Below are 144,179 nucleotides of genomic sequence, written 5' to 3' on the forward strand. Positions count from 1 at the left end.
GAGAGGATAGGGTGCACCTCCACTTTTGCACACATTCGTTTGTGGTGCATGTTGCTTTCTGTTAACCTGGTGTATTTCAGGAACCATTAACTGCAAACAGATGTGAAATTTCAAAATCCTCAGTGGGACGATACTTGCCCACTGAGTCACCTCCTACAAACTGAAGTCAGACTCTTGTTCTTCATTAGCTGGGGCCAGCGTGAATCTATTCTCTGTTTAGAAATAATAAAAATTGAATATCATTATTAGATGTCTGATAAAAAAAACAGAGGAATGTTTTGATTTATCTTAAAAGTCTTTTGAACCACTCAACAGACAAGAAAGCTGCAAAGATATTCCCGTCCTACTCAAGGCTGATTGAGATTGAGATTCACAAGCTTGAGACAGGTTTGTCTATGCTTGGGACCAGATATTCCAAATGTTACACCCAGTCTTGGATCTAAACAGACTTGTGTAGGCTACGTTTACACTACAACCTAGGGGTGTGAGTCCCATCTTGTGTGCATAGGATATGTTTACACTGCGATAAAAAACCCTGGGTCAGCTGACTTGGGCATATGGCACTGGGGCTAAAAATAGCAGTGTAGACATTCATGCTCAGGCTGGAGCCCGGGCTCTGAGACTCTCCCTCCTCACAGGGTCTCAGAGCCCAGACTCCAGCCCAAGCCCCAACATCTGCATTGTTAATTTATAGCCCCACAGCCCAAGCCAGCAGCGGCCATGCTGTGGGTCTTTTACTGCACTGTAGACATGCCCATACTCATGCTAGCTTGATGAGAGCTAACATGCAGTGTAGCCACGGTAGCATGGGTAACGCAGCCTGGTTTACCAGGGCCCAGTACAAACCCGCCTGAACCCTGGGCATATGGCTACGCTGTGCCAGGTTTGTATCCATGGGCTTCAGGTGGGTTTATCCTTGGCATGGGTAAGTCATGCTGCTGCAACCCATATAGTCATGGCTACACTATTTATACTCACGCTAGCTCTCATTCAGAGAGCATGACTATGTGTATGTGAGCTGGGAATCACACCTCCAGCTCATAGTGTAGATATGCCATACGGAGTATACACTGCTTCAGATTTCAGCCATCGCTTGGAAGGGTTAAACATACAGGACCAGATTTTCATATCATCTAAGTCAGATTTTTCAGAAGATTTCAGCTCCCATTTGGGCATCTAAATCAGTGGCTAGATTTTCAAAAGGGCTCGGCTCCCTGGGTAGCGAGCTCTTTTGAAAAGATGTCCATGAATGTCATCGCGGAAACTGAGACATGCTGTGCCATTTGGAAAAATATGGTCACTTACTGAGGTGCGTAAATGGGAGCAGAGCTCTTTTGAAAATTTTACCCCCGTTGAGGGTGTTAACACTTGGAAATATGACTCTGAACTTTGAAAATCTAGTCCATAATGTAGAAAAACAGAATATACAGTGTCACCATGCCTTTGTGGGTCACAACTGAGAATACCAAATTCAGGAAAAACTGCTGAGAAATAAGGCAGATACATCCCAAAACTGACTGTTATTCTCCCTTAAGATATACCAAACCAGCAACAAAAGTAAACTTTTGTTTCCCCATACTGACTAACAAGAAGTCAGAAAAACAGTTTCCTTAGGCATTCCAGTCCTTGTATCACCACCAAAAACACTGGATTTAAAGATGAGTGGTTCTTTAAAACCAGTCTCATCAAACAAAAGGTTCTTCTGATCCCAAAGGACAGACACACACCAATATACAACTCAGATCTTACCCAAAAATCACACTGTTGCCAATCCCTTAGTATCTAAAGTCTAAAGGTTTATTTTAGGGATGTCAAGTGATTAAAAAATCAATCATGATGAATCGTGTGATTAAAAATATTAATCGTGTGATTAATCTCAGTGTTAAACAATAACAGAATACCATTTATTTAAATATTTTTGATGTTTTCTACATTTTCAAATATATTGATTTCAGTTACAACACAGAATACAAAGTGTACAGGGCTCACTTTATTTTTATTACAAATATTTGCACTGTAAAAAACAAAATAAATAGTATTTTTCAATTCCCCCGTTAGAAGTACTGTAGCACAACCTCTTTATCATGAAAGATGAACTTACACATGTAGCATTATGTACCAAAAAACCTGCATTCAAAAATAAAATAATGTAAAACTTTAGAGCCTACAAGTCCACTCAATCCTAGTTCTTGTTCAGTCAATCGCTCAGAGAAACAAGTTTGTTTACATATGCAGGAAATAATGCTGCCCACTTCTTATTTACAGTGTCACCTGCAAGTGAGAAGACATTCGCATGGCACTGTTGTAGCCTGTGTCGCAAGATATCTACGTGCCAGATGGGATAAGGATTCATATGTCCCTTTATGCTTCAACCACCATTCCAGAGGACATGCATCCATGCTGATGATGGGTTTTGCTGGATAACGGTCCAAAGCAGTGCGGACCAACACATGTTCATTTTCATCATCTTAGTCAGATGCCAACAGCAGAAGGTAGATTTTCTTCTCTGGGGGGTTGGGTTCTGTAGTTTCCGCATCGGAGTGTTGCTCTTTTAAGACTTCTGAAAGAATGCTCCAAAACTCCGCCCTCTAAGATTTTGGAAGGCACATCAGATTCTTAAACTTTGGGTGGAATGCTGTAGCTATCTTTAGAAATCTCACATTGGTACCTTCTTTCGATTTTGTCAAATCTGCAGTGAAGTGTTCTTAAAATGAACATGTGCTGGGTCATCATCCGAGACTGCTACAATATGAAATATATCGCAGAATGCAGATAAAACAGAGCAGGGGGCATACAATTCTCCCCCAAGGAGTACAGTCATAAATTTAATTAACACATTATTTTTTAACGAGCGTCGTCAGCATTGAAATATGTCTTCTGGAATGGTAGCCGAAGCATGAAAGGGCATATGAATGTTTTGCATATCTGGCACATAAATACCTTGCAATGCCAGCTACAAAAGTGCCATGCAAATGCCTATTCTCACTTTCAGGTGACATTGTAATCAAGAAACGGTCATAATATAATATCCCATAAATGTAAACAAACTTGTTTCTCTAAGCAATTGCCTGAACAACAAGTAGGACTGAGTGGACTTTGGAGGCTCTAAAGTTTTACATTGTTGTGTTTTTGAGTGCAGTTATGTAACAAAAAAAATCTACATTTTTAAGTTGCACTTTCATGATTAAGTGATTGCGCTACAGGTGGATTGAAATGAGGTGAATTGAAAAATACTATTTCTTTTGTTTATAATTTTACAGTGCAAATTTTTGTAATCAAAAATAATAATATAAAGTGAGCACTGTACACTTTGTATTTTGTCTTGTAATTGAAATCAATATATTTGAAAATGTAGAAAAACTTCCAAAAATATTTAATACATTTCAATTGATATCCTATTTTTAACAGTGTGATTAAAACTGCAATTAATTGCAATTAATTTTTTTAATTGCAATTACATTTTTTGAGTTAATCACGTGAATTAAATGTGATTTATCAGCAGCCCTAGTTTATTTATAAAAAGAAAGAAAGGTGAGAGTCAAAATTGGTTAAAGGAATCAAAAACATACAACAATTGCAAAGTTCTTGGTTAAGGCTTGTAGCAGTGATGGAATAAACTGCTGGCTTAATTCAAGTCTCTGGTTGCTTCCAAATCATTGGAAGGTCCTCAGTCCCTTGCTTAGAATGCTCCCATTAGTACATGTTCATAGTCCAGAGGTGTGAGCAGGATAGAGGCAAAATGGAGGGGTTTCCAGGGCCTTTTATGGCTTCTGCCATGTGGAGGGAAACCCACTGTTTCAAACAAAGCCCTCAGCACAGCTAATGGAAAATCACAGGTGACAAGATAGTGTTTGGAACCACAAGGGCAAATCACATGTCCATGCATGATTCTGCTTAGACACAGTAGAAGCCATTACCTAAACCTCAAACAGCACTTTGACAGGAAAGTCCATTCAGGGTAGATGGGCTTAACTTTCATTCTGAATTAAATGCTCCTTGATGAGCCAATTAATTTGAATAGTCCCTTCAAGATGTGCAGGCTAACTACCTAGTGGGCATTGCCTCAGGAGCAAACATTTGAAATCCAGGTATAGAGCCAATACTCATAGCTTCACATACAAAAATGATACCTGCATACAGATAGCATAATCATAACGAGCAAATCATTCCCTTTCCACAGACACCTTACCTGACAACCTTTGTACAAGATTGGTTGCAAATATATAATAGTGGTTGCAACAATGACCTATATGGACATATTGATTGTGTCAACACTTGGAAACATGACTCTGAACTTTGAAAATCTAATGTATAATGTAGAAAAACAGAATATACAGATTGAAAAGAGCTACCATATTAACTTCTTTAATCCATTCCCCTGCTGCTGCAAAATTGCTCTCAGTAGTCCATTTTCCAGGATCCGTTCCTGTGTCAGCAGAAGAAAAACCTCATCCCTTTAGTCCTCCCAGTGAAGGAAAGAGAGACACTGAGAGAAGAAATTGCATCCTATTTCACAGGCAAAAAGGCTTACTGATTAACACAACCTGAAATATCATTACAAGGACAGCCAGTCCCTGAAGTTGTCTTCTTTTGAACATGCATCTGCAATAAGATACGTATGAAATCCATAACATTTGAGACTGTTTGCATCCATTGCCTCTATTTAGGATTTAGATAGTGCCAGAGGTGTGCACAGCACATAACAAACACATATGGTCCAGGCCCTTCTTAGGCGTTTACAGTCTGAGACACCATCCTATTACTAAGATCCCCTGGCACAAACCCCCATTAGTGGATCCCAATGCAGCATATGGGGCCAGGCAACCCATCTTGCAGTGCTTACCCACAAGAGTAATCTTTATCCACAGGTGGAGTCCTGTTGCTTTCAGCCCATGCAAGGGTCTACCAGGGGCTGGCCCTGATGAGTATTCAGGAGTTACAGCTTCAAGCGTCCTTTGATAACAATGAAAATGCCTTTCATGTGAAGCAAACCGACACCCACACATTACACTAGTGTTCTGTGCCCTGCCTGCCCTGCAGTTTGCCACTGAGTGCCGCACGCAGTGCTAACTGCTCTCTGTGAAGTCCGAGCTTCTAGAAGCCGGACTCAGGAGGGCTGATTCTCCAGCCCCATGGGCTGTCATCTATACCTGTGCAAAGCGAGTGAAAGTGAAATGCTATTAAATTATCCTGGGCCAGGTTCCGATCTCAGTTACTCTGCTGTAAGTCTAGCGTAATTCCATCAAAGTCACTGGTATTACCCTGTCTTTGCACCAGTGTAAATGAGATCAGAATCTGGCCCACTTTGCCCACGTGCAGGTGACTACACAAGGTGCCAGACCACGAAAAATCAGCCCCACAGGAAGCAGGATCAGGCACTTACATGGGCATCCACCCTCTTTCCCCAACATATCACCTATTACTTTGGACCACTGCAGCCAAGGGAGTCTGAATTAATGTAACTCTAAAGAGAGGAGCGTAGCAGAGAAAGCAGCTAGCAGATTATTCTAAGGAGATATAAGTCCTTTGCAGTGGTGTAAACAATCATATAAGGTGCAAGGCAATAGAGAATTCAGCCTCATAAGTCTAAGGGAGTCTGTCAGTCGGTCTTACCAATCAAAAATGAGAGCAAGAGGTGACTTTATCATGGTGTATAAGTATCTTAGTGGGGAGTAGATGCCAGGAATAAAGAGGTTCTTCAGCCAAGCAGAGAAAGGTAGAACCAATGGCTGGACATTAAATCCAGCAAATTCAAATTAGAAATAAGGCACAGTTTTTAACAGTAAGATTAACCATTGCACGGACTACCAAGAAGTGTTGGATACACCATCTTGTGAAGTCTTGAAATCAAGACTGGTTCCTTTCTCTGTGTGTGTGTGTGTGTGTGTGTGTGTGTGTGTGTGTGTGTGTGTGTGTGTGTGTGTGTGTGTGTGTGTGTGTGTGTGAAAGAGAGAGAGAGAGAAATTAGATTACATTAGATTAGTTGCCAAAATGTTATTCATTTATATAGCTGGAATTCCCATTCCCTCCCCGCTCCCATGCAGAATGCAGCAGAGATTATAAGGTGGTTAGAGTGGCATAAATGTTTTATTGACATGTTTATGGGACTGACTGCTCAGTGTTCATCACAAATAAGTGCCAGTAAGATCTTACTAGCACACTGAACTATCTTGTAGCCTGTCCCATGTTTGACAGAGCAATTGCAGAGTGAGTTAAAATGTTTGCTAGTGTTTTCTTGGAGGCAGTGTAGTTTAGTGGATTACCCTGAGATTTGGGAAAGCTGGGTTCTATTCCTGGCTCTGCCCATGAAGTTCTGGGTGCCCTTAGGGGAAATCACTTCACTGCTTTGTTCCTCAACTTCCCCATCTCTAAAATGAGGATAACCACAAGTGTAGGACTGGCAGGGACATCCAGAGGTCATCTGGTTCATACCCCTGTGCTAAAGCAGGATCAAGTATACCTTGACCATCCCTGACAGGTGTTTGTCTAACATGTTCTTAAAAACCTCCAGTGATGGGGATTCCATTACCTTTGTTGGTAACTTATTCCAGAATTTAGCTACCCTTACAGTTAGTTTCCTAATATCTAACCTAACTCTCTCTTACTGCATATTAAGCCCATTACTACCTGTTCTACCTTCAGTAGATGTGGAGAATAACTCATCACTGTTCTCTTTAAAACAGTCCTGAACACATTTGAAGTTTATCAGCTCCCCACACCCCGTTGTCTTTTCCCAAGCATAAACATACCCAGTTTTTTTAAAATCTTTCTTCTAGTTCAGGTTTCTAAACCTCTTACACTTTGTTGCTCTCCTCTGGACTTTCTCCAGTTTGTTCACCTCTTTTCTAAAGTTCAACCCTGAAATTGGACAGAATACTCCAACTGAGGTGGTGACGCTGGCAAACCGGGTCATGCTAGAGTGTATTCAGGTCAATTCACTTGTGTGGTAATATAGATCAAAGTGATTGTGGAATGTAGAAGTATGTATTTGGTGTTTCAACTTCATGAACACTAATGGGACATTACTTGCATTGTTTTCACTTGTATTTATCCTGTTATAATGTAATAGCAAACATTTTACTTTGGAAAAAGAAAAGGAGTACTTGTGGCACCTTAGAGACTAACCAATTTATTTGAGCATGAGCTTTCGTGAGCTACAGCTCACTTCATCCGATGAGGTGAGCTGTAGCTCACGAAAGCTCATGCTCAAATAAATTGGTTAGTCTCTAAGGTGCCACAAGTACTCCTTTTCTTTTTGCGAATACAGACTAACACGGCTGTTACTCTGAAACCTGACATTTTACTTTGGGTTATACCCTGTAATTAACCTATCAAAGCAGCCTTGTGAAATGCTAATTTCAAAGCAAGTGGCCATAAATGGTGACCATCGGAGGTCAATGACTCAAAGTGCCTTCCTCACTCCCCACCATCTTCGAAAGAAAAACCCACCTGGGTAGAGATACTGTCAGCTTGTTTTCTGTCAGAAGCTATAAAGATCCTTTATTTCTGCACTGTTTGGTCACTTACAAGGAAGGGCATAGGGACTGACTCTGTGGATGCTCCAGAGCTGGCGTACCAATGGTGGGGGAAAAACAGTGGGTGCTCTGCACCCACTGGAATCCCCATAGGTCAGCACCTCCCCCTCCTTACCAGCACCTCCCACCCACCATGGATCAGCTGTTCCTCAGTATGCAGGGGCCACTGGGAGGGTGAGGGCAGGGGCAGGAAGAGGCGGGGCTAGGGCTTGGAGGAAGGGGTGGAGCACGGGGCAGAGTGGGGAGTTGAGCACCCCTGGCAATTTGGTAAGTTGGCACCTATGGGGAAGGATACCAGATGCAAAGCTGAGACCCCCAGAGACAATCTGGGTACCCTGAAAAGCTTTTGGAAAAGTGGCAGTTTATTACATCACTGCCACTGTGACGGGTTCAGCCACAGCGACCCCTTTGGGACTGTCACCTGATGTGCTGAAACTACCTCTGAGCCCGTTTTCTCTGCCAGTTTGGGATTCCAGAACCCTGCCTTGTTGAGCCAGACATGCTAACCATGTCTGCCCTCTATAACACTGATAGAGAGATATGCACAGCTGTTTGCTCCCCCAGGTATTCATCTCTTACTCTGGGTTAATTAATAAACAAAAGTGATTTTATTAAGTATAAAAAGGAGGATTTAAGTGGTTTCAAGTAATAACAGACAGAACAAAGAAAGTTACCAGGCAAAATAAAACAAAACACGCAAGTCTAAGCCTAATACATTAATAAACTGAATACAGGTAAATCTCACCCTCAGAGATGTTCCAAAAAGCTTCTTTCACAGACTAGACTCCTTCCTAGTCAGGGCCAAATCCTTTCCCCTGGTACAGTCCTTGTTAGTTCCAGCTCAGGTGGTAACTAGGGGATTTCTCACAAGTGGCAGCCCCCTTTTGTTCTGTTCCACCCCCTTTTATAGCTTTGGCACAAGGCGGGAATTTTTTGTCTCTCTGGGTCCCCACCCCTCCTTCTAAATGGAAAAGCACCAGGTTTAAGATGGATTCCAGTACCAGGTAACATGGTCACATGTCCTGTGAGACCCCAAGCCTCCATTCTTCCCAGCCTGACTCACACGAATGCAGGAAGGCTTGCAAGTAAGCAGAGCCATTTACAACCAATTGTCCTAGTTAATGGGAGCCATCAAGATTCTAAACCACCATTAATGGCCCACACTTTGCATAATTACAACAGGACTTCGGAGTTATACTTCATATTTCTAGTTTTAGATACAAGAATGATACATACTTACGAATAGGTTAAACACACACAGTAGATTATAAGCTTTGTAATGATACCTTACAAGAGACCTTTTGAATGAAGCATATTCCAGTTACATTATATTCATACTCATTAGCATATTTCCATAAAACATATGGAGTGCAACGTCACAGCCGCCATTTGGACTTACAAACCGTGACTCACCTGGTAATGTATTTTACCTGCTTTAACCTCTCAATAACTCATCTCCTTTTCTTAGCTACTAAACCTATATAGTTAGTTTTCTATAGAATTGTCTTCCAGTGTTGTCTTTGGTGTGAGATCTGATCTGGGGTAAGTGACTGGTCTCTTGGGATTGGGAGCAACCTGATGTGGTGTGATTTTTGGGGGGGTTTGAATAATCTTTTATTACAGTTCAGTTTGTCTGGGTGGTAAAACAGACTGGAGATGGCGAGTATAAGAAGACTGTCTGTGATTCTGTGGTAAGACTGGTATAGTGATCCAGGAGTTCACATTTGTTACTGGCTTGGTGAAATCTAATTATAGAACACCCCACCAGCTGGGGTGACTGCCCTGCTTTTCTAACAGTCAGCCCTGAGGTAGGCACTCACAGTTGTGAGCCACTCCAGACAGCTTGACACAGGGCACACCAGAGCCACGTAGAGTCAGATAACTACCACCTTACATACAATACTCTCTTGTTAATACACCACAGAATATTAGCCTTTTTCACAACTGCATCCCACTGTTGGCTTGTGTTTGATTTGTGATCCACTATCAGCCTCCGCTCCTTTTCGGTGGTACTACCATCAATCCAGTTATGGCCCATTTTGTAGTTGTGCATTTGGTTTCTTCCATCCTAAGTGTAGTATTGTGCACTTGTCTTCACTGAATGTCATCTTCTTGCTTTCAGACCAGTTCTCCAATGCGTCAAAGTTGTTTTGAATTCTAATCCTGTCTTCCAAAGTGCTTGCAACCCCTCCCAGTTTGGTATCATCCTAAACCTTTATAAGCATATTCTTGACTCCATTATCCAGTCACTAATGAAAATATTGAATAGAACTGGACCCAGAACAGACCCCTGCACGTCACCACTAGACACACCCTCCTAGATTGACAGTGAACCATTGATAACTACTCTCTGAGTACAGTTTTTTAACCAGTTGTGGACCCAGCTTATAGAAATTTCAACAAGACCACATTTCTCTAGTTTGCTTAAAGGAATTTCATGTGTGACGCTGTCAAAAGCCTTGCTAAAAATCAAGGTATCATGTCTACTGCTTCACCCTATCCACTAAGCAAGTAAGTCTGTCAGAGAATGAAATTAGTCTATTTTGGCATGATTTCTTCTTGACAAATCCATTCTGGCTATTACTTATCACTCTATTATCATCTAGGTGCTTTCAAATTGATTGTTTAATAATTTGTTCTAGTATCATTCCAGGAATTGAAGTTAGGCTTATTGGTCTATAATTCCCCAGGGCCAATTTGTTTTCCTTTTTAAAGATAGTAAGTTTGCCACTCTCCAGGACCTCACTTGTCCTCCATGAGTTCTCAGAGATAATCGCTAATGGTTCCAAGACTGGGTCAGCTACTTCCTTAAGTACCCTGTGGTAAATTTCATTAGGCCTTGCCAACTTGAATACATCTAATTTATCTAAAAATCTTTAACCTGTTCTATCCTTAATCTGGCTTGTGTTCTTTCCCACCGCCTTCCCCCTCCTTGTTAATATTAATTGTGTTAAGTATCTGGTCAAAATTAACTCTTTTTTTTTTTACACTGAAGCAAAATAGGAACTAAACACCTCACCCTTCTTGGTGTCATCCTTTATTAGCCCTCCTTCCCCACCAAGTAATGGGCCTACACTTCCCTTCATTTTCTCTTGTTCCTAATGTATTTAAATAATTGCTCTCATTGCTTTTTATGTCCCTTCATATGCCTTAGCCTGATTTTGTCCCTTCATGCTTGCACTATTTTTTTAATTCATCCTTGGCAATATGTCCATGTTTATATGGATAGCAATGACTCTTTCTCTGCCAATCTAGGCTGAAATAAACCCAGAGTCCTTGATGTCACAGACTTGTGAAGGTGATATGCAGTCTCAGGATCCTTCCAGACTCCATTTTGCCCCTGGATACCCTAAAGATATCAGCAGCTAGCTGGCTAGGAAGATGTGCCACTTCTTTTCAGATGAGGACTTGGCCACAGTGGTCCAGGTGCTCATCACTTCCATGCTCAACTACTGCAACACACTGCACCCAAGGTGGGAAGTAGTCATGGAAAAAGCTACAGTTGCACCAAAAATGGCAGCCCATCTACAGTGTAAAACAGGGTGCTAAGAACACACCAGTCCAAGGCTTTGCACAGTAGATTGGATCCCTATCCACAACAAGATTCAATTTGTCTCTGATCCAGATCTTCAAGGGACTAGGCCCTAGCTACTCAGACCATCTCCATGACTCTGACCTAAGATGATCACTCTCATTGGCTGGCCCACAGTTGTGGAGCTTCCTCCCACTAGGCATAAAAGGACCATGGATCCCACCATGTGCTGGCTAACATGTACAGCTCCTCTCTCTTTGCACAAGATTTCTCTCAACAAGCCAGCAAAAGTCCTTTCTTCCAAGGAGAGAATTGTGTGTGTTGTGGGGGGATGAATTGTAGCATGCTGCCAATGGTGTCCATGAGAAAGAAATGGAGAATGTATTCTTTTGAATGGTTTGCCTGCCCATGGTACTTTATTAGAGCTAGGATACCACAGAGATGGGTAAGTGATGCAAAGCCAGGCTAAATTTGATGTGGTCGACTAGATCAGAAATGTCAATAAATATTCATTTTCTTGTATATTGTCTCTTCTTCACAACAGATTCCCTCTTATTAAACATATGAGGTGAAAGTTATACTTAGAGAAGGTCAAATGTTTTCAAACAAAATTTGCTTTCATTGAAAAATAGCATATTTGAAAACAAATATTTGCAAAAATGTTTTGGTTCTGTGATGGAGTCTACAGTCACCCCACAAAACACAGGCAGGAAGGGGTGAATAAATGTCAGTTATGGAGATACACACTCACAGCTGCTGTCGCTAATGAGGGCAAACCCATATATAAAGAGAGAGGAACACGATGAGAGGGGGGCAAAAGAATTTGAGAACTCAAAGGAGCAACTACTCTATCCCAGGTAAGTAGCACCACATTGGCTCTGAGAGACTTATAACCTGAAAGTACAAGGGGGTAACTGGAGACAGGAGCCCTGAGGATCAAAGGCTTTTTGACTCATTTATGTTATGTTTATGGACTTTTCCTTTTCTGTTGATCTGATCTGAGCCACTGCTGCCAGGATCCAGGACTGACCTAGGGCACTTGAATTGGGACTTTGCACAAGGCAGTCTGTGTCACTGCTGACAGGTTCTGATGACATCTTTTGGTTGTACAAAAACGTATTAAATTTTCTGTGTGTGGTGTTTTTGCAAAAATGCAGGGATTTTTTAAATGAATATTTTTCGTTTTCCACTGTGTAGCTTTTGACTGGGTACGGGTGTTGTTGTGATTTCCTGACTCTTTGATGGGATGAGTGTACATAAATACTTGATACACCCACTCCAGTTCAGTCCCACATCAGGGTCCCTGTTTTTAAAAGAGGACACTTACCTCTTGAGTGCCTCCTTGCAGCTGGGTGTGGTATTTTGGATCTTTTTCCACTCCTGGCACCTCTGTTGGTTTCCAACCAACCTTTGTAGATCTTCAGTGGTTTGGCCCTCCAGCCAAGTCACAAAGTCTGAATGTACCCCTTTCAGGATATTAGAGACCATAAAATAAACAGTCTTTGCCCTCATTAGGGTCTTCCTGGCTCTGGGCCCTTTAAATTCAGCCCTTTGTTCAGGCTCTCAAATAAACCCAGGCCCCTTCTTGGGATTTATACCACTTTACCTGTGGTGTTGGGGGAACCAAGCCTACCCACTGCTCCAGATTCCAGCCCAGGGATCCTATACACAGTAGCCACATAGTGCTCAGCTTCAATCCTTTGCTGCTATTTCCCTGGTCCTCTTACTACAGGGTCCTTTTACATCCACCCCGTCTCAGAGTCAGTGTCATCAGGTTCTTCTTTCTCTGCAATCCTAGCTATGTAAGTTCAGTCAGCCATAAATTCTGTCTGATTGTTGAGCTCCTTTGGCCAGAGAGAAGATCTTTCTTCACTCCTCTGGTCCCAGTCAGAAGCTGAACAGTTAAGGTCAGCCAGCTCTTTTTATCTTGGCCAACAGGGCCCAGCTAGCCCCCTTGGAGGACCAGGTCTCTGTAATTTACAAAATGGCTGCTCTGGAGAGTTCTCTCTACGCAATCTTGGAGGACCTACCTTTGCTGCTATTTTCCCCCTAGCTGGTTGTTTTCTGAGGTGGAGTGTAATAGGACAGGGGCCTCCTGTAGAGAGCCACCTGGTCATACTGTGGTTTGGAAAATTTTAGGTAACCATGGAAAAAATGTAAAATAAAAATATATACATTTCAAAAACTTCAAAATAGAAACATTTTTGAAATTTTTCACAAATGAAAAGGAAAAATGTCAGCCAACTCTAGTTGTAGCCTCTCTCCATAAGTCTAGATTATTTATTTAACTGTATGCAGTTCTCTCTTCAGGCTCCACATCAATACATACGATGTGTGTATATAAAGTAAGCTGGTTTAATTGAGAATTTAAGAGGGCAAGAAAATTGCATTTCTCTGTAATTTGCCTTGCCAAAAAATCATTCTTTAAATGCCTCCAAATGGGAAATCATGTGTATCCTTTTTGGGACTTGCCATTATTAACCATAGGCTCTGAAAATAACAGCTTTTGCTATAGATATCTGCTCATGTGACATCTATAATTTATACTACTTGTAAATATAAACAAACCTAATGCCAGGTTTAGGTTGCCAAAGGGCCTGGGAATGGAATATGCTTTAAAAATTATCATTGACCAAGAATCACAGACTAATCTGTTTAAAGGATAAGCCTGCTGCTTGAGCCTGCAAACACTTACTCACATGAGTAGCTGTGTTGGACTCGGTGAGTTTACATGCACAAGTAAGCATTGGCAGAATCACACCCTTGGTTCCTTCCATTTTTTTTTGGTTGTTTAATTTTGCACAGAGCTGTCTAGATGCATGTGAGAAGCTGTAACTGATTCTGATTTTCTTATTTTGTTCATGCCAGTCAAAATAATACAGGACTTGGGACATTAGCACGTCTGTTCTCTTATTTTCCAAACATACTGTAATCGTTACAGAATAGAAAAGAGATCAGATGTCCCAAAATTAACCTTTTTCTGTGTTGGGTTCTTTGCTGATGCTAAAATCTTTGGCGCTCTTATTTAACTCTGCAACTCACTGTGGCCTGTTGGCATATCATGAGTGTATCTTACATTACCATGATAGTAGTAAGACTGAAACTGCTCTCTGTCATTCCACCTGCTTTAAGATGATCCTGATAAATTACACTGGTTTAAGTGAGAGAAGGGAGTCCTAATAGCTTGCTCAGTTTTTACTCATTTATATAGTGCCATAAGTTTTACGGGCATAGAGCAAGATATAGTCCTTACCTGAAATAGCTTTCAGTTTAAGATACATAAATGTGACATTGGTTTTGGGACCTGTTGCACCCATACAGGATAGTTTTGCAGGAAATAAGAGTGCCCCATCAACAAACAAGACAAGACCGGAAATCTCCAGGAAGGGTGGCAGCCTAATTTAATATAGGAACATAGTACTGGAAGAGAACTCCTGGGTCATCCAGTCTAGTCTCCAGCTATCTGCAGGCAATCTCATGGTATCATCCTCTTCATAAACTTATCAAGCTAAACTAATTAGGTTGTTTGTCCCCAACTATTCTTATTGGAAGGCTGTTCCAGAACCTCACTCCTCTGATGGTTAGAAACCCTCTACTTTCCAGCCTAAATAGATTCACAGACAGTTGATATCCATTTGTTCTTGTGCCAACATTGCCCATTAGCTTAAATAGATCTTATCTCTCCATTGTGTTTACCCCCAATATATTTCTAGAGGGCAATCATATCTCCTCTCAGACTTCATTTTTCTAGGCTAAACAAGCCAAGCTCTTCCAGTCTCCTAAACAAAAACTACTAGTGTATCGGTTATTGGCTGAATCGTGTAAAAGCCTCTTCTCTAACAGTGAGCAGAATTAAAAACCAACTTTCTCTTGAGCAGTTTTGTGCCCCTTCATTATTCACTATTCATCTACATTCCTAATACTGAAGTGATGTTTTTACAAATGATCATGGCCAGTATGCTTTGGAACAGGAGTATTACCATGTAGCTCGGATAATCAGTTGCGAAGGTCAGCTAGTGAATTTTAGATATCAAGCAACCAACTAACTGATCAGGGAAAACATTTTGCAAACAATAGCTGGAATATATGTTGAACAATTTTTAAATAATTTGCAGACTAATCACCATCAGGAAAAGGGGCCAAATTAATTGAATAAATTGTTTCCAACAAACAGTTCAAATAGCTCTTCATCAGTAACTGGAGCCTTTGCTGATGGTCTCAGAAAAAAGGCCAAGGACTTAATAGGCATGCCAGCTGAACCTTTCACCCTGAATACTAGAAAATGGTAGAGGCACATAACCAAGCAGGAAGCAGTTGGGAAGGAGGGAACTGTTGCTACTCAAATAAAACCACCTGGTGCAAAGGGCAAAAATGGCAAAGTAACAAATTTCTGGTCTGTCACTGGAGAGTTTGGTGGGATAGTTCACATCCTAGCCTAGTGGAAAAACAGAGCTTGTTTCACTTCAGCTCCTCAGCTGTGATACATCAACCTAAAAGTTCTGAAGGAGAGACATCTGTATAACTACACAGTGATCAAGGAGCATGAAAAGCAGCTTTTCCCCCACTTTATTGGCTGGGTTGTTTATAGTTTTCATGGTGTTTGTTTTAACTTTGCCTAGTTGGTGCCTGAGTCACTCTGCATAATATTTCCTCTAGCTGCTGATTATGGGTGTTTTTAATATCCTCTGGGCAACTTGTTCAATAGATAAAGAAACCCATAAAGTTATATTCCTGTTATTGTTTAATATGTGAACATTATTTCTTGCATTTGGCTTCTTTTTTCTATTCTATCCTATAAAGGTTCCTGCAGTGCTGTTATAACCATAGCCTAAATTCCTCCTTACCTGTAAGGGGTTAAGAAGCTCAAGTAACCTGGTTGGCACCTGACCAAAGGAACCAATGGGGACAAAAGATACTTTCAAATCTGGTGGGGGGGGGGAAATTTTGTTTTGGGTTCTTTGTTTCCTGTGACCGTTTGCTCTTGGGACTAAGAGGGACCGGAAGTCAATCCATGTTCTCCAAATATTTCTGAACAAGTCGCTCTTATTTCAGACTTGTAAGTAACAGCCAGGCAAGGCATATTAGTTTATATTTGTTTTCTCAACTTGTGAATTTTCCCTTTGCTAGAGGGAGATTTAATCCCTGTTTTGTTGTAACTTTGGAACTAAGGCTAGAGGGGGTTTCTCTGTGCTCTTTGAATTTTCTGCTACCCTGTAAGGTTAACTACCAGCCTAAGTACGGAGGTGATTCTTTTACCTTTTTCTCTTTAAATAAAATCCTTCTTTTTAAGAACCTGACTGATTTTTCCATTGTTCTAAGACCCAGGGGTTTGGGTCTGTAGTCCCTTTCTAACCAATTGGTGAGGATATATGCTCAAGTCTTCCCAAGGAAAGGGGGTGTAGGTTTGGGGGAATAGGACCCCAAGTGGTCCTTTCCCTGATTGTTTGTTAAATCACTTGGTGGTGGCAGTGATCCCAAGGCAAGAAAGGAATCTGTGGGAAGTTTTAACCTAAACTGGTAAAAATAAGCTTAGTGGGTCTTTCATGGGGGTCCCCACATCTGTACCCCAAAGGTCTCATCAAGTGCTCATCACAGTAGTATCTGAGAGCCTGCCACCAGCTCATTAAGCAACATAACAAACATCTCTGTGTAGTTCTCTTGTTACCTCCCAAGGGAGAGAAGCATGTGCAGTAGAACACTAATAATATTTATTATAATAATTATTAAATATATCTGTTGCTCTGTGTTTCTTAGAGAAGGCAAGATTACAGGAATTCACCTTGCACTTGGAGCAGAAGGTGGTAAGGTCTGTGATGGTCCTAAGTTCCTGGAGGAGTTCAATCAACAGGCTTAAACGGGCCTCCAAGAAAGTTCTATGCCCCCAACAGACAAGCTTTATCCTTACTGTAGAGCATTCCATTATGCCAGAGGAGTGGGGTCTGTCAACCATGATGTTAATCATAGAATCATAGAAGCTTAGGGTTGGAAGAGACCTCAGGAGGTCATCTAGTCCAACCCCCTGCTCAAAGCAGGACCAACACCAACTAAATCATCCCAGCCAGGGCTTTGTCAAGCCAGGCCTTAAAAACCTCTAAAGATGGAGATTCCAGCACCACTCTTGGTAACCCATTCCAGTGCTTCACCACCCTCCTGGTGAAATAGTTTTTTCCTAATATCCAACCTAGAACTCCCCCACTGCAACTTCAGACCATTTCTCCTTGTTCTGTCATCTGCCACCACTGAGAACAGCCTAGCTCCATCCTCTTTGGAACCCCGCTTCAGGTAGTTGAAGGCTGCTATCAAATGCCCCCTCACTCTTCTGCAGACTAAATAAGCCCAATTCCCTCAGCCTCCCCTCATAATTCATATGCCCCAACCCCCTAATCATTTACTTTTCCCTCCACTGGACTCTCTCCAATTTGTCCACATCCTTTCTGTAGTGGGGGGCCCAAAACTGGACACACTACTCCAGATGTGGCCTCACCAGTGCCAAATAGAGGGGAATAATCACTTCCCTCAATCTGCTGGTAATGCTCCTACTAATGCAGCCCAATATGCCATTAGCCTTCTTGGCAACAAGGGACTCATATCCAGCTTCTCATCCACTGTAATCCCTAGGTCCTTTTCTGCAGAACTGCCATTTAGCCAGTTGGTCCCCAGCCTGTAACCATGCACAGGATTTTTCCATCCTAAATGCAGAACTCTTTACTTGTCCTTGTTGAACCTCAGCAAACATTTTTAGCCCAATCCTCCAATTTTTCTCGGTCTCTTTGGAACCTATCCCTACCCTCCAGTGTATCTACCTCTCCCCCCAGCTTAGTGTCATCCGCGAACCTGCATGAAAGGTGCATTCCATCCCATCTTCCAGATTAATGAAGATGTTAAACAAAACCGGCCCCTGGGGCTGCCCACTAGACACTGAGCCGTTGATCACTACCCGTTGAGCCCAGCGATCTAGCTAGCTTTCTATCCACCTTATAGTCCATTCATCCAATCCATACTTCTTTAACGTGCTGGCAAGAATACTGTGGGAGACCATATCAAAAGCTTTGCCATAAAGTCAAGGTATGTCACGTCCACCACTTTCCCCATATCCACAGAGCCATTTATCTCATCATAGAAGGCAATCAGGTTGGTCAGGCATTACTTGCCCTTGATGAATCCATGTTGACTGTTCCTGATTACTGTCCTCTCCTCCAAGTGCTTCAAAATGAATTCCCAAAACCTGCTCCATGATTTTTCCGGGGACTGAAGTGAGGCTGACCAGTCTATAGTTCCCAGGATTCTCCTTCTTGCATTTTTTAAAGATGGGCACTGTTTGCCTTTTTTCCCAATTGTCTGGGACCTCCCCCAAACGCCATGAGTTTTCAAAGATAATGGCCAATGGCGCTGCAGTCACATCAGCCAACTCCCTCAGCACCCTTGTATGCATTGCATCCAGCCCCATGGACTTGTGCATGTCCATCTTTTCTAAATAGTCCTTAGCCTGTTCTTTCACCACTCAGGGCTGCTCACCTCCTCTCCATACTGTGCTGCCCAGTGCAGCACTCTGGGAGCTGACCTTGTCTGTGAAGACTGAGGCAAAAAAAGCATTGAGTACTTCAGCTTTTTCCACATCATCTGTCACTATGTTGCCTCCCCCATTCAATAAGGGTCCCACACTTTCCCTGACCATCTTCTTGTTGCTAACATACCTGTAGAAACCCTTCTTGTTACTCTTAACATCCCTTGCTAGCTGCAACTCCAATTGTGCTTTGGCCTTCCAGATTACACCCCTGCATGCTCAAGCAATATTTTTATACTCCTCCCTAGTCATCTGTCCAAGTTTCCACTTCTTCTAAGATTCCTTTTTCTGTTCAAGCTCACCGAAGATTTCTCTGTTAAGCCAAGCTGGTCACCTGCCATATTTGCTATTCTTTCTGCACATCAGGATGGTTTGTTCCTGCACCCTCAATAAGGCTTCTTTAAAATACAGCCAGCTCTCCTGGACTCCTTTCCCCCTCATATTAGCCTCCCAGGGGATCCTGCCCATCAGTTCCCTGAGGGAGTCAAAGTCTGCTTTTCTCAAGTCCAGATCCGTATTCTGCTGCTCTCCTTTCTTCCTTTTGTCATGATCCTGAACCCGACTATCTCATGGTCACTGCTGCCCAGGTTGCTACCCACTGCTACTTCCCCTACCAATTCTTCCCTGTTTGTGAGCAGCAGGTCAAGCAGAGTATGGCCCCTAGTTGGTTCCTCCAGCACTTGCACCAGGAAGTTGTGCACAACACTCTCCAAAAACTTCCTGGACTGTCTGTGCACTACTGTATTACTCTCCCAGCAGATGTCAGAGTTATTGAAGTCCCCCATGAGAAACAGGGCCTGTGGTCTGGAAACTTCTGTTAGTTGTCCAAAGAAAGCCTCGTCTACCTCATCCTCCTGGTCTGGTGGTCTATAGCAGATGCCCACCACAACATCACCCTTGTTGCTCTTGCCTCTAAAATGAACCCAAATACTCTCAACAGGCTTTTCTCCAGTTTCATACTGGAGCTCTGAACAATCATATCGCTCTCATACATACAGTGCAACTCCTCCACCTTTTCTCCCCAGCCTGTCCTTCCTGAACAGTTTATACCCATCCATGACAGTGCTTCAGTCATGTGAGTTACCCCACCTAGTCTCTGCTAATCCAATCACATCATAGTTCCTTGACTGTGCCAGGACTTCCAATTCTTTCTGTTTGTTTCCCAGGCTTCTTGCGTTCATGTAAAGGCACCTAAGTGCTCTTTCAGAAGTGCTGCCCCAGCTACTGGATCTGGATCTCTCCCCTTACACCTCCTCTTGAGCCAATTTTCCCTCTTCAGCTTGCATATGAACATCTCTTTCATTTAGACCGGACTGTCTCTGAGACGCATGTTGTAAGTCAGGCTAGAGGAAGGAAGAACATTATAACATATATATAACTCGACAACAGTAAGGCAGCTGAGACCACAGCCCATTAAGCTGGCTCATATTGTCTCATTGTTTACCCCAATCTGTCTTCGGGACAAGCATGGACTTTTTTGTTTTGTGTTTCTTCACCATCAAGAGCAGTGGGGTCTTGATCAATGAGCAGGACTCTGCTTGCTGCCACAAGATGCATACCATAACCTAATACAAATCAATATAGACATCAAAGATGAGCAAGCCAGGAAGGACTGGCAGATACAGGATCGTCTGGATAAACATCTCAGCATTTGTCACACCTGGTGAAGTACCCTCAGCACCAGCCAAATGTGCCCCAGGAAGCAAAACTTTGGCTCATGCTGTCCTGACCAAGCAGCCAGCAATGCCATTCACTATCATTAGGTTTCACTTGTTCCTGGGGAGATGTTCCCACTGAGTGAATTTCCGAACTGAGTGTATTCTAGTTAACCAAAGCCTGCTTTATTGACAACATAACTTGGAAGGACATGAGCCTTGTTTAGTAAATGGTTCAGCAAGGGGAATCCTCCCTCCGAGCCTGTGTGATTCATTAAACTTTTCGTAAAATGAGTGAATCATGCGAGCACTAAATCACTCCTTGTCCAACCTTCCCTCTTGGCCAGCTGCCTGTAGATCAGTATCTCTTAGTATTTTATTTCCTGAGAATTTTACTAACATCAGAGCTGATTTTAAACCCCTTCACACTTGTTTCTACTGGTGAATTCACTCTGTCTTATCACTCCAGCTAGGATACTGTGACAAAGTTCCTGCTCTACCTTGGTGGGTCTTGTGCTTATTCGCAGATTCGCTCGCCTTGGAGCTTCACGGCAGCTCTCAGCTTGGCCTTTTTTCCTGAACCCACAGTCCAGGTTGACTCCTCCTGTGTCTGACCAGGAGTTGGGAGGATTTGGGGGGGAACCCAGGCCCGCCCTCTACTCTGGGTTCCAGCCCAGGGCCCTGTGGATTGCAGCTGCCTAGAGTGCCTCCTGGAACAGCTGTGTGACAGCTATGACTCCCTGGGCTACTTCCCATGGCCTCCTCCCAACGCCTTCTTTATCCTCACCACAGGACCTCCCTCCTGGTGGCTGATAATGTTTGTACTCCTCAGTCCTCCAACAGTCCGTGTTCTCACTCTCAGCTCCTAGTACCTCTTGCTCCCAGCTCCTCACACACACACCACAAACTGAAATGAGCTCCTTTTTAAAACCCAGGTGCCCTGATTAGTCTGCCTTAATTGATTCTAGCAGCTTCTTGATTGGCTTGATTGGGTTCTAATCAGCCTGTCTTAATTGTCTCGAGAAGGTTCCTGATTGTTCTGAAACCTTCCCTGTTACCTTACCAAGGGAAAAGGGACCTACTTAGCCTACTCTCCTGCTGCTGCCCTCCGGCCTGGGCTTTCCTTGCTTTTTGCCCCTGCTTTTTGCTTCCCCCCCCCCCCCCCGAATGGGCCAGACGCTCTCCCCCCTTTCTTTTCTTTTTGTTGTTTTTTTTTCTTTCTCTGCTGTTGCTAGAGTGCTGGCTGGCTGCCGGCCAGCTGTTAGCCTCCCCCCCCAGTCCTCAGACGCTGCTGCCGCTCCAGCTGAACCGCCCCCCAAGAGAGGGGAGGCCTGCCGGCCCGCTTCCCCAGAGGGGGGGAGTGGAAGGACCCAGCCCCCAGACCCAGCCGCTTGCTGTTTGTCTGCGGACCCGTCCCCAGTCGAGAGGACTCTTATCACTTGCTCCAGCATTTCTGGAATGCAAAAAAGAGAGCCCAGAACAGACAGAGAAAAAGCAGTCCACCGGAGGAACACTGCCTGGGGAATCTACAAATCGCCGTGGAGGGGGCCTAAAACTGAGTAACTTTCTAACTGTGCTCTCGTGTGGGGGGAGGCCTTGACTGTGTCTCAACTGTGTTTGTAGGGACCCAGGGGGTATGGCACGGAACTGCCCCCCGATCCATCTGTGTCCTCCCAACCCCCACACTACGATCTTCACCCCCCCACACACTCTACCATCTTTGCTGGCTATCTAACATCTGCCTCTGGACTCAGCTGCTCGCCCTGATTCCACCGCGTGGGCCAGAAGCACCAGCCAACCAAACAGGACTCTCTGGACAAACGTACGGTGGTTCATGTGCCTCCCCCCCCCAAATTGTCCACCCCACAGCTTGTCCCTTTCTACCTGACCCCAACTCCTGTTAATCACCTGCCACCGCCCCCGCAGGGGCATCGGCAATGGAGGGCACCGGGGTGACCTCCGCCGCTGCCATGCCCATCGCCTCCCCAGACTCTAGGGAAGCCCCCCCGCAGCCAGCGGGAAAGGCCAGGGCAAGAAGAAGGGGAAGGGCCCGTTAAAACCACCGGGCCCTCCATGGCAGGGGCCACCCCCACTGCTGCAGCCCCACCACTGACCACGGCGTCCTCCCCCACTGCCCTCTCCACCAGCTCTACAGATGTCCCTCCCTCAGCCCCCCGGATATATGCCCGGGTGGCGGCAGCCCCCTGCCTGCCGCCTCGTCATCTCTCCCTCCCACCGCCTCCACCACCGTCAATAGCGGCCAGGGCCCCTTTCCCACCATGACAAGGAAGCATGGTGTCCGATGCCTCCTAGTGCCCACCTCGCCCCACGTGAAGACCTACGTGCGGGCGTTGGCGAGGGTGGTGGGGCCCTCGGCCATTGTGACAGCCTCCAAAATGTATGGGAAGGTCATTTTCTTCTTAGCATCGGAGGCTGCTGCCCAGAAGCGGTGGAGAAGGGCCTGGCGGTGGGGGGGGGGGGGTGTTTTTCCCCCTAGAGCTGCTAGAGGACCTGGGCGTCCACCTTGTCCTGACCTCTGTCCCTCCTTTTCTCCCTAATGCTGCCCTGCTACCCGCCCGTTCCACCCTGGGGAAACCTGTTTCTGTTATCAGCCCTCTCCCATTGGGTTGCAAGGACCCCACCCTCCGTCACATTTTTTCCTTCCACTAGAAAGTGCAACTTTTACTGCCGTCAGCAGCGCGTGACGGAGTGGTGCTCGAAGGGTCCTTCCTAGTCCCCCACCAGGGGGCCCATTACCGGGTTTACTTTTCCACAGGGGAAGCCCGGTGCTACCTCTGCCGGGTGTCGGGGCATGTCCGGAGGGACTGCCCCTTAGCCCGGCAAGGAGGGGCACCTGGGATCCCCGAGACCCGGCAGGACATCGGCCCCGTCATTTCCGACGCCCCTGGCCGCCCGGTACCCGAACCCGCTCCCCCCTCTTCGGACCACCAGCTCTCCTGCTCAGGCCCAAGGGGCACCTCCCCTACAACGCCCAGACAAGCGGGAGAGCCCCACCCTCGCTGCTGACAATCTAGCGGGGCCTATGGAGGAGGGTGTGGCAGAAATACTCACTCTGGCCGAGTTCTTGGAAGCCCTCCGTCATGTGACCACTAATAAATCTCCAGGCATGGATGGGCTGACCGTGGAGTTCTACCGCGTGTTTTGGGACGTCCTCGGCCCAGACCTAGTCACCGTCTGGGCCGAGTCTCTGCAGAGCGTGGTCCTCCCTCTTTCGTGCAAGTGAGCTGTGCTCACCTTACTGCCGAAGAAGGGGGACCTCTGCGATTTACGAAATTGGCGTCCCGTCTCGCTCCTCAGCACAGACTACAAAATCGTAGCGAAAGCAATCTTGCTGCAGCTAGGGTTTGTGCTGGCGGATGTAATCCACCCAGACCAGACCTACACCATCCCGGACCGCAGTATCTTTGATAACCTATTTCTGGTTCGGGACCTTTTGGAACTCGGGCGTAGAGACAGTCTGTCGTTCGCCCTCCTGTCCCTAGATCAGGAGAAGGCGTTCGATAGGGTGGACTATCATAGAATCATAGAATATCAGGGTTGGAAGGGACCTCAGGAGGTCATCTAGTACAACCCCCTGCTCAAAGCAGGACCAATCCCCAATTAAATCATCCCAGCCAGGGCTTTGTCAAGCCTGACCTTAAAAACTTCTAAGGAAGGAGATTCTACCACCTCCCTAGGTAACGCATTCCAGTGTTTCACCACCCTCTTAGTGAAAAAGTTTTTCCTAATATCCAACCTAAACCTCCCCCACTGCAACTTGAGACCATTACTCCTTGTCCTGTCCTCTTCTACCACTGAGAATAGTCTAGAACCATCCTCTCTGGAACCACCTCTCAGGTAGTTGAAAGCAGCTATCAAATCCCCCCTCATTCTTCTCTTCCGCAAACTAAACAATCCTAGTTCCCTTAGCCTCTCCTCATAAGTCATGTGTTCCAGACCCCTAATCATTTTTGTTGCCCTTCGCTGGACTCTCTCCAATTTATCCACATCCTTCTTGTAGTGTGGGGCCCAAAATTGGACACAGTACTCCAGATGAGGCCTCACCAATGTCGAATAGAGGGGAATGATCACGTCCCTCAATCTGCTCGCTATGCCCCTACTTATACATCCCAAAATGCCATTGGCCTTCTTGGCAACAAGGGCACACTGCTGACTCATATCCAGCTTCTCATCCATTGTCACCCCTAGGTCCTTTTCCGCAGAACTGCTGCCTAGCCATTCAGTCCCTAGTCTGTAGCTGTGCATTGGGTTCTTCCATCATAAGTGCAGGACCCTGCACTTATCCTTATTGAACCTCATCAGATTTCTTTTGGCCCAATCCTCCAATTTGTCTAGGTCCCTCTGTATCCTATCCCTGCCCTCCAGCATATCTACCACTCCTCCTAGTTTAGTATCATCCGCAAATTTGCTGAGAGTGCAATCCACACCATCCTCCAGATCATTTATGAAGATATTGAACAAAACCGGCCCCAGGATCGACCCCTGGGGCACTCCACTTGACACCGGCTGCCAACTAGACATGGAGCCATTGATCACTACCCGCTGAGCCCGACAATCTAGCCAACTTTCTACCCACCTTATAGTGCATTCATCCAGCCCATACTTCTTTAACTTGCTGACAAGAATACTTTTGTTTGACTATGGGTACCTCCTGAACGCTCTGCGAGTGTTTGGCTTCGGACCCCAGTTTGTGGGTTTTCTCCGGGTGCTGTATGCCTCCGCAGAGTGTCTGGTTAAGCTCAACTGGACCCTGACCGAACTGCTCAGCTTCGGGCGAGGAGTACGACAGGGGTGCCCCCTCTCGGGCCAGCTGTACACTCTGGCGATTGAGCCCTTCCTCTGCCTCCTCCGCAGGAGGTTGACAGGGTTGGTGCTGCGGGAGCCAGAGCTGCGGCTGGTCTTGTCGGCGTACGCTCATGAAGTGCTTCACGTGGTCCAGGACTCAGGTGACTTCGCGCGGGTGGAGGCTTGCTAGGCCATCTATTCGGCAGCCTCCTCTGCCCGGGTCAACTGGGTCAAGAGCTCTAGCTTGGCGGTAGGAGACTGGCGACAGACGAGCTCCTTCCCACCCACGCTTCAGACCATCCGGTGGAGCGCGGGTCCACTGCTCTACCTCGGCGTTTACCTTTTTTGGTCAGGAATGCACTGGGCCCCTGTAGGGGTTCTTCATCTACCCCTGAAGGAAGGAGGACAGGGCCTGAACTGTCTGCACACTCAAGTCTGCATCTTCCACCTCCAGGCCCTGCAGAGGCTCCTTTATAGTGCAGGCAGTTCGGCATGGAGCATACTGCTGCACGCCATCCTGCACCGCATCCAAGAGCTCCGATATGACCAGCAGCTCTTTTATCTCTGTCCGGGAGGTCTTCCGCGAGACCTCTCTGGGCTGCTGTTCTTCTACCAGGACCTCCTCCAGACTTGGAAACAGTTTTTAATGACCAGGTCCATGACGGCCACCGAGGGGGCAGATCTCCTCGCAGAGCCCCTGCTACACAACCCCCAGCTCCATGTGCAGGTGGCGGAGTCCCGCTCGGTGTGCCAGAACTTGATCCTGGCAGAAGTCACGAGAGTTGGAGACCTCCTGGACTATGACCGGGGAGACTGGCTGGATCCCCTGATGCTCGCTCGGCACATGGGGCTCTCCAGACCTCGTACCCCCCCGCGCGTACTTCAGGAGGTGAAGGCCGCTTTGCCGCCTGCTGCTAGAGCTTACCTCGATCAGGTCCTGCTCGAGGGCATGCCCTGCCCACCCTCTACCCTAGGCCCGCCGGACCTTTTAATTGGACCCCTGCCCCGTAGACCCAATCGACCCCCTTACCCCTTTACGGCGAGCCGGCTGCATGAACTGCAGCCGGTATGCTTCCAAACCGCGCCAAGGAAACATCTATACACGCTCGTGCTCCACAGCCTTCACGCCCTCACCGTAGTGTCCCACGCTGACATAAAGTGGCGAGACCTTCTGCCACATTTGGAGGGCGAGCAGCCCCGGTGGCCAGCCTATATTCCACCTTCGTTCTGAGGCCCGTCGGGGACATCAGTTGGCGGCTCCTTCACGGAGCTGTGAGCACGGGCACATACTTGGCGCAGTTCAACCCCATCCCAGATACTTGTCCCTTTTGCAGTGTGAGGGAAACCCTGGTGCACGTATATTTGGAGTGCGCCAGGCTGCAGCCCCTGTTCCGGCTCCTCACAAATCTTTTATTACATTTTGGTTGCATTTTTCCCCTCACCTTTTTATTTATGCACTCCCCATCTGTGGCCTCACAAAGTCGCGGGATCTCCTAGTTAACCTCCTCCTGGCCCTGGCTAAAACGGCCATCTATAAAACCAGAGAGAGGAGGTTGGCCGATGGAGTTTCCTATGACTGTGGGGCCGTTTTCCGATCCTCTGTCCATTCATTATCCGGGCGGAGTTCCTCTGGGCGGCATCCACCAACTCCCTTGATGCTTTTGAGGAGCGGTGGGTGCTGTCCGAGGCTCTCTGCTCGGTGTCCCCGTCCGGCTCCCTTTGTTTTGACCCTTTGATTGGGGGAGAGAGTAAGGGACCCCAGCCCCAGCAATTGCTGCTGCGGACACCACCACCTTAGAGGGGTCCTTTCACATGTGGGTTCACGTGCCCCCCCCCAGGTTGTCCACCCCACAGGCTGCCCCTTTTGTTGGATGCTTTCAGAGGAGGGAATTGTTGGTGACATTCGGGCGTGGCACCAGGTAACTCGAGAGGGTGGCAAACCTTGAGAGTCGATGAAGCCCACTCGCTCTGGACCACCAGGTAACTCGGAAGGGTGAAAGACCATGAGAGTCGAGGAAGCCCCCCGCTCTGGGCCCAGGCAAGCTTGAACACTTCCCTCCCCTGAAGCTAATGAGAAAACAATTGTGATTGGTTGCTGTGTTACACATTGCATATGCTGCTGTTTTTACTTTGTAAGTGTGTTATGCAAATTAAAACATCTTTTGCTTCAAAAAAAAATTACTCTCCTATAGCCATCTGGCCCGACCCTGTCACAATACTTAAAGTAGGATTTGAGCAAGGTATACCATGACCACATCAGCCTCAAACCACATCAGCCTCACTTTTCCAGACAAGGATAAAGATAAGGTATAAAGACAGATATATGGCTTAATCCAATTCCCACTGAAGTCTTTCAGCTGATGTTAATGGCAGTTCGTTTGGCCCTCTAAAGCAGTGGTTCTCAACCGGGGTACACATATCCCTGGGGGTACACAGAGGTCTTCCAGGGGGTACATCAACTCACCTAGATATTAGCCTAGTTTTACAACAGGCTACATAAAATGCACAAGTGAAGTCAGTATAAACTAAAATTTCATAGAGACAGTGACTTATTTATACTGCTCTATATACTGTACACTGAAATGTACGTACCATGTTTATATTCCAGTTGATTTATTTTATAATTGTATGGTAAAAATGAGAAAGTCAGCAATTTTTCAGTACTAGCGTGCTCTGACACTTTTGTGTTTTTATGTCTGTTGTTGTAAGGAAGAAATTTTTAAGTGAGGTGAAACTTGAGGGGTACGCAAGACAAATCAGACGCCTGAAAGGGATACAGTAGTCTAGAAAGGGTGAGAACCACTGTTCTAAAGAAAGTCAATACACACACAGTAACACAACCACGAAGATGTGACCCAGGAATTTCACTGAGGGTTGATTTATTGTAACCTTTGTCCATCCCCCCCCCCTTTTTTTTGTTTATTACTGTAACTTGTAAACGAGGTAAGGTGATGTAGTAGAGTAGGCATTTGATTGGGGGTCTGGAGACCTGAGTGTTAATCCTAGTTCTGTCACTGACCTGCTGTGGGACCTTGGGCAAGTCACTTTACCTCTGTTTCCCTTCACACCATTTGTCTTGTCTGTTTAGATTGTTAGCTCTTTGAGGACTCTATCTCACTATGATGCAATGCCTACCTCAACGGGGTCTTAATTTCTGTTGCAGCTTCTCTTTGCACTCTAATAATAATGTAAGCCCGATGGTCCAAAGCCCTGGAAAGAAGACTCACTATTGACATCTATTGGTGAATAAGGAGAAGAGTAGCCCAGAACTACTTGAGAACTCCAGATCGACCAGGGTTCAGTCGGACAGGGAGCTCTCTGTTGGCACCTGGTGGTGAGCAAAAAGAAATGACTGAATGGACCTGGCCTCATTTGCATTTCAGTTATGTGACAGTCTGGGACGCAGGTTAAAATACAGTTAAATTTTGAGTTTGGGGGCAATAACATTTTATTGTCTCTGTTGAGAAAATGAAAGGGTTAAAAACTGCACCGGATATGTTTGGAGTGAAGGGGTCACCCTGTCTGAAACTGCAGTCAGGCACAATTGGGTAGGGGAGTCTGGACAGGGCTAGAGAAAAGGAGGAAGAGGTTCTTATCTTTTGGGGGGAGGAAACATTGCCTTAAGTCATCCTATATGCTACCAATTTCTCCAGACACTTGGTACAGAGGCAGCATCAAGGCAGCAGACTGAGCTGAGATAGCTTGTGCTGAAGCCACAGAGAGTGAGAATCAACCTGAGGGACTCTGGTGTGGGCTTCCTTATGCAGCAATCAAAGCTGAAATCACTTTGGCTGAGTTAAGTGGTAGAGCCCACACACCAATTCCCTTAGTGGCTGCAGACTGATCTGCCTGAATCTTGGACTCCACCAGCCCCTGAACAACAAAGTATGGGTGGAGAGCTGGGGAGGACTATAACAAGGTTCAAAAAATAACTAGATACATTCAGGGAGGATAGGTCCATTAATGGCTATTAGCCAGGATGGGCAGGGATGGTGTCCTAGCCTCTGTTTGCCAGAAGCTGGGAGAGGGTGACGGGATGGATCACTTGATGATTACCTGTTCTGTTCATTCCCTCTGAAGCACCTGGCATTGGCCACTGTCAGCAAACAGTGGGCTAGATGGACCTTTGATCTGACCCAGTAGGGCCATTCTTATGAGGAGGGAAGTGGGTAGAAGGCATCAGCCACTCACAACTCTAAGATGATGTCTGAGGTTAGGACTATTTTTGAGACACCCATGGGGGCGATAGCCTTACCTAATAAATATTAATTTATTGTTAGCCCATCAAAGCTGCCCAGGATGCTACGTACAGTTTCCCAGGCTTCTAGGTGGGAGCTCCGCCAGTGTTTAAGTTTTCAGAAGGAACCCCCTCAGAAATTGAACCCAGCCCTTTTTGCTGCCAACAATACCTGGCTGAGAGGTTACAAAAATAAGTAAGCTGTCAGGGCAGGGACTTTGTTCTACAGAGCGGCAAGCACCTTGCATGCTTGGTGTTGTAAATAAAAATAAATAATGAAGTCCTTAGCTTGCAGTCTGAATAGGCACACACTCATCTCCAGAGGCCTCAATACTTTTAGCTGTACTTACAGGGGGTTCATAGGACTTTTGGAAGAGGAGGAAACAATTGAAAGAAGAGAGCATTGAGGCCTGGTGGACTAGATCAGGGAGGAGTTCCAGGCCCAGGGGATTCCCTGTCTGCCCTCTGTTTTCCTATATTTCCTTACAATTTCTGGTCATTATTTATTAAACTAGTAAAGTTTTGTGTCAACATTGACTTTTATAAACAAACACTCCATGGTCAACCTCCTCTTTGTTTGAGCTGTCGACAATTTGATCTCTGAACTTGAGCCATTTATTCTCTCCTCTCTGTTCAAGAAGGACCTGATCCAAAGCCCATTGAAGTCAATGGGATCAGGTCCTAAACCATCTTCTTAAGAATATAAGAATTGCTGTACTTGGGCAGACTAGTGATCCATTTAGCCCGGTATCCTTTTTTCCAACAGTGGCTGTTACCAGATGCTTCAGAAGGTATGAACAGAACAGGGCAATTATCAAGTAATCCATCCCCGGTCATCCAATCACAGCTTCTGGCAATCAGAGGCTTAGGGACATCCAAAAGATGGGGTTGCATCCCTGATCATCTTGGCTCACAGCCATTGAGAGACCTATCCTCCATGAATTTCTCTAATTCTTTTTGGAACCCAGTTATACTTTTGGCCTTCACAATACCCCTGGCAATGAGTTCCACAGGTTGACCTTGCGATGTGTGAAGAAATATTTCATTTTGTTTGTTGTAAACCTGCTGCCTATTAACTGCATTGGATGACCCTTAGTTCTTGTGATATATGAAAGGGTACATAACACTTCCCTATTCATTTTCTCCACACCGCTCATGATTTTATAAACCTTTATCCTATCCCCTCTTAGGATATGTCTACACTGCGAAGTTGTCGACAAAACTTTTGTCTTTCATGGGTACTTAAAAAAGCCCCCGGCACGAAAGACAGAAGTTTTGCCGACGCAGTGTGAACATGGCTCTGTTAGCCGCAGCGCTCTCCTGCCAACAAAGCTAACGCTGTGTTGACACAGCCTTGTCGCTAAAAGCTGCGTGGTGTAGACAAGCCCTTAGTCATCTCATTTCTAACCTGAACAGTCCCAGTCTTTTTAATTTCTCCTTATATGGAAGGTGACCCATAGCCCTTGACTAATAGTTCTGCAAGTATTTACTATCATACATCCCAGCTTTGTTAGTGTTCATCCCACTCTCCTGCCTTTCTTTCTTGTGCTTAGGTTCTCCCATTGAGCTTTCTCAGCCAGTGGAATTGTCTGGATTTACAAGGCTAACTGTGCCCTGGATTGAGAATCTAGATTTATTTATCTTGTGCCACTATGGAGACAACAACTACCATACAAAGTTGTGTCAGTGACTAGGTGCTCTTTGGGGTTCCTTGTTTCCCCACCACTTTGATAATTATATGCTGAGAAATGAGTGTATTCCCAATAATACAAAACAGCATTTATTTCTCTCATCTTTCTCCGCCATTCCCATCCGATCAAAAGAATCCTTGAACTTTAACTGATTTTTTAAATTACATTATTGATGTTTGTGAAATCCACGTTTTCATTCCGCAGCAAAGCAGCAGTAGAAAGTACTCTCTAACCACAATAATTTCCAGGACACTGAAAAGCTGTTGTCAAAATGTGGGATTCACTGGCTGCTAAAACACCTGTCCTGGATTATGGTAATTCTTGGATTGCTACGCCAATACAAACTGTGATCAACACAACACTAAACTAGGAGTTGGGTAGTGTGCAGATGCCAACTTCAGAAGATCGCATAGCTTCTCAGTCTAGAAGGCCTCCTACAAACTTCCTATCCAGAACTCAAGATTTTATTAATGCATCCTCTTCCAAACCCTACACAACATAGAGTAAATCCAAGTTCTTCCTGGGGATAAGGACTATCTAGTCACCCCACCACTGGCCTAGGACTTGGGAAGTCAGATCAGTTCTTACCTCTGTCATAAACTCTGTCATCTTCAGCGAATCCTCACTTTCTAATCCTCTTCAGGCTGTAGCTCTTTCTCCTGCTGTCTGTTTACACTGTAAGCTCTTCTGGGCAGGGCATGCATATCTTAACTATGTGTGCGTGTGTGGGAGTGTGTACAGTGCCTATCACATTAGGGCTTCTTGATGCCACTAAACATAATAGTCATAAATAACTGAGCTCTACTTGGTCCAAACCAGCTGTTTTTCCTGCCAATGCAGGGATGATATTAATTGTCTTCTCAGAAATGGTTTCCATGAGTCATTTGGAAGGAGAGCTTGTGTCTGATTGACTCATTAGCTTTTGAGAGCCTCATTAGCCAAAATGAGAAAGATAGAGTCAGATAATGCCTTTCAGGGCATGTCAGCTCTGATTTTCTCTGGACAGATAGTGGTGCACAGGGACCCTCTAGAGTTCAGCCCAGCTGCCTCCATTCTCAGAGCAGGTGTGCTGATGCTCTTATTGCTACAATTGATACCTGTTTGGCATTTTGACAAGCAGCCCCATTTTCGCCAATTTTTAGTGCCGCTGTTGTACAGACCGTCTGATCCCAAACGTCTTTAAAGGAAAAGGTGTGTTAGAAAAGGGACAGAATATCCATCTGATGAGGTGAGAGCCCCAGAAAAACCAGCTTATTAAAAAGTTAGCCATTTACACAGTGAAATTGTTAGACTTTTAACAGGATATAGGTAAACACCGACTTATACACTTAGTACCTATTCTCTTATTCTTATCAATACAAAGTGAATGAGTTGGGGATTGCCAGCCTAATTAACATGTCTTTGATACCCATGCATAAGTGGATTGTCTTGATTACAATTGTAATGCCTCTTGTTAAGTTGTTATGGGTCATACACAGGTTGGCTGATCTGCCAGTGTCACAAGTATCTCCATGGAGAACAAATATTTGATAATGGGCTCTTCTATCAAGCTGAGAAAAGCAGATTCAATGGATGGAAGTTGAAGCCAGGGAAATTCAGATTGGAAGTAAGGTGTAAAATTTTAACAGTGAGGGTAATTAACCATTGGAAATGTCATCTTTCTGCCGTGTGGAGTCGGCAGCAACAACGGCCAAGTTCAATATCTGGGGGCTCCTCTTAACACTACAAAACAGAACCAGCTCGAGCCCCCATCCAGTAATCTGGGAAAATTAAACACAACCATTGGGTGCCTCTAAGAGGCAATACATCCCTTCTCAAAAGCACTGCCTGTGAATAGCAAAGAAAACTTTTAACAAAAAGGGAAAAGGAACCTGGTATTAATTTGGGAAAACACCACAACCCCAATTCAAAAGCATATCACCATGAGCAAAAACCCAGCGTACATTGAGCAGTGACTTTGCAGTGTGAAAGTCTGACCACCAGATGTTCCTTTAACACGCCACTCCCCCCTCCCTCCACTGCACCCCACTCACAGTTGCTGTCCTTGGCCAGTGAAGACCCGGAGTTCACAAGTGCGTTCACATGAGATCACCTCCCACCCTGGGGGCAGAGGGGTGGTGGGGGCAGAAGACATCAAGCAATGCCTCCGTGCTGTGGCCACTGCTGAACTGGCTCACAGTTGCTGCCTTTCATTCTGCGTCGCTGCCGGCTGACACTGCCCCCACTCTCTGCTACGGCTCTCTCGGCTGCGACGTCACGCTCTGAGGTCCCACCACTAACCCAGATGAAATCTTGGGGATTTCAGCAGACAGTGGGGAACCTCGCTGCTGGTGCAGGCTCTTTCGCCGCAAGACTGTCCCACAGTGGGTATAAGGGTCAGCACCTGGTTATCAGTGATTTCAGCCCTAGCGATCACTGAACAAAACTAGGACTCTCAAATGAGTCTTATCAGCCCGGTCTCTAAATAATGGACAGGGAAGGGTCAAATGATGTCTAGGGATTCTTAGGCAGAGGCCACACCACCGTGCAGGAACACCCAACCCCCACCCCTTTTTCCCTTCCCTGGGATTTGGCAGGCCTACTCGCTGCTTAGCAAATGAGGTACAGTGTAGGGTGACCCCCTCAACCAGGGTAGGCTACATACAGTTCTGCTGCCCTTTACTTATTCAGTAAGGATAACAACATTTCATTAACTCTGCACTCAATACTAAAGTATTTGTAACTCAGCACCAGCTAAAATTCATTACTTTGGCAAAGGAGTTCCATCATGCTGCGTGACTAGGCTGAGTAGGTGTGTTTACGCAAATATGGTCTGTTCCTGAAATCTTTTTCCCCCGCCCAGTGCATTCCTAGATGTCAAGGGAGAGCTCACTCAGACCCTGCTTACAGAACAATTTACTGAGGGTTGTGGGGAATTCTCCATCACTGGCAATTTTTAAATGAGGATAGGATGTTTTTCTAAAAGCTCTGCTCTAGGGATTATCTTGGGGAAGCTCTCTGGCCTGTGTTATACAGGAGGTCAGACTAGATGATCACAATGGTCCCTCTGGCCTTGGAATCTGTGAATCTATAACACGGTCTGCTAAATTAATTACCGGTGTAACTTCAGTAGGATTACCCCAGGGATATCTGGCCCCGTATGTTTGTATATGACTCAGTTCTTCTTTTTATAACTGCTTTTTTACGCTTTTTTTTTTTTTTTGGCTTTAGAAAAGTGAGGATAATTAGTTAACCTGCAGTCACACTGAAAGGCAAAAGCTCATCGAGATTTTAGTGGAAACACCAGGAGCAGTGTTGGGAGACGTACGTGCTAACATCAGCCACTGGACACATCACTCTGTTAACCACAGGGAGAACTGACAGGTTAAATTAAGTGAGCAGAGGACTCCTAGAGAGGAAAATAGAAACACATTGTCTATTTGAAAGGGAAAAAAAGTTCCTGTCTTGGCTAAGACATTGAAGAGGGAATGAAGAGATGTGAGTATAATTCTCACTTCTACCAAATGTCTTCTGCGGCCTCAATATCACCATTCAGTGCCCCAGTGTTCCCATCAGTAAAAATGGACAATAATGGGTACTACTCATGCCTAACCAACACACTTGTGAGGGAGGTTTTTCATTAATATCTGAAAAGCCCTTTGAGATTTTGAACCAGAAGGCCTGACGTGCCGAAGCCTGTATCCACTGACTTCAATAGAGCAAGAGCCACAGAAATGCAAAACATTGCCATTGTTCTGAAATATCCGTAGCATGGATTAGAAGCAGCTTGGTGAACCAGGAATGAAGACTGGCTTGTGTTTATGGGTTGTCATTAGCGGTAAAAATAACTGATAAACTTAGGGCTCTTTTAGATTTGTAAAAGACAAACGCTGTTAGTGCAGCAACCTGCATGGAACTTGGAGAGTGGAGCACAGGTTGCAGGAGGGAAGAATTTCTAGGAGGTGCTGGGAAGTCAGCCTGTGGGCACATGGCTAGAATGCTACTTACAGTTGCAGCATCCCTGTAAACAGTTCTCTTAATAAAGAGCCAGTTTAGTTTTACAAGCACGGAATCCTTTATATCACTTCCCAGCATGTGGTACAAGAAACAGATCCTAAGCAGGTCTAATTAACATAGCTCCACTGATTTCAACAGGAGTAAGGGTAGCTAAATCTGATCCCAAGAGAGGCCAGTAGAAACCGTCTGAAGGATTCAAGTGGAGGCTACTGGGATTTTCATTGAGGATAGCCACTTATTGTTGGTATTATTAGCAGCAAGAGTAATATAGGATGCTTTATCATGGCATTGCTTTTCAGACACCACTAGAGATCCAGGTAACTCCACTGTAACTTGCACCAGGGCAATATTTGACCCACATCATTTTTAATGGGTATGACGTTAAATGGAAATGACAGAGATGAAGTGGGAAGATAGTAACAAAAGTGGTGAATAGTGCTATTAATGCAAGACAGTTCTCACTTTGGGTCAGATCCCTATTCACAGGGCATACTGCCTTACTCCATGAGTGTCCCATTGAAATCAGTGCAGCTACTTTCCAAAAAAGAGTGAGAGGGACACCATCTGGCCCTTTGTGACCAAAGAAAGCAGGCTTTGCCCCTAGTCAGCATGGCTGTGGCCAAGGCAATGGGTTCACTTCAGGCAGGGGCGTTAATGCTGCTCGGGGGGGCTGTTTTGGGGAGGAGGTTGTGGTTAACAACACAACAGGGGCTGTCTTTTCTGATCACATCAGGTGCCACTTTCAAATGACACTATAGCTCAATGAATTCACGATCTGGCTCACAATAGGGAAGATCAGCTCATAGGACAGATTAAATGATCAAAGCACTTTTCTTTGCAGCTTGAGGAATGTACAGACGTTGCTAATACGGCAATTCTGATGGTGTATGTGCGCTTTGAACGTGAGGCTGATTTGAAGGAAGAGTTTTTGTTTTCTGCTTCACTACCAACAAAAACAACTAGTTCTAAAGTGCTCAAGACTGTGAGCGACTACACCGCTAACAAAGGGGGGTTGGATTTCACGTTTTGCGTAGGCGTATGTTCTCATGGTGCTGCCGCAATGACAGGACGGCATTCTGGAGTGGTTACCCAGATTAAGGCGCTTGTACCCGAATGCACGTCGACGCACTGCTTCCTTCACCGAGAAAGTCTTGCAACAGAAAAAATGTCAGCGGAACTAAACAGTGTTGTAAAAATTGTGAACCATGTAAAGGCGAATGCTTTAAATTCGAGACTACTCACTGCCTTATGTGATGATATGGGAGCTGATCATAAACAGCTCCTATTGCATACCGATGTACGTCGGTTATCGAGGGAAAAGTCCATTCAAGAGTATTTGAGCTCCGAAACAAGCTTGCTGAGTTTCTTCAGGACAAAAAATCAAATTGATCACAATTGTTCTGAGATGTGGATTGGATAGTCAAGCTGGTTTATTTGGCTGATATCTTTGCCATCTTTAATTATCTCAACACCTCCATGCAGGGAAGGATAGCTTCGTATCTTACAATAGCAGACAAGATCGACGGACAGAAACAAAAGCTAAAAGCATGGAAGAGTCGAGTGTCAAGAGATTGTGATGACATGTTTCACAACTTAGCGACTATCATCGCCGATGCAGGTGAAGACCTTGATGTTACACCTCTACAAAATGTCATCAGTGAACATTTGACAAATTTGGCAGAACGTTTTGAGTTTTACTTTCCAGTAGAAGAAGATCCACGAAAAGGGACTGGATGGATCCGAAATCCATTTATTCCATTGAAAGATGACTTAACTGTCACTATGGAGGATAAACGGTTGAAGCTGGCTGCTGACGAAAGATTGAAGATGAGTTTTGAAACTACAACATCACTTGCTTCCTTTTGGATAAAAGTGAAAGCAGAATATCCTGAGCTTACTGAAATTGCTCTGAAAACTCTTCTCCCATTTCCTTCAACATACCTCTGCAAGTCTGGCTTCTTAACCATGAGTGTCATTAAGACAAAGTACAGGAATAGTATGGATAGTCATTCTCCATTACGTGTGGCACTGTCCTCAATCAAACCACGACTGGATAAACTGACAAAGAAGAAACAGGCTCACCTTTCACATTAGTAAAGGTTAAGGTTTTAACATGCCTATTATTGTGTTAATAAATTCTTTTATAATATCTTTGTTAGGAGACTTTGCTGGTTTGATTTTTTAATATTTTTTTTATTTTTATTGTAATATTGTATTATTTGTTTACAAAATAAACATAAAATAAAAAATGTCTGCCAACTTTTATTTTATTCATTATATTGTTTCTGATATAAATTAATATTACTACAAATGTTCAATTAATATTTTCTTAGATCGTAAATGAATAATAGTCATTTCATGCTATCCACACAGACGCACAGCCTTTCAGTCAGTCTTCAATGTATTTAAATGGGAACATCTCTGCATGTACGACACACTCCCATTCCAATTAATACAGTGAAGAGTGTTAGTTTTTCTGATCTGATATGCTACGTGCCTATGTGAAAACAATAATATGGCACACATATGGTACCAGTCCCTGACAAATATGGTCCTGGTCCCTGGCAGATATGGTCCCAGTCCCTGGCACATTGGGGAAAAAAATTGCCAGTCCGCCACATCAGATAGTTTGAGAAGCACTGATCTAGACCATTCCTGACAGGTGTCTGGTAATTGATTGGCTCTCAAAAATCTCCAGTCATGGAGAGTCCACAACCTCCCTTGGCAATTTGTTCCAGTGCTTAACCACCCTAACAGTTAGGAAGTTTTTCCTAATGTCCAACCTAAACTGCCCTTGCTGCAATTTAAGCCCATTGCTTCTTGTCCTATCCTCAGAGATTAAGAAAAACAATTTTTCTCCTTCCTCCTTATAACAACCTTTTATGTACTTGAAAACTGTTATTATGTCCCCTCTCAGTCTTCTCTTCTCTGGACTAAACAAACCCAATTTTTTTCAATCTTCCCTCATAGATCATGTTTTCTAAACCTTTAATCATTTTTGTTGCTCTTCTCTTGACTTTCTCCAATTTGTCCACATCTTTCCTGAAATGTGGTGCCCAGAACTGGATACAATACAATACATGTTCAGCCCTAGTATTGTACATAGAAAAAATTGTATTCCCTTTTTAAAATATGTCTGCTTTGTTCCCTCTTGTGGTGTAACTACAATACTAATGTTAATAGCAAATAATACCAATCACTTGGTGGTTTTAAATTTCTTAATTTTAAAAGTGACCCTGTGCTCAAGAGTGCATTTAGCACTATATCTGCATAAAATTCCAAATGTTATCAACAAAGTCAATAGAAAGCTAGAGGAGGCTGAGGAAACGTGAGACAACAGCCTTAAATGTCAAAGGGGGAAGCATTTGTCATTAGAACTGGTCAAAACTCAGAATTTCTGTTTCACGGGATATTCTAACATTTCAGAATTTGTTTTCATTAATTTCATCCATCTGCAATCAAAATGAAAACATAGTTTGTGTTATAGCGAAACAATTTGACACTTCCAGGAAGCACTCAATGTATTAATTAGCTAAGCTGCTGTTTTCAAGGTCCTTGTGTTAGCCTGGAATCATTTTTTTTCCTAAGCTAATAAAAACAGCTGCTCCTCTAGAATGTAACACATATATTACTTACATTTCAAAATATTTTGGTGCGGGACATTTTATCATATCTGTATGATGTTGCAGAAAAAAATCATTTTCATTGATACGGCATTTCCTGACAGACAACTGTTTCAACAAAAAGTTTCCAACCAGCTGTAGTTGCAACTCCTTTGAATTCTTAAACTGAGCAGATTGACTTGCAATCTTATCTACACACAAAGTGGCACCTCTTTGGCTAAACCAATTGAGTTTAACCAGTGCAAAACCCAGTGTGGACACTCTTTTCCCTGTCAAAGAGTGGTTTATTTGCTTTCAACTCAAACCTGTTTGCTAATCAATTTAAATGTAACCAAATAATCCTGGTTGAAATTGAAATAAGTGGCCACACAGCCATTTGCCCCAGTTTAACTAAATTAGTTTTAAACCAAGCATTCAGTTCAACCACTGCAACTCTGTATGACAACAAGGCCCAGAGCCACAAAGGTATTTAGGTTCCTAACATCCATACCTTTGTAGATCAGGGCCCCAAAATCCAGAAAATTAAATACTTTTAGGCTAAAGATTTAGTGTAATTTTGATTGTGAGTAACATTCTATTCTGTTCTATGTAGGTTTTTATACCACACCCACTACCATAATAACAGAGTGCTGTCCAGTAGTGCATTAAGCAATCTGTCTACACATTAAAAAGGAAATGTAAATACTGCTTTACATAAAAAGTCAACTCATCCTTAACTCTGGGGAAATGTAGGTTTCCCTCTCTCTGTGTGCACATAGATTAGATGAGATATATTTATCTAGAGCAATAGACAGTGAGATCTATCTAAAGCTGTACAGATATAGCTACAAAATTTGCTGGGCTAAGAGGATGGCAAGATGAAGTTGGCTTCCCAGGAAGAAACAAAAATAAACAGGGCAGGTTGAAATGTTTTCATCAAAGCATTTTCTTTTAATGAAAATGGCTTTTTGACAAGAAGAGAAAATTGTCATTTTGATTTAAATGTTTTGTTCTTGCCAAATAAATAAATAAAGATCCGTTTGGGCATGTTTGAGGGTTTGTGTGTGTGTGTTTGCCCTTGCCCCCTTCTTTTCCATTGGGGGAAAAAAGCTGGAATGTAGAGGAAGGAGGATGAAAATCTCCATTTCAAACATAAAACTTACACACACAAGCAAAATTCAAATGGAAGGGATTTTTTTTTCATTTCCTTCAGAGAAATACACAATTTTTTTGAGCAGTTGCTGCTCAAAACATGAATCAGCAGCCACTGCTCAGGCTGCAGTTAATTCACTTTGCTGCAAATGTTTGGGGGGGGGGAATAGTTGTTAAAATGCAAGATAAACATAATGGAAAGCAAATATTTCCTGTGTACAGTAGGAACTAGCTTCAGAACCATTCCAGGTCACTGCCCTACCATAACGTATGGAGGCAGGAGGGGAAGGCTCATTAGAAACAAATCACTCATTAGAAACAAATTAGGGGGGATAGCTCTGTGGTTTGAGCATTGGCCTGCTAAACCCAGGATTGTGAGTTCAATCCTTGAGGGGGCCATTTGGGATCTGGGGCAAAAATTGGGGATGGGTCCTGCTTTGAGCAGGGGGTTGGTCTACATGACCTCTTGAGGTCCCTTCCAACCCTGGTATTCTATGACTGGAAACGAGACTTGGGTTTATCAGTGGGGGAAGCGACTGTATAAACAAGCCCCCAAGCGATGCCGCGACATTTTAACCACAAACTGCTGTTTCTAAGTCTTGCAAAAAAGCTTATAGCATAGGGGGTGATTTCCTAGTCGCGCAGTAGCCCTGCCCAAGTGCCTTTCTCCTGCCCTATACTTTTGGGGGGCTGGATCTTGGAAGGCAGTGCTGCCTACCTAGGCTTGAGCTCCAGCACCTGGCTGCAGAGGGAGGGGGGAGCTGGCTAAAAAGGAAGGCAGGACGATAACTGGGGGTACAGGGAGAAGGGGAGGGGTGGATGGGAAGCAGCAGGGCTGGGAGCTCCCGGCAGAACGGGGAGGAGCTGAGAGAAGCAGGGGGCTGTTTGGGGAGGTGGCCATGCTGGCAGCGCCAGGTAGGGGGGTTAGGGAGGAAAGGGGGCTGCCGGGCGCAGGGGGCTAAGGGGTGGAGGGAGGGGGCTCCTGGGTGCAGGCTAATGGGCAGGGGCCGCTAGCGGGAGCCTGGCAAGCCCAGGGTCCGTCTCCCAGCCTGTCATCAGCCCCCTTCTCCCCCCCCCCGGGGGGGGGCTGTTCCCCCAGAGGGGCTCGGGACCGCTCTGCCTAAGGAGGCTGGGTCAGGCCCCGGGAGCCAACCCGCGGCAGGAGCCTGGCGCTGGGCTCGATCCTGCGACTCCCTCCCCTGGAGTCTGAGCCCAGTGGCTCTGGCGGGAGAGGATTCCAGCCATTTGCTGCCCCCTAGCGTCGGACAGGGGGTCTGTGTGCCGCCTCGCGGAGCGCCGGCTCGGAGCGGCTGCCGCAGGGGGTAGCGGGCTATATCTAGCGGTGCGGTTGCCTCTTTCTTTAAAAGTGCCCCGGCGTGGCTCCTTGCCCCAGCGCTTGCCCGGCAGAGAAGGCGCCGTTTGCATCCTCCTGGCGTGGCGCTGGAACGGATCCTCTTGATGCCAAGCTCCGGGATCCTTTTTCTTTCCAAAGTAACAACTCCCTCCTCTTCCTCCTGCTCCTTCAGCATCCCGCCCCCGCCCCGATCAGCAAGGGGACGCAACAGGAGCGTCAGGAGGGGTTTGGAGAACTGAGCTGCTTCTTGCCACCACCCCCGGGAAGCGAGGCACAGTCCCCGCTTCCTCGCTCTCTCTCTCTCTCTCTCTGGCTCAGCCCTGCCACCCTTTGAATGCAAAGTTTGAGCATCCGAGGAGCTGGTACTTTCCGCCCCTCCCTCCCGCTTAGATCTGGATTTTCCTTCCTGCCTCCTGGACTGGGAAGGGAGGGGAGGATGGGCGTGAAATTTACAAGCGGGCTCTCGTTGCATCCGTCCGGCCAACTCCTGCATCCTCAAGCGATGCATCTTCTTGGATGAAGGCGAGCACAGGGGTCCCCCACGCTCTTCGTTTCCTTTTGCTCCCCCCCCCCCCCACACACACACACCCATCGCTTGCCCGTGTGGGGTGGGCTGGAAAGGGGGTGGCTGAGCTCCAGCCTCCTGGCTGGGGACTTGACTGGGGGTGCGGGGCAGTGAGTGGGGGAGGAAGAAACTCTTTGCGGTGCAAGGGAGGGCGGAGCGGGGAGCATGCCCGGCGTCCCTTTCACGGCGGAGCCATCCTCCATGGAGACCGGACCCTTCTAAAATGACTTTCCCTGATCTGATCAATGCCAGCTTGAATGGGAACCGGACGGGACAGGGCAGCGCGAACCGGTCCTGGAGGGAGTGGGGGCTGCCGGGGGAGGAAGCGGAGACCAATGGCACCTCCCTGCCTTTGGCCCTGGATCTCCAGGCGGTGGGCGTAGGGGTCTTCCTGGCCCTCTTCATCCTTTCGGCCATCGTGGGCAACATCCTGGTGATCCTCTCGGTGGCCTGCAACCGGCACCTGCAGACGGTCACCAACTACTTCATCGTCAACCTGGCCATCGCGGACCTGCTGCTCAGCACCACCGTCCTGCCCTTCTCGGCCACCCTGGAGGTGCTGGGCTCCTGGGCTTTCGGGCGCATCTTCTGCGACATCTGGGCGGCGGTGGATGTCTTGTGCTGCTCCGCCTCCATCATGAGCCTGTGCATCATCTCGGTGGACAGGTACATCGGGGTCAAGTACTCCCTCAAGTACCCCGCCATCATGACCGAGAAGAAGGCGCTGGTGATCCTCGGGGTGGTCTGGCTCTCCTCCATGATCATCTCCATCGGGCCCCTGCTGGGATGGAAGGAGCCGCCTCCCCCGGACGAGAGCATCTGCAGCATCACCGAGGAGCCGGGCTATGCCCTCTTCTCCTCCCTCTTCTCCTTCTACCTGCCTCTCATGGTCATCCTGGTGATGTACTTCAGGGTCTACGTGGTGGCCCGGCGGACCACCAAGAGCCTGGAGGCGGGGGTCAAGAAGGAGAGGGGCAAGTCCATGGAAGTGGTGCTGAGGATCCACTGTCGCAGCGTGGCGGAGGACTCGCTCTCCAGCTCCCGGGGCAAAGGGCACACCTTCAGGAGCTCGCTTTCCGTGCGCCTCCTGAAGTTCTCCCGGGAGAAGAAAGCGGCCAAGACCCTGGCCATCGTCGTGGGGGTTTTCATTCTCTGCTGGTTCCCTTTCTTCTTCGTCCTGCCTTTCGGTAAGTGAACCACCCCCTGCGCTGTCCTGTCCTCCCCAGCTAGGTGAAGGAGCGCGACCCCTCTCGCTCCCGGTGGTTGCTCTCCGCCATGGGTGAACTTCCAGGCTTCATTTCAAGCGCTGGTTGCAATTAAAGGGGGGCGGGGTCCTTCTCAAGGGCGGAATAATAATGATACTCTCCAAAGAACTTCGCAAGATCTGCGCGCCCTGGTCCGCACCGCGGTGGAATGTCCATCAGCAGCCTGGGTCAGAAATTGACTCAAGGTTGGGGTGGGGTGGGGGAATACCACGCGTTTTATGCTGTGACCGCTCTGAAACTGCCCAAACTACCCTCAGAGCTCGGGATCATTCTGGCAAAGAGACACTGGGGAAAAAATCAAGTTCTTTAACATGATCGGTCAGGAGCCTCAGCGGTTACTTTGGTCTATTTCTCCCAGGTTCTGTGCTCTTGGATTGGGTTGTCCTGGTGTAACGCCTACAGACCCGTTGGCAGGCGGGATCAAACCTGGGACCTCTGAAGTTAAAGGCATGAGCCGCTACTGCGTGCGCTAAAAGCCACATGGCCCTGAGCTAGGGCTGGAGAGCAGACGCGTTTAACTCTAAGTGGTCTGGGTGCCAGGAGCTGGGACAGAACCCCATACCCAGGAGGTGTGTGGGTTATACTGGTCCTTTCTCAGTTCCCCATGAGTCAGGCTCCTGATTGGCAGCCTTGACCCTCATCACAATAAGTTGCCAAAGACTAGAGGCCCTGAACCAGTGTCCGCACAGGTCAATGGGAAGCTTCTCCTGCACTTTGCTGGGCTTTGGATTGGGCACCACATTTGCAAATGAAGAGGGCAGACATGGGCAGAACAGAAGGCATCCTCTTGTCTGTGGCTGCAAAAATTTTGGGCTAAACCCGTGTCTGGTGTAACTCCATTGCCTTCAATGGAATGTGATGCCAGGGATGTATTTTGGACCATGAGCCAAAGTCTTCTCTAGAATGGTAACACCTTTCTGGGTGATTTCCTGTGGCTGCTACCAGTCTCTTTGCTAATTGCTGAGAGATGAAAATCTTGTTTTCTCTGCATTTCGCTGAGACCTTGTGATGTGCCATACTATTTATCAGGGGCTATTGATTTCCTCATTCTCTAGCCTAGTGGTAGGAACTAGATTCTATTCCTGAGTCTGATTCTGGCTGGTTCTGGTGCATTTGGCAAACGATTTCACCTTTCTGTGCCTCCGTTTGCCCATCTGTAAAATGAATACAGTATAGACCCACCTACCTTACACGGAAGATGTGAGGCTTAGTTCTGAGTGTCTGGGGAGCACTTTGCGATCCTCCAATGAAAGGTGCTATAAATGCAAAGCACTGTTAAGATTATCTTTCCCGTGCCATTAGAACACTCTCCCGCTGAGTGCATTTCCCCAGCCAATATTCTAAGAGTTAAAATCGTTGAGCCAATATTGCTCTGGCATGAGGGCAGCCTCTGTAGTTTTGGGAAGAAGAGCTGGCAAACCCCATTTCCAAAGCCAGGTTTCATTCCCTTGGTTAGAAACACAAGTACTAGTTCACAGGGTAGGACAGAGTCGTCTAGGCCCATACCAGCAGATCTTCCCCTTGAAGTAGCATAGCTAGTTCATAAGGAAAAAGGAGTTTAAATACCCCTCATTCCCTTTCAGACCCCCCCAAATATAGTTAGTGGGACAGATCCTCAGCTGATAGAAATCAAAATAGCTCCTAGAAGTCAGTGTAGACCATCTACAACAGCTGAGATCTGATGCCGCATTGTCAACCATCCCTCTCCAGTCACAGACAACTCAATAAATAAACAGCTTTCGGGAAGTTCTATGGTCCAGGAAATCTTAGAGCCATTCTGCATGGGATTTTCTCATGCCCTTAGTTATTGTTGAGGGGGTGCTAGAGAGGTCAGAATGCATCTTCTTGACACTAGCCAGGCATTTTTCCCATCCTGTTGTCATCTGAGCCTACAGGGAGGTGTCACGTGATCAAAGGCCATGTATCTTAGATTCAGATTACATGAAACACCTTATTGCTTTTTGTAGGCAGCATAATAGTCAGATTTGTTTAGTCCGCTGGAAAAATCAATTACAAAAAGCATGCAGGGTCTCAGGAACACAGCTGCTCTGTCTGAACACTTTTAAAAGATATTTGTTGTGGTGGGTTTGTCCCCTTTAAAAATCATTTCTGGACTTACCGTTACAAACACTTTAAAAAACTAAGGTTTCAGAGTAACAGCCGTGTTAGTCTGTATTCACAAAAAGAAAAGGAGTACTTGTGGCACCTTAGAGACTAACCAATTTATTTGAGCATAAGCTTTTGTGAGCTACAGCTCACTTCATCGGATGCATACTTTGGAAAGTGTAGAAGATCTTTTTATATACACACAAAGCATGAAAAAATACCTCCTGCTGGTAATAGCTTATCTAAAGTGATCACTCTCCTTACAATGTGTATGATAATCAAGTTGGGCCATTTCCAGCACAAATCCAGGTTTTCTCACCCCCCCCCCACACACACACACATACAAATCCACTCTCCTGCTGGTAATAGCTTATCTAAAGTGACCACTCTCCTTACAATATGTATGATAATCAAGGTGGGCTGAGAAAATCATGGTTTAAGGTCATAGCAGGGAGCCAAGAACTTGTATGTTCTAATCCTGCCTCTGACCATATGGCCTTGACCAAGTCACTTGTCTGCTTTGCCTCAGTTTCTCTTTCATGATGATGATGATGATGATGATGATGATATTTTCTCTGCCTAATCAGGATGTTGTAAGGATTAATTTGCTGTATTTAAGAGCCAGTTCTCACCCTGAGTAAAAGAGGAAGAATATAAGAACAGCCATATTGAGTCAGATCAATCAATGGTCCATCTAGCCCAGTATCCTGTCTTCCAACAGTGGCCAGTGTCAGATGCTTCAGAGGGAATAAACAGAAAAGGGCAATTTGAGAGATCCATCCCCTATCGTCTAGTCCCAGGTTCTGACAATCAAAGATTTAGCATGGGGTTGTGTCCCTGACCACCTTGGCTAATAGTTACGTTCATGGAGAATAGGTCTGTCAATGGCTAATTCTTTTTTGAACCCAGTTATACTTTTGTCCTTCACAACAACCCCTGGCAAGGAGTTCCACAGGTTGACTGTGCATTGTGTGAAGAAATACTTCCTTTGGTTTGTTTTAAACCTGCTGCCTATTGATTTCATTGGGTGGCCACCAGTTCTTGTGTTATGTGAAGGGGCAAATAGCTCTTCCCGATTCACTTTTCTGCATAATTCATGATTTGACAGATTTCTATCATATGTCCCCTTAGTCACATATTGCATGTTGCTCAGAGCATGGGACTGGGAGCCAGGATTCTCATTCACTGTGTGACTTTAAATCAGCCACTTAACCCTCTCTGTGACTCAGTTTTCTATTGCGCTAAATGGAAATAATGTTACTGACCTACCTCCTGGGAAGTATTGTGAGGCTTAATAGTTTGTAAAGAGATTTGAGATCATTGTACTTGGTGTGACCATATGTCAAATACAAAGCTGACAAAAGAGATTTGAATTTATACTACTCGTGTTTCTATAATCAAACTTTTCTTTTCCATAGCACACTCTTATGCACGCCCCTTAAAAGGACACGGATGGTCAAAACTCCAGTGTTAAATCCTACCCCAACTCTTTTGCATGCTGTTAATGAGCCTGGGAGTTTGGAAGCTCTACTACAGAGTTATTTCAAATAGGAAACAGAGGGGAAAGATTGTCCAACAATATCTCTTTTTCATAAACATGGTTTTCTTTTTCCAGTTGGAAAGTTGGACTAGATCCTCAGCTGGTGTAAATCATTGTCATTCCATTGAAATCAATAGAGTGATGCCAATTGACACCCACTGAGATTCTGGCCCTTCTCCGTGGAGTGTATTTCCTAAGTACATTTTCCTTTCTCCGTTTGTGTAAAAACGTTTGAGTGTAAAAACGGCTTCGGTGTCAGCTTCCCGGTGGCTTTTAGATATGTTTTTCTAAATTGTACAGGTTCCTGTATGTGGTTGACTTTCAAAAAAACCAACCCACAGGGCCTCTGACTTCTTTTCATTGCGTTGCACCCTTTCAAATGTGTGAATGCCTAAACAGTGCTTAGCAGGAGAGCTTTTGCAAATATACGGTGTGACTTTACAGACATAAATACAGCTCCTCCGTGGATATAAATTAATAGACCTCCATTGCAATCAGCATAACTACATCATTTCCCACCAGCTGAGGATCTGTCCTCTGTGGAAAAGAGCATCCTTAGTGATTAGCAGGAACCGAGCAATTAGGACTCTGGAGTTCTATTCTTAACTTCCTGCTTGACCCTCGACATACTACTTGACCCCGCTGCTTACCCACCAGTGAAACAGGGATAATAGTTACCAAATTTCTTGGGGTTGGGGAGCTTAACTAATTAATATTTTAAAAGCACTGTGAGATCTTTGATAAGTCTGCATATAAGTGCAGTGGTGTTATTCATTTTTCGGTCCTAGAACGATCTGCAAAAATATTGCTTGAAATCTAAATGTATTCCCTAGTACTCCCGTGGATTTTTATCAGCTGAGTAAACCACACCCTTCCTGGTATTGTGATACATATCCCCAAGCATACGATGCAATCATCAGGAGTATTGGTGCAATTAATAAGAATATGTTTGTCTGGCTAATAAGGCACTTTAGGAAGCTGTTTGCTTAGCAAGGGACGAAACCCTAATCACACCTGGAGTGTATGCTTCCCTTTCTGGGCATGTGCAGCTCCTGTTGATAGTAATAGGAGTTCTACGTTCCAATGGAGAAGAGAATGCATGGACTCTGTGAAGCAGACAACTGGAGTTAAATTACTCCCTGCTGCCTATGCCATAGCATCTTTCCCATTAGCAGGGATCCAGTTGAATGCCTTTTGAGGCTAGGGACTGGATTTCTAACGGTGTTTAGGCATCTAAAGATTCAGATAGGCCCCTAAATACCTTTAAAACTCCAGTCCATAATCCGTATCTGATCTCAGGCCACCTGTGTAGTGCTGTATAGTTGTGATGCTCACCGGGGGTTGGTTGGGGGGTGGCACCTCGCAACCACCTACCCTGAGCATGAGGAAACCTAAGAGGTGTCTGGCAGAGGTCAGTTCCCTGACAGAACAAGAAGCAATGGTCTCAATGACAGAACAAGAAGCAATGGTCTCAAGTCTGACTTCAGTGAATACATCATTTGTAAATTACGTAGCAGGGAAAGGGTATTTGTTTTGCAGCTAATCTGAGAAGGAGCTGCAGTCAATTCGGTCATGAAGGGGGAATGTAAATCCATATTGGATACATGGAGGCTTGTTTTAAATGGGGTTTAGGAAGGTGGTGTGAAAGGATGTATTGTAAGTATCATTAAGTATTACTTCAGTTTTATTCCCTTTTAGATAAGGTGGTCATCAGTCCGAGAGATGTCAGAACTGAAGATGTCTGACTAAAGGGGGCAAAAGATCTATCTTGCTTTAAGATTAAACTCGATAAGTTTATGGAGGAGATGGTATGATGGGATAACATGGTTTTGGTAATTAAATATTCATGGTAAATAGGCCCAATGGCCTGTGATGGGTTTTTAGATGGGGTAAGATCCAAGTTACCCGGGAAAGAATTTTCTGTAGTATCTGGCTGATGAATCTTGCCCATATGCTCAGGGTTTAGCTGATCACCATATTTGGGGTCGGGAAGGAATTTTCCTCCAGGGCAGATTGGAAGGCCCTGGAGGTTTTTCGCCTTCCTCTGTAGCATGGGGCACGGGTCACTTGCTGGAGGATTCTCTGCTCCTTGAGGTCTTCAAACTACAATTTGAGGACTTCAATAGCACAGATATAGGTGTGAGGTCTTTTTTAGGAGTGGTGGGTGAAATTCTGTGGCCTGCGTTGTGCAGGAGGTCAGACTAGATGATCATAATGGTCCCTTCTGGCCTAGATATCTATGAATCTATGAATCTATGAAACTGGAATGGAAAACACAATGCACTAAGCTGAACCCTGGTGTAAATCAACTGAGCCAAATACATCAGTGGTGTAACTCCACTGGCTGAATTGGGTTGATACCTGGGAAGAATTTGGACTGATCCTTTGTCTAAATTAGAATCAAACCATTTTATGGGCACTATTGTAACTTACAGTCAAGTCTGCTATATGACCTTTTCCATGCCTGATCCATGGAGGACATAACTCTGCTAGAGTTACCAGCTGAGGGACTTAGGGTACATCTATACTGCAAAAAAAGACCCCCAGCAACGAGTCTCAGTCCAGTGATTCAGGCTCACATGATGGGGCTAAAAATAACGGTATAGATGTTCCCACTCAGGCAAGATGGGGCTGGTCTCAGAGCCCAGGCTCCAGTCCAAGTGGGAATGACTACACTGCTATTTTTAGCCCCGAAGTGTGAGTCCCCAAAAGCACATCAGTTGACCCAGCCGCTGGGACTCTCTGCTGCAGGATTTTGGTTTTTGCAATGTAGATGTACCCTCAGTCCTTTAGCTCACACTGTTGAAGTTCATACTTTAGCCCGGGGTTGAGTCCCTGGTGAGGATCGAGATGATGTTTGTTTCAGCAAATCACTTGGACTTCTATTTATGTATTTTGTTCCTGAAGGGACGTTCCAGAGAGGATGGAGCTCGGCTGATCTCAGTGGTGGCAGATGACAGAACAAGGAGCAATGGTCTCAAGTTGCAGCAGGGGCGGTTTAGGTTGGATATTAGAAAAAACTATTTCACGAGGAGGGTGGCGAAGCACTGGAATGGGTTACCGAGGGAGGTGGTGGAATCTCCATCCTTAGAGGTTTTTAAGGCCCAGCTTGACAAAGCCCTGGCTGGGATGATTTAGTTGGGGTTGGTCCTGCTTTGAGCAGGGGATTGGACTAGAACTTCCTGAGGTCCCTTCCAATCCTGATATTCTGTGATCATGAGAACAGCCATTGAGTCTCAGGGTATTTCTGCCTGGGAGAGTAAGAGGAGATGCTGAGAAGCCCATTAGAAATCCCCTTCTCTTGAGTTTTCCTGCTTCATTTTTCAGAAGCAGGAGGCTCGGATAGTACGGCTCAAGTCTAGACCTTTGGAGTCTGATTTGAACCAGCCCCCTCAAGACCTTGCAGTCTTCTTGGAGGTTCATCCCACAATAAGGGCCTACTGGTATAAGGTGTTGAACCTCCTTGGTTCCCATTGACTTCCCATTGATTGTTCAGTTCACTGGCCATTCAGAAAAATTGAAAAACAGTCTTTTTTGGGTGACCATGACAATAATTTTTTTTTCAAATTTCTGGAAAATGAAAAAGTTTTAAAAAATAGTTTTGGGTCAAAGGAAATGTTTCATTTGACCCAACACAAAACATTCTGTTTTGATTTGAGCAGGGTTTTTTTTAACGTTTTTTGGGGGGGTTACGTAAAATTGAGGGAAATTTCTAAACATAAAGTCATTTTAAACAACATGTTTTATTTAAAAATGTCAAAATGAAACTATTTTTTCAGAACGTTTTAAAAGTTCGTTTTTTTTCCAACCAAAACAAATTGGCAAAATCAACACAAAGTCACAAAAAGTTTAAGCAAACCTGGAATAGTCAGTTTTTGGCAAGGAAAAAAGTACAGGTCGAAAAATTTTACCTAGCTCTAATTGGGGGGGCTCAACACTTTATGGGATCAGTTCCTAAAAGAGAGACACTTAAACCCTAAAAGCCTGGATCTGAACATACCAACCCAGTGCTTGAAACCTAAACTGAATGATGCAAATAGACCTATTAATTCCATACCCAAACTCTGACAAACTTTAGGGTGTTTGAAATCTGGATCAGAATCCCCCTCTTTCCTTCAGTTTCACTGAGTTCTCCTAGGCTGAAGCTGAGGATTGGCCCTGCATGTATGTCTTAGACTTCACTTTTGAAATGGCAAATTGCCCTTTGTCCTTTTACTAACTCATTTGTGCCTTCCCAAATAAAGAACCATCCCACTGAAAATCACCAGACTTATTTCACATCTCCTGGCTGAAGGTTGGGAAAGAAAGAGCACCAGATGTTCTTGCTGGGGTTAGAACAGTCTGGAATACATTTCCCATGTGAAAACTCCCTGGTAGTATTAAAAAAACAAAAGGGTTGTCATATATTTAATTATAGGAGTTCTGATAGTGAGGCATTGGTAAATGGGATTTTTTTTATTTCCTTTTAGAGGGGAGGTGTATATAGCGCATAAGAATTGAGTATCATCTCTTTAAATAGCTTGGGGTCCATCCAGTGGTCCTCCGTTGTCTTCTGTCACCTAAGCCATCAGAATCTAACAGATTGGTAGTGTAAACGTATGTAGTTAGGTTTTGTATGTTTGCGTACGGTTCGTAAAAATTGTATATTGTACACCAGCGATATCCGTGTACTTTCCTCCTAAACATAATGTTGTGTAGAGCAGTAGTTCTCAACCTTTCTTTCATTTGCGGACCCCCCACACCCCCCACCCCGGCTACAAAATTTCGAATGGAGCTGTGGGCCCTTTTGGAAATCTATTGACTGAATAGATAGCTGAATTCTGTTCAGTCAGTTTTCAGTCTAAGTCTTTCGCGGACCCCTTTGACATAGGGTCTGTGGACCACAGGTTGAGAGCTACCTGTGTAGAGAGCAAAGCTACAGCAAGGGTCCTGTTGTGTTTTATGGTCTCTGATTCTGCATAAAGGACTTGGCATTTAGATGCCTACAATGGACATTTATAATTTTGCCCAGCTCTAGTTGGAACCGGGCTGGGGACCCTGATAACAAGACTCCAGTGACTATGAACTATTTATAGCCCCTGTGCCCTGTCTAGTCCCTGGAACCATAGGGTGGTAGCCATTTTGCCTGGGGACATGGCTTTGATCTAACTGAAAACAGTGGGAGATAGCAGCCAACTTTATTAAGGGCAGCTTCACTTCGACATGCAGAGAGACTGTAGGGAAATGGCAGCCATCTTGCTGGCTCGAGCCCCATTGACAGTAATAGGAGATGGCGGCCATCCTGAATTTGGGAAAATTCATGAATTGGCACCTTTCATTATATTTTCATGAGGCAGATAAATAAACACCACAAAATTGCTAGAGTTGTAAGGAAATCACAAGAGTTGGAATCATAAACTCCATCAGATGGCATGACCTGGGGTCCCATCCTCCACTGCAGGCCACGGCTGGAAGAGCAGCAGTAGAAGGGCTGGGAAAATGGTTGTCTCGCTCTCCCAAATATCCAGTTTAGGCATCCAAGGTTGAACACTGGGTCTGCTTTGTCTTGCTCTAAGTGAGGTGCTGAGGCAGTGACAGAGCTGGACACAGAACCCCCCGAGTTACTCTGCCACCAGACCACATCAGCCAATTGCCAGACTGTCCCAAAGAGAGACAGTGAAAGCCAAATGGCTGTTTTAGGTTGTCGCTGACTCTGAATACAGTTTCTATAATGGGAAATGTCATACAAACAGGAAAAAATATAGAACCTGAAAGATTTAAAATGATTGTGATTCAGTGAGCAAAATCCTATAAACCTCTAGACAAACTCTATGAAACCATGGAAAAATGTACTGTGTTAAATAAATGATCTGAAGCCTGTGTTATGCAGCACTCTGGACTCAACAAGTGGCAATAGAGAGGTTTTGTAGTATACAGGGTTATATGGGCATGTATTGATTTAATTCATTTCTGCACTGGAATCCATGATGTCAGGCAACACACAGTTTCAATAGGTAGTATATTTGTTTCAGCAGAGTATATTGATTAACAGTATCATATGTCATAATACCAAGGGCAAGGACTAACTTGTAAATAATATGAAGTAAGAACAAGACATGGGGCTGAAGCCTTAGCTGTGTATATTAAAGGCCCATTTGAGATAGGAGATAGGAGAGTCTGGTCCCTTCATAATCTAGAGCAGCCTCAAGCCTGTATCAGGCTGTTCTAAATTTTGTCCAGCTGCCTTATGGCCTGCTGCCATATGGACAGCCTGTCAATGCTGCCTTTCTCCTGGGAAATCCCCATGTACAGGAGTCTGGAAGAGGGTGGCATACAGCCAGAAGGGGGCTGCTCAGGGACTCACTGAACCTGGCTTTCTGGCTGCTTTTTGCTGGCAGAGTGTTGCAGGGGAGCTGGAGTAGACCTGAGAATCAGACCCACAGCTGAGTGAACTGTACACAAGATTGGAAGTGACAAATTCTCATTCTGCCTCGGACACCTCAGCTAACCTCCCAGGCGTGTTTTGTGGATATTTTTATTAATGCCTGTGATGTGCTTTGAAAATAAGGGCTGCTGTTACTGGGCCAGACTCTCTGTTGACGTACAGATAGTGACGCTGAGACAGTTTACAGCAACAGAGACTTTTGCCCAGGGTAGCTAGTTTGACATTTTGCAGGGGAATTGCATTGACACTTAACATTTCTTTGTTCCTGATCTTTCACCCGCAATATTTTGGATTTCTTATAAGAGGGAAAAACTGATGAATTAAAACCGAACTCGACTGCATAATAAACAGATTTTTTTTTTAAATTGGCCCCATGGCCTTGTTGCATTCAAATGCATAGACTTTTGCCCCCGAGTTCAGAGTGACCAGGCCGCCCGGTGTGCTGGGCAGTGCAGCCTCAGCACCCCCAGCCCCTAGGCAGCACGGCTGCAGCACCCCCAGCCCCAGAACTCTGGGTGGCCAGTCCCGGGGCTCTGGGTGGCCAGCTCCAGAGTGCCGGGTGGGCAGCGCGGTCCCAGAACCAGCCACCTTGAGTCCCTGTGGGAGGCAGGCCAGACAGCCCCAGCCCACCTGGCCCAGCCAGGGCAGAGCGTTGGGAAAGAAGGAGCGGGCCTGACCTGGGGGCAGAGCATAAGCGGGGCCACAATAGGCTCTTTGGGGAGGCACAGCCTCCTCCTGCCTACGATTCCTGCTGCCCATGCCAGAGTTCTAGAACGGAGCATTTAATGACCTGTTCCTTTTCCATTACCCCAAATTTGGGCAAATATTTGCTGATCACATCTTGTAATGTGGTTAATGAGACATGATATAAGCTTGATGCAAAGTTAAACATGGGTGCAGATGCAGTTTTGAATGATATTACAGTGAAGCTACTTAATCATCTTTTATCAGCTTGTTTTGAATTGATTCTGCCAGAACAAATAGGATTATCTACAGCTACTAACAATTTTGTGGTGATAACAAGCCATGTTATAAAGGCATCAAGCGATCCTGCCTATAGGGCTGTAATTTTGGAAAATTTCAGCTAGCATGGCTCAGCTATTTTTGAGAATGAGGCTAGGAAAAAATTACATTGTTTTGCCCATGTTAAATTCTGGTGACTTTTTATTAAAAAAAAACCCTCCAGTGTCACCATGCTTTGGCTCAAGGACTCGAAATTTTGCAGTGGGGTGGCTGTTATGTCAGGGAGGTACCTTTTGCCATCCACATGAAAATCCACTTACAATTGTAGCCAGATTACAAGCCTTTGAAAAATTGCACTGTGCACTTGTTCAGTAAAGACTTCTTAGTGCACATGGAATCTCCAGAGATTTTCGCTCTGAGCATACTCCCACGGGTGAGTAGGACTTTCCCAGCAATTCCTCATCTGGAATGTTTTGGGTTGTGCTGGCTCTGGGTCCAGGCTCTGGGTCCAGAACTGAAGGCAGAGAGTCTTTCTCTCCTTTGCTTTCAATGACTCCCTTGCTGGGCCCCGGCAGCGTGGAGGAGGAAGCTGCCTGATTTGACTGCAGAGTGGACAAGAGACAGCCTTATGGGGCAGATGAAATAGATTGAGCCAAGGAACTGAGGGAAGTGGGGAGAACACTGAGGCTGGACAAGGAAGCCAGGGAGGCAGACTGGGACTGGGAACCAGTGGGACTGAGGAGTATGGACAGGGCACAATTGGGGGTCAGGGGAAAGCAGAGAGACAGATGAGATGAGGAGCTGAGAGATGGGAACCTGGGACTAGACTGGGACTGGCTGCGTGAAGGGGGAAGTCTGGGATAGCAGGGTGCGAATTGAACCTTGGACAACTTGTCCAGAGAGGGAAACTAGGACTGGCTTGCCAAGGAGACTGGGACTGGGTTAAGAAACTTGAGGAGTGCGGAATGGGTTGGAGGGTACACAACAAAAGGGGACAAGTTTGGGGGAAGGAGCAGAAGAGATTGTGCCTAGTAGAGAATATTCCCCTCTGGAGCCTAGAATGGAATCCAAGATTCCAGAGTCTCATCATTCCTCTCCGGTCAGCAATTATCTGTGAAACCTACTGGAAGTGTGTGTCCCATCCCCCTCTAGTGCTGGTCCACGTAGAGCATAACAACTTACTACTTCTGTCAGCTACTCCCTAAGCTCAAGTGGCAGGTGTCTGTGAGGTAGATCTAAAGGTTTCAACCTTGCTGTTGACCCACGTGGGCATGGCTTTGCTTTTTTAAACACCTAGGAAATCACACACACAAAAAGCTACACCAAGAGAACTTTATTAAGGTTGCAAAGTCAAGCACTCAAAAGTTAGGACATGTCAGAATTAATGTTTCCCAAGTAACCTTGGAAAGGGGAAGTGGTGCATCATGGAAGTCTCTGGCTGTGGTGCATCATGGGAGGTGTAGTCCAATTGGACAGCCCATTCTATTGAGGAGAATGAGGCGCATGAGGCACTCAAACTACAACCCTCATGAGGCACCATGGCAGAAACATTGAGGCTATTTGGGAAAATATCGACATGTTCACAGAAAGGGGACACTTTTCAGACAAAATTTCACTTTTGACGGAAACCCAACTTTCTGTGAAATACAGGTTTCAATGTGAAGTTTTTGACCAGCCCTAGTCAGCATGTCCCAGCGTTCCCCTCTCCACCCCTCTCGCGCAAAGTTCAGTCACCTACTACCTCGCTGAGCTGCAGCAATTGACAAAGGCCCCAATTCAGCGAGGCACGTAACCTTGTCTTCACTTCAGTGGGGCTACTGGCATGCTGAAAGTTGGGCAAGTACTTAATTACTTTGCTGAACCAGGGCCCAGATGGAGTGAGTTGTGATTAATATGATTTCTACTGCTGAGAAAATAAGCAGGCTTGATTTCCTCTTGCCTGGCATCTTGTGTCGCCACATGCCTATAAAATGCTCCCATCACTGTAAACGAGTGGAGAATTCTCACTGCTAGCACAGCAGGTGCCAACTAATGCCAAGGCCCATCCGCACTGACCGCTGACAAACGCATAGCTGGAAACCAATCTGGCTCACCTGTTGGTTCGGATGGTTAAAATGGGTATTAGTGCTACAAGGACACGTTTAGTTGTTAGACTGTATGGAATGCTTGTAGGAAGCTGCATATAGGAATCTCACTTATGGTATCACAGGGTATAAAGTTATGTTGAGCGTTTGCGTTGTAAACCTCTGTAACTGTGTAACTCACCAAACAGGAAAAGAAGCACTGGTTAAGGTAAAGTGCTCGTCCTGCACACAAGATGGCCTGTGATGGGATGTTAGATGGGGTGGGATCTGAGTTACCCAGGAAAGAATTTGCTGTAGTATCTGGCTGATGAATCTTGCCCATATGCTCAGGGTTTAGCTGATCGCCACATTTGGGGTCGGGAAGGAATTTTCCTCCAGGGCAGATTGGAAGAGGCCCTGGAGGTTTTTCGCCTTCCTCTGTAGCATGGGGCATGGGTCACTTGCTGGAGGATTCTCTGCTCCTTGAAGTCTTTAAACCACGATTTGAGGACTTCAATAGCACAGACATGGGTGAGAGGTTTTTTGCAGGAGTGGGTGGGTGAAATTCTGTGGCCTGCATTGTGCAGGAGGTCAGACTAGATGATCATAATGGTCCCTTCTGACCTAAATATCTATGAAAAAAAAAGATGGCCCATTGAAGGCAAACGAGGCATTGTGTAGCATCAAAGGACAGAGACTTTGTTGATTGCATTCCGAACTCCCTCCAGGAAGGGGAGACCTGCTCATGAACTCATCCCATCATCTTGGATTTTGCGGTGAAGGGGATTTAAAATCCCTGACAAGGAGAAACTGAGATCTTTATGCTGTCTGGATTCTGAGGGGTAAAGATTCCTGAACGTAAGCAAGAGATCCCCCTGCTGCTTGGCATGGGTCAGCCCTAAAGGACATATAGAGCTGCTAATTATAGGAGCTTATATTACGTTTTTAAATCTAACACTGTAACTCATTTGTGTGTGTATGTAAATAACTCTCATTTCTTTTCTTAGTTAATAAATCTTTCATTAGTTTATTGCAGGATTGGCTACAAGTGTTGTCTTTGGTTTGAGATCTGAGTACAAAGTGCCTGGTACTTTGGGACTGGGAGTAACCTGACTATTGTTGTGATTTTTGGTGTAAAGTGACCATTTATCCCATAGTCCAGCTTGCCCTGGTGGCAAGATAGACTGGAAGGCCCAAGGGGACTGTCTGTGATTCCAAGGCAGTTATAGCGCTTTAGGAGGTCACGCTTGTCACTGGGTTGGTGAAATCTAATGGTAGAACATACAGCCAGTTGGGGGTTTCTGCCCTGCTTTTTGACAGTCTACCCTCAGGTTGGCCATCACAGTCATAAGCCACTTCCGACAGCATGACAGGGCTGGTGTTTTGTGAGTGGAGAATTCTCACTGGGTGGTGTTTTGTGTTGACTCTGAGTAGATGTAGATGATCACATGAGGTACAAAGGCAGTGGAGAATCAGGTACATTCTGTCTCCAGGTCCACATCTGTAAAACAGGGAGGAGGATACCAAAACACCTCTCTAGCAGGGTGGGAGATGCTGGGCGGAGGGAAGGAGTTGATCGGGGGGCTGCCGGTGGGTGCTCAGCACCCACCCTTTTTTCCCTGTGGGTGCTCCAGCCCCAGAGCACCCACAGAGTCAGTGCCTATGTCTCCAAGCCCCTTACCAGATATTAATCAATTATTAAGCTTCTCAGACATCCCTAGAAACTTCACTATTGTCACTTCGCAACTTGAAGTCTTTAGATGATTATGGATTTGTTGCAACATTTAACTGCCTTGCAGGGATGTTGTTGTAGCAGGGATGTTGGTCCCAGGGTATTAGAGAGACAAGGTGGGTAAGGTCATATCTTTTATTGGACCAATTTCTGTTGGTGAAAGAGACATGCTTTTGAGCTTGCACAGAGTTCTTCAAAAGCATGTCTCTTTCACCAACAGAAGTTGGTCCAATAAAAAAATATTACCTCACCCACCTTCTCTCTCTTCCAGGGAGGTTGCCAGGCTGTTCTGAACTTCAGGGTGATAGAATTCAAATCTTCCTGCTCACAAAGAATGGGGCTTTATGGTTTGCATTGAAGAAGAACTTCTGCTAATGGGATCGGTTCTATGATTAAAAGCATGCAGCACAAGGAAGAGATACACATGCGAACCAACCAGGTCATTACAGCTTTTACTATATGTAGTTTGCAGCGGGGGAAACTGAGGCACAGCAAGATTATTAGGTCACTGACAAAGTCAGCAACAGATCTGGGGCTAGTCCACAGCTCAGCAACCTCACATTCCCATATAACAGTTGTCTTGTTGACGCAGAATGCTGTATTTTATCATGTCCAATATTCATTGGCATGGTTAGTGCAAGAATGGAATTATAGGAGTGGCTGGAGAATATGGCTCTTTAGCTAATCCTAACGGATAGCTTTTTGTTGATAGAGTCCTTTGCTAATGCATTTGGTATGAAGCCAGAAAGCCATAGGCTCCCATAGCAAAAATTTCCCTGCCAGCTCACAGAAGAGAGGTCATTTCTGATGCTTGTGATGTCCGAAATGGGCTGCCTGTCACAGATGAGGCATTAGAGGCTTGAACTGATCCTTTTCGCACTGTGAGAAAAATCCCAGCTGCTTTTAGAGCCTTTTAGGGGAAGATTTACAAAAGCACAATGAGCAGGTAGGGACCCAATTCCCGCTGCCTTTGAAAATCTACCCCTCAACAATGGCAGGATACAAGACTCGGCATCAGGAAGCAAGGGTTCTAGTCCCGGCTCTTCCATTCACATGATGATGAGCAAGTCATTTTGCCCCTTGTGCCTCAGTTTCCCCCTATATAAAGTGCAGGTAATGACACTTGCCTTTGTAAAGCGCTGTAAGGTCTATGGATTCAGCTAGTGAACAGGAGCAGTGAATAAGGGAGTTTGGCGAGGCAGTTCTCTGGAGGAAGGAGAAGCGACCATGTGACCCTTGTGGTGAGTTTGTTGTCTGTTGTTGTGTGCTTCTTTGCATGCCCTATGCCTGCTTGATTGAAGTATATAATGTTGTCTGCTAGGGGCATAGACACTGGCTTCCTCCAGGCCCGGGGGGTGGTCAACCCCCTGCTTTGCCCCAGGCTCCACCCCCACCTGACCCCTTCTCCCAAGCCCCCGCCCCACCTCTTACCTGCCTCTTCCCACTCAGTTCCACCCCATCCCATGAGCATGCCCCGTCCCCGCTCCTCCCCCTTCCTCCCAGAGCCTCCTGCATGCTGTGGAACAGCTGATCGCAGAAGGTGCTGGGAGGGAGTGGGAGGAGTTGATCAGCGGGGCCGCCGGCAGGCAGGAGGCGCTGGAGGGGATGGGGGATCGCTGGCTGCTGGTGGGTGCTAAGCACCACTGATTTTTTTCCGTGGCTGCTCCAGCCCTGGAGCACCCACGAAGTCAGCGCCTATGGCTAGGGGGACTGTGTGCTGAGCCTAGCAGCTGGAGAGGCAAGACTGAGAGCTTCCTAACGGGCCTCTAGCCTGCCAACCTTTGATCCCTGATCCGTTTGGGATCCCTTGACAAGGGCACAGGACTAACTCAGGGAGAACAAAAAGAAAAGGAGTACTTGTGGCACCTTAGAGAACAGGAGTTTACAAAGCCAATTCCTAAGAGACCAGAGGAGCTAGCAAACAGGAGCAGCAAACCGGGGCGTGTTGCAAGGGAACATGAGAGCCAGCTACGCCTAATGAACATTCTCTACACTTAGGCCAAAACTACCCACACACACGAAAGCCCACACGCACAAAGAAGAAAGAAACACACACACACACACACAATCCTGCAAGAGTAAAACAAATGCAGACAGAAGTCCAGCAGCAGAGTGGGGGCCGTGCCGTTTATTGCACTGATGGCAGCGTGTACGATTATCTGCCTTGTGGGCAGGTGGCATGTGTGTGCATTTGACGTCAGGAGCTCATGGCCCTCAGAGACCAGAGTGTCTGAATTGGAGAGCTGAGCTAAGGGAGACAGAGAAGTATGTAGATGAGACTTTCCAGGACACAGCAGAGTGGTCCCATTGGTTAAATTGGTTAGTCTCTTAGGTGCCACAAGTCCTCCTTTTCTTTGTGCTGTTAAGGAGGATGGAAGTCTCAAGGAAGGAGAACATCAAGCTGGAGTGGAGGGAAACGATCGCATAGTTGAGACCCTCCTTCCAGAAGAAGTCATGGTATCCTCTCACATTGAGGATACCCCTCTGCGGAGGGGATTCCTGTTATCAGGAAGAGACAGTAATAGTAACGAGAGATTACATTTTGGTAAACATAGATAGCTGGGTTTGTGATGACCTGGGAGAACCACATGGTCAGTTACCTGCTGGGTGTGAAGACTGAGGATCAATCAAGACAGCTAGACAGGCTTATGTGGAGGAACCTGTGGTCATGGTACATGTAGGTACCCATGATACAGGGAAAGGTAGGACGGAGGCCAAATTTAGACTGCTAGGTGAGAGATTAAAGTCCAAGACGTCCATAATAGCCTTCTCTGAAATGCTTCCAGTTCCATGTGCAGGGCCAGTTAGACAGGTAGATCTTCAGGGTTTCAATGGGTGGATGAGATAATGGTGTTCAGAGAATGGTTTATTAGGAACTGGGCAACCTTTTTGGTCCTCTTGCTATTTATTTGATTTGTGGTATGTATATAGTTTGAGCCTCTATTATGTTGTTTTTAATTCGTTTCCATGAAGCTTGCAGGCATCTTACTCTTGTGACTGTTCCTTTTAATTTCTGGTTTCAGAGTAGCAGCTCTTACATTCAGTATTGCTATTGTTTAAGGGTGACTGGTTGAGCTACCTCAAATGTCACAAGCCTGCCACCTATTATAGATTCACAGAGTATACAGCCAGAAGGGACCACTGTGATCATCCAGTCTGACCCGCTGTATAAAGGCCATAGGACTTCCCTGAATTAATTACTGCTTGACCCAGAGCAGATCATTTAGAAAAAACATTTAACCTTGATTTAAAAATGTCCAGTGATGGGTAATCAACCCTGACCCTTGGTAAGTAGTTCCAAATACTTGACTAGTCGCCAGATTAGAAGAATAAATATCTAATAATCCACTTGTGCTGTCTTTCCATTTTTCCTTATGGGCTGCATACAACATATTACAAAAAATTACAAAGCCAGAGTGATGTTTTTCATCTGATTTTAATATACAAAAAATGTTTTTTCCCTCATATATTGTTTAAATGTATAAAGTATGAATGCGACTATGGCACAGGACATGCAGTGAGCTCTGTAAAGGAATTTAGCTAAAATCTTAGAATCAAAATGTAGAGCTGGAAGGGACCTCGGGAGGTCCAGTCCAGCCCCCTGAACTCAGGCAGGATCAAGTAAACCTAGATCATTCCAGACAGGTGTTTGTCCAACCTGTTCTTAAAAACCTCTAATGATTCCACAACCTGCCTTGGAAGCCTATTCCAGAGTTTAACTACCCTTTTAGTTAGAAAATCTTTCCTAATATCTAACCTATAGATTCCTGGCTGCAGATTAAGCCCATTACTTCTTGTCCTACCTTCAGTGAACATAGAGAACATCTGATCACAGTTCTCTTTCTAACAGCCCTTAACATATTTGAAGAATGTTAAAATCTTCTTTTCAAGGCTAAATAGGCCCAGGTTTTTCAGGTTTCCTCATAGGTCAGGTTCTCTCAGATTTTTATCCTTTTAGTTGCTCCTCTGGACACTCTCCAATATGTCCACATCTTTATTAAAGCGGGCCTCCCCAAACTGGACACAATACTCCAGTGGCCTCAGTTGTCCTGACTAGAGTGGAACAATTACCTCTCATGTCTTACATACAATTTTCCCATTAATACATCTTTAGCCCTTTTTGCAACTGTGTCACATGATTGACTCATATTCAATTTGTGATCTACAATAACCTCCTGATCCTTTTCACCAGTTGTCATAAATACAAAGGGAAGGGTAAACACCTTTAAAATCCCTCCTGGCCAGAGGAAAAACCCTTTCATCTGTAAAGGATTAAGAAGCTAGGATAACCTCGCTGGCACCTGACCAAAATGACCAATGAGGAGACAAGATACTTTCAAAGCTGGAGGGGGGGACAAACAAAGTCTCGCTCTCTCTGTCTGTGTGATGCTTTTGCTGGGAACAGAAAGGAATGGAGTCTTAGAACTTAGTAAGTAATCTAGTTAGATGTGCATTAGATTCTGTTTTGTTTAAATGGCTGAGAAAATAAGCTGTGCTGAATGGAATGTAGATTCCTGTTTTTGTGTGTTTTTGTAACTTAAGGTTTTGCCTAGAGGGATTCTCTATGTTTTGAATCTGATTATCCTGTAAGGTATTTACCATCCTGATTTTACAGAGGTGATTCTTTTACTTTTTTTCTTCAATTAAAATTCTTCTTTTAAGAATCTGAATGCTTTTTCATTGTTCTTAAGATCCAAGGGTTTGGGTCTGTGTTCACCGATGCAAATTGGTGAGGATTTTTATCAAGCCTTCCCCAGGAAAGGGGGTGTAGGGCTTGGGGAGGATTTTGGGGGGAAAGACGTTTCCAAGCGGGCTCTTTCCCAGTAATATATCTGTGAGATGCTTGGTGGTGGCAGCAATAAAGTCCAAGGGCAAAAGGTAAAATAGTTTGTACCTTGGGGAAGTTTTAACCTAAGCTGGTAAAAATAAGCTTAGGGGGTTTTCGTGCAGGTCCCCACATGTGTACCCTAGAGTTCAGAGTGGGGAAGGAACTTTGACACCAGTACAACCACCTGGCCAGTTAATCCCCATTTTGTAGCTGTGCCTTTGATTTTTCCTTCCTAAGTGTAGTACTTTGCACTTGTCTTTGGAGAATTGGTCTGAATTATACAAGATGAAATTCAATAATTTTTCAAGGTTGTTTTGAAATCTTATCCTGTCCTGCAAATTACTAGCAACCCCTCTCAGACTGGTGTGAGCCACACATTTTATAAGCATTCTCTCCACTCCATGATCTAAGTCATTAACAAAAATATTCAATTGTGTCTTCTTTTATTATTATTCTATTTGCTGCAATAGTGCCTAGGAGCCTCAATCATGGACCAGGTCCCCATTGGGCTCGATCCCGTACGAACACAGAACAAAAAATGGTCCCTGCCCCCAAAGAACTTACAATGTAAATATACGGCAAGAGGCCACATGTGGAGACAGACAGATTGACAGGGGAGTACCCGGAAATGATGAGATCATTCTAACTTTCCCCTCTGGCAATTTGCTCCTGGTTGATGCAATCTCAGTCTTTGTTACGAATGAACAGTCTGTTGCTAACAAACTCCTTTGCTAGGCCTGTATCCCTTGCTTTCCTGCCATGTTGTCACTGAGGGGGTTACTTGAGAAACCAGAGTTCCCCCAGGCAGATGGACTCTGGGGAAGTGTGTATGAGTGACAGGGGGCTTAGGAGGACTGTGGCACTGGTTTTGGGATCTAGACAGCTGGACTGTGGAATCTCGCTGCCCAAGGGGGGTGTCAGATACAGGATCTGCACCTGAGAATACATCTCAGAGACCCAAAAGCTAGGAACAGTGACCAGTCACTGCTCAGACTCAGGGCACTTAGAAGCATGTGAGATCCAGTCCACTCACAACAGATGGGTGTCTGTCCAGACAGGGGCAGCAGGCCAGGGGCTATAACATGATTTTGGCAATTAATTGATCTTTAACTATTCATGGTAAATAGGCCCAATTGCCTGTGATGGGATGTTAGATGGGGTGGGATCTGAGTTACTACAGAGAATTCTTTCCTGGGTATCTGGATGGTGAATCGTGCCCACATGCTCAGGGTTCAGCTGATCGCCATATTTGGGGTCGGAAAGGAATTTTCCTCCAGGGCAGACCCTGGGGGTTTTTCGCCTTCCTCTGCAGCATGGGGCACAGGTCACTTACTGGAGGATTCTCTGCACCTTGAAGTCTTTAAACCATGATTTGAGGACTTCAATAGCTCAGACATAGGTGAGAGGTTTATTGCAGGAGTGGGTGGGTGAGATTCTGTGGCCTGAATTGTGCAGGAGGTCAGACTAGATGATCATAATGGTCCCTTCTGACCTTAATATCTATCTATGAGTCTATATAAGTACCTTAGATAGATGGATAGTTATAGACACTTGGACATACTTCCTGTGTGATCTTGACTCTCCTATTGGTGCGGGTTGATTAGAAACAAAAAGCTGCAGCATGGTTCTGTGGCATGAGATTCTGTGTCAGCGGGACTTCCAATATTTGCAGGCAACATCAGCTTTCCTGTAAAGAAAAAGAGACCCTGCTATGGCAGATCCATGCAACTTCCGCAGGCTTGCATCTGAAATCAGTTGACGCTCCGTTCTGAGTGACAGTCCTTTGTACATGTGTGATGTCTTCCCTCTGCGTCTGTTAATAAGCTCTAGCCCCTTCAGACACACCCAGATGGAGTCTCATAACACCCCTGTGAGGCAGGTGCATTGCTATCCCTATTTTAAAGATGGGGAAACTGAGACACCAGGCGCTTCCCTCCATGCTCTCTGAGGCAGCGTCCCGGGGCAGTACGACTGTTGGAAGGGAGAGTGCAATGGCACAGGGCACCTGCCGCCCCCACTCTACTAGCGGGTCGAGAAGCAGCCAGTGCAGCCCAAAAAGTGGGCGGGGCTGGCTGGAGAAGGCTTGTGACCAGTGCACCGGACATAGGCACTGATTCATCCCTGCTGCCTTCATCAGTAGCTTTTCAGAGTCAAGAGAGATCTGTTCATTGACTTCAGTGGGTCCTCCACTGTAAAGCCCCAGCTATACATCCAGGGTTCTGGGTCCTGATCCTAAACCCACTGAAGTCAATGAACAGACGTTCATCAGCTTTCAGTCCCCACTCTCTCATAGCTATCCCATGGGGACGACTCAGGCTGAGTCAGATTAAGTGACTTGTCCAAATCACACAATAATTCGGCAGCGGAGCTGGGATTTGAATCTAGGACACCTGACCCCTAAATCCCTGGTTTCACTAGGCCTCCGTGCCTCACTTATGCTTAGAGAAACATAGCAGGGTGCTATGGAATGCTCAAGGCACCAAAAAAGAAAAAAAAAGACACGTCAGAAACAAAGAAGACGGTCAGCTGCTTGGTTTTGAGGCCCTATCTGAGCCACCTATCTGTGGAGGTCCTGGGTTCAAACCCCAGCAGGCAGCTGCTAAGGAATCTATGTTTTTAAAGTGAAATTAATTAGGAGACACATTTACAAAATGCACCAGGAAAGTTCTCTGAACTCCTGCTATTTCTGTACCTGGGTCCTTTCTGTAAGAATTATCTTGAAGGCTGCGAGGCTGTGTTGTGAAGTCGGGCTGGCACACAGCCACGGGCTTGCCTGCCTTCTTCGCTAACAAGATCAGACGGTGGATTTGGGAAACGAAATCCGTTAAGATACAGGGTTTGCCTTCAATGTGCTTGTCGCTGAGACTAGAATATGCCAAGGCTCTGGGACGGAGTTCATCATGAGTCATGTCAAAATCTGCTTTGTTGCTGGCTTCTCTCTGCCACCGCTCTGTACTGCAAAAGCCAGAATGTTCAAAAGTCAGTCAGACACAGGGCCTCATTTCAAGATATACTGGGCTACTTTAGCCCCAGATCTTACACACCCTTACGTGAGTAGCCTTGCCTGCCTCGGAGTCTGATCTATCTGTCTCAGGTACTTATAGGACTCCCATGACCTAAGTCTCTGTTCGCCACACACTTTTGAGTGTATGTATCCTCACAATGCCTCTGTGAGGCAGGGCAGTGCTATTCTCCCCAGTGTAAAACGGGCTACAGAGTGATTTACCCATGGTCACTTAGGAGATCTGTAACAAATCAGGGCCTTGAATCCAGCTCCCCTTTGTCCATGCCAACCATTGAACCATCTTTGATCCCCTCAGCAGCGCTAGCTCCCATTGAGATTAATAGGAGTACAAGTTTGTGGGGTAAGTTATTTATGATAGTTATTATTGCTAATGCTTTGTATTACAATAGCACCTAAAGGATGCAACCAAACGTGGGGCCCCATTGCTCTAGGCCCTGTACATACACACAGTAAGAGACGGCCCTGCCCCCCAAAGAATTTAGGTGATAATCTATCTAGCACATGAGCAGCAGAAGTGTGTGAAATATTTGCAACAAGATGGAACGTATTTTAAAATAATATTGAGATTTCTTTATGAATGTAAAATTGCCCCATTGTTTTGAAAATGTTCACAATTTGCGGGCTTTCATTTTCAGGGTGGAGCAAAGAGTTCTAGCTACCTACTGACATGGTTACCCCACAGTATCTGAGCACTTCAAAGTTTCATCCTCACACTCTCCCGCGAGGTAGAGAAGTATTATTGTTAGCCCCATTTTACAGATACACAAAGAGATTAGGTGACTTGCCCAAGGTCCTACAGGAAGCCTGTACCAGAGCCAACCATGTGGACCCAAATCTTTTGAGAGCCCCTCCTGTGCCTTTCCTCTCTGGGTTCTTCCACATCCCAACTTCCACTCATGATGCAAGGTTCCCAAGGGATCTAATGAAACAGGTCTGGAAATCAGGCAATGGAAACAGAAGGCTTGAGCCTTATCTCACTGGCACTCCTATAAATCAGGAGTAAATCCACGAGATAATTACACGTGAGACCAGACACCCTGCAAGAGGCATTTATGGGATAGCTTTCCCACAGAAAAAGCTTCTTTCAAATCTTCCATTAGTTACATATTGTTTGTGCCCTAAAGCATGAGATCTTGGTACCTGAATAATATCCTGTGACAATGAGTCCCACGGGTTAATTTTGGAGATGAGTCATGAACATGGCAGCCTGAAGGCATTACGACTGCTTTCCTGCCAGACTGGCACTGCTTAAATCATTACATGGGTACTGCTATGAAAGGAAAAAGAACTAGGACTAACGTCTTGATGTACTTAGCAGCATGACCGCCAATGCAATGCCAGTATGCTTTAATCTGTGCTTGAAGATACAGGTGTGTGTCGAGGGGGTGGGGGGGAATAAGAAAGGAAGAGAAAACCATGCATGATAATTTCCCTGGAGCTTGAATTCTGTCGGTCAGATCCTCAGCTGGTGGCGTTCTAGTGGGGCTGGGTTGAGTCACATCAGCTGCGGTTCTGTGTTTCGCAATATTGTTTCCTTTGCTGAGAAATGATCCCGGAGCACAACACTAGCAAGTGCGCATCCTCTGAAACGAGACTGTATTCCAGGGAGCCCGACTAACTCACCCCATTTACTGCTTCGCTGCGCTCTGCACCTGGAAGCACTGAGATGTGGAAACTGGGCCAGGAACCAGAGGCAGCAAAATGGGGCACGAGGGTGGCTTTTCTGCTTCCTTTAGTGTCACTGCATTCCCGACACACAAGGCAAATCACTCGGATTGCACACTGCTTGGTTACTTTGTGTCTCTCTACGTAGAGATGGGATCAGGGAGGTCCCATTCTGAACATCCCCAAAGCTCAGGGGTGTTGGAATTCAGGGGTTTTGTTCAGCCCATTGTAGTCATAGGGGAGAAAGACAAAGTTTGCGTTCAGCTCAGAGCTTCCCCAAAGTTTGCTGCTGTTTGGACTGGGGCAGGGGAGGGGAGTTAATTCAACTCTCTCTCTACTATATTTAATATGCTATTCACTACTTAAAGAATTATCCTGCATTTTCAACTGGAAAAGGTCTGCTCCCTCCTGTTCTCTCCTGCACTGTTGGTTGGTATTGCTGTTGTAATGCATGCGAGGCCACATATTTAAAGACCTTGTGATCACCAGCTACACCACCCACCTGGAGCATGGGTGATAAAACCATCCAGCTCCAAACCCACCGACATCTGCCTCTTGATCTAAAGGAGAAGCTCTTTAAATGGGAATAGTATTACGGCCAGCCTCTTGCAGCCGACATAACCACAAACACTTGGTCAGGTCTGATATTCCACCAAGTAGAGGACAGCAAGTGGAGACATGTAGACACTAGCAATATATTACACTGGGCACTGGTAAAAAACAGCCTCCTTCCACCCCAGAGGTGGCTGCATTCCAGTGCTACATGACGTGATTCCTTTATAACTTGTTGGTAGAGTGAGTGCTTTGGGATCATTGCGAATGAAAGGCCCAAAGAACATGCAAGATCTCCTCCTTCTAGTGAGCAAAGTGGATAGAGACATCACCAGCTGTGTTTTTGACTCTGACACCATGGTTGTCACTCATTTTCATTCTGCACACCACTTCCTACGAGCCAGCCTCTCATGGTCCTCGCCTCTTAACCCACCAGCCCCTCACTGATCCTTGCTTCTCCAAATAGTAATCGGCAGATCGTTGCTGCTCTGGCATACAGATACCACTGGAAATCTTTCATTTGAGACTCGGTGCCTTTGTAAAAGGAATGCTGTCGGTCAACCACACATTCTGGGGGCTCACTTGTGTAGGAAGGGCGGCCAGTTCATGCGGTGGGGTTGTAAGGCTTGCATTCTGTTGGAAGTCAGAGTAGATGTCCTTAATGGTCCCTTCCAGCCTTACATTCTACGAATCTGTTCAGCCAAAGTATTTTGATGACCTCTGAAACCTGGGGCTACATGGGAGAACAATCCGTTATGCTCTTGTTGTTATGATTAGAGAACGGATTACACTTGCCCTCCTGAAGAGGACAGTGAATTATGGCATTGAGCCAGCTGTGGGGAATGGACAATTCCCCACAATTCAATATAAGGGGCACTCTGGTATTTCAAGCTTGATATTTGGCCAACACCAGCTTCTGGCTCCTGAGAGTGTCATCAGCACACCCACAAAGCCACTTACAAATCCCAGGGTAGAGTCCATCCACAAAAACATGCCACCACCTACCCCCAAAATACATGCGTGGAGGGCTTGCAGATTGTTTATTTCATATGATTGCCTCTCCGTCCTGGAGTCTATCTGCTTAGTGGAGCGGAGGGTTGTCTGGTCAGCAGCATTCTACCTCCCTCCAAAGCTATATTTAAAATAGCTCTGCAAATCACACAAATGAAAACACGTCGGGGGCTTTTTAAAGCCTTCCAACTCCACAGCAGCCAACTGTGACGTGCAGTTCATGAGGGGGAGGTGGATGCGGGGGGGGGGGGCGGGAATACTTCTCTGTGACTGCCTCCTGATGCCGCATGAGAAAGCTGCCAGATGGGCGTCATCTTGTCTCCAAATCTCATGGGTACAATCACCATGGTGACTGGGTCAAATGGGTTGGAAATCTGAGCTGGGAAAGTCAATTTTCTTTTCTCCTGATTTGTTTATTTAATGTCACTTTCACGTCTCTTTTTCTTTCTCTTCCTCTTGGGAGCGCCCCGTCCCACCAAGGATTGAGGTGCGTTTAATCCATTTGGAAATGCACTCGCTGATTAGCTGCTCTCTGCTGCTCACGTTCTCAACACCTGTTGCCTTCCAGAGAGCATCATAAGCAATTTGCTTCTTAAGGACAGAGTGGCAGAGGAATTGAGAGTGCAGGAGAGATCATCTCCCCCAGATTCTGTCCTTCTTTGCCCTCAGAGGTCTGACGCACTTGTGATGCATTTGCCAGGTTGCAGATAGGATGTGCCACACTAGGTTGATCCACCTACTCTCCTATCCTGCCTCTCCCACTGTCCAAGCTCCGAAGTATCAAGGAAAAGCAGACACGCTCACAGAATGTACCAAGACAATTTGTCCAATGGTGTGCATGGAGGAGACAGCAGCCTGCAGCTTTAGGACTGACACCCTGAAGATTGATGGGCATCCTGCCATTGTTGATGGCACCTTAATAAAAAAGGACCCCTCTTTTTCAGCTTCAAAACAGTGATGAGCCAAAAGCAGGGTGGAAGGGATGCTCTTGTGGCTAAGGCGCTGGCTTGGCATTCAGGAGGGACAGGGCCAATTCTCCACTCTGCCACAGATTTCCTGTATGAGCTTGATTAAGTCACTCAATCTCTCTGTGTGTAGAGGTTCCCAATATGTAAAAGGGGGATGTGAATACTCCCATCCCTCACAGGAATGAGATGAGGCAAAATCCATGAATGTCTGTGAGGCACTTATGTGACAGCCGCCATCTTGGCTGACACAATGCAGATTAGACTGGGGATGTGGAGAGCGAAAAGCATGAGCCGTTAAAGCACCAAGGTTCAGTAGATGGGACTGTAACAAAGTCATATCCCCTGCAGATCAGGCACCTCTAACCACCAGTGGTTTCCATTTACATACTTCAGCCAGGAGGCTCTTAGGAAAACCCATAAATAAAAAACAAAAGCACCTGTAAAACGAAGAAAGGGCAGTCTTGGCTTGTTAGACTAAGCTCCTCGAGGCAGGGACTGTCTCTTCCTATAGGGGTGCAATGTCTAGCTCAGTGGGGCCTGATCTCAGTTACAGACTGTCCTCTAGGTACTGTAACATGATATATAACCCTGCATGTGTAATGCCATTTGATAGGGTTTGTTGGCTTGATTTCAGATCCCTGCATTTGAACCTGCCAGTGTGATTTTGTTCACTGGTCGAGGTGAATTCTGAAGGCATCTGGGCCCATCTCTAGCTTAAAGTGATACCGTATTTATAGCACTGGCATTTCTTTTTCATTCATTTAAACATAATGGTAAATGTTGGACTCCTAATCACAGAAACAGTGACGGAAAAAAACGTTAGGCCACCGCATCCGGCCGCCACAAGGTTGTTCTTAACCGTACATTCTCCTTCCAGTTTTAAACATCCCAAGCAATGAGGCTTACAGTACTTCACTCAGGAGACTATTCTGCGGTTTAGAAAATTTCACAGTTAGGAAGTTTTTCCCTGATTTTCTTCCTAATTATTCAATTTCATCTCTTTAACTTAATTTCTAGTGAGGAACAAGTTGCTGTCCCTTTGCAGCTTTTGCACAGACCTTAGAATTTGGATTTGGCACATTTTACCAGATCCTGCTATCAGTGTAAATCTGGAGAACCTCCATTAACATTACTCCGTTTAGCACTGATGTCACTGAGAGCACAATTTGTCCTAGCCAACTTTTGAGCTGAGCACTAGAATGGTGGCAAAACCAAGGTAAAAAAGGTCTAAGCAGGTGAAAGAAGGAAAAGGAATTTAGCAATGATCATCCATTATTAAAACACCGAGACGGTGAAAATGCTGATCATTATTCTTGTTATTATTTACTTGTAGTGTGGTAGTAGTTCCCAGGAGTCCCAGTCATTGACCAGCCCCCTTGACGTGCAAGGGGCTGTACAAACAGAACAGAAAGATAGTTCCTGCCTAAAAGAGTTCACAGTCTGAGGCCTGGTCTACACTAAAAAGTTAAATTGACCCAACTATATCACTCAGGGGTGTGAAAAATCCACACCCCTGAGTGAGATAGATAGAGAACCCAGCAGTTCTCAATCAGGGGTCCGGGGCCCCCCAGAAGGCCACGAGGAAGCTCCAGGGGGTCCTCCAACCAAGGATGACATTAGACTCACTGGGGCCCAGCGCAGAAAGACGAAGCCCCGCCACACAGGGCTGAAGCCCTGAGCCCCGAGCTCTGCCACCCTGGACTGAAGACGAAGCCTGAGCAATTTAGCTTCATGAGGCCCCCTGTGGCAGAGTTTTTATAGCATTTTGGGGGGAAGGGCTCGGAAAGGAAAAGGTTGAGAACCCCTGAGGTAAGCCAACCTAACCCCCAGCGTAGACAGCACTTGGGCGATGGAAGAATTCTTCCCTAGACATAGCTACCACCTCTCGGCGAGATGGAGTAACTACACTGACAGAAGAGCCCTTCCCGTCACTGCCGTGAGTGGCTACACTGAAGCACTGCAGCGATTTAAGTGTAGACGCAGTGTAGGTAATCCGGAGTAGTCTCTGTCCCTGCCAAGCTGTGTGAAGAGGTGATCTCGCTGTACACACCAGTCTGTAAAGCTCTCGGTATATTCCCTTCTGAGTAAAAGGTGCGATGCAAATACCTGTTATTCTTAGTAACAACCAGCCTGTGATGCAGTATTGTTGTGAAATTTTAAAAGTTCTCTCCTGTTGGCCAGTCTGGGGAGCAGCCCGGGGCTCATAATCTCTCAGGGCTAGAGGACAAGTTGATGAGATCTCCAGACTCTGAAATCACGGGGGGAACGGGCGGTTTGAGCCTATCCCATGCTGATTGGCCGTGGCATTTCATGATGGAGGGGGTTCCTTATCTGTATTTGCCTCCTGACGCCACATCAGAAAGCTGCCAGACAGGCATCATCTCGCATTTGCATGCTCTGCTGCAAATCCAAGCCTAGGCGCTGAAGGAGGGTTGTAGGCAATCATGAGAGGGTCTCTTGGCTTTTAAAGTGAAATCCGTGCGCCATCCTGTCTGGAGGGGGTCAATGGGACATTCTTGGCCTGTGATGTATCCGCCGTCTTGGCTGTAAGAGCCAAGAGAAATGCCAAGAAAAGCAGCAGCAGCAAGCTCTGTAGCAGGAACAGCAAAGGCGCGGGGCGAGCTGCGTTCTGTGGCCTCACAGGATTCCAAGCAATCTGCCTCAGCCTCACATGTGCTGGACGGAGAGAGATGGGGCTAGATCCTCAGTTTGGGGTTCATGGCTGAAATCAATGGAGATACATACATTTACGCAGCCCTAGGACTGTCTTAGCTGGCCACTGGCAATTCCCCCTTCATAGTGCCACTAAAGCTGCTCCTTTGCCATTCCCCCTTCAGCCATTGGTATAGGGGGGGCTGAGTTAAGGGGAAAGAAGGGAAAGGGTCATAGCTGGGGTGTCTGGACACACTGCCAATCCCCAGCTGCTGGAATACCCTGGGGAATCCTCTAGCAGCAGCTGACATAAATTAGAGCAGCTCTCAGGCTGCTCTAGTTTATGCCAATGACCAGCCAGCTCAGGATCAGGGAGGTGGAAAGGGACAGTTGTGTCATCGTCCCCCCTACACGCACAGCTGTAACAAGCACTCCCAAGCCACAGCTGGGGGGTCAGGATATTCGTGTTGTCCATAGTGTGTCTAATTCCTTTTTGAATCCTGCTTAGCCCTCGGTCTCAATGATATATTGGGGAAAGGCTTTCAGAAAAGGAGCATGGCGGGTGTGGTGTTCCTGGAGGCTAACCCTGTGTGGTGCAAGACAATTCAAGGCCTTGCACAGGACTGGCCTCGAAAGGGGTGAGACCAACTCTTATCTTCTTCTTGAAGCCATGGATGGATGGATTATACAGAGAGCTTTGACACACACACACCCCACCTCCATATCACTTTATCTCAATTGAGTTGTTCCTTGTACAGAAGAGCCTTGTTTTCCTCAATCAGACACAACAATTTCTTCTTTTAGAGCCTTTCTTTTCATTTTCCATTCAAGGTAACACAAACTAAGGTTGTGCATTAGGCATGATCTCGGATTCATACTGTAAAAAGAAAGGTTTGGGGGTGTTCTTTTCATTCGATTTTCCATTTTCAGAGAAGGTCTGTTTTCTTTCCAGGAATAGGAGGAAGTGATTCAGTTTGAATCTATCATAATGTGAGATGTGTAAGTCTGGGCCCATATGTTATGCTGACAGTTTGGAGTGGGAGGGGAGGTGGCGTTTTTATTTTTGTAATGAAAAGGGCCTATTGAATGTTGTGCCTTATAAATTCATTTCAGTTGTGGGCACTCAGACATAAGCCGTCATTATGGTATGCCAGCCAAGGGATTTTGCATCACCAGTTTAATGGTTGTACCATTACTTCTCCACATTATAAATCATGATACTACTTATCCCCTGTGGAGGAGAGTGTGTGGTCCAGGACAGCGGTTTATGTTAGACGAATGCTCTGAGATGCTCAATGCCCGTTAAATTCAGGTGGGCATTGAGAATGCTCATCCCCTTGCAAAATCAGTCCCTCGGGGTTTTACACAATCTGATCCACCTGTCACCACTTGCATCCTCAGTCAGCTGATGGCCTGGGGCAAAGAGAGAGAGCCTGCAAGCTCTTTGGGGCAGGGAATGGCTTTCCATGTGTGAGGACAGTGGCCAGCACATTGCAGGGCACGAAAGATAATGGTAACGGACTGAGCAAAGAGAGGTCCCATGCTCAGTTCAATGGTATTTTTCTTGGGAAGGCTGGATGGAGGAGGAGGGGGTGGGGTGAGGGGCTGGGGTCGGGGGGATGGATGGAGTATGGGAAAAGCTGGGGGGAGCTGGTCAGAGGGGGTGAGGGACCTTGCTGGTGGGGGCAGGGAAGCTGACTGGTGGGAAGGGCTGCTTGAAGTGGGGTTTGAAGGGCTGTTCTGCTGAGCCCTTGGTGGAGCTGGATTGATCGCTGGTTAGCTCATTATCACGCATGTTAAGTTCTTTTATTGTTTTTAATGTTTTCTATGTAGTGCTTTTACCTTAGAATAAAAGTGCTTGCTTAGAAAGAGCCGTGTGGTAACTTAAAAGTGACAACTACGCTGTTTAGCTATTAAGTGGGGTCCAATCAACAAGCCATTTTGTGCAACTTGGCACACTCTAAAGACAAAATATACACATTGCGCAGAAAGATTTATATTACTATTATATTATATGCTAGCATCATCTGGGTATATCTCACTAAATCAGTTACCGGTCATTGCAGGGGTCGTGGGCATTCATAGAATCATAGAATATCAGGGTTGGAAGGGACCTCAGGAGGTCATCTAGTCCAACCCCCTGCTCAAAACAGGACCAATCTCCATCCCAGCCAGGGCTTTGTCAAGCCTGACCTTAAAAACCTCAAAGGAAGGAGATTCCACCACCTCCCTAGGTTAATGCATTCCAGTGTTTCACCACCCTCCTAGTGAAAAAGTTTTTCCTAATATCCAACCTAAACCTCCCCCACTGCAACTTGAGACCATTACTCCTCATTCTGTCATCTGCTACCACTGAGAACAGTCTAGAGCCATCCTCTTTGGAACCCCCTTTCAGGTAGTTGAAAGCAGCTATCAAATCCCCCCTCACTCTTCTCTTCTGCAGACTAAACAATCCCAGTTCCCTCAGCCTCTCCTCATAAGTCATGTGTTCCAGACCCCTAATCATTTTTGTTGCCCTCCGCTGGACGTTTCCCAATTTTTCCACATCCTTCTTGTTGTGTGGGGTCCAAAACTGGACACAGTACTCCACATGAGGCCTCACCAATGCTGAATAGAGGAGAACGATCATGTCCCTCGATCTGCTGGCAATGCCCCTACTTATACATCCCAAAATGCCATTGGCCTTCTTGGCAACAACGGCACACTGTTAACTCATATCCAGCTTCTCATCCACTGTAACCCCTAGGTCCTTTTCTGCAGAACTGCTGCCTAGCCATTCGGTCCCTAGTCTGTAGCGGATGGACCTTGATGGACCTTTCCTCTACCTGTGGTAGTGTAATTTCCTGAGGGCTGTAATACTTTGATCTAATTCTGGTTGTTGGGCTAGGTCTGGGGGTGGCTGGATGGTGTTGGTGGCTTGTGATCTCAGGAGCTCAAACTAGATAATCTGGTGGTCCTTCTGGCCTTCAACTCCATGACTCTACATCTAAACTGGGCTAATTTGTATTGGTCCTCCTCCTTATGGACTCCTTCCATCTGGAAATTATCTGGTTTGGTAACACATTGCCCTGTTGACATGACCTCACAAGGTGCAGAGCAATGAATATGGTCTCTTGTTTGGAAACCCTTTGGACCGTTCAAGACTGAGCAGTATTCTGGTGCTCATGGGAGCATGTATCATGTAGCCAGGATATGCCTTTTGTATTACCTGATGCAATGTCCTGGGAATGTCACCAGATTCCTGAGCAGGACTTTGGAACAATCCAAGGCATGACAAGTGCCCAAGCAATCCTTCTAGAGACGTACATTTGGCCCAGTGAACAGGGAGCTAGTACTGGGTGGATACTCATTCAACACAGACATATTCAGTCAAGCAAAGAGTCTCTTACTTCACCATTGAGCTGCAGTTCAAGAATCTCAGTTACTTAGGAACCTGAACCCATCTCTCTCTCTCTCTCTCTCTCTTCCCCTCCCCATCCCTCCACCCCGCCCCCCATTTCTGCTTGAAACAATTTTACTCAGACTCTTGATGAGGATTTCCAAAATTTAGGACTGTGTAAATGCCTTTTCCTAACCTTGCTGCATTGTGACCTGAGTTTATTCCACCAGCAACACAGTTGATCAACTCCCATGCATGTGCCTGTTGAATACTGTCTAGCTATCAGGTTTTGAGTCCCTGCTCTTTGAGTACCTGAAAGACTTCTCTCTCTTGGGCCGATGCAGTCGCAGTTGCAATCTGTTGAAGTGCTAGCCCCTTGCTCAATTGGCAGGACATTCTCAGGGAAAGACACTCAACTCTGAACTCACACCTCCACCCCCTACCACCACCTCTTTGGCCAGACAGAGCCTAGATCATTTGACCTTCAGAGCATGCTGAAGGGCCCGGCTGTTATCTCAGGCTTTCCCTGAGAAGGTGGAACAAAGCGATATATGTGGGGCCTCAGGGGAGGATCTGCCTCTTGGTGGGTTAGGGAGAGCTTATTTTGCAGCTATAGATGCAGCTGATGCTTGTATAAAATGAGTGTCTAGTGTGCTAGATGGGCAAATAATACATTTAGAACACGAGCCGGGAAAGCAGTGGGATTATGAGCAGTGGGTGGTGATGGTTTGGCATCCAAAAATCATCTCCCTGTAGCCTCTTCTGTACAGCTCGTAGTTTTGCTTTTCAACAGGAAGGCTTAGAGCTGTTCATGCAGATTTGTCCCTGATTAGCAAAACCTGAATTAAGCAGCCATCCCAGGGGCCAGCAAAGGTCGCCTGACACACACCCCCACACACACAACCTGCAGCATAGTGGCGTACAAGGAATGTGAGGGGGGAGGGGGAAGAGGGAGGGGACTTGCCCGAAATACAGTGTGTTCTGGCCCTTCGGGGCTGCTGTGGTGGCCCACAAACCCTCCCCCCCAACAGAACAGGGTTTGGATCAACGGTTCTGGTCTCACCATCATGCTGGAGTAAAAGCAAGTAGGTTGTGAACAGAGTTGCTCAGACTTTCCCAGAGACCATGTGAACAATATCGCTAGTTCACAAGCCCTTTGCGAGCAGGCCCCTCTAACCTTGGTGAGCACACCCACTGAAGTCACCTGCACTAGGAGCTGCTCAACAGTGTCACTAAGGGGTCGCAGTCTGGCCCTTCATTTCTAGCTGGACAGCCTCCTTTAGACACTTTGGGCCCAGGTCTCTCCTCACACCGATGTGTCATCCTTGTAACCCCATTGATGTCAGAGCAGCCACCCCTGTGAGAGGAGACAATCAGACCCCTTTTTTCCCACCCTCAGACAAAGGATCAGTTAGCGTGCCCTTCCTCCTGGTTGGGGGGAGTGATGCCAGTAGCATGGTTACCTGGGGGCTTGTTCATGAAGCACACGTGGCCGCACTTCAGCATTTCAAATACTGTTGGTTGTGTCTGTAATTAAAAGTCATTAGCAAAAGGCTGGACCACGACCGCCTTCTCGATTTGTGACAGTAATAGCACTTACTGAAGCTGATGTGGATAGACACTGCAGCGGTGCCTCCATCCGGACTTGGAATTTCTAGTCCTGAGCCTCTTAAGTTACGTCCTCCCAGAAGCATCAGCGAGTCTCAGAACGCATAGGCGTTCAGGCCAGAAGGGACCACTGTGATCCTCTAGTCTAACCTGTACATCACAGGCAACAGTACCTCACCCACCCACTCCTGTAACAGACCCATAACCTCTGGCTGAGTTACTGAAGTCCTCAAATCATGATTTAAAGACTTCAAGTTACAGAGAATCCACCATTCACTCTAGTTCAAACCAGCAAGTGACCCGTGCTGCAGAGGAAGGCAAACAAACCCAGGGTCTCTGCCCGTCTGACTGCAGGGAAAATTCCTTCCAGCCTCCAAATATGGTGATCGGTTAGACCCTAAGCATGTGGGCAAGACCCACCAGCCCGTCACCTGGGAAAGAATTCTCGGTAGTAACTCAGAGGCCGCCCCATCTAGTGTCCCCTTTCTGGCCATTGGGGATATTTGCTACTAGCAGTCACAGATGGGCCACATGCCTTTGTAGGCAACCCCGTCATACCATTCCCCTCCACAAACTTATCAAGCTCAGTCTTGAAACCAGTTAGGTTTTTTTGCCCCCACTGCTCCCTTTGGAAAGCTGTTGTACAGACTCTGGCTTGAGGGGCTGACACTCCGGTGATGAAAACAGCTGGGTAGACATTCAGGCTCAGGCTGGAGCTTAGGCTCTGAAGTCTGGGGTGGAGTGGAGGGGGAAGGGTGGGCTTCAGTACCTGAGCTGAAATGTCAACACAGCTAGTTTTAGTGCCATAGCGTGAGCCTGAGTCTTTGAGGCAGCAAGTCTGAGAGCCTGAGACTCTGTCTGCTGCTTGCTGTAAGCCTGGTGAGCTGTGGGTGATAGAGGGACATGTGGACACAAACACAGGCTATTGGTGAGATATAGTGCTGCTTGAAAAATTTTCCAGAGAGCAGTTTCCCATCGGAAGATACAGTTTTGTCAAAATCAAAATATTTCATGGAATCATGTCGATTCTGATTACATTTTCAACAAGAAAGTGACTAAACCAATTGTTTTGACTTGCTCATTTCAGTAATGTCAAAACATTTTGTTTCAACTTTATCATTTCAATTCATTTTAGATTTGAATTTTATATTATATTAAATTATTGATCTTAATAATATATTACATTTATCTATTTAATATTATATATATATATAGTATTTAATGTTTCACGTCAACACTATATTATAAAACAAGCAAAACACTTTTACCTGATCAAAACAAAACGATGGATATTTCCAAATCAAACATTTTGGAATTTCTGTTCTGTGAAAAGTGTTGCCTTTTCATTCTGGTTCAGAGCTAAACCAAATTTTTAAAAGTTAGAATTTCCCGCAGAATAGAAATTCCATTTTCTGACCAGTTCTACTTATATGTGCAGTAGGAACATTATAATTAAGGTCATTGAATTCATTTTGCCTTCCAATATAGGGCCATATTCTATCCTCACATTTTATTATTATTATTATTATTATATGTGTTATTGTGGCACCAAGAGAATCCAAATGGGATCAGGGACCCATTGTGTAGATGGTTTATCTGAAGAGCTAACAGTCAAAATAGACAAGATAGACAAAGGGCAGGTCTACCCTACGGGGTTAAGTCAACCTAAGTTACACAACTCCAGCTACATGAATAATGTAGCTGGAGTCGACGTAGCTTAGGTCTACTTATTGCGGTGTCTACACTGTGCTGCGTCAATGGGAGAAACTCTCCCATTGACTTACCTTATGCTTCTCGTTCTGGTGGAGTAACAGAGTTGATGGGAGAGTGACCTGCGGTCGATTTAGTGGGTCTTCACTAGACCCACTAAATCGCCGCAACGTCGATCCATAGTAAGTGTAGACCTACCCTAAAGAGTGAGAGGGGCAGAGCTCTTATTGACCTGCTGCTCACAAACTGGGAAGAATTAGTAGGGGAAGCAAAAGTGGATGGGAACCTGGGAGGCAGTGACCATGAGATGGTCGAGTTCAGGATCCTGACACAGGGAAGAAAGGAGAGCAGCAGAATACGGACCCTGGACTTCAGGAAAGCAGACTTTGACAACCTCAGGGAACTGAAGGGCAGGATCCCCTGGGAGAATAACATGAGGGGGAAAGGAGTCCAGGAGAGCTGGCTGTATTTTAAAGAATCCTTAGTGAGGTTACAGGGACAAACCATCCCGATGTGTAGAAAGAATAGTAAATATGGCAGGCGACCAGCTTGGCTTAACAGTGAAATCCTTGCTGATCTTAAACACAAAAAAGAAGCTTACAAGAAGTGGAAGATTGGACAAATGACCAAGGAAGAATATAAAAATATTGCTTGGGCATGCAGGAGTGAAATCAGGAAGGCCAAATCACACCTGGAGTTGCAGCTAGCAAGAGATGTTAAGAGTAACAAGAAGGGTTTCTTCAGGTATGTTAGCAACAAGAAGAAAGTCAAGGAAAGTGTGGGCCCCTTACTGAATGAGGGAAGCAACCTAGTGACAGAGGATGTGGAAAAAGCTAATGTACTCAATGCTTTTTTTGCCTCTGTCTTCACGAACAAGGTCAGCTCCCAGACTACTGCACAGGGCAGAACAGCATGGGGAGGAGGTGACCAGCCCTCTGTGGAGAAAGAAGTGGTTCGGGACTATTTAGAAAAGCTGGATGAGCACAAGTCCATGGGGCCGGATGCACTGCATCCGAGAGTGCTAAAGGAGTTGGCGGATGTGATTGCAGAGCCATTGGCCATTATCTTTGAAAACTCATGGCGAACGGGGGAGATCCCGGACGACTGGAAAAAGGCTAATGTAGTGCCCATCTTTAAAAAAGGGAAGAAGGAGGATCCTGGGAACTACAGGCCAGTCAGCCTCACCTCAGTCCCTGGAAAAATCATGAAGCAGGTCCTCAAGGAATCAATTCTGAAGCACTTAGAGGAGAGGAAAGTGATCAGGAACAGTCAGCATGGATTCACCAAGGGCAAGTCATGCCTGACTAATCTAATTGCCTTCTATGATGAGATAACTGGCTCTGTGGATGAGGGGAAAGTAGTGGATGTGTTGTTCCTTGACTTTAGCAAAGCTTTTGACACCATCTCCCACAGTATTCTTGCCAGCAAGTTAAAGAAGTATGGGCTGGATGAATGGACTATAAGGTGGATAGAAAGCTGGCTAGATTGTCAGGCTCAACGGGTAGTGATCAATGGCTTCATGTCTAGTTGGCAGCCAGTATTAAGTGGAGTGCCCCAAGGGTCGGTCCTGGGGCCGGTTTTGTTCAGTATCTTCATTAATGATCTGGAGGATGGTGTAGATTACACCCTCAGCAAGTTTGCAGATGACACTAAACTGGGAGGAGAGGTAGATGTGTTCGAGGATAGTGATAGGATACAGAGGGACCTAGACAAATTAGAGGATTGGGCCAAAAGAAATCTGATGAGGTTCAACAAGGATAAGTGCAGAGTTCTGCACTTAGGACGGAAGAATCCCATGCACCGCTACAGACTAGGGACCGAATGGCTAGGCAGCAGTTCTGCAGAAAAGGACCTAGGGGTTACAGTGGACGAGAAGCTGGATATGAGTCAACAGTGTGCCATTGTTGCCAAGAAGGCCAATGGCATTTTGGGATGCATAAGTAGGGGCATTGCCAGCTGATCAAGGGATGTGATCGTTCCCCTCTATTCAACATTGGTGAGGCCTCATGTGGAGTACTGTGTCCAGTTTTGGGCCCCACACGACAAGAAGGATGTGGAAAAATTGGAAAACGTCCAGCGGAGGGCAACAAAAATGATTAGGGGACTGGAATACATGACTTATGAGGAGAGGCTGAGGGAACTGGGATTGTTTAGTCTGCGGAAGAGAAGAATGAGGGGGGATTTGATAGCTGCTTTCAACTACCTGAAAGGGGGTTCCAAAGAGGATGGCTCTAGACTGTTCTCAGTGGTAGCAGATGACAGAACAAGGAGTAATGGTCTCAAGTTGCAATGGGGGGGGTTTAGGTTGGATATTAGGAAAAACTTTTTCACTAAGAGGGTGGTGAAACACTGGAATGCATTAACCTAGGGAGGTGGTGGAATCTTCTTCCTTAGAAGTTTTTAAGGTCAGGCTTGACAAAGCCCTGGCTGGGATGATTTAGTTGGGGTTTGGTCCTGCTTTGAGCAGGGGGTTGACTAGATGACCTCCTGAGCTCCCTTCCAACCCTGATATTCTTTGATTCTATGAGAGGAAGGAAGGCTATTTCCCAAAGAGATCATCTCCCATCTGGGCACCCAAATATGTGGTCAAAATGTCAAAGGAGCTCAGCATGGCAAAGTAGACAGGATGCAATAAGAAGCCCCAAGGATGACTGTCATAAACATACAGCTAAGGGAAGCATAAAATCCTTCCTTTACCTGTAAGGGGTTAAGAAGCTCAAATAACCTCGTTGGCACCTGACCAAAAGGACCAATAAGGGAAGAAGATCCTTTCAAATCTGTGGGGGAAGGTTTTGGTTTTGTGCTCTCTTTGTTGTTCTCTCTCGGACAGAGAGAGATCAGGGCAGGAAAAATACATCTCCTAAAACCCTACCTGAAATAAGCATCTAAGATTACAAATTTTAAGTAATAGCAAGGAAATGTACTAGAATATCTTTTGTTTTAGCTTGTGAATTTTCCCTATGCTAAGAGGGAGGTTTAGTCCTGTTTTTTGTAACTTTGAAGTTTTGCCTAGAGGGGAATCCTCTGTGTTTTAAATCTTATTACCCTGTAAAATTACCTTCCATCCTGATTTTACAGAGGTGATTCTTTAACTTTTTTTTCTTTATAATAAAGTTCTGCTTTTAAGAACCATAATTGGTTTTTTTAGTGTCCTAAAAACCCAAGGGTCTGATCTGTGCTCACCTTGTTTACCTATTTGGTTGGTATATTATTCTCAAGCCTCCCCAGGAAAGGGGATGAAGAGGCTTGGGGGGATATTTTGGGAAAATAAGCACTCCAAGTGGTCCTTTTCCTGAATCTTTGTCTAACTCACTTGGTGGTGGCAGCAGTACCGTCCAAGGACAAGGAAGGATTTGTGCCTTGGGGAAGTTTTTAACCTAAACTGGTAGAAATATGCTTAGGGGGTCTTTCATGCGGGTCCCCACATCTGTACCCCAGAGTTCAGAGTGGGGAGGGAACCCTGACAATGATACTGGATGATTTGGGGTTTCCATAAGGGATGATCAAACAAGTGTAGAGGTCTTTCTAGGCGGTAGATGTGGTCTAGTGATATGTGCTTATGGATGGGAACTACAAGCCCCTGTATTTTTATTCTAATTCTTAACGTTGACTACCTCAATCAACTTGAGTGGGTTCCTTAACGTCTCTGCATCCATCCTTAGTTTCCCTATCTGTAGAGAACCTCATGGGGTGGTGGTATTTAAATCATGCCAACAAGTAAGAAGAAATTGAGAGAATGAGCCTGAAATAACCCTTCAGAGCTGAACACACCCAGACTTTGGGAATTTCACATCTGGGTCGGGGCCTTATGCCTGGCCTCTCGCATTCTAAGGGATAGGATCCAGAGTGACCTAGACAAATTGGAATATTGAGCCAAAAGAAATCTGATGAGGTTCAACAAGGACAAGTGCACAGTCTTGCACTTAGGATGGAAGAATCCCATGCACTGCTACAGGCTGGGAACCAACTGGCTGAGCGTCAGTTCTGCAGAAAAGGACCTGGGGATTACAGTGGACAAGAAGCTGGGTATGAGTCAACAGTGTGCTCTTGTTGCCAAGAAGACTAACAGCATATTGGGCTCCATTAGTAGGAGCATGGCCAGCAGATTGAGGAAAGTGATTATTCCCCTCTATTCGGCACTGGTGAGGCCACATCTGGAGTACTGAGTCCAGTTTTGGGCCCCCCACTACAGAAAGGATGTGGACCAATTGGAGAGAGTCCAGCGGAGGGCAACAAAAATGATTAAGAGGTTGGGGCACATGAATTATGAGGGGAGGCTGAGGGAACTGGGGTTATTTAGTCTGCAGAAGAGAAGAGTGAGCGGGGCATTTGACAGCAGCCTTCAACTACCTGAAAGGGGGTTCCAAGAGAATACAGCTAGGCTGTTCTCAGTGGTGGCAGATGACAGAACAAGAAGCAATGGTCTCAAGTTGCAGAGGGGGAGGTCTAGGTTGGATGTTAGGAAAAACTTTTTCACTAGGAAGGTAGTGAAGCACTGGAATGGGTTACCTAGGGAGATGGTAGAATCTCCATCCTTACAGGTTTTTGAGGCCCAGCTTGACAAAGCCTTGGCTGGGATAATTTAGTTGGTGTTGGTCCTGCTTTGAGCAGGGGTTTGGACTAGATGACCTCCTGATGTCTCTTCAACCCTAATCTTCTATGATTCTATGATTCTAAGAGGCTGAAACAAATATCCTCTAGCACTTCTAAGAGGCTGAAACAAATATCCTCTAGCACTTTAGGAAAATCCAGATTTGCCTGTGCCCTCTGTGGCTTGGGCCAATCAATGTTTTTCTGAAGCCCCTCAGACCTTTGGGTTATTTTATAAGGTCATTCTTCAGTTAGAAAAACAATTTTTTCAAAGTCAGAAGAACCATCTGACTGCAGCGTGTAATTACTGCACTGTGTCTGCTGCCTCGGGTCATGCCCTCTATCATTCAAACACAAATAGGGAAAGGATCAAACTACCTGATTGTCTTCCAGTGATGCACAAATGATGCTGCAAGAGATACCACACCTGACTGGCTGTGTTTGGAGAGCGGGAAATGTCTCTCTTCTTCCGGATGCAAATGCCAGCAGGTCACTTTGTGTGACATCACTGTATAGCTCAACAGTACAGAAAGCACCGAGCCCAGGATGCCTGGAAAAGAATGCATTTATTAAAGCATTCATCAGCCATAGCTATTTCGCGGGCTGAGTGACCTACAGGGCCAAAGGCACCCCTGGCATAACTCCAGAAAGCTGTCTAGATCATCGGGCTCGATGAGTAGTGATCAACTGCTTGATGTCTAGTTGGCAGCCAATATCAAGAGGAGTGCCCTTTGTCCCACCTCCTTGGGGGCAAGTCTAGCACCTCAGCAGCGATGCTAGGACCTCCTTCTCCACCAAGGGCTGTGCCCTATCTCGACAACGCTCCCCTGTCCCAAGCTATTTATGGCAGCACACAGTCTTACTCCATCCCCTTTTTTGTTAATATCAGAGGTGGATTAGGGTATTGTGGGGCTCAGGGCCAGAGCAAGTGGGGCCTCCTCCCCACCCCTACCACCTGTGGTCCCCCTGTACAGGTGCTCTTGCTGGGGAGCGGAGTCAGGGCACAGGGGCTTGTCCTACTCACTGGCAGGAGCGCCGGGCAAGTGAGCGGGGCAAGCCCTCCTGCCCCATCTCTGCTCCCTGGCAGGAACTCTGGGCAGACGGGGGGAGTGGATTTGGGGCATGGGGTGCCCATTTTTCCAGGGCCCCCCAATTGGCCGGGGACCCTGGGAACAGGCCCAGTTGGCCCAGTGGCTAATCCGCCATTGGTTAATATGATTCCTAGGCTGGCTTTCAGCACAAGTGACTGTTCTCTGCGGCCCTTACATAGCCTCAGCAACTGACAGCCTTCCTTAGCTGCTGGAGTCAAGAAGGAAGGAGCACATGGCCCAATACACCCTCCACCACACACACACTTCTGGCTGGAGGCCTGAAGTAGGAGGCCATGTTTGGTAAGGAGGACCAGATGGGAAGACCTTAAAGGACCTGCTCTGGAAGTGGGAATGGAGGAGGAGGCCACTCACGGTCCTATTCCCCCACCTCCAGCAGAAGAATCGCAAGGCGGGGCGTGGGAAAAGCCCTGCAAATCCTAAAGCCAATCCTGTTCAGGATTCTGGCTCTGCTGACCACAGGGCAGCGTTTTCCAACTACTTGCATCAGCAGTGCCATCCTGGGATTGAGTTCCCTCATTGTGCCATGGCCAGGAGCTAGCGTGTGTCCTTTGCCACATGTCCCTAGTGTGGGCGAGCAGCACTAGCAGTGAGGAATGAACCGACAGCAAAGGCTCGATGGGCGTCTGAAGAGGCAGCCTGAGAAGGACACATGAAGAGAGCTCGCTGTCTCCTGCTAGGGCAGGGAACAGACTGTTCCCCTCAGGATCCAAGCACAGATTCCACAGCCCTGAGCAAGCTCAGCCCCTCTGAGGCAGAGTCCAGAAAATGTTGTGAAAGCCCCAAAGGAGAGAGGAAAATATTTATGAGCTGTTTATTCTTGTTGCCATTATTGTTTGTAAGGGCAGGCAGGGAGAGCTCACGTCTGAACAGATGAGGGAGGAGATGGGAGCATTTGGGCTGGAGGGACATAACTCATGACGGCCCTGTTCGGTAATCCTAACTCAGGCAAATCTCCCACTGATTTCATTAGCCTAGGCCCTGGCTGCAGTGCCCAGAGATGCAGGGCAGGCCTAAGGCACAAGTAAAATAAGTGACTGGTTGGGTGGCCATTTTTATGGAGGGACTGCAACCCATTCAGCTCACACGCTCGCCCTCTCCTTCTACCTCCAACGCAGGAGTGTGCAGAGAGGAAACTGAGCCGGGCTCCCATAATCCCCTGCGGCAATAGTACAGGAGTGAGGAAGCAACTCAAGGCCTGGTTTCCCCCATTCCAGCAGCATGAGCCTTACTCTTGACTGGGGCCCATCAAGTTGTAACCCAGCCTTGACACTACTACTGTCTGCACCCTACCATGCCCAGCGCTAACGTTCCCAGGACCTTCCCTACTTATTGCATTGAGCCTGGTCCTGCATTCCTTATTCAGACACAACTCCCTTCGATTTTGATGGTGAATTTTACCTGAACATGGATTCGGCATCAGGTCTATAGTGCCAGGGGGAGGTGGTCAGGAAGGTCAGTGTCCCATTGCTGGTACTTAAAGGACCACAGACAAACATCCCTGGTGATCATTATTAGAGTGCAATGGCAAGGTACTAATCCATTTGATCTAGGGCACATGGGCATTCACAGGAGTGAATAAGTAAGATGGGGGGGGACACACATACAGTAGTTGGCTTTGTGGGGAAGAACATGAGCATTTTTCCACGGAATTTGGTTTGTTTACTGCTGGTATTTACTCAGTGGTGGATTTAGAGTTAGTGGGACGCAGTACTCAGCTTCATTTTGGGGGGGCCCTCCTTGGGACCCAGTCAAGAAAAAGAACATTCTCTCTTATATCCCCTGCACCCCTGTTTTTCATTGTTTTTTTCTTCATCCTCTCCTATAAGTAATAGGAAGTACATGAAAATAAAGTGAGGTACCTTGATTATTTTTGTAGTCTAACTTATTTTTCCACGGACCACTTGAAAATCGCTGAGGGTCTCGGCGGACCACTTAATGATCTTTCCAAATATTGTTTGTACCATTAGCTAACTAGGGTAAAGCTCTTTGGATAAGAGCACTTTATAAAAAAAATGTAAAAAAACATTTGCGTGCGGGGTCTGGCCAGGATTTATGGTGCTGGTTGGGGTGTGGAGAGCTTACCTGGGGCAGCTCCTGTTTGGTGCAAGGGGTGCAGGTGGGGATGTGGGGGGTGTGTGCAGGAGTCAGGGAGGGCAGGGGGCTGGCAGGGGACGGGGGCGTGGGGGTTTCCGGAGTCAGGGAGGGCAGGGTGTGTGTGAGAGGGGTGCAGGAGTCAGGGCTCAGAGTGTGTGAGGGGGGTGCAGGAGTCAGGGAGGGCAGGTGGCTGAAGGTGTGTGAGGGGTGTGCAGGAGTCAGGGCTGGGGGTTGGGGTGCAGGGGCTGGCCAGGAGTTAGGATGCAGGAGGGGGCTCAGGGTTGGGGCAGAAGATTGGGGTGTGGAGCGCTTACCTGGGGCAGCTCCCATTTGGTGCTCAGGGTTGGGGTGCAGATGTGGGGGGGTGCAGGAGTCAGGGAGGGCAGGGGGCTGGGAGTGTGTGAGGGGGCTGCAGGAGTCAGGACAGGGAGATGGAGGTGTGGGCTGGGGTCATGGAGGTGCTCTCAGCCCCCTGCCCCACCTCACCCCTGCTTCTGCTCTGCCTCCTCCTCCTAGCGTGCTGAGGCCCCGCTTCCCCCCATTCCCTCCTGGAGTGACCTGAGCGCCAGCAAACAGCTGTTCAGCGGCGGGGGAAGCGCCTGGGGGGGAAGGGGGAACGCGGCATGCTCGCGGGAGGAGGCGGAGAAGAGGTGGAGGAGGGGGAGCTTGGCTACTAGTGGGGTCGGAGTCTGCAGCAGGAGCCCCAGGAGCCGGCAGGACCAAGCTTCTGCCCCCACAGCTCCCTGGCCCTGGGCCCCTGTCACTGTTTCACTGTAAATTTGCCTCTGTATTTACTAGCAAACCAAAGGATATTTGCTCTCGACATGAGAGTGCAGAGTGAGTTCATGATTTCAAAAGCCAACATTGAATCTCATTCTAATTAACTAAGGCCCGGTCTACGCTGGGGGGGGCGGGGGCGGATCGATCTAAGTTACGCAACTTCAGCCACATGAAAATGTTGCTGAAGTCGACGTACTTAGATCCACTTACCATGGTGTCTTCACTGTGGTAAGTCGACTCCTGCCCCTCCCCCGTTGACTCTGCCTGTGCCTCTCGGCCTGGTGAAGTACCGAAGTTGAAGGGAGAGGCTCAGAGGTTGATTTATCGCGTCTAGATTAGACAATTGCTGCCCGCCAATCTGGCGGGTAGTATAGACATACCCTAAGTTTTCACATGATTCCCCAATGAACAAAGCATTCATTCTATGCAACTAAACCTCTTGACAGGGACACTTGATTCACTGTAATTTCTTGCTCACACAGAATACACCCTAGTATGGGCACTGTGAAGAGAACACAGCAAAGGACCTTGTGGTGGATGATAAGGCTCCGTTGCTATATATAATTAGAGCAGTTTCAGTAATTCATCAGTTGTGGTGATCTAGAGTGATTGGTACCACAACGCCGTTTGCCGCAACTACCTTCTACAGCTCTTTGAACTCTGAAGTCCTATCTGTACTAGTTCTGTTAATTCTGACCACTAGAAGGAGTGCTCTCGCCAAAACCAGATTCATAGATTCAAGTATTTTAAGACCAGAAGGGACCATTATGATAATCTAGAACATAACATAAGAACATAAGAGCAGCCATACTGGGTCAGACCAAAGGTCCATCTCGCCCAGTATCCTGTCTTCTGACAGTGGCCAATGCCAGGTGCCCCAGAGGGAATGAACAGAACAGGTAATCGTCAAGTGATCCATCCCCTGTCTCCCATTCCCAGCTTCTGGCAAGCAGAGGCTTGAGATACCATCCCTGCTCATCCTGGCTAATAGCCATTGTTGGACCTGTCCTCCATGAACTTATCTAGTTCTTTTTTGAACCCTGTTATAGTCTTGGCCTTCACAACATCCTCTGGCAAACAGTTCCACAGGTTGACTGTGCGTTGTGTGAAAAAATATTTCATTTTGTTTGTTTTAAACCTGCTGCCTATTAATGTAATTTGGTGGCCCTTAGTTCTTGTGTTATGAGAAGGAATAAATAACACTTCCTTTTTTACTTTCTCCACACCAATCATGATTTTATAGACCTCTATCATATCCTCCCTTAGTTGCCTCTTTTCCAAACTGAAAAGTCCCAGTCTTATTAATCTCTCCTCACACGGAAGCTGTTCCATACCCCTAATCATTTTTGTTTCCCTTTTCTGAGACTTTTCCAATTCCAATATATCTTTTTTGAGATGGGGTGACCACATCTCCATGAAGTATTCAAGATGTGGGCATACCATGGATTTTTATAGAGGTAATATGATATTTTCTGTTTTATTATCTATCCCTTTCTTAATGATTCCCAATCTAGTCTGACCTTCTGCATAACACAGGCCAAAGAGCTTCACACAATAATTTCTGTACCAAGCCCATAACTTCTGTGTGAGTTGTTTCATATCCTTTAGGAAAACATCCACCCAGGCTTGACTTAAAGACTTCAAGTGATCGTGAATCCACCACATCTCTTAATAAGTTGCTCCAGTGGTTAATTACTCTCACTGTTAAAAATATGTGCTTTATTTCCAGTCTGAATTTGTCTAGCTTTAGCTTCCAGCCTCTGGATCTCAATATACCATAATCTGCTATGTTCAAGAGCCATCTACTATCAGAAATCCCTTGTCCGTATAGGTACTCGCACCCTGTGATCAAGTTACCTCTTAATCTTCTCTTGGATAAACTAAATAGATCAAGCTTCTTTAGTCTGCCACTATAAGGCAGGTTTTCCAAACTATGACTTAATCTTAAGGGCTCTTTTCTGAATCGATTCCAGTTGTTTAACCTCCTTTTTGAAGTGTGGGCTCTGAAATTGGACACCTATTCCAGATGTGGGGTTTCCATTTTGTCCTCTTCATTGGTCTTGTTCATCTGTTCCCATTCTTCACTTGTTACATATTATTCTGTGCTTTGGTTGTTGTTATTTGCCTTATATCTGTACTGTCTTTTATATGTGGATGTCAAAGAGCTTTTATACACAGTAGTTAGTTAAACATCACCACAAGAGCTGGACAAGAGAGGGCTTTTCCCGTACCATAAGAGTTTTTGAAATTTCACATTTTTTCCCATCCCCAAATGGGGCAAATGTCAAAAAGTTTTGTGAACCAATTAGCTGGGAAAAAATCAGATAGGGTCAATCAAAACATTTCGAAACATTTTTTTTTTTGGACCTTTTATATTTTTATCATTTTTAAAAGTATAAATTAACTAACATTTCAAAACAAAATGTCATTTCAAAGCAAAAAAAAATGAAACCCTTCATTTTGAAAATGTCAGAACATCACATTACAGCAATTTGGAACTCTTTTTTGCTTCCCAAATTGTTTTTGACTTGGGAGATTTAACAGAATCCACCCTTTCCCACAAACAGGTCTGGTTTTGACAAATCAGCATTTTCCAACAAAAAAATGTTTTGTCAGAAAATTCCAAATCTGATCTAGTGTCTATCTTCCCTGAGGTAGTTAACAATAGTCATAGCATCAGTCAGTCAACAGAACCAGCACTAAAAGACATTCCCCTGAAGTGCTATTTTGCCCAGTGTTGCAGTTGAGAGAAGCTGCAGCAGATAGCAGAGAGTTTGTTCATTTCTTTCTTCTGTATAACTGGAGACAATTCCTGGGGACAGACAAGCTTTCTGGGAACCAGGTACTGATGTGTGGGCTGGGATTTCTCAAAGAGGGTGTTTCCTGCATGCCATTTGTGACTGCCTCTGTTCCGAGTCTGATGTATGTGTGTAAATAAAGCATATCTCCATGTCATGGATCTTCCCCCAACCTGTAAGGCCCCAGAATTTGCTGCCACTCAGCAGGGTGGCAAGCTTGGTATAAGAAGCAGGCGACTAATTTCAGAAGAAAGGGCAATAGTAGTTATCTGAGATTGTGTTTAATTTGTTACCTGCAATATGAGAATTGTCACAGTCGTCTGGCTTTTAATATTGATGATTCAAGAGGCTGGGGACTGTTCCTTTTGAGTGTTCAAACAGTAATTAACAATTGAGGACACATAGTGACATGAAAGTGTAACATGGATGCCTTAGCTAACCCTTAGGCTAGTGAATTAAAGAACAGAGCAGGCAAGAAGTCTTGGTTATTCAGCTGGAAAGGCAACGGTGAGGAAGGCAGCTACCACACAGGGTGCACGTAAATTGGAGATGGGCCCATGCCAAGAAATATTAATGGAGTTTTGACCCTGTTCTCCTCAAGAGCGCAGAGTAAAAAAGGAGTGGGCCATGGACTGAGAATTAATGTGCCAGTGAAGGCTCAAGCCTGACCTCATCGTGATAACAAGGCACTTAGCTACACCATTAACCTGGCAGCCACAGAGCACCACTCTCCTTGTCACAGCATCCTGTTGCCCTGTACCCCATGGAGCCATTTACACCAGAGCTCCAGCCTACCTCATTATCCTCCTTCAAATCTGTACAAAAAACTTGGCAACAGTGAGGCTGCTGGGGCACTGAGACCACTGATCATGCTGTGCCATATTGTCTCATTGTTTCCTTGTTCTCTCGTCTCTGTATCAATCTGTTGTCTCTTGTCTGATACTCTGCAAGCCCGTTGGGGCAGGGACCATCTCTTTGTTCTGTGTTTGTGATGCACCTACCACAATGGCATCCTGGTCCATGACTGTGGCTCCTAGAACAGTTGCCAACTTTCACACGGTAAATAAACACCCCGACTTTCACAATAAGACAGAAACCAAGCTAATCCCATTTCAAAACAAGGCCAAAGCAAGCCAATTCCTAAGAACCCCAACACTCTGTGTGACTAGATCCCTCCGGCGCACAGTCTGGGACTGTGGTGAGCCCACTGTGCACCCCTGACTCTCTCCCCGCCTTCCCCCTACTTGCCGGGAGCCGATCAAAAAAAAAAGAAACAACAAGCTACAAGCCAAAAACTAGCCAGAAAGCAACTTACAAGCCAATTAAGCCAAAAACAAGCTCACTTTCTGCGTTTTTTCTGCAGGTTTGGCATGTCTGGCTCCTAGGTGCTATGGTAATACAAATAATCAATAATAACATAACTGTATGTAAACAGGCCTGGCCTTAGGGAAAATGGCACTCTGGGCGAACTTCTATTTTGATGCTCCTGGCCCCTGCTGCCTCCCCAGGCCACCCACCCCTCCCCTCTGGCCTCTGCTGCCCCCCACCCGCCACCACCGCCACCACCATTGATCTGAGCTCCCTTCTGCGGCCTCACACCGCAGGCCCACCTCGCGCCTTACCTCTTGACCATGACGCCCCCCTGACCTAGACAGTTACCCACATCACCCACCCGTAAGGCCTTTCCTGGAGGTAAAGCACTGCCCCATCAGAACGGTAATATACCGCCACTCGTGTAAATGTCTGCACAAGGTGCAATGGCAAAGCTGGGCCTGAACAGCTTGTTCCTATTGAAGTCCATGGGAGCCTTTCCACTGACTTCAGTAAGAATTGGATCAGGCCCTAAATAATAATTATTGTTATTATTATTATTTATTTGTATTACAATAGTATTTAGGAGTCCTAGTTCTGGACCAGGGCGCCATTGTGCTAGGTGCTGTACAAATCGTGTTCCATACCTTCAAGAGGATGATATAAACCAAAGCAGGAAGTTATTCAGGGCCTCAGGAAGTGGTCGGAGATTCTTCTTCTTCATTTTAATTGCTTTCACCTAGGAGCCCTGGTTGTGCTGTTGCTGTGGTTGTTTTATTTGTGCATGGTAGAGAATGTCAAAGAGAACAGCTTCATTTATAGTGACCTGTGTTTTGCCTGCTCCTCATTTTCTGGAAACGTCTGTTTTGGGGCTATGCAGCCATGTTGGTCAAGCTGTTGGACAAGCTTTGGAGCCACACAGGGCTCTTCTTCAGGTCTGGGAAAGGAACTCCCAGCATCATCGCAAAAGGCAAGGTGGAGCAGATTTTTTTAGCATAAGTAATACTGTAAGGGACTGTTCAAGGTAGAGTGGCCCGGTAACACCTCAGCAGTCACAGGACAAAAAGAGGGGGTTAATGGGTTACAGGGTGTTGTAAAAAGCCGTAAATCCATCAATCTCTCTCACCAACAGAAGTTCATCCAATAAAAGAGATTATCTCCCCCACCTTGCCTCTCTTTGGGGTATATGTTTCAGGTCTTGGTATCAGCCAAAAGATTAATATCTTTTGGCAGTTTGAGACATAGTCGTCCCATCTTGGAGGGGGGCCATGGGGGTGGACGGAGGGGATGAAACCACCAACACTTTTCCCACTGCAAAAAATGATGGGAAATGATCTACGTTTTTTCACACAGACTAACTCAGGAAGGGGTGAACTTTTAATCTTGGCTTGTTTGGAGAATACCCAGGGCCATGAGGAATTGCTTGGCTGGTTCTAAATAACCACTCTTGGGCACGCTCAGTAGGGATCCGCTAAGGGGTTTAGCAAAGCCTCAAAGATCCTGCCCCCCCCCCTTCCTTTGTGACATCACAATGCCCATTCCCTCTGCCCATAACCAGGGCTTGCTTCTTTCAAGCCACCTGGGTGAGAATTTTTGTGCTCTTTGTGGCATTTACAGTCAGAGCCAGGGTGAAGGTGCAGGAGCTGAACTGCACCGGGAGCAGCAGCTGGTGACGTTCTGGCTGTTGAATTCTGAGGAAGGCAGAAAACCGCAGTCATCGTTTTCAGGTGTACAGTTCTCTGGCCTCAGTAGTTCCACCTATACTTGGACTCTGGAAACATTCACCCTAGAGCAGAGAGCATGCTTGAGGCCATGTTAAGGGCTCAAGTGAGTCATGGGGTCATATACACTGAGTGAATTTCATCCAGGAGAGGTATTCCGGCAGGGGACGGGGTGGAACTCACCCTTTTCTTGTGAAGCTAGGATCTGGCCCCAGAGCGTATAAACATGCATGTGTTCCCAGTGGGATTCAGATACTCCAAAGCTGATCCTGCAGCCAAGTCTAAACTGCATATTTATGAGTGTTTAAACAGGAGTGGGGAGTGCAGGGGGAGGGGACGTTCCTCCAAGTTCACATTCTTAGAAAACCAAGAGAGGAGACAAGAACTTCTGAGTTAGAAAAACAAAGAGTCATCTTGGGATGGGCCCAGCAAACACAGAGGTTTTTCCAAGCATCTTGCGACTTGCTTGAGAATCTTTTATTTCCTTTTCCCCAGGATTTCCCAAGCTCTCTCTTTAAAAAAAAAAAATGTTCTCCCTATTTCTAGCAGCAGCTGAGGAGAGAGCTTGATTGCAAGTTACCTTTTATCATGGAGGTATGTTGAAACCAGACTTCTTCTGGTCTTCTCCTCAGAAAAAGAAACAGTTAAATGGGGAGGGAGGTTGAAGAGTGTGTTAGGACCTGCACAAAGGAAGCCATTTGCAGGGCACTGCACAAAGTTTTATTGGTCCTACAAAACCCAAGAGCTCTGGGCCAGAGTCTTGAATGTCACCTACTGGCACCTTATCCATGTATATGTAGGCACAGAGCACTCTTATAACACGGTCTGGCCATGGTCTTCTCTCCAAAAACCTTTGATAGCTTTCTAATTTCCCCTTCGTTACAATATAGGACTTCTGGTAACAGGCTCATAGCCGAAATCTCCTAGCTCTGTCTACTTACCTATGGGCTTTCTGTTGCAACTGTTGTCAATAGTGTGTAAGTGTTTCTCAAGTAATTTACATGGCATTGTGTGCCTCTAGTGGACTTCATGGAGTCTTCTGTTCTTTTCTCTTCCTAGGTTAAGGAAGGTTCTGCTCGGTTAAATATATATTCAGCCTAGTTCCCCTATACACCAGCCTATACACACACTTTCTTCCATCCTGGTCTTTATTTATTGTTGGTTGTTCAATTATTTTTAAAAATTTGAATAGTTCCTGTTGTGATGGGAACGTTTTCTCAGAGAGGAGGATCTGGCAAAACGCCCTAATGCTGGTTAGGCTCTGGATTAGTCTGCCTTCCTCTGGGAGTTTCCTCCACAGCCAAACCCCCTCAGCTGAGAACACTCCATCTCTGCCTTCCACACGCGTCACGCTGGGCTTTGCGGACGGCCTTTTCCCGAGGAATGTGGCTGCCTGAGGGGGTGTCACGGATGAAGATGAGGCAGTCATGGATGTTGCTGAGCTGACAACCTTGAAGATCAGGTCCAAGGTCTTGCATTGGTGCGGGAAGCAAGTTGGCAGCCCACAAGAGGGACTGTAAGCAGGGGTTACGGGCCTTCTCCCCTGTACAGTTGTAGGGGATCTCTGCAGAGAGATCACTGGCAGCAAGACCTTGATGTGTAGGAGGGCTCGATGCTGGTAAACCACTACTCTCCCAAGCATGTAACAGCTGGAAGAGGCCAGTGTTGCTGACTGTGACTACTCGGGTAGTAAGGATTTGGGGGATTAAATTGCTGGCCCTGGCTCAGCGCTGTTTAGCTTGAGAAATAGGAGGGGATCACAACAGAAGGCGGGAGAGCTGCCAGTGCACTGCACAATTGTGTGTCCAATTTGGCTGAACTGGGTCTGGTGCAGTCTGGAAGGTCAGCTGCTGTGAGCTGATAGAAACATCAGGATCTCCCAGCGCAGGGGTAGGATACAGGTAGCCAGAAAAGGCTATTTTTGCAGACGCTGCTCTAGCCGGCAGACAATTTAACCCCTCCTGTCTCCCCCACACCCATCCTGAGAGCAACATATGGAATGGAAGTTGCTTTATATGGAATGGCAGCAAACAATCCAGTTGTCAAGGGGTAAAGTTATTCAGTGTTCTGACATTTCATAGCAGGGAAATACACCCCTATGCAGAGAGCCAGAACAGGGCCTAGGCACCACCTGCATCACATGTGAGCTTAAATGGGACTTGAGTGGTTCATAAGCCTTCTGCCAGCCCTTTGCATATGAGTGAATTCCCCCCACAGTGCATTTCATATCCCACCCATTGCACTCTGTCACTGCTGCCAATCAGCTTTGAACTATATGCTCCCTGTCCCACTAGAGCTGGCTACAGCATCCCAGGATGTGGTTGCAAAGACTCAGGCAGTCTTGTGTGTACAGATTCTGCGATCACATGCTGCGAGTTCTTTAAGCACCGATGCTTAAAAAACTCCAGAGCTCACATCATGGAAATCTGCAGGCATTGTAATGGAATGCTAAGCTGTATCATACTGTTCAGCCATGACTGGGTGTAAAATACCTTATTTAAACGAACCTCGGCCCTACCGGGTGGAGCATTAAAAGATCTTATGATGAACACATCTGGTGTGTATAAGCAAGCTCTGTGACCAGTCTATACACATGATATGGTGTCAGGAGTAAACTAAGAACAGCAACAAAGGGTGCAGACAGAAGGAACAAAGCAACAAAAGTTGCATGATCTCATCGACATGCCAATGCCCCCAGAGAACTTCAGCTTCGACAAACTTTCAGAATGGACAAGCTGGAAGCAGTGTTTTGCAAGATTTCACCTTGCAAACAAATGCCACAAAGAAACTGGAGATATGTAGGTATCTAATTTATGCTATGGGGAAGCAAGCAGAGTATAGCTTTAAATACTTTAACTTTACTGAAGACAGTCACAAAGATGACTACGAAAGGGTTCTGGCTATATTTGACCCATACTTTATACCCTGGAGAAATGTGGGTTGATGAAACAGCATGTTTTCACCAGGGAATTCAAAAACTGGGGGAAAGTGTTGACTAACTTATAAGAGCTCTGCATACATTGGCTGAAAATTATGATTTGGGGAATGCAAAACATGAAAATATCAGAGACAGGCTGGCTACCGGGTTACCAAATAAAAATCTTTCACAGCAGCTACAGTTGAAGAGAAATTTAACCTTAGCCACACCTATACAGATAGAAAGCATTCAGAATTAGTCAAACAGCAGAATAAAAGACAGGAGCAACATGAAAAACCTGAAGCTAATTTAGAAGCTATGAACAGATACTTGAGTATTAGAAGTCATAATTGTAAAACTCCTAAGAAAGGAAAGAGAACTCCCAGGCAAGAGGGACAAAGTCCAGCCTATATGCACAAGGTGTGGACAAAGTCATATTCCAAGAGACAATGCATGTCCAGCTAGAGGCACACAGTGTAATAAATGCATGAACTATGGACATTTTGCAGCTGTTTGCCCTGCCAAAGGGAATTAACTCATATTACAGAAAAACAAGAGCCCTTGTTTCTGGGATCTATCACCTGTGACAGCATAGATCCTGCACAAATCATTTATTCTGAATCATCCTTAAGGGCTCTTGGGAATGTCATGCATCACTTGTGTTCATTCAGCGCCCGCTGCAGATGGAATTTTTCTGAAGACCATTGAGTGCTTGAAGCTCAAGGCTCTTTGGCGTCACCCAGTGTCATTTGAGCAGATGAAATACAAACCATCCAAACAAGGATCTTATAATAATCTCTCTAGTGCATATTTACCTTGTATTAGTTCCATCCAATGACTTCCATTCTTCTAGCCCTGTGACCTCTAGCAAGATGTAAACAGTAGAAGATCCTGAGCATTCCCTGTTCTCAAGAGACAAATTATGTCTTTTGTTTGGAGTCCCCGGTTTTTTTACACAAATAACAGTCACCCTGCGGCCTTTCCACAGATTTCCAGGGTGGCCAATTCTCACAAGTCTAGTGACCCAAGGGTTTTTCTGACCCATGACTCAGGCTGTTTCCTGAGAGTCTCAGCTTTCAGTTAAAAAGAAAGTTTCTAATCCTCCTGGTTGTGAGGAGAAGTTTGAAAATATGACCCTTAAAATGCTCCAAAATCAGAACTCAAATAAAAGAACCTATTTAAAAAAAAAACTCATGCTTTTTCAGTCAATCTCATCATTTTGCGGGGAAGAGGCTGATATGATTTTTGGTACTTGGGGATCAGCGATACTGGAGTTGGCCTTGGCCATTACTACTGCTGGGCAACTAAACACGCAGTTGTGACTCTTCCATAAAGTTATTGTTATTGTATGTTATTTGTCTTCTGATACAGACCACAATGTGCTAAGGGTTGCCCGTGCACACAGCAAGGCACGGTCTCTTCCCTGAAGGGCATACAATCTGCGATTCTGTGGGCCTGATTCTCTGCTGCCTATTGTCATTTCCACCTGTGTAAGGTACATGGCAAATTAGTATAAAAGCCTACCCCTGGTGTGAGTGAGTGGCATTGTGAATCACCGAATTCAGGTATGGCTCCCTAGCAATAAAATAAAAAAAAGAAAAAAACCCCACAGTAGCAAATTGGAGCCCAGGGTAACTGAGTCAAGCTTCAGAGTGACAGCCGTGTTAGTCTGTATTCGCAAAAAGAAAAGGAGGACTTGTGGCACCTTAGAGACTAACCAATTTATTAGAGCATAAGCTTTCGTGAGCTACAGCTCACTTCCTCAGATGCATATCGTGGAAACTGCAGCAGGCTTTATATATACACAGAGAATATGAAACAATACCTATTCCCACCCCACTGTCCTGCTGGTAATAGCTTATCTAAAGTGATTTCCAGCACAAATCCAGGTTTTCTCACCCTCCACCCCCCCACACAAATTCACTCTCCTGCTGGTGATAGCCCATCCAAAGTGACAACTCTTTACACAATGTGCATGACAATCAAGCTGGGCTATTTCCTGCATAAATCCAGGTTCTCACATCCCCCCCACCCCCATACACACACAAACTCACTCTCCTGCTGGTAATAGCTCAAGCTTGCGGGACATGCACTGCAAGGCTAAAAATAGCAATGTAGACATTCAAGCTTGGAGCCTGAGGTCTGAAACCCAGCAGGGGCGGGGGGAAGGGAGCATCTCAGAGCCTGGGCTCCAGCCTGAGTCCGAACGTCTGAGCTGCTATTTTTAGCCCTGCAGCCCGAGCCCTGTGAGCCTCAGTCAGTTGACCTGGACTCTGAGACTCACAGCCACAAGGTTTGGTTTTGTTTTTTGTTGGTTTTCAGTTTGGGTTTTTTTTGGTTTTTTTTGGCTGTGTAGCTATATTGCATGTACAAATCAGAACAAGGACCAGGAATCACACAATTGCTTTTAGAACAGGAGGACCTGTGGCACCTTAGAGACTAACAAATTTATTTGAGCGTAAGCTTTCGTAAGCTACAGCTCACTTCATCAATTGCTTTTGACAGCTAGCATTTCATTTTAAGTGTTCCTGACAGTTCTTCATGCTGGCCCCGTAAATCACTGTTTCAAAAGTAACCAATTCTTTTTAATGTGCGCCCTCCTCACCGCACTCTGCTAGCCCATCGTAAGATGTGGAGAAAGACTGTCATGTCTCTGCTTGTGAATGGTGAAGCTTGCAGCTGAATGGCATGTGTAATAGGAAAAGGGATGGTTTTGTGGTCACACCACAGGGCTGGAAACGAAGAAATGTTGGTTCTGTTCCTGGCTTTTATACAGACCTAGGGCCATATCCGTCACTGAAGTAACTCCCATGGAGTCAATGACATTACAGCAGCGGGTCAAGTTGGCCCTTCCTGTGTTGCCTTGCCTGAGGCATTCATCTTCTCTGTGGATTAGGCTTTCCATTGCTAAAATCAGGGCAATGATACATCCCCACGGCACAGGGGTGTAACAAAGCTTAATGTGTTATGCCAGCATGGTGCTTTGAGATCCTCAGCTGGCACGTGCTGTGGAAGTGCCTGGTATTAGTGCAGTAACTTTCTGGGCCCCTTCAACTGCTGCTTTCAGATCTTTGTCCCCGTATAAGAGCTCTCATGCTCGTTGTTCTCATGGACCAGTTTCTTTGGCTTGCAGCGTCTATTGCCCTGGGAATTGATGTATCACTAGGTGGCGCTATTCCATCCCAATGGCCTTGTCTGGCCAAAGGAATTTGGCATGTTGAACCCTGTTTGGTCCCCCTAGTACCTCTGTAATATCTCACACACACACACAAATGCTCCCAGTAGTGCACAGGCCATCACAACACTGGGTTCAGAGCAAGGCTAACCACTGAGTTGTCCTCCACCCAGCCAACCCCCACCAGCACAGTGCCAATGTGGTTGGAGACCTTGGTAGAACAGCCCCGACAGAGAATGGTTCTCCCGCTACCATTCATAGTGCATCGATCACAGCTTAGAGGCCTATATGGTCTACTTACTGCAGTCCATTGCACAGGGGTCCCGTTTGCTGGAGCTCCTGAGCTTTACGGATAGCCCATACAGTGAGTAAGGACTCTAGAGATCTGTGGCTACTGTTCTGGGTTGATGCCACATTAAAGAACAGGATCTCCCATGAGCTGGGTGAAGTGTAAGGAAATGGAAGACGGGGAACAGTCCTGCTCTGCTGGAGGAGTGACTAGTGCCCCATAGCACATGCATGTCTGTAATGCTGTCCCGCTGAGGAGCTCAGCAGGCTTTACAAGCATTCATCAGTTTAGCCTCAGCTCCCGCCTGTGATGCAGGTATGTCTTATTAGACCCATTTTTGGATGAGGACACTGAGGTGCAGAGCAACTGGAGGCCCAGTCCTGCAAGATACTGAGTGCCTCCTGGGGGGACGTTGTGCCCCTTCCATTCCCATTGAAATCAGGAGACGGACAATTATCCGGTGATTTTCTGCTGTGAACAGGCAGCAGCAGGGAACTAAACAAAACTGCTCTGCCCCTGTTATCTGTGCCTTGCAGCAGATTTGAACCCAGCTCTTTGGCTGTCAGAAGCTGCAGTGGAGAAGGCTCTTCTACTAGCAGTGTGGGCAGCCAGTGGAAGACAGACAGAGCAAGGGAATATTGTGGCTGAGGACCTGGGGACAAACCCCTACTTGTACCATGCAGTGAGTCAGGACTTTTAATGTTCACGCAGAGCAGACGTGGCCTCTTTTCTTTAAGGTGTCATCTGGAAACAACACACCTGCTAAGCTGCCTGGAAATCATATGGCAATGAAGGGCTTTCCAGTGACCCAACTGCAATCTGAGCCCCTAGGTCCAAGGCATATTCTAAATCTGCAGATCCCAAAGCATCACCTTCAGGGGTAAGGTGGGTTAGTGATTAGGGACAAGGTCAGGGAATTGGGAGACTGGAGTTCTGTTCTGGCCTCTACCACTGGCTTGCTGTGTGACTGTAAGCAATTTGTTTGAACTCTCCGTGCCATCTGTGAAAAGGGGCTAGAGACACCTCCATACCTTGCCGGAGTGCTTTGAGATCCCCAGATCAAAACTGATGAGCACCGCTGCTGATGGTAATTTACAAGCAGCCACCCGTAGCTCTGGACTTAGAGTCACTGGGGAAGATTTCCATGATCCATGCTTTCGCTCCTCACCACGGCCCTGAATTCAGGGAACATAGCTCTTGAAAACCTCTAGAAAATGCCATGGTGTTTGGTGGCATGAGGGAAGCCGTTTGTTATTGTTGGATTGTTTATGGGGCTGAGCCTGCATCTGGGACATTTACAGTCTTTGAGGAGTTCCAGTGCTGGGCCACTTGAGATCCTAGCTCCGTGACCTCCAGCAAGCCGCGGCTCTCATCACTGGAAAAATGCTGTCCGCTGCAGCTTCGCGTGTGCCTCTCTGCCCTAGACGAGGCATCTCCCTACTGCCATCCTGACAGCGGAGTGACCGTCACAACCGCCCCAGTCTACGCTGCCATGCCTGTGGGCAGCGAAACATTGGCCCCTATCAATCCTGCCACTCTCACAGAGGCTGGGAGGAAGTGGTTTTTAGGGGTTGGAGTGGCAGGTCAGTCAGGGTCTCCCAGCAGGCAGGAGGCAGAGTGTCGGGAATCTTGACCCATCCACGCCTCCAGAAACCCTCACTGATTCCCAGCCCTTGCACCCAATTCTTGACGTGAATGTCAAGGCGGTGGGATGCAGGTCGGTCTGGAGCTCACATCCGGTAGGGACCAGCAGGACGGGAGGGCAGGTGGATAGAGAGTGAGAGGCAAAGCCAGGGCTCCTTGGGTTTGGGGGATTAGTAGAACTAAGGACGTGAGAGCAGGGGCGTAGCCCTGCGGGGGGGGGCACAGGAAGGGCGGATCTGGGCAGGGCTAGCACTGGGGTTGGAGACGGGGTCAACAGCACCCGGTGCTGGCAGGAGGGGGACACATCCGAGCTCACAGACACTGAGCTGGGGTTGGGAGAGGTGGGTGGAGCTCCAGCCCCTGTAGGGCCCCCATCTGCCCCATGGGCACGCCCCACCGCCTGTGTGCTCCAGGTGCCTACTGAGCAGTAAGGGGAAGTGAGGGGAGGTGGGCCCCCCCATCCCTTCTGCTCCCCTCCCCGGGGTCTCCTATCCCTTCTGCCTCCACCCCCCTGTCCCCCATCAGTGCCCACCCACCCAAAAGCTGGGGCCCACCCAGTTTTCCTGTCCTAGCTATGCCACTGAGTAAGAACCCCCTTGTTCTGTTGTGAGGAGGGTGTGGGGGAGATCAGAAGGTAAGGGAGTCCCTTTAAGGTCCCTCCAGGCCATTATCTCACCTTTCTGCTGTCAGGGTCACATAGACTGGTACTGGGTCAGTGTACAGAGTGCTGTCCACCTGGGACAAAGCACCTGTGCAGTGGCGAAGTGTCAGTATCCCCACTAGGGAAACTGAGGTATGGAGCGAGAGGTCCGGTCCTCAACCCTGCCTGTCTAGATTCTGTGCCCATGGTTGTGTTATCTGAGCATCTCGATACCATGGTGAAGGGGGTGGGCTGGATGGATAGACCGAGCTGATTTGCCCAAGGTCACACAGTGACTTAGCCCCAAACCCAGGGATGCTAAAGACTTCAGAGAGGGAACCCCAGCCTCTTGACACTAACACCCACTTCTGAATACCAGTTGTCACCTGCCTGCGCCTGGAGACACTGTGGCATTTCTCTTCCGCAGTTATTCAGGGCGTGCTGTAACGGGTGTCCTTGTGAAAGGACCAGCCCCCCGCACCAACTGCGTCAGGAAGGAAGCTGCTCAGAGATTCTGGCTGCATCCAGGGAGCTGAGGCCAGAATTCAATTGGAGTCAGTCCAGTTTCATTTGTGCATTTGTCATTTTCACGACTGGCAACTCCCAAAACAATCCGATGGTATCACCTTAAACTGAGTTGCTGCCTGGGGGATGAGCAAAGGCCACAGGATGGAGGCAGCATAGGAGAGGTCAGTGTGTGGGTGGGAGACCTCCATGCGTGTCTACATGGTGAGTCAGTGGGTGATGCTCTGCCCATACAGGGTTTGGAAACTGTGGTTGATAACTAACTGAGCTTCCCACGAGACATCCTGTGAGACAGCCAGGGGGTGCCCCAGCTGGGAATGACCGAATGAGGTGTCCTCAAAACCCCATGATAAGCAGAAGGTGAGGGTGTTCACCCATGAGCCAGGAGGAAAGCTGCTGGTGAAAAGGAAAATTAACTGGTTTCCTGGATGCTCTGTGAACATAATTCAGCCAAGCCTCTGTGATGTAGGAAAACATCGGTATCCTGACAGAGAACTGAGGGGGAAAGTGACTTACCCGAGGTCACAAAGTGAGCCAAACTGGCAGCCAGGAGTGGTTCATATTTCCACCTTTAGCCCATGAGACTGCAGCATCTCCCATCAAGTGACTTCATTTCTCTAGAGCAGGGGTGGCTCCGGAGCCACATGCGGCTCTTCAGACGTTAATATGCGGCTCCTTGTCTAGGCACCGACTCCGGGGCTGGAGCTACAAGCGCCGACTTTCCAATGTGCCAGGGGGGGCTCACTGCTCAACCCCTGGCTCTGCCACAGGCCCTGCCCCCACTCCAACCCTTCCAGCCCCTGCTCTGATCCTGCCGTGCCCTCGCTCCTGCCCCTCCCCCCTGTGCCTCCTGCATGCCACAAGACAGCTGATTGGGAGGTGCAGGGAAAGAGGGGGAGGCGCTGATCGGCGGGGCTTCCGATGGGCAGGAGGCGCTGGAAGCAGGGGCGGGAGCTAATGGAGGGCTGCTGATGTATTACTGGCAAAGAGTTGGAGCATTAGCTTTCATGGGTGAATATCCACTTCGTCAGATGCAAGTGAATACCCATTTCATCAGATGCATCTGATGAAGTGGGTATTCACCCACGAAAGCTTATGCTCCAATACGTCTGTTAGTCTATAAGGTGCCACAGGACTCTTTGCCGCTTTTACAGATCCAGACTAACACAGCTAACCCTCTGAGACGTATTACTGTGGCTCTTTGGCAATGTACATTGGTCAATCCTGGCTCCTTCTCAGGCTCAGGTTGGCCACCCCTGCTCTAGAGCACATTTGTCCCATTACAGTCCTATGTACCACGCAGCCCCAATGCCTGAGGCCTCAAACCTGGGAGACAGGGAAGAGCTGGGGTCAGCTGTCACTTTTGAGAGAAAGGTTGCTGCCGAGGTAGGTTTTAAAGCCATTGCACATTTAAATAAGTTCCTTTCTCTGGGCATCTCACCATGCAGCTGACCCACACACGGGCACCACATCCATTGTGTAAGATCAGCCCTCATAACTGAATGCTGCCTATGCACCGCAGTGTATTTTCAAACATGCGCTACTTTCAGATTCTGCACCCACATATTCTCAGACTGCCCAGAGCACATACACAGGACGGGCCACGCACACACAGAGAAATGTGCTTTTTCGCCCTCTCCTGACCCCAAAACACTTACGCGGCTATTGCTCCAAAGTCACCTGCTGGCCGAATCCAAACGTAGCCCAAAGGTGAATGGTTTGGACAGTCAGGAGCACATGAAAACAAGAGGGTTTAATGGAAACTGTACCGTGGTTTTATTTATGGCAGGTCCTACTGGAGAATGGGATAATGATGCATCACTACAATGGGATTCCCCATCCTGCTGGTCTTACTCACGCAAAACTCCAGTGAAGGACTGTATAAGGATTGCAAGATTTGGGGCAAAAATTTCAAAAATGCCTAAATGCCATAGGCCATTGATTTCAGTGACAGTTAGTTGTTCTTTAGCTGCTTAGGAGCCTAAATCTCACTGAAAATTGCTGGGATTTTGGCTTTTACGTGCTTCAATCCGTTTTGAAAAGGGGACTATGGCTCCTAACTCACTTAAGTGCTTTTGAAAATTTGATCCTGGGTCCTTAGTGTGTTCAATATGCAGTATTCTTACACCATGCCTGGATAGCATCTGCAGTGTAACTATTACATAACGTAGACCCAATCCTGAAAGCCCTCCATGTGGCTATGTGCGTGAGAGAGAGAGAGAGAGCTCGTTCTTTCTTACTAATGATTTTTCTGGCTTATTGAAGGCTCAGCATTATTCCTGCCTACCAGACTGATGAATGCTTAAATGTATATAATGTTACTAGCCAAGGACATAAAATATGAGCTGTATAATCACACTGCAAGTGGTGGGATGAATTATGTATGCACTTAATATGTGTCTCTTTAAGGGGCATGCATATTTGCATACTAATAGCGATGCTAATGAGCCCCTAGGTTTGGTATGTACACAAAATTCTGCTGGGAGAAAAACAACCAGTGTTAAACTTCAGTGAACTCTCCTACTGCTTTTCGAATACACAGCTTTTCCGACACTACAGAAACAAGGGATCAGCTACAGCACTCACATTACACCAACAGGTGATAAGTGTGTGGGTATGTATTTTTTCCCTAAAATGTGCTATTGTAAGCACGAATTGATCTCTTAGCTGGCATGACTCAAGACATAGGTTCAGGATTCATTTTTAAAGAGCCGCTCCTTTTCTCTTTATTGTTGTAGCTTTGTGTTCTTTTCCTCTCTTTTTTTCCTTTTAAATAAGAACACTTTGGACTTCTACTGCTCCTTTCATCTACAGAACTCACTGCACTCAACAAACAGTCCTGAATTAAGCCTCACTACACTGCTGGGAAGTAGAAAAAGGTTGTTATCCTCATTTTGCCTGCAGGGAAACTGAGGCACGGAGCTATTGCGTGAGCTGCCCACGGTCAGACAGAAGTCAATGTCACAGTCAGGAGTAGACCCCCACCAGATCGAGCGCACAGGCCTGAGCTCCAACCACTGGACTGTCCTCCTACTCTTTGTATTTAAGAGACAGACACACACACACCTAGAGAACCACATTCAAATTAGAACTGGATCTAAGCTGGAAAATATGGGTGTGGCTCGAGAATTTGAACCTTCCAGAGGTTAGGGGCACCCAGATCTGGGGTTTGTTTCAGTGCACAATAATGATGAGAAGCAGTTGTGAAATTCAGATCAGGATCTGGGTTTGGAGTCCAGTCTCCAGCACCAGCACCGATGTATTTAAAATAAACTGGCTAAGTGCAGGTGAACCTGCCTATTTCTAGTAGCTGACCTCAGCCATCTCACACCGCCAGTCCCAGCTGCCTTTTTGCCATCTTCGACGCATTCCTCAAACCCTCCCCTCCTGCCTCCGCTGCTCTCTCGGCACAGGATATCACTTATGTCTTTCAAGAGAAAATTAACAACAGGTGACATGACCTTCCCCATCCCCAAAGCTTGTCTTCCCTTCCCCTCTTGCAACTGTCTCCTCCCCAGTCACAGACGCAGAAGGTTCTCGTCTGCTCTCCTCTTTTAACCCCTTCCCGTCTCCTGATGTCCCTCATGCCCACTCGCATCCCCTCCTGGCTCCTTGACTCTCTCTTCTCTTTAACCACGCACTTTCCTCTGGCTCTGTCCCCTCACAACAGAGGCATAACATAAGTTTCTCCCATCTTGAGAAAAATCACCCTTGACCCACTTCCCTCCAACTACCCCCCATCTCCATTCTGCCTTACCATCTCTAAGCTCATTGAATGTGCTGTCTAAAATCGGTCTGGAGTTCTTCTCCTCCAATCCCACCCTAGACCCTCTCCAGTCCAGCTTCCACTCCCTGCACTCCACTGAAACTGCTCTCACCAATGACCTGTTCCTAGCCTAAGCTCAGAACCAATACTCCACCCTCCTCCTCCTTCACCTGCCAGCCCCCTTCTCCCCACCATCGAACATGCTCTTCTTCTTGAGACCTTGTCTTCCCTGGGCTTCGGTGAATCTGTGCTCTCCTCCTACCTCTAATCGCGCTCTCCATGAGCCCTTCAAAGGATCCTCCTCATTCCCCCTCCAGCTTCCTGTGAGGGCTCCCTGGGGCTCCATCCTTGATCCCCTTCTCTTCTCCCTCGACACCTCCTCTCTGGGTAATCTCATCCACAAGAACAAATACAGCTACCATGCCTGATCGATCTACCTCACTACTCCAGACCTGTCTCCTTCTGTCCAAACTACAATCTTGGCCTGTCTTTCTGACATCTCAGAGCCACCAGCTCAAGCTCAACATGGCTAAAACAGAGCTCTTAATCTTCTTAATCTTCTCCCTAAACCCTTACCACTACCTCTTTTCTCAGTCAATGTGGAGAACACCACAGTCTTCCCTCTTACTCAGGGCTCTAACCTGGGCATGATCTTCAACTCGGGCCTCTCGCTAGGACCTCACATCCAAGCATCTTGCAGAGTCTGTCTGTGTAACATGTCTAACAGGGCCGCTGAGCCCCAGTTAAAGTGTGGGGGAAGAAACACAATTTCTCCTCTTGCCTCCTGACCCCCTCTTCCCCTCTCAGGTGCCCCACCACCCCTACCAGCCTGTCCCCCGGTCCGTGAGCCCCTATACCCACCCTCTCCAAATCTGAGTGAGTGTCATTGCAACCCAGCATGCCACATAGCAATGCCACTCAGACTTAGTGGGTGGGTGCAGGTACTCATGGGTCAGGAAGTTTGTGACGGAGGGGCAGGTGGCTGGGCCAGATCAGAGTGAGTTGCTGCTTGGCCAAATTTGAGTGAGTGGTGTTGCAACTGGGCACATAGGGTCATAGAGTCATAGAATATCGGGGTTGGGAGGGACCTCAGGAGGTCATCTAGTCCGACCCCCTGCTCGAAGCAGGACCAATCCCCAACTAAATCATCCCAGCCAGGGCTTTGTCAAGCCTCACCTTAAAAACTTCAAAGGAAGGAGATTCCACCACCTCCCTAGGTAACGCATTCCAGTGCTTCACCACCCTCCTAGTGAAAAAGTATTTCCTAATATCCAACCTAAACCTCCCCCACTGCAACTTGAGACCATTACTCCTTGTCCTGTCCTCTTCTACCACTGAGAATAGTCTAGAACCATCCTCTCTGGAACCACCTCTCAGGTAGTTGAAAGCAGCTATCAAATCCCCCCTCATTCTTCTCTTCTGCAGACTAAACAATCCCAGTTCCCTCAGCCTCTCCTCATAAGTCATGTGTTCCAGTCCCCTAATCATTTTTTTTGCCCTCCGCTGGACATTTTCCAATTTTTCCACATCCTTCTTGTAGTGTGGAGCCCAAAACTGGACACAGTACTCCAGATGAGGCCTCACAAATGTCGAATAGAGGGGAACGATCGATCTGCTGGCAATGCCCCTACTTATACATCCCAAAATGCCATTGGCCTTCTTGGTAACAAGAGTATACTGTTGACTCATATCCAGCCACTCAGTTTTGGCACGGCCAAAAGGTAGTAGTTGGACCATGGTCCAGGTGGTGTCCCCGGCTCTGCAACCTATGTCTATGACATGGCCTTTCCTATCCATCTGCACAGCTAAAACTTTGTTCCAGGCTCTCATCATCTCATGTCTCGATCGCTGCAACGTCCTTCTCTCTGGCCTTGACAAATGCAGTCTTGCCCCGCTCTCATCCCTTCAGAAAACAGCTGCAAAGATCCTTTTCCCAGCTTGTCACTTTCACCAGGGCACCTCTCTCTTTGCATGCCTCCACTGGCTCCCCCTTCTGGTCATACCCAACATAAGCTGTTTTTCTTCACTTTCAAGGCCCGTCACAATCCGCTCACATTCACTACTGAGATGTCGACTTCCCGCTCCGATTGGCCCGTGATGCCAGCCTACAGCACCCACTTGTCACATTTTCAAACCAGCGCCTTCTTGCTTTCTCCGAGGCTGCCCCTCATCCTTGGGGGGCATGCCCCAGAAACACCCACAAAGCTGCTTCATTGTGCCCCTTTCCATTCCTCCGTAAAACGCTCCTTTGCCAGGATACCTACAAAAACACTTGACAACAATTAGTCGGTGGCTTTGGCACACCAGCGGCCTGGCATGCTGACCAGCGTTGTGTCTGTTTCCTTGTACTCCCCCATCAGTCTGTATCCAGCTGATGCCTCTTGTCTGATATTTACATTGTACGCTCTTTTTTGTTTGGTGTTTGTACAGCACTTCGAACAGTGGGGTGCTGAGCTTGACTAAGGCTCCTATGTGCCACAGTATCACTAATCATTGTACCCGGGTAAAACCCAGCCACTTAATCACAGCTCAAGTGGTTTTGGTGTTGCACATCTCTATTGACAATAGCGTTGCCTGTTTCAAAGATCAACAAAAGCCTAAACGTTCAGAGTTAGCTGCTGTAAATCTCCACTTAGCCCTGGTTCAGCACGGGGTTTTGGTCCCAGTTGAAAGCCTCACTATTCAGGCTATTGCTTAAGCATATAATTAACTTTAAGCACATGCTTAAGTCCCACTGAGGGCAATGGAACTTAAAAACATACTTAAATTTAAACACATGGCTTGAGTGCTTTCCTGAATGGGGTCTTATGCACATACTTAACTTTAAGAACATGCTTAAGTCCAGCCTTCCTTATGACATCACTTAAACATGTGCCTAACTCCCCTGGGCTTCAATAGGCCCTGAGCACATGCTTATAGTTTCAGCATGCACTTAAGGTCTGTGCAGAACAGGGATGGATTTAAGCACACGCTTAAAGTTAGGCATGTGCTCAAGTACTTTGCTGAATTAGGGCCCTGGGTTTTATAGAGTATATGTTCATCTATCAGCTGATTTTGGAAGCTCCTCACTGGACCATGGAAGGTTTTCTCCTTAACGCTGAATTTCTGGATCATTGTGGCTTCATGCCAGACTCTCAACACCCTTTCGACTGTTTTGACACCAGGGTTATGTGTGCAGATAAAATAATAATGATACCCAGCTAATGATATTTACTAAAATACAAATTAACCCTCAGTCACACAGTGTCGTGATTTGTCACCCAGAGCTAAAATTAAAAGCAGTTAAGGCTGAGTCAGAAAGTTATTTCAGGCTTTTCTGTGTAATAATAAGCAGCAGACTCTGCAGGTGCAACAGTGACACCTGCTGGCTATGATGGGAGGTCCTGTTCTTTTCTGTCAAGAAAAACAGAGGTGGAAAGCACAAAGCAATGATCTGTTCGCATTCCTTTGCAGTGACAGTGGAATAACGTTTAATTTAATCATGCTAAATTAATTATTATGGTATGTTAAATTCATTAATTTTAAATTCCTGGTTGATTTAATAACATTAATTCAGAGAGGGGTTGTCACAAATGCCTACCTGAATTGGGATTGAAAGTCACTGGGACTCATGTACCTAAATCCCTTTGGTAATTGTGACAATCCCATCCTTAAGCCTCTTGCTCACTGCATTGTATTTTTGCTTGTGTGTTTCTTCTAAAGTTAATAAAGCAAAGAGCAAGCAAAAATATAACTGGGAAGATTTGAGAGGTTATATTTTGTTTGAAATTTTTTTTAAAAGGCTCAAGAGTGAATAACAGTCAGCGATTAAGTTGCAATTTTATAGCTGCAAATCTCCAAACACTCTGCAAAGAAAGGTCCGTACCATTTTGCCCCTTCGACAGATGGGGAAACAGAGGCACAGAAAGGTGAACTGAGTTGCAGAAGGACAGTGCCAGAGCTGAGAATAGAAGCCAGGACCAGTGCCTTATCAATTAGAACACTCTGCTTCCAGGTCCAAAAAGCACTCCAATAAGTTTAATTAATATCCCGTTCAAAAGACAATAGTGGTGCTATGAAGATGGAAGCCTAGAATCACAGCAGCTGTTGCAGGGAATTACACCTCTCTGAATTATGCTGGCCCTTAGACTGCACCCCTGGTCTGTAATCCCACCACTCACCCTCTCTCAGAGTTTGTGCTGTGCAAGGCTGCTGCTGCCATGTGCTGAATCGGCATATCTTCTTGTCCTGCCCGCTCCTGAGCCAGCGCCTAAGGCTTTTCAGGCTGGGCTGGACTCCCTCATTTGGTCCCTGCAGTGGGAGGGAAGTTGTGGCTGTTCTGTGCCATTGCATTCTTCTCTTGGTGGACTCTCCACTCAAGGGCCACCATACAGGCTGTACATGGGTAGAAGCCAGTGTATATCCCTGTCAAGAGCAGGCCCACGATATCTACAAAAGCAGCCATTTGTTAAAATGGGCAAAGTAAAGAAGACATAATTAGAGGGTAACTTTGTGCCCCAGTTCCTTTTCCTATCCCAGAAGGGGACACACACATCCAAGGTATAAATTAGCAGTAAAACAGTGTTCCCAGGGCTCATGCTATTCACTTTTTTCTTTAACTCCCAGCTTCTGGAGTCACGTGATTGTGTGAAAATCTCAGCTTTCGTTTAAAATAAAAAGTACATTTCTAGCCCTCGAGGTTGGGGAGACAAGTTTGAAAAAGGGAACCCTACAGGCTCCAGGGCCAGATTGTAAATGAAAAGAACCCCACATTTATTTATTTTTTAAATCTCATGATTTTGTGCACCTGAGTCATGATTTTTGAAATTTTGGGCTTGGTAATCATGGGAATGACTTAATCACACAGCCAACTCCATGCAAAAGCAGTGATGTCCCAGTGTGGTGCATGCTGGGATGCCACAACAGAATGGGGAGCCAGCAGCCTGTGATGGGGGGCAGAGACAGAAGGTAACTTTTGGTTCTGCAGGATGCAATGCCGCTCATAGCCTGGTTAATGGTCGCATTTGGCACCTCCCTATTACAGAAAAGTTCTATAGAATTGAACAGAGCGACAACTTACCTCTCTGTGGACTTTTGAAACCAGACACTTCAGGTTCTTCCCTATTCAGCTCTACAGGGCGGTTTCAAAGTTCTATAGAAAAGATTTCATTCTCTAAAATGTATATGACCTTGAATATCAGACCCTGATAAATGTCCAAGCTGGTAGGGGCTGCCTCTTCTTTTTCAGTCCATTCTTTGGTTTACAGAACCGATACACATTTTGAAGGCAAATCTAATTTAGTTATGTATCCCTGGCTCCTTGAGTTATGGGTAGGGTTCTGCTGCTCCCCACAGAAGGACAAAATTATTATCCCAATACACCATCTATTGTAAATCTCTCCTGGGAGTTAAAAAGGGTCTTGGCGTATGTGCATGCTTTGACTATGTACAGTTGAACGAGACACTTAGTTACGTCTTTCTTTAGGTTTCTTAAGTAGTAATAAATAGTGTGCACTAGTAAAGCACTATTCAGCTCAGGATCCCAAAGCACTTTAGACACACTATTGAACTAAGCCTCATCAAACCCCTGTGAGGTAGGTTTACATCACTAGCCAGATGGTTCATCTGGTGCCCAAATGGCCTCATGAGTCAGTAGCAGATCTACGGCTATAATAACCCAGGAGTCCCCCGCTCCCCACCACACCTCCCCCACTTCCTTGCCATATATACACATTTATAGTTCACTACACTGTTTTTTCCATTCTCCCTAGCTAGAATCCAAGCTGCAAGGACCTTGAGGATTGTATAAACTGGCCACATGCCTCCGCTCTCCAAACAGGAGAGGAGCGGCAGCTCGGGACAGAGCTCTCCATAAAAGTCAGCGAGATCCTGTACATGCACCCTGGGTACAGATTACTGTCTTCCCTCAGAATTTATTAGTGTTTCATCTGCCTTGAAACAGGAACTGCCTTCATGTTGATAACTGACAGCACTCGTTTCTCTGTGGCTTCCACAAGCACCTCAGTCTCGCTTGTTCAATTGCTCTCTTCTATAGTTTGCAAGCACACTGCAGTGTTTGTCAGTGACTGACATCAGCGGTCCCTTGGGGACTAGTTCTTTGTCTGGCGCTAGCATTGGGGAAACCATCAATGTCACACACAGCTGTGCTGTCTGTCTGTCTGGGTTCATATACCACACTCACCACCGCAGCAGGCTGGTGCTGCAAGACTCATTCTGAGCCCTGCATCCTTTTTCTCATTGATCACAAGAGCTCAGCAGTTAACGTGGTTTACCTGCACCTCAGGATCCAGGGCCAAATGAGTGATATCCTCTAAGACATGCAGATAAAGACTCTGCAATGAGGAACTGGATGGCTCAAGGGATTGGTAGATCAGCCCCAGGAGACCTGTGCCAGCCTGTGCTGGCGTTGAGAAAAAGCAGCTGTCCAGTGGCCTGCTTGGGCTGGGATGAAGGTCTCAGCTTGCTGCCAAGTAAACATGTGTCTATCATAGAAACCTTCATCACAACCCACCCACCCTACTGTCTGGGAGCCTCCAGCTGGGCCGGGTTTTGGAGGCTTTTTCCTGTGAGGGCATCAAGGAAGTGGGTGGTCTGATGTGCTGCCATATCTGTTGCGTTTAGAAGACTTGGATTCCAGGCCTGTCAACCAGGTACTTTCCTGAAACACCTAGTTCACTCAAAGACGGTATCACAGGGGCCAGATCCTCCCCTGGTACAAATGGGCATGGCTGCATTGACTTCACTTGCACTGTACTGATTTGCACCAGATGAGAAGCTGGCTTTATACCTTTACAGGTAAGAAAGGAAACGTTGCCTTGTGGTCTGGCTTGTGGCTTCTAAGCCTGTCTCTCTGTGAATCGTGGGAAATGGTTTAGGCCCGAGGGCTGTTCCCAGAGCCCAGCCCAAGCAGCCAGGATGGGCGCTGGGCAGGCATGTGGGGGGATGGTAAGAGAAATATTTCCCCTATGCTGAGTGCCTTCATCAGCACTGCTCTGGTGAAGCTGTTTCATCCCTGAGGCTGTCCCACTGGGCCGGGGGGTACTGTAGTTCCCATCTCCTGCACAGTCTGACTGCACTGTTACGAGCACCTAGGGGCCAGGCCTGCCAGCCTTGCTTCTGCTCAGCAGTACCTCGCTGAGCAAAATGGTGCCGCTCAACCTGGGGCATTGAAACAGAGAGTGAGACCCTCAAATCTTGGTCTATGGTGCATGTTGATTTTATGCAGGGTTACAATCAGTTTCGCCCTTCCTTGCAGAGTTGTATATTCTGAGCTGCCGTTCAAGGTCCCCGTGGCCTCCCTCTAACCGTGTTTGTCCCAATTTCCTCCAAGGTTCCTTCTTTCCTTCCCTGAAGCCCTCCGACATGGTCTTCAAGATCATCTTCTGGCTGGGGTACTTCAACAGCTGCGTGAACCCCATCATCTACCCCTGCTCCAGCAAAGAGTTCAGGAGAGCTTTCGTCCGGCTGCTCAAGTGTCAGGGCCACCGGCACCGGCGGCCCATCTGGAGGGTGTATGACAACCACTGGCATGCCACCTCCATGAGCAGCTCGGAGCGGGATTGCGACAGGGACATGGGGCCCAGAATCACCGCCCTCAACAGCTCTTTCATATTGAACTCCATCCCCCAGGAAAGAACCCCTAAGAGGCGAACGCTAAGCTTCAAAGGGTGGAAAATGGTCACCGCTTTCCAAAAACCATCCTCCACCCAGCTGAAAGAAAAGATGAACAGCCTCTCCAACAAAATAAGGGGTGGCTCCTGCAAAGGGGGCATGACCGCAGCTTACAAAATGGAGGTGGAGTCCGTTTCTATAGGGATCCCTAATGACTTCACGGAGGCTATTGACTACCAAGTGTACGATTTACCAGACTGCTGTGGGCTCAGAGAAACGGATATTTAAAGCCCCGGGACAACTATTCGTTTGTTTTAAAATGTGCATTATATGTGGTTAGAGGGAACGAAAATGGGATGCAATCGATATGTTTGTCAGGCAGACTGGAAAAAGCGATCAGGTGTCAAATGAGCCACCGGAAGGTTCTGTGATCGCCGCCCACTAAGGTTACAGGGTGCTAAGGGCTTAGTATAAGGGAAATACTAATGCTCTAATGCAATGCCAGAGTCTTATCCGCTGTATTGCCAAGTGAAGGAAGCAGTGGGACTGTGGGGCCTGTGGGGAAATGATCTGGTTCTTCTGGTCGGGCGATGGTGTTTCATAGCTGCTGTGCAATTCAGGGGAAACTAGAATGCATCCTTCAAGATTCCAAAAAAAATAGAAAGGTCAACACCATGAAGGAACCAAAGCTGGGTGTAATTCTCCTGTCATAGTGCACGTGACCACAGCTCCTTCCAGAGGCTGTTCCCAGCAAGGTAAGGGCTTCTGGTGAACGTCCCAGGGTTTGATTCCTGCTGTCGCCTGTGGGGGTCTCTGATCATAGAATCATAGAATATCAGGGTTGGAAGGGGACCTCAGGAGGTCACCTAGTCCAACCCCCTGCTCAAAGCAGGGCCAATCCCCAATTTTCACCCCAGATCCCTAAATGGCCCCCTCAAGGATTGAACTCACAACCCTGGGCTTAGCAGGCCAATGCTCAAACCACTGAGCTAGCCTTCCTCTGCCACAGGTATATCTGGCCACAGGTTACTACATATGCGTAAAATGGGTTTATGGCTGAACAGTCATCCTCCCTTACACGCTGAAGCAAAGGGAAGCGGGTCTTGTTTCTAATCCAAATCTGAGATACACTTCTCATTTTACTTTGAGTTTGAAAAGCACCCTGAGCCTTGCACAGCACCCACTGCCAGCACCAGCACGAGTGCACGTTGCTCTGTGTCAGCAGCGAGGAAACACTGCCAGGAGTGCTTTTGGATATTGGACGTGTCTGGCTCTTCAGCCCCCACCTCTTCCTCTCTCTCTCTCGCTCTCCCTCTCAAACAATAAGAGAGAAACGGTGGGCAGCAAAGTTCAGCTCAAGACTCAAACTTCCCCATAGTTTCGGATGGATGTTTCCATGTAGGCCCATCTCTGAGGTTAGTGTGTCAGAGCTAAAGTCAAACATCTCTCCATAGAGGTTGGAGTTCCCCCTTGTAATGCGCCAGGTTCTTGAGCTGAGTCAGTCCATGATGATAGTCATCGCTCTTGTGCCGTTCTGACACAATTCCTTGCCGAGACGGCAGAGCTACCCAAGCTGAACCGTTCAGTGGCCCTCAGTAATTGTCGGTTTTGTTTGCTCTTGCTAGGGCCAAAAAGGGTAGCGATCATTTTTTTGCCCACCATGCACAGATCCAGAGTGAGCCCTCATCCGAGAGGATGTAGTGGTCTCCAGTGCCCTAGACTATGTGGAGAAAGAAGATGTGTGGCCCCCCCGCAAAAAAAAGGGCACCATCGATAGCACCAACCTAGTATGACCAGGCACAGTGTGGTGTGTTATGCTTTGTTGTATATTTGCACTCAGCCAATTAGTTGGTCACACTCCACCGAGCTGCGTATTTCATGTGTCTATTTTGTTGCATTTTTGGGCCACTGATGAGCCCAGGAGGCTCCACAAAGAACCTATGTTAAGTTTAGAAATAGGCTCAGCCCACAATCCCTGAATTCAAATGCCCTGGGGACTTGGGCAGAGCGCGGGTCTGAGTCTAAAAGTCTTATCTCAGGTCCATTCTCTGGTGCAAATTAAAATATAGGAAACCATGCTCCATAGTGGAGACATGCTGTCAAATTCATCCCAGGTGTAATCCCACCCAGGTCAGTGCAGTCCCACCTGGGGCAAATTTGGCCCATTAAGACTAACATGGCTTTCATTACTGGGGCCTGGTGTATGTTTATCCAGCCTCTCTGACTAAGCTTTTGCAAGAAGAGAAACCCAGCTGCCAGGCTCACAGTGTTAGAAAAACTGGGTGTTATGTTTTGTCCTCCTTGCTCTTTGTTTTTAAATGGAAACGCAATACAGAAAGTGTAGAAAGAAAGAAAGAAAGAAAGAAAGAAAGAAAGAAAGAAAGAAAGAAAGAAAGAAAGAAAGAAAGAAAGACTAATATATTGGATACCGAGATGCAGTGTATGGAGTGGGTCGTAGCTGAACTCTGCAATACCCTTGTCAAGCTGACACTGAACGAAATGAATTATTGCACAAGCAAGTCTGGTGTGTGTCAAACTATTCCCTGCAGGAAGCCAACAATATCAAGCAGCACTGGCCAATGGTGCACTCGCTGTGAACCACGTCTGGTTCATTACAGTGTGTGTTCAGAGATTGCTAAGAGGCTTGCCAAATAGCGCTCAGAAATCCCAGTCTGCCCAATCCTGCCAAAAGTCCCAAGGGGAACCCAATTGGGCCTTCTCAGTGGGAAAAGCGTATTTCTTTTTGGGTTTGTAGGAGCCCTGCAGTGACCGTAAATAAAGGGTGAGCTGAGAATAACCAAATAGCCCTTTAGCGGTATAAGAACAGTGCCTGCAAATGGTTAACATACAAAGCATGACACAGGGCCCAACCCTGCCCCCTCCAAATTCCCACTGCAGTTGATGGGCACTGTTCAATTTGCAGTTATTGTTTATTTACTGCTAATTGTTTGGAGCCCAATCCTGCGGCCATTAAAGTTAGTGGAAAGACTTCCGATGAGTAGGAGCAGGCCCTTCTAAGCATTGAGTAGCCATGCCTGGGACAGTACAGCCATGCAAAGGTGGGAGCCCCCAAGCCGAGGAGCTTGCAGCTTAAAGGCACTGTTGGGCCCATAGCACTATGAGACAGCGCCAGGTAGGCAAAGCCAGAGCGGTGTGTGGTCATTGGTGCTGGAATCTAGTCCAGAGCAGGTGGTTTGTCAGGAGTTCTGGAAGGAGAAGAGTCCATTCACCCTGCCCTCGTCCCCCTACTCCAGACACATGGGCATGTATTCCATTGATATTAAGGGGAGATCTGCACTGACAATAGAACTAATCCATTGGACAGGTAAGGTGCTGTATGGAAACAGGTAGCTATTCCAGATCTGCTGACTGCAGGGGAAAGAAAGCACATTGGGGGCAAAAGGTGCTTATAATCATGGGCCCACGTTTGTAGCTGTGGTAATTTGCGGACATTTAACCATCTAAATACCTGACCTCCAGGTGCAATCAGGCTGTGAGTTGTACAAGTGATGTTAACTGCACCCACCAAAATGGAGGCCTAGTTAAGGGCAGGATGGAAATTTGATCTTAAATGGGAATTTCATATAATATTAATGGATTTATGCGGGTAACTTCCCATTCAGTGAGATGAGAATACATCCATCCATGTGTCTCTGTGTGTGTAGATTTATATGCTGTATACAGATACACACACACACATATATATACACCAACATACTGTCATTTCCCAAATCACAGATATTTTCTCATAAACTGAAGATTTTCCAGGGCTGTCTAGCTGTTCCTGGCAAGCATTTTATCAAATATTCCTCCCAAGTTGCTGAGGCTGCTGCTAACACTTCTGCCTGACCTTTTAAATTAGCTTCTTCTGTTTCACTTTTTATGATTTCATATACCTGAATGTATAACCTCTGATCACTTGAAAGCATTCAGCAAAGCAATGCCTAATTGCTGGGTGTTTCACCGATTCTCCCTCCGGGTTCTATTCAGGGCTGCAGGGGAACAGAGGAGATAAAACTAGGCTTAAACAAGCAAACAAACCCCACACATCTCCTTTGTTGTGTTAATTGCAGCTGTCCCGGTGTTTGAATTAAGACATCTGGAGACGCATAGAGCATAAAGTAGAATTATGTGGGGCGCATTTGCTATAATGCTGTTTAATAATACCTGCTACTTGCTGTAGCCTAGTGCATTTAGGCAGCATTTTTGTTCTTCGTTTAAACCAGGGATACAAGTTCCCCCTACCAGGGATGGCTTAGTTTCGTGCAGAGAGGCTGAATCCATCCGAGGAAAGGATTCCAACACTGGCTGCTGTGCAATACTTTTACGGGGTCTTGCAAAATTCTGCCCTTCTGTCAACTGATTCTGGTTGCTTTCGAGATCAGAGTGGGTATTAACTAAGCACATATGGAAGCTACAACACCCTTCAAGATAGGCTGGGACATCATAACCTATAGCTGCCCATGTTCAGGTGATTCAGTTCTATCTTCCTGGTCAGTCTGGAGCCCAAACCTTAGCATTGGTTAAATACTGATGACAGAAAAATGTAACTTATTTGAGGGATTTTATCCGACAATTTGAGATAAATAGAAAATAAGCATTTCTAAAAAAAGGAAAGCCGGATCCTCTGCTGGTACGAATCAACATCGCTTCATTGAAGCTGAGTCCATTGGCGCTGTGTTGATTTACACCTGCTGGGAGTCTGATTTAGATCTTGATTACACTGGTGTAAATCTAGAGTCACTCCAGTGAATTCAGTGGAATTACATCAGAGGGATACCAGAACAGAATCAGGGTCATAAGCTAGCCTTCGTCTCTTCACACAAAGCTCCCGTTGCTATTGACAGGCATGAGATCAGTGGGTCAGAATATGGGCTGGAGTGTTTCCTGTAGATAGTTCGAGTCTAAAATGGCTTTAGAGACCATCCCAGTCTATCAAGGGAACCAATATCTTGGCTCATATAAATAACTATTATAAGGAGTGAAAAAACACTCATGAGGGAAGTTGGAAAGATGCAGTTTTTTTACCTGATTGGATAATGACTTTGATAAACACTTTATAAATGACATTTTCCTGTGACTGATATAATTGCAATGTGGAATGACATATATTTTGATACAAGCACTCATTTTGAAAATGCATATTTATTTACATAATTGATCATAATGGCTCCTGAGGAAGGGTTATCACGAATCCAGTCAAAGAAAAATAAAACCCAGCACAGAAAGTACACGTCAGAAAGTAGATATTTTACCCAATAAACTATAGAAGTCCATATGATATAATCTGTAAATCCTATATTTACAAGTTAATGAACCAATATGTAATTGAATTATTGCAGAGGTCACATGTATCAAATTCACATTCAGTAAAAAACCCATGGAATATTTTAATTAGCATAAGATGCCATTTGCCACGGTTCATGCAGTCTGGTCTCCATGTCGTGGCCAATAGCTGATGTTGAAAAGGAAGGAGAAAATAACCCTTAATGCATGTACCCAACTGTGCAACAATGTCCATCAGAAAAAAAGTTCCTTCCTGACCCCTGCAGGGACTTATGCCCTGAAGCATGAGAGCTGATCATCATTATCCAAACTAGAGCTGGACCTGAGCTGCAACATTTAGCTGTGGATGCAGTTTGAAAATCTTAAACTGGGCCTGAATCAAAAACCTCTGTATCCTAACATGGGAGGTGTTCAAATTTGGAGGAAGTGTTGTTTTTTAAACAGCACTGTAAAAATCAGTTGGTAAATCCCAAGGACACCCGCTCCCAACCCCTTGCACTAAGATCAGAGGCAAGTGTTGTTAGGCTCTTGGATTAAAAGGAGCATATGGCTTTGGCCTAACCTTCTCCTGCACAAAATATCCCTCCACAAAAAACCCTCTGCCCTGGTTCCTTTTCATGCTGTGCATAACAGGGGCCCCATTCTCCCTCCTCTAGGGGAACAATGACTGCACCAGCTGAAATTCACATGGGTTTTCTCTCTTTCTGTCAAGGAGACAGAATTTGTTTCTGCTCCCCTCCCCCCACGCCCAAGTAAAGAGCCAAACACAAGGTGCAGCTGGCTCAGCTCCTGCCCCTCCCCGCCCTCCAAAGCACTCAGATCCTAACTGTAGTGATGGGGGCCATATAAATACCTAGATAGCTAGAACCCTGCAGATCTTGTGATCTTCCAGAGGCAAAGTGGACCCTTGCTTTCCTTTACTACCTGCCCTCTCTCTCCATCTTCCTGCAACCCCTGGAGCTCCATTGGAGTGTCCTCAACCCCTCACCCCCCCCAACCACCACCACCACCAACAACCACAATCCACCAGCACAGGGTTCCTTCCTTTCGTGGTGATCTGAAATCCTGAACTGTGTCCTATCAGACAATGATTGGCCATTACCAAGCATCCACCAGAAGAACTTTTTTCAGATTAGGCCTGGGTTCCCCCCACTAATGTACCCAGTTTGCTGGGAGAGGGGGACATCTAGCTAGAACACTTGTGATCTGGGTGTCTATAGCCAGTGCATTGCCCTGTGATCCCGTCACCAAAGGAAATCGGCAGGGGCCCTCCAAAGAGCAGAACTTTTGGAGGAGACCTTTCCTCATTCAGTTTTCCTTTACCAGGGTGAGGAAATGGGTCAGATACTTAGCTGATGCCCATGTCATAGCTCCATTGACTTCAGTGGAACCAGGCTGACGTACCCTAGGTGAAGATCTGTCCCAACATCTCCAAACCATCCAAGTGATTAATCATTGGACCATTTCATAAAGCACATGCATCACCGGTGTCCAAGGGCTCTCACTTCATTATACTGGCTTTCTGGGGTCACTTTTAGCATTGTTATACTTTGTTGCTTCAATGAACTAATGCCAAGACTGGCTGGCTGCAGCACTTATGTCAACAGAACCTCCCAGCTTCCATTCCTAGAGGGCAGAAGGTTTTATCCACCATTAAGCTGGACTGAAGTTTGGTTACATTTCTATTGTTTACAGTGTGTATATAAGTGTACATTTCCTTTAGCAACATCTGGATTTTTTTTTTATGTATAGATTTTTATTTTTCATCCTCAATGTATTTATTAGTCAAAGTATTTCTGTGCTGTGATTCGAGGTACGTTGGATTGATGTAAAGTCTACAAAACTGAATGCACATATTTTGGTTTGTACCAAATACACGCACAATGCTGTATAAAAGGTGCAGTATTATTATTAAGGGGCAGTATCGTTGCTTGATATGATTTTTGAAATATGGGAGGGACGGTTGTGATAAAGCACACCTTTTAAATTCATGTCTTTTCACCCACATATAAATGGTCTAAAAAGATTATAAAAGTTTGACCAGCTGGTACATACAATGGGAGTTTGAAAAGAAGCTATTTCTTCCTGAAATGATCTAAACCCAGGAAGTCTCAGGCTGAGGATCACAGACAGTGTCAGGGGTCATGACAACCTTGCTCTTCCCACATTGCTGAATGGGGAAGGGCATGTTCTGGAGGGAGTGTGTGTCCTGAGATGGGGTGGGGGTTCTGGTGTGGAAAAGGGGACCCTAGTATCATAAATGTTAAGATTTAGGTGTGGTTGAAAATTTTTTCCATTGAAACTGCTGTTTGATGGAAAATTGTGCGGGGGGGGGTGTGTGTAATGATTTTTTTCTGAAAAATATCTGCTTTCCTTTAAAATTTTCAATTTTTAGTTGAAAAATGTACGAAACCTGAAATATTTCCATTGTGAAATGCTTCACAGGACTTGTCGCTTAGGTGTCTCATGCTCCCATTCTCCTTTATGCATCCGGCTCCCTGGCTGGACTACATCTCCCATGAAGCATCACGATCTCCCTTCCTGGTAAAGAGAGGCAGTGCCTATGGGCCGTCATATGGTAGTCATGCATTATGGGAGGTGAAGTTCAGCATGGGGAGAATGGAATCATGGGAGCAACCAGACTGTAACTCTTGTGGGACACCACAGCAGCACTTTACAATTGAAATATTTTGGATTTGGGGCAAAGTATTTTGCCAAAAAGTTGAATTCTTCTGCGTGTGGAGGGAGTGGGGGACCAAATGTTCCAACCAGCCTCTGAGAGCCTCTGTCCCAGGGAGACGGAAATAGGTCCTTACAACACGAATGATAAACCACAGTCTGAGTGGATCTCATGTTGCTTTAGCTGTACAAAAATCACAGACATTAGGGATGAAAAAGACTAAGAGGTTCGACCTTTTTAAAGGGGCTTCTTCTAACTTTCTGCCTACAATTTAGTATCCACTAGTTGGGGTGACCTTTTAGATGCAACAGGAGCAGGGGAACACCCTTTTATTCCCTTTGTAATGTTGCAGAGCCCTGGGGAAAAAAATAAAGGAAGTTGTCATTGTCACATGTACTTAATGATCTTTCTGTACCATAGAATTTGCCTGGGTAAAATGTCCCATCTCAGCTTTCACACACGCCCTTCACCTTGCCTTAGAGTTTGTGCAACACTTCCTCTGCCTGATGCATGTGGAAGGTTACATACCATTACCTGAGAAGTCAGAGGCTCAAAGGCAGGTGGCCCGTGGCTGTCCTTTGAACATAGCACGTCTGTCTGGCACCTGGATGTGTTGTATGGCTCGCCTGAGGCACATGGTAAAAACAAGACAAAACTCACTCAATTCCCAAGAGCCTGCTGAAGTCAGTGCCACCCCAGAGCCACTCGAGGTAAGTGGGCTGGGCTGGAACACACACCCTGAACCCCTTCTTCACCCTACACCCCAAGCCCCTGCCCTGAGCCCCCTCCTGCACCCCAGCCCTCAACCCCCTGCCCTGAGCCCCTGCCATACCCTGCATCCCTCCTGCACCCCAACCCCTTGCCCTGAGCCCCCAACTCCCTGCCCTGAGCCCCTGCCATACCCTGCACCCCTCCTGCACCACTCCCTCCTGCACCCACACCCCTCCTGCACCCCAACCCCCTGCCCTGAGCCCCCAACCTCCTGCCCTGAGCCCCTGCCGTACCCCACACCCCCCCTGCACCACCCCCTCCTGCACCCCAACCCCCTGCCCCAGCCCTACATTCATGACCCTGCATGTGTCTGCCCACCCAGATGTGGCCCTCGGGCCAAAAATTTTGCCCACCCCTGCTTTAGCACACTGCTATTCATGTGGGATGTTTACATGTTTCTAATGAGTTAGTCTCATCACAGACTACTGTTTAAAAAGGCTACTTCTTAGTATTTGGGAAGAGATTTCTGATAGATAGCTCTTGAGCCGAAAAACACGTATGATCCAACAGCTGGAAAGTGAAACGAGACAAATTCAAACTAGAAATAAGACACATTTTTAACAATGAGGGTTATTAACCAACTGAAACAAATTGCCTATGGAGCAGGTGGATTCTCCATCACTTGAAGTCTCACTCAGGACATGAGATCTTTTTAATTATATATACTCTAGCTCAAATAGAGCTTAAAGGCTTGACGCAGGAATCACTGGGTGAGGTTCTCTGGCCCATGCTATGCAGGAGCTCAGATGACATGGTCATAATGGTCCCTTCTGGCCTGAACAATCTATAAATCTATACCTGGCCTAGGGGATGGACAGTGCATCTTACTAAACACAGGAAGCATTGCCCAGAAGAGCACGCCAGCTTTGCTCAACAGAGCAGACTTACCTAACCAGGGGAGTTATCTGCTGCCATTCTGAAGCTCCAGGGACAGCTACACTTTCGCTTGCTTTTGACAGAGTGTCAGTCGTTTATTTATTTATGTTTAGATTCTGGGTTTTGTGGTTTATAGTCTATCCCTCAAGGGCCATTGCAGCTATTTTCGCTCCTGAGAATTGGCCACGGGGTTAGAAAAAGCTGTTTTGATTCATTTTTATTTATGTATGTAATTTGCAGCGTGAGTTATTGCCAGGGAAAGGTGCCATGAGGACAGCCCTGGGGGCCTCTCTCCCTCCCCCAAACCATACTGTTAAAAAACAGATTCTGCATGTACCGTCATGACGGAGGCCACCCTGTACAGCCCCACCTACCGCTATGCCACTTAGCTGCATCCTAGAGCAGATCACCTCTCAGACCAATGAGCGCCAGCTGTCCTGCTGTGATTTGAGATGGAGGCACTTGTTCACTCAGGCTGGGATTATTCAAAAGGGCCTAAGGGGGGAAGGGGCGTAATAGGCCCCCACTGCCATTAAAAGCCAATGGGAGACGGACACCTCATTTCCTTAGGCAATCCCAACTTTAAGGCCAAATCCAACTCCCCTTGAGGTCAATTGAAGATGCCCATTGACTTCAAGGGGAGCTGGAAAAGGCCCTAAGCACTAGGCTGAGACCAACACGCTCAGTTCACATAGGCCACCAAGACAGCTGACAAGGATTTCTACTCTCCTGAGCTTTCCTGGATTCAAGCCATTGGCCTAGAGATAATGGGGGCCTAGCTTAAGAACCTAAGAACGGCCATACTGGGTCAGACCAAAGGTCCATCTAGCCCAGTCTCCTGTCTTCTGACAGTGGCCAATGCCAGATGCCCCAGAGGGAATGAACAGAACAAGTGATCATCAAGTGACCCATCCCCTGTTGCCCATTCCCAGCTTGCTACCTGTCCTCTGAAGCAGCTGCCTGTGAGCCATGGGTGCTTAACCTCTACCTCATGGGCCACAAAACGAAATGAGGATCAAGCAGAAGGGTTAATGGCGGGTTTGGCCGGGAGGGTCTTTCCCTTTGTGGGTAGGTACTGACTTTACTTTGGCATCTTGCTCACCACAGAGCTTATTGCTGGCACCAAAGACATAATGAGGAACAAATATTCCCAATGCAGTGGCCTGCAGACTGAAAAAAACCCGCATCCCTATGGATCCACCACAGCCATTCAGTGCCTAGGTCAAGAGGGTGTCCGAAAATAGAATTAACAAGCTTGTGATATGGACCCTGCCAAAAATGCAGGGAAACTGACCAGTCTTCCTCTTATTACCAAAGGGTGTACAATGTTGGAAGAGGGCCAATGTTTAGGACAAAGTGTCTTTAAAAAATGCTCTGGGTCAACTATGCGGCCAGTTGCGAGGAACTTTTACGGCTGTGCTGCACTTTGAGATGTCAGACACCATCTCCTCGGTCAACAGAGAGCTGCAGCAAGGCGCCGCTGTCACCATTCAGATGGTATTTTTAGATGACAAGCACTGAAGTAAACACGCGGGATGATTTTGCAGCCTCATTTGACAGATCGCTGTATGAACAGAGGCACAAGGCCCCAGGAAAACATCTTTCAAGAGCAAGAGCAGTTTCATTTGCCCCAGAGGGCAATGTACACACAGGTTGGCATGTGCCATGTTACTACTGCCCCTGTGGACAGACTCAGCCCTGCTCCGGAGTTATTAGTGCCCTATCCAGTGGATGGGCTAGAAAGAGGGGTGACCAGACATGTAGTCCTTAAGCCCACAGCTGCTGTAATCTTTAATATGAGGATAGGGCCTGGGGAGACTACAAGTCCCATCATGTATTGCTCCATCTATAATCTTCTCCATTTCATGGAATTTATGTGATGACCTTTGGGCTCCTGACAAGCTGTTGGTTGGGCAGAATGTGGACAACTCAATATAAGCCCCAATACCACTGACTGCCAAGGAGGATCCTCACAAAGATTTCCTTTCCTAGAGCCTCCTCCAATGGGTTTTTCCATGAGAAGGGATGATTTCGGCCTCTATTATTCATTTTCTAAAGAGTGTTGACACAGTGTGTGAAAGTTGGTGGAAGAATTAAATTATCATTATAATATTAATATGAGAAAATGTTAGAAACGGTGCTCAGATACTATGCTGATGGATGGACGGATGGATGGATAAATAGAGGAAGAGGCTGCCCCTGTTAAATGGTCACCATTAGAATTCTCATTAGATGAATTTCCAAGAAACACCATTCTGCTGAGGCCCAGATACTAAGCAGCCTGTTTAAAAACAAATATCTGGTCTTGTCTACATGCGGATAGCCAGGAAAATTAATTTGAATTAACTAAAGGTGTGAATTTGAAGTAGATTAGTTAAACGGCTTTAAATCCCTGTGTGGATGCTGTTTCAGAAAGAAGGTGGCCTTAATTTGATTTAGTTTAAGTGAATTAAACTAAACCAAATTAACGCTATTTTCATTTTGAATAGGGCTTTAAGGTTGAGAGGTTGTTTGAAGGCCAGAAGAGGGGATTCAGGAAAGATTTCTTCCAGGATGTCACCCCCATTGAGTATGGGTTGTAACTGTTTAATGATACCTATATGGGTTCCAGTGTGAAGTGGTAGGTAGCAATTGGGGTGTGCTGTCAGAGGGGGTTTTGTCCTGTATTGAAGCACGTTCTTACAGGGTATTTGGGTGGCCCATTCCATGATACAATCTATTTTTCTGGTGGAGTGTCCTTGTTTGGTGAAGGTGGTTTTAAGCATGGGAAGACTTTCTCCTCGGAGCACATTCTGAGATATCTAAGTGCCTGGCTTTAGAGAAAAGCTTTCTTGCTGTGTTTGGGATTGTTACTAGATCTGTGAAGGTAAGCGTGGAGAACGGTGGGTTTCTGGCATTTAGTCATATATATGGTGTCACCAAATCTTTTCCCAAATAACTCCAAGAGAAACTTCACAAATTCATCCCCCAGGAACCCATCCCAGGGAGCTTCTACATGCTTCCCAAGATACATAAACAAGGCAGACCCATTGTATCTGGCCATAGCACTTTTATTGAACAATATCAGGACTCAGGGCCATCCCTAGCTATTCCGGGGCCCCCTGCAGCCCCCATGTGGGGCGGGGGATGTGGGTCCCCAGGCCTCTGCAGGGTGGTGGGGCTGGTTTGGGAGGCAGGGGGGAAGTGCCCCCGCACTCACCGGAGGTGCGGCTGGGGCCAGGTTGCTGCACTTCCCGCTGCTGGTGAGTGCAGGACCAGCCCTGCTTCAGTCCTCAGGGGAGTGGGGGAAGGGCTTGGGCAGAGCAGGGGCGGGAAGAGGTGGGGCTGGGGCGGGAAGGGGTGGGGTGGGGTGGAGACGGAGGCTTTGGGGAAAGGGTGGAGTGGGGGCAGAGCAGGGGCGGGAAGAGGTGGGGCTGGGGCGGAGCAGGGGCAGGGGCCGTGGGGAAGAGGCAGGGCAGGGGCTGGAGCAGCACACTTTGGGTGTGGTAAGGGACAGCCCTGTCGGGACTCACACCACACAGTTTCCTCCAGGACACAACCAGTTTCCTTGAGAAACTCTGCAACACTAATAGCTTCCCTCAGAACACCATCCTGGCCACCAGGGATGTCACCTCCCTATTCACCAACAACTCGCACAATGGCGGAATCACTGCTCGCCTCAAAGATCTACAAGACACTCACATCTCCACCCCAAAACACATCACCAAACTGATCCATTTCATCCTCACACATAACACTTGACATATGAACAAACGAACACTTTCTCCAAACCATGGAAACAGCCACAGGTACTAGGATGGCTCCCCACAGAGCAGGACACACCAACTCAAGTGACACCAGATCCTGTCATAACAACAGATACAAAACCTGCAGACATATTTCCACTGCTATGATGATCAATATCCCCCACAACACACCTTTCAAGATCCATGGGTCCTACACATGCCTATCACATGTACCTCATCCAGTGCACACAGTAGCAACTATGTCTGGTTTCACCCACAGTCACTATGCTCTTGAATGAACTCACACAGAAAAAGGATGCAAGCACCCTATCACCCATGAGAGAACACTTTTCACAAAATGATCACTCACTATCTGACGTCTTAGTCATAGAATCATAGAATATCAGGGTTGGAAGGGACCTCAGGAGGTCATCTAGTCCAACCCCCTGCTCAAAGCAGGACCAATCCCCAACTAAATCATCCCAGACAGGGCTTTGTAAGCCTGACCTTAAAAACCTCAAAGGAAGGAGATTCCACCATCTCCCTAGGTAACGCATTCCAGTGCTTCATCACCCTCCTAGTGAAAAAGTTTTTCCTAATATCCAACCTAAACCTCCCCCACTGCAACTTGAGACCATTACTCCTTGTTCTGTCAGATCCTTAAAGGAAACCTGCACAACCCCATCAAAAGAGGAGCCTGGGAGCTCATATTCATAACTCTACTTGTCACCAAAAATCCTGGACTGAAAAGAGACACTGGGTTTATGGTCCATCATTACAACAATCCGTAACCCATTAACTTTCTTTTGTCCTAGGACTGCCGAGCTTAATTGCCCACTTCACCTTGAATAGTCTCTTGCAACATGTGTTAACTCCTTGTCTGTTCTACCTTCTATTTAGCTGTGACAATCTGAGTGCCCTTCCCAGGCCTGAAGAAGAGCTCTGTGTAAGCTTAAAAGCTTGTTTCTTTCCCCAACAAAAGATATGACCTCGCCCACCTTGTCTCCCACAAAATTAACATGGCACATATTAAACGGATTAAAAACTGGCTGATAGGTCTCAGCAGGTCATTATAAATGGGGAATCATCACTGAGCAGACATGTTTCTAATGGAATCCCTCAGGGATCAGTCCTTAGTCCTACAGTATTTAACATTGTTATCAGTGACCTGGAGGAAAACATAGACTTATCACTGCTAAAGCTTGCAAGTGACGCAAAGACTTAGGGCAGGCAGGTCTATACTACAAACTTGCACCGATGCAGCTGCGCCCATGTAGCGTGTCTGGTGAAGACGTTCTAAGGTGACAGGAGAGAGCTCCCCTGTCAGCTTAATAATGCCACCTCCCCAAGAGGCAGTAGTTATGTCAGCAGGAAAAGCTCTCCCATCAGCATAGCGCTGTCTATACAGGGGGTTATGGTCAAGTTAACTACATCGCTCTGGGGTGTGGATTTTTCACACCCCTGAGTGACCCACTTATACTGAAGTAAGTGTGTAGTGTAGACCTGGCCTGAGGGAGTGGTGAATAAAGAAGAGGACAAGTCACTGACACAGAGTGATCTGGATTGTTTGGTAAGCTAGGCGCAAGCAGACAATTGGCCATATTAATATGCACAGTGTAAAGTTATACATCTAGGGTGAAAGAATATGGATCATACTTATAGGATGGCAGACTCTGAAAGAGATGTGGGAGTCACAGGGGATTATCAGCTGAATACTAGTTCCCAGCATGATTCTGTGACTGAAAGAGCTAATGTGATCCTTGGATTTATAGACAGGAATATCGAATAGGAGTCAGGAGACATTATCTCCTCTGTATTTGGCCCTGGTACAACTGCTACTGGAATCCTGCATCCACTTCCAGTGTCCACAATTCAAGAAGGATGTTGATAAATTGAAGGGGGTTCAGAGAAGAGCCACAAGAACTATTAAAGGATTAGAAAGACTGCCTTACAGTGATAGACTGGGGGACATGGATCAGCATTCACGTCGCATTCCCCATCCATACCCAGCCCGGGGCGGGGAAGCTAATGATCCAACCAGTGGATTAAATTCGGTGATAAATCCTGGTCATGTGCCATCTGAGGCACGTTGCGCATACACTAAGAAGACAGTGATGGACGTCTACACTTAAAACGCTGCATTGGAGCACCTGCACGGTTGTCGCACTTTAATGAAGATGCTCTAAGCCAACAGGAGAGGGGTCTCCCATAGGCGTAGTTAATCCACTTCCCCAAGAGGTGATAGCTATGTCATCAGGAGAAGCTGTCCTGCTGACATAGCGCTGTCCACACAGGTGGTTAGGTCAGTATAACTAGGTCAGTGTAACGAGGTCGCTCAGGGGTGTGGATTTTTCACACCCCTGAGCGATGTAGTTATACTGATATAGGTCTGTAGTGTGGACCAGACCTTAAGGAGCTCAATCTACTTAGCTTAACAGACAGAAGGCAAAAGGTGACTTGATCACAGTTTATAAATACCTACCCGGGGATCTTCAATCCAGCAGAGAAAGGTAAAACAAGATCTAATGGCTGGACGTTGACGCTAGACAAATTCAGACTGGAAAGAAGGCACAAGTTGTTGTAGTTGTTTTTTTAATTGAGGTAATTGCCCGGGATTGATAGCAGTACAATACCTCTCCATAGGATGACCAGATGTCCCGATTTTATAGGGACAGTCCCGATTTTGGGGTCTTTTTCTTATATAGGCTTCTATTACCCCCCACCCCCTGTCCCGATTTTTCACATTTGCTGTCTGGTCACCCTACCTCTCCAGTCTGCACAATAAGATCACCTTTTTTTTAGCAATGCCATGACAATACCACCTTTCCAGACTTGTGACATTTATTCTTTCACTCACATTTCATTGCAGAGTTTATCAGACAGAATTTCACCTTCATTACCTCCGCCTGAATTCTGTCAACCCCAAGAGCTTTCCCCTGTTTGAGGCCTCTGATGGTGGCTTTAATTTCATTGGGTGTTATTGGTCCCTCTTCTGTTTCCAACTTGGTACTGCATTCTTCTTGAACCTGCATGTGATAGTTGGCTCTGGACAGTTTAATCTGGAATGGAAGTGGTTTTTCCCCATCATCTGGCTTGTTCTTCGTGTGTTTCCAATAATGCCCCATGAAAGTCCCTGATGGGCAACACCTGTGATAGTCTGGTTCTTCCGGAAAGGTCTTTCACTCGGCTACAGATCTATTTGGAGTCTCCCTTTTGTGCTGCTTCTTCTGCCTCTGCAACCTTCTCCCAGACCCATCTCCATCTTGCCTCCACCCACAAGGATGAGAGGATTTCCCAGGTGGTGCACCACCTGGATCTAAACACCCAGTTTAGCTACAATGCATGCTCCTCCGCAGACCGGAGGTAAGTGGGACTGCAATCTTCCCTGCCTGATGTTGTTTTGTACAAACGCTTGACTGCCAGGAAGGGACAAGGTAGCTCTTTGTTTAGCAAAGTGGGGTCTTGCCTGCTCTTGTATTTGGAAACATTTGTTCCTACTGTAACTGGAGTTGTCTGCACTGAAGTTTTTCCAAAAGCTCTGCTCTAGGAATTACCTTGGGGAAGTTCTCTGGCCTGTGTTACACAGGAGGTCAGACTAGACGGCCCCTTCCGGCTTTGGAATCTATGAATCTAAGAAGTAGATACAAATCAATTTGGTTACTCTAGTCTACAGCTAGAGGGCTAGAAAATAGGGCTTAGAAGTCAAAGGCGACACTCAGCTTTCACTCTGGAGTCATGAGGCGTTCCAATGAAAAATGAGTCGAGTGGCTGCATCTAGATCCTCGTTAATACCCCCCTGGCCATGCTACTGGCTACAGTTATAATCTCATTGATGGGCTCTGTGTACAAGAGGCCTGAAACTGGAAATAAATATCAGGAGCAGGAGGTGTTAATGTTAGCAGAAGGGAGGTTCTATCCTAAGCCAACCGGACTCGGTCCCTATGCACAATAAGCTCTGAAGGCCTAGCCTTCAGAGCTCATGCAGGCGGTAGTTGTAATAGGTTATCAAGCCTTCCTTGTCTGAACACGAATTCCAGGGAAAGAGTTCACATCTGGGTGTAAAATATACATGAGATTAGTGAGCTCCCCTCTCACAAAAATTGTGAACAAACATGTTATGAACAGAGGAGCCGCCTAATACGGAGGATAAAATGTGTCTCAAGGGATGCACCAAGGAGGAAGACAACTAGCTAGATCCAAGGGACATTGAGCCAAAATTATTTCAGTTGTTAAGCGTTTTTACCCATTTTTCCAAAGGCAAAGCAAAAATGTACATTCCCAATGAGCCAGCTCATGCTGCCGTATTTCTTTAATACTGGAGTAAGGATGTGAAAGAGAAGATGAGGAGTGGCTTTGTGGATCAGTCCAGGAACGTGCAATCCCCATATAAAGGGCAGAGTGGAAGAAAACACCAAGAAAGCTGCGGGAGACATATACTAATGGGGAAGGCTATGTTTTAGTCACAAGTATTATTAGTAAAAGTAATGGACAGTAAACAAAAACTGATGGCCCATGAACTGTCCATGACTTTTACTAAAAATACCCATGACTAAAACTTGGTGGGAGGGGCTGCCCAGGGGCACCGCAGGTGCTGCGGGAGGGCAGCCCGACTGCTGGGAGCGGGGGCGGGTGGCAGCGTGCAGCCCAGGACCCCCACTGGTGCTGGGGATGGGGGTTGGTGGTGCCAGCAGGCTCCCTACCTTGCTCCATGCTTTCCCTCCCCTCCATCCCCCCAGCAGCAGCAGCAGCAGAGTTTGGGAGTGGGAGGGAGCAGGAGGTTGGGGCACAGGACAGGCTGAGGCAGGCCCTGGGCAGCGCTTACCTGGGGGGCTCCCCGGAAGCGGCAACATCCCCCTTGCTCATCTGCTAGGCAGCATGGCCAGGCACCTCTGCGTGCTGCCTCTGCCCAGAGTGCCAGCTTCGTAGCTCCCATCACAGCCTCACTAATGGGCAATCAAAGCTGGCCAAGCAGAAGGGCCAAGGAGGCAATGTGATAAGAGACAGATGAGTGAAATAGGGTGGCTTGCAGGATCGGAGCCCAAGAAGAGATCTGCTTGTGTCCATGCATTGCTTGGCATCCTTATTGTGCCCACCGCTGTGGTATCTAAGAACCTTAGCGAGACAGATTAAAAACAAGGTAAAGTCTTCAAGATTGGGGCCAGTGTGTGTGCCTTTTTTCATAAACTTCTTTTTTTCGTTGAAAAGCCAGCACACAATATGTGCTTGACCTGAATTTGTTTCCTCTGGTTCTCTTTGCCATAAAAGTCTTTGGAAATTGCTTTCTATTTTTAAAAGCCTTTTTGCCCAGAAATAGCATAAACTTCCTAGGTTTCAAAGGTTTTTTTCCCTCCAGCCACACTCCTGTTCTGAATGTATTAATCCCTTAGTGAGTTCTTCTGTTAAGGGCATGCCTGTGTTTATCACTCTTTCTTTGCTTGGCTCACTTGGCAAAGGTATAGAAATCGCCACTCTAGAAGAGACCAATCTTGCAGCTAATCTGGGGCCATGTCTCCAACAGTGACATTTTACATACAAGACATTTTAGAGAACCAGAGAAGAATCATCCCAATGGAAGAATGGTGCTGTGTCATTCCATTAGGCACAGAGCTTTATGGATTGAAATCTCTCCAGGAAATACTTGTTGCTTTGTAGAGGAGTAGCACTTAAATATTTCTTCTGTTTCAGAAAGTTGCTGTCACAACCTGGGCTTGGACAGTCAGGCCTAATGGTCAGAGCATTGGCAATCAGCCTAATAGTTGGAGCAGTGGCAGTCAGAGGCCAGAAACAGCACCAAAGGTCAAAGCCAGGAACCAGGAGTCAGAGCCAAGGTCAGGAGTCCGAGCGGAGAGGCAGGTCCATCTCTATGTGGGATGGGAGGGGAGTCCATCTTCTTGCCTGGACACTTCTTGGAATGTCTCCTGAGTTTAAATAGGGTGCCTGGACCAATCAGGGGCCATGCAGGAAGTTGTTAGTCTAGCCTTCCAAGGCAGTACTTCCTGGGAAGTTTATCTCCCCAGGGTCTATGTGATAACGCATACGACTATCACTGCTGTCAGGTAGTGATGAAGAGGTGCTGGCTGTCCCCCGGACCCAGAAGCTCGTCCCAGCAGAACCTCACAGTCATACCCAGTTAGAGAGAGAGCATGAGGAATACCACAGGAAATGGAAGGAAAGCTTGGAATGCATCCACCATTGCCTTGCACCCAGAGCGGCGCCCGGAGACAGTCGCTGCCCTCAGGGGAAGGATGTTCTCTTCACCTTTATAACATACACAGAGAAGATTTCTTAAAAGCATCGTGCAGCAATCAGTCAACTCCAGAATGGGATGACTTCAGTAGACACTACTCTCTCCACTCTGTGCCTTCCACCCGTTGCAGGCCATTTACATACCCCTGCGATGTATGGGAACAGAGTGTGGGGAGAGGACGTGTAGGTGCCGCCGTATTGATGCCCTACTAGACCATCCACACAATGGCGAGCTGGCTGTATCGCGCTTTCTCTTAGAGAGATCAGAAGCTGATGAGGTCTCTTATTTTCCACAAGTGGACTGATGCAAGAGGGTCCTCTGCCCTGGCAGAAGTAGAAGTGAGCCCTGACTGCAAACTGGAGGAAGGGCTAGTCAGGCCACAGCAGAAGCCTGCTCCTCGACTCACCTCAATTTCCAAGCCCAGTCCAGAGCGTGATCACCTCTGTGCATTGAGTCTGAACGCCTCTTGGGTAAGCCTACAGCTGTCATGATTTACAAGAGATCCCCAGTCTACCCCAAAGAGCTATCGTCTGCATGAGCTCCAAAGTCACCCAGGACCATAACCCCAATGGACTCCAACATGAACCCAGGTAAGGACTCATAGATTCATAGAATATCAGGGTTGGAAGGGACCTCAGGAGGTCATCTAGTCCAACCCCCTGCTCAAAGCAGGACCAATCCCCAATTTTTGCCCCAGATCCATAAATGGCCCCCTCAAGGATTGAACTCACAACCCTGGGTTTAGCAGGCCAATGCTCAAACCACTGAGCTATCCCTCCCCCCACACAGTTGGTTCACCAGGGGAAACCAAGGTGGCCAATATGACACAGCTGTTCCTAAGTGCTGTGCTGTGACTTATCCATGAGCACAAACAAATCCACCTCTGGGGGGCAGCTGCTGTATTTGTCTTAGGGCTTTTTCATCTTATCTCTAATGTACAGAATTGAGTCATAGAATTAGCAATGGAGAAAACCTACTAAGTCCCCCACTGCTCCCCCATGGCAGTAAGGATAGGTGCTGACTTTTGCTTTTGCTGGTGGGTGTTTTTGAAGAGGGGTGTGTGTGTGTTTGGAGGCGGGGCGGCTCTGCCAGTTTTGGGGGGAGGCTATTTTCAGCATATTTATACACTTCTTTCATATTCTAGTTATTGAACGTGGTATCTTTGCAATGATTTTAATATATTGTAATTCATGGGGGGGGGTGGACTAGATGACCTTCTGAGGTCTCTTCCAACCCTAATCTTCTATGATTCTATGTAACTTAATTATATAGTTCATAACAATTTAATCATTATTAAAATAGCAATTACCTACAAGCTAACGTCACTAACGTCCCAGTTTAAAGACCTTATGTCTCACTGTAGCTTTCTGGATGAAACTGTCAGCAATCCTATTTACATCTAGTTCCCTGGTGTGGATGTTAAGGACATGTATATTATTCGGTTGTGTCTGGCCCACTGATGACTGGAAATCATTTTTAATTCTTCTGAAGCTGAAGAATGAGCATAGATTCATAGATACTAAGGTCAGAAGGGACCATTATGATCATCTAGTCCGGCCTCCTGCACAACGCAGGCCACAGAATCTCATCCACCCACTCCTGCAAAAAACCTCTCACCTATGTCTGAGCTATTGAAGTCCTCAAATCATGGTTTAAAGACTTCAAGGAGCAGAGCAAGTGCAGCAAGTGACCCGTGCCCCATGCTACAGAGGAAGGCGAAAAACCTCCAGGGCCTCTTCCAATCTGCCCTGAAGGAAAATTCCCTCCTGACCCCAAATATGGCGATCAGCTAAACCCTGAGCATATGGGCAAGATTCACCAGCCAGATACTACAGAAAATGGGGTGGGAGGAGGTATTGTTTCATGGTCTCTGTGTATATGTCTTCTGCAGTTTCCACAGTATGCATCCGATGAAGTGAGCTGTAGCTCACGAAAGCTTATGCTCAAATAAATTGGTTAGTCTCTGAGGTGCCACAAGTACTCCTTTTCTTTTTGCGAATACAGACTAACACGGCTGTTACTCTGAAACCTGTCATTATGCAAGGCACTGCATTTAGCCGTATGGAGTGGAAATCTATCAACTGCATGAAAACACTTGTACAGATACAGACAGACATCATCTTCCTTTCCAAATGCAAACAGATGGACATCGTACCAAAAGGACTGAAGGTAAAAAATCCATTACAATCTACATACCACACAGACTACGCTGACAGCTTGTGCCGCACGCTCTCAAAGAAACTGCGGAATCACCTGATCAACATCCTCTACAGCAAACAGGGAAAGATTAAGAATGAGCTCTCAGAACTGGATACTCTCATAAAAAAACAACCTTCCACACAAACTTCCTCGTGGCTGGAATTTACTAAAACTAGACAAGCCATTTACAACACACACCTTGCTTATCTACAAAAGAAAAAGGACACTAAACTTTCTAAACTACTACATGCTACAAGGGGCCACAGCAATGGTTCCCTCAACCCACCCAGCAATATTGTTAACCTATCCAGCTATACTCTCAGCCCAGCAGAAGCAGCTGTCCTATGTCGGGGCCTCTCCTTCTGCCCCTCCACCCCCACGAACATGATACAGTTCTGTGGTGACCTAGAATCCTATTTTCGATGTCTCCGACTCAAGGAATATTTCCAAAATACCTCTGAACAACATACTAATCCACAGAGGCCTCCCTACCAACATTACAAAAAGAAAGATTCTAGGTGGACTCCTCCTGAAGATCGAAACAGCAAACTGGACTTCTACACAGAGTGCTTCCGCCGACGTGCACAGGCTGAAATTGTGGAAAAGCAGCATCACTTGCCCCATAACCTCAGCCGTGCAGAACACAATGCCATCCACAGCCTCAGAAACAACTCTGACATCATAATCAAAAAGGCTGACAAAGGAGGTGCTGTTGTCATCATGAATAGGTCAGAATATGAACAAGAGGCTGCTCGGCAGCTCTCCAACACCACTTTCTACAAGCCATTACCCTATAATCCCACTGAGAGTTACCAAAAGCAACTACAGCATTTGCTCAAGAAACTTCCTGAAAAAGCACAAGATCAAATCCGCACAGACACACCCCTGGAACCCCGACCTGGGATATTCTATCTACTATCTAAGATCCATAAACCTGGAAATCCTGGGCGCCCCATCATCTCAGGCATTGGCACCCTGACAGCAGGATTGTCTGGTTATGTAGACTCCCTCCTCAGGCCCTACGCTACCAGCACTCCCAGCTATCTTCGAGACACCACTGACTTCCTGAGGAAACTACAATCCATCGGTGATCTTCCTGATAACACCATCCTGGCCACTATGGATGTAGAAGCCCTCTACACCAACATTCCACACAAAGATGGACTACAAGCCATCAGGAACAGTATCCCCGATAATATCACGGCTAACCTGGTGGCTGAACTTTGTGACTTTGTCCTTACCCATAACTATTTTACATTTGGGGACAATGTATACCTTCAGATCAGCGGCACTGCTATGGGTACCCTCATGGCCCCACAGTATGCCAACATTTTTATGGCTGATTTAGAACAATGCTTCCTCAGCTCTCGTCCCCTAAAGCCCCTACTCTACTTGCGCTATATTGATGACATCTTCATCATCTGGACCCATGGAAAAGAAGCCCTTGAGGAATTCCACCATGATTTCAACAATGTCCATCCCACCATCAATCTCAGCCTGGTCCAGTCCACACAAGAGATCCACTTCCTGGACACTACAGTGCTAATAAACAATGGTCACATAAACACCATCCTATACCGGAAACCTACTGACCGCTATTCCTACCTACATGCCTCCAGCTTTCACCCTGACCACACCACACGATCCATCATCTACAGCCAAGCTCTGCGATACAACCGCATTTGCTCCAACCCCTCAGACAGAGACAAACACCTACAAGATCTCTATCAAGCATTCTTACAACTACAGTACCCACCTGCGGAAGTGAAGAAACAGATTGATAGAGCCAGAAGAGTACCCAGAAGTCACCTACTATAGGACAGGCCTAACAAAGAAAATAACAGAACGCCACTAGCCGTCACCTTCAGCCCCCAACTAAAACCCCTCCAATGCATTGTTAAGGATCTACAACCTATCCTGAAGGATGACCCAATACTCTCACAAATCTTGGGAGACAGGCCAGTCCTTGCCTACAGACAGCCCCGCAACCTGAAGCAAATACTCACCAACAACCACATACCACACAACAGAACCACTAACCCAGGAACCTATCCTTGCAACAAAGCCCGTTGCCAATTGTGCCCACATATCTATTCAGGGGACACCATCACAGGGCCTAATAACATCAGCCACACTATCAGAGGCTCGTTCACCTGCACATCCACCAATGTGATATATGCCATCATGTGCCAGCAATGCCCCTCTGCCATGTGCATTGGTCAAACTGGACAGTCTCTACGTAAAAGAATAAATAGACACAAATCAGATGTCAAGAATTATAACATTCATAAAGCAGTCGGAGAGCACTTCAATCTCTCTGGTCACGCAATCACAGACATGTAGGTCGCTATCTTAAAACAAAAAAAACTTCAAATCCAGACTCCAGCGAGAAACTGCTGAATTGGAATTCATTTGCAAATTGGATACTATTAATTTAGGCTTAAATAGAGACTGGGAGTGGCTAAGTCATTATGCAAGGTAGCCTATTTACCCTTGTTTTTTCCTAACCCTCCCCCTCCCCCCCAGACGTTCTGGTTAAACTTGGATTTATGCTGGAAATGGCCCACCTTGATTATCATGCACATTGTAGGGAGAGTGGTCACTTTGGATTAACTATTACCAGCAGGAGAGTGAGTTTGTGTGTGTATGGGGGTGGGGGGTGAGAAAACCTGGATTTGTGCTGGAAATGGCCCACCTTGATTATCATACACATTGTAAAGAGAGTGGTCACTTTGGATGGGCTATTACCAGCAGGAGCGTGAGTTTGTGTGTGGGGGTGCGGAGGGTGAGAAAACCTGGATTTGTGCTGGAAATGGCCCAACTCGATTATCATACACATTGTAAGGAGAGTGATCACTTTAGATAAGCTATTACCAGCAGGAGAGTGGGGTGGGAGGAGGTATTGTTCCATGGTCTCTGTGTATATAATGTCTTCTACAGTTTCCACAGTATGCATGCGATGAAGTGAGCTGTAGCTCACGAAAGCTTATGCTCAAATAAATTGGTTAGTCTCTAAGGTGCCACAAGTCCTCCTTTTCTTTTTGCGAATACAGACTAACACAGCTGTTACTCTGAAATCAGATCCCACCCCATCTAACATCCCATCACAGGCTATTAGGCCTATTTACCATGAATATTTAAAGATCATTCTGCAGTTCAAGACGATAGAGGCACAGTGAGAAGGATTCTTATAAATTTGCAGTACTCTGGAAGCATAGTGCTTCCAGAGTACTGCAAATGACTCCAAGATCTCATTCTTGATGGGTAACAGCTAATTTAGGCCCCATCATTTTGTATGTATAGATCAAATTATATTTTGCCATGTGCATTACTTTGCATTTAACATTGAATTTCATCCGCCACTTTGTTGCCCAGTCACCCAGTTTTGTGAGATCCCTTTGTAACTCTTTGCCGTCTGCTTGGGACTTCACTATCTTGAGTAATTTTGTATCATCTGCAGATGTTGCTACCTCACTGTTTCCCCCTTCTTGCAGATATTTATGAATATGTTGAACAGCACTGATCCCAGCACAAGCCCCTGGAGGACTCCACTATTTAGTTCTCTCCATTCTGAAAATGGACCATTTATTCCTGTCCTTTGTTTACGATCTTTTAACTGGAGTTCCTGGCAATGCTTTCAGGATCATCTAGCACTCGGTAATTTAATTTAATGACAAGCCTTTTGTTATCTTAATCACCCTGCCTTGCTTTATAAACAAATTCCCTGCCCCAAGGGCAGAAGCTGTTAGCAACCCAGAACTCTTCACATTTCACACTCAAGCTCTGGCCCCTGGTTGCTGAGTAACCCCTATCTTTTTCTGTGGGTGCTTGAGTCCCAGAGCGCCCAGGGAGTAGGCGCTTATGCCAGTGTGGGATCAATCCCTGGCTACATAACAAATAACAATACCGTAAAATGACTTAGCACTTACATAGCACCTTCAGGACCAGATCTGCAGCTAAAACAGCATAGCCCCATCGAGCTCAGTAACATTATGCTGATTTATCCCGGCTGCAGACCGCCTGGCCCTCCATCTCCAGAACACTGTCAAACATTTGATCATTCATTTGGTACATTTTCTCGTGCTTTAGCCACCTAGTTTTTGCAAGTAAGGAGGTTTCCACCACTTCCCTTCTGTCACGAAGTTTGCCTGGATGTTTATGGTCAAGTCCTCAACCGGCATGACTCAGCAAAGCTCTGTTGAAGACAAGCAAACCATGCCGATTTACACCAGCTGAGGATGTGGCCCTTATTCTACATCCTCCTTATTTTAATTCCGTCCCATCACTACTGGTTCCCCCTTGCACTGCAACCAAGACTTCCTCTCGTTTCCTGCTGTAACGCCCTCCAAGTACGCAAATGTTGTAGGTCCCCTCATCTCATCCCTTAGCTGCTGCTCAGTCAAGCTGTAAATATTTTGCTCCTTTTTTTTAATCTTGCACCATAAATCAATCCTTCATCATGTTTGTTGGGTTTGCCTGTGCATGAGGTAATGCTGCTAATTGCAATTTGTCAGCCAACTGGCCGGGCTACCATTACACCAGAGAACTTGTTTCCAGTTGTTTTGCCTGGGTGCATAATAGTTTTCTGACCATTTTATCTCTGTTTTATGTTGTTTTATCTCAGTCGTTTCATTTATTTTCCAGATACCAAAAGCAAGCAAGGCATTGCTGAAGTGCCCAGGCTGAGCCCAGACATGAAGCCTCTTTAAAGTCATTAGGAAACGTGGATTTAGGGATGGATTTTGCATTGCTTTGAGTAAATGGGAGACTGTGTAGAGAAAGGCAATGGATTGCGGCTCCCGGAGAGGGAAATCCTCTGTTTAGCCACATCTCACCTACGCTGGCCTGCCATGGTTCTCCTATCTGGATTTGGAGGGCACCATATCTAGGGATAAGAGGGAAGATCAGTCTTCATGTTCCACTGAGACCCTCCCAGCAAGGCTACCTGTGATGTGAATGCTTGTCCGGCAGGTACTGTACAGAGATCTCCAGGTGTCCACACAGGCCACCGAGCCGCTCATAGATGGGAACGACATTGGTGACAGATCCCATGAGGTGCTGCTGTATTAATTTAGATGGAATAAAGGGGTCCAATATGAACCAGCCTTCAACAAGGTTTGGGATTTGGTATACAGAGCCCTCAGCCTGCCTCATGCCATGGCAAACACACCATTAAAAATCCTTTTATTAAAGATAGTGAAAAGAAGGAGAAACAGTTAATGAATTTGAAATGTAAGGTTTTAAGTAAGGCTTTCATCTGAACAACAACCCTTGTTCCCTTTCCCTTTAACTGGAGAAAGTTCTTGGCAGGAACCACCCTTCCCAGTCATTTTGACAGTCTCCTAGATGGTAGTAAAGTAAATAACTCGCCTTTTGGGGAAAAGAGAAGACGTTGATAGAGAGGGCTTGGAGCTGTAGTTGTTGCTGTTGTTGTTAGGGTCTAATCCCGTTCCTAGAAGACAAAACAAGACAAACGGCCACAAAAGTGGAGAGAAAAGAACAGCAAAGACTGAAAATGCAGCTTCTGTCTCTGGTGTTGACTCTCATTTGCAACCTTGCTGCTGGAGAAACACAAGCACAGTACAGCCACTCTGAGACCTGGCAAACTTATACCAGCTGTTTAGGGCACTGCTTTTGGCAGCCTGTTTCTGGTCACAGGATCACTGCAGTGTTGCAAAATACACAATCTTGGCCAGCTAAGCCAGGATCTTAGTAGACACAAGGCAAAAGGAGAGAGATGGGAAAGAGAAGAAATAAGTGGGGAAGGAAAAGGACACACTGGTGAGGTGAGGTGACAAAGTCTCACATCCCAGGTGGTATTTGAGATTCAGCCAGAGCCGGTGGAGGTGACGGTGTCATCTGGGTCCCTCTCGCTGGCCTGGTCTGGTCAGGACATCTCTCAGGATTAGACTGAAGAAGGCCTGGGGTCCCAGGAGACGGAAAGGTGGCAGCCATGAGGGTGAGGCTCCTTCCTTCCCCTTCTCTCATTTTTCAATCAGCCAAAGTTACCATAGCTTCCTCCCCAAAGTCCCTTTTTGAGGATCCCAAAAGTGAGTGATGGCTGGAATAGCCCACCCCCTCATTATTTTGTCCACCAATTAGGCCTAGTTTCCAACACACGATTTTTGGTTCATTGATATCTGCTCCCACACTTCTCTTGGTTACCACAGATGATCTTAACACAGTCCTTGAGTTATAGCAGGAGGCCTTTTTGTTTGGACCAGTTCAGTCTCTCTGTGTCCCTTTTGCACCTTTTCTCATCAACATTGGTTGTTACAGGTCATTGTACCACTCAATGAATTTTCACTCACTTTTCACCGTTGAGCTCAACGTGAGGGTCAATTTGTAGACTCAGTTATTGCAACAGGCCCAAACACTCATCTCTCCCAGCAAGTTGAATGGGAGAAGCTTGGCCTCTTTCAGGATGAGGTGGTTGGTGCCTCATGAGCTGTCCCTGTTTTATTATCATTAATTATTTATAGGACGTAGTCTTGGAGGCCCCAATAAACACGACAGTCCCACTGTGCTGGGTGCTGTCCAGTATTTAAAGTTGGGACCAGATTTGTGTTCACAGTGTCTCTTTATGTATGAAGTGGGTTGCTTTGCTTCCCATCTCTAGCAGAGCTATTTGAATAGCCTTCACTGAGACAAAGATGTGATGAATGGGGAACTTTCCGCTGGCACCTGGCTCACTTGGGATGTGAACCATTCCCCATTACTGTGCATGGATTCATTACTGGTGGGTATGCACCAAACAGACTAGCTGGACCGTTCCCAGCCCACAGCCTGCAAACTGTTTGCAGTTATTCATGGCCTTTGTTTGGCTCACATGGGCCTGATGCTGCTGTGATGCCACGAGGTTGGTTCCCTGAACCCACATGAAATCCCACTTATGTCTACAGGGATCTGCATAAGCACAAGGGTCAACCCACATGCATCTCACTGCAGGATTGGGGCCTCAGCCTGGCGACTGGAACATATGACCAGGACAACAACAAAGGGTTAGGGGCAAAGAGTGGAGGACTTGCTTCCAAAACGAATCAGTGAAACCATCCTGAATCATGAACATGCTCAGTACTACCTGACTGTTATGTGCGAGATGATGCTGTGGATATCAGCACCTGGCACAAGAATCATTTACTTGCAAATAAACAGCTTGACCCCAAGCCTGTGGAATTCATGCCCGACTTGACCCTGTTTGGTTGGTTTTTTTCATTTTTGTAACCAGATCTCATAGCTATCTAAAAAGAAAAGGAGTACTTGTGGCACCTTAGAGACTAGCCAATTTATTAGAGCATAAGCTTTCGTGAGCTACAGCTCACTTCATCAGATGCATATCGTGGAAACTGCAGCAGACTTTATATATACACAGAGAATATGAAACAATACCTCCTCCCACCCCACTGTCCTGCTGGTAATAGCTTATCTAAAGTGATCATCAGGTGGGCCATTCCAGCAGGACAGTGGGGTGGGAGGAGGTATTGTTTCATATTCTCTGTGTATATATAAAGTCTGCTGCAGTTTCCACGATATACATCGGATGAAGTGAGCTGTAGCTCACGAAAGCTTATGCTCTAATAAATTGGCTAGTCTCTAAGGTGCCACAAGTACTCCTTTTCTTTTTGCGAATACAGACTAACACGGCTGTTACTCTGAAACATAGCTATCTAAATTTGCCACAAGATGGCAGCGTTGTCACTTCATAATCCAATTAACACAGCTGTAATAGGTACCTCTGGAGCTTCTAACGTTCGAGATGGAAAAGACCTATTCAGTCATTAAAGCCCTCTTTTAGCTAGTGTCAGATTGCTCCTTCCAGGACCGTTTTGGTCCATGCTGCCTTTAAAGGTTGTTTCAACTGGAAAAATCAAAACTTTTCAGGTCAAAAATGCTGAAACGGGACATTCCGAAAATGGTAGAACTCCTTCACGCACACACACACACACCCCTCGATCTTTTGGCGTTGGGAGCGTCGTCGAAACCGATGACGTTTCATGAACAGTTTTGGTTTTGACAAATCAGCATTTTTTGGCAATCAAACCCCACCGTTTGTCCAAAAATTCACAAACAACCCGAAGAGCAGCCCAAAATTCAGCAGATGCAGTCCCCAGAGGCTCTCCACAGGTAGGGGGTTGCTCAGGTGTAGCAGAGATGTCATAGCTCTTCCCCCAACCCCTCCCACACCCAGCCTTGCCGCCTGCCCAGGGAGCATGTGTCACTGCACCTCAACAATCCCCAGCTG

The 144,179-nt window shown here is 46.4% G+C and overlaps 1 protein-coding gene across 1 annotated transcript; it reads left to right on the plus strand.

Moving 5' to 3' along the window:
- The first annotated feature begins 41,908 nt into the window (after positions 1-41,908).
- On the plus strand, positions 41,909-114,441 carry ADRA1D (adrenoceptor alpha 1D). Its single transcript, XM_073342927.1, has 2 exons — positions 41,909-42,876; positions 113,873-114,441. The coding sequence occupies exons 1-2, from the start codon at positions 41,913-41,915 to the stop codon at positions 114,439-114,441; spliced, it is 1,533 nt and encodes a 510-aa protein (XP_073199028.1). The 5' UTR covers positions 41,909-41,912.
- Positions 114,442-144,179: the final 29,738 nt, after the last annotated feature.

Source organism: Lepidochelys kempii, chromosome 4 (genome assembly GCF_965140285.1).
Source record: "Lepidochelys kempii isolate rLepKem1 chromosome 4, rLepKem1.hap1, whole genome shotgun sequence".
Taxonomy (NCBI): Eukaryota; Metazoa; Chordata; order Testudines; family Cheloniidae; genus Lepidochelys; species Lepidochelys kempii.

Coding starts and splice junctions, on each gene's coding strand:
- ADRA1D (XM_073342927.1), top strand. CDS start 41,913: ATGACTTTCCCTGATCTGATCAATGCCAGCTTGAATGGGAACCGGACG. Junction 42,877..113,872: donor CTTCTTCGTCCTGCCTTTCG/GTAAGTGAACCA, acceptor ATTTCCTCCAAG/GTTCCTTCTTTCCTTCCCTG.